Source organism: Ixodes scapularis, unplaced genomic scaffold, assembly GCF_016920785.2.
Source record: "Ixodes scapularis isolate PalLabHiFi unplaced genomic scaffold, ASM1692078v2 PGA_scaffold2__306_contigs__length_199485367, whole genome shotgun sequence".
In the NCBI taxonomy this organism is placed as follows: Eukaryota; Metazoa; Arthropoda; class Arachnida; order Ixodida; family Ixodidae; genus Ixodes; species Ixodes scapularis.
In genome coordinates this window covers 154,529,166-154,673,344 of record NW_024609857.1, presented here as the reverse complement: position 1 = coordinate 154,673,344, position 144,179 = coordinate 154,529,166, and the positions used below count along the sequence as shown (strand labels likewise).

Genomic DNA, 144,179 nt, shown 5'->3' with positions numbered 1-144,179 from the left:
GTGCCGCATGGGATTTCCATACCCGTCACACCATTGAACAACTCGAACGTATTCAGAAACGGGCTGCTCGGTTTGTCTCCGGCAATAATGATTTCTCTAAAAGATCGTCTAAAATACGCCGCAACCTGGGATGGCCTCTGTTGGAAGACAGACGAAATTACCTTAGGCTCACTTTATTTTTCAACATACTAAACAGTAAAACCGGCGTCAAAAAAACAACAACAACAACAAAAAACGTTATATTAAGGAGCCCAGTTATGTGTGGCCGCATGAGATCATCAGTTAAAAAGTACTTGAATATAGATGCAGACTTAACGTACATAGGCACTTTTTTTCCCCAGGAACAATACACGATTGGAACACTTTACCAACTGGTGTCGTCTCTGCGGCACCTTCCTCTTTTCCTAATGCCCTGAAAAACTTACTGTTGGAATTATTTTTCAATTTGCTCTTCTAATTGTGCCAGTTGCTATACTTTGTTTTTACATACAGTACAAAGTGTTGTATTTTTCTCCTAAAATGTCATATCCACTATTTCTGCATCACAATAGTTCTTTTGTGTCTCTATATTTATCGTGCTATTGTTTTGTATTGTCTTACCCCCTACAATAATGCCCTGAACTGGGCGATGTATGTATTCGAATAAATGAATAAGAAACTGGGGGATCCTTTCCTATTCAGGAATTTTGTAGAAATTTTAGAGTTCATACAGGGAGGAATTTTTATGGGGACGACAGGTTTTTCGATTAACGTGCAGGACCTTTTCTATTCAGTCAATCATGAACATCTTTTTGAGGCTGTCAGACTTTGCATTGAGAAAAATTGATGGGACACTTTTCACAATGCGTGCGGTCTCTCGGTTGAAGGTTTTTTTGGAGCTGCAACTCCACTACCTTAACTCCACTGTCGTTTTCTTCGAGGAGAGCTGTTTTTGCAGAAACGTGCTATCTGTATCGGTTCCGCAGTAGCACCGGTACTGCGCGACATTTTCATTGCAAATTGCGACAAGCGTATATCTAAAAAAATGCATCAGAAGGAACAGGTAAAAGGTTTTCGTTACGTACAAAATTATAGGGTGTCTGTGTCTCCCCTGTAATTGCGGATGATCAAGGTTTTTGAAACCGTTCGCAAGGTGTGACATCGGTGTAAAATTCACTCACGAGACAACGGTCTTTGGTCGGCTGCAGTTTTTAGATCTTTGCTTGTATTTTGGTGCGAGCATGCCTGCTGGGCGTATGAGCTCCGTTCCAAGAAAGGAATGTTACCGCTCAACTCGGCGCACTGCAAGTTGGTGAAGAGGAGAAGTGCTTCATCTTGCATAAGGGCCGTGCCAAGGAAATCTTGTCCAGACTGGATGAAAAACAGTTTTCATTTTCAGTTCAGCAGACTTGAAGAGGCAGGGTACCCCCGGGCATGTTCTTTGAGATGTTTCTGAGACTTTAGCAAAAAAGATGAAAAAAAAAAAAAACACAACAGCGCAGTGTGCGAAAGGGCTCCCAGGATGTTAGATAGGCCTGTTGTTTTGCATTACATTCACAGGATGTCCCACAATCTGAAGATCACTCATCGCTTTGATATACCAGTCGTTTTTTCTGAATGAAACAAACTATCTTAGCTGTGTAAAAGTATAAGCATATTGGGAGAGGAATCGGTTGTGCCGCAAGAGTCCTAAAAAAAAAGATATGTCACTAAGTTCCGCGAGTGCGCCACTTGCGTCACGTTCGAAATGATAGGGTCAGAAAGCATGCGTTGGTGATCAGGCAGTCCCCGTCTGACCACCTAGCGGTCCACTGTGACCGTCGCGAATGCGGGTTCAACTCTGGAAAATGCAGCCTTATATTTGGTGACAGATGTGTCATATGTTATTACAAAACAAAAACGACCAGAAAAATTCACGAAGCCTTCCTAATTAAGTCCCACCACGACAACTTTTGTGTAAACGCACGATCTTTGTCCTTGTCTGATAAAGAATTCTATCATCTGAAGAATCAATGACGCTGTCATTTGGTGGGTGTGTTGTTTTCGACCATATCTTTGTTTTCTGCCAACTGTGCCTGCTTTATATTTTTAAAACTATGTCATCAAAATAAACAATTCGGTTGAAAGTTATGCCGTGTCCTGTCCAGTTTTCTCTTCGTTTTCGTCCATATTGTTTTGGCGTATTGCACCATGGCGTACCATTACTGCGTGTTGCCCGTTAAGCACCCCATGCTAGAGGTTCTACTGCATTAGCTAAATTGCTTATCTACACACGAGTGAGTCGTCGCAACTTTGAAAGGGTTGACCAACTACTCGCTGTATAGATATCCACACAACCCCAGTTACTTGGCAAATTTCGCTACACAAACCTGCGTTTGAGAGATGCACCAGAGTATTGAATATGTTTTAGGTTCATTATAGGGCTGCAATGAAGGTCGGACGATCCTTGGAATATCCCATGAGAGCGCTGGAGATTTTTAATAAGATCCAGCATTATGACGGTTTTGACTATTTTGAGCGAATTTTGAGGCAATTTCGAAAATAAAATCACTTTATGGACAAAAGTGAGAAAACGAATAGTAGTACTTGCTAGAGGTTCCTTCTATATTAATTTTAAGACCATGATGAGAAGCGTAAATATTTTCGCATTCGCGTATTTGCGTAAATAAAGTTGACTCGGCTTTTTTCAATAGATTTTTTTTTCAATGAGTTCAACGAGATAGGCGACACCAGTATTAAATGCCACAAGCCAGGGAATGTGTTGTGGTCCAGAGGAAGTGGTGGTCTGTGACTGCACGGAATGAACTCCCGTGCAAGTACAGACGGAACTCTGTTATTGCACAGAAGACGGCAAGGCACTCCTGGTCGGTCGTTAAGTGATTTCGCTTTTCCTTTTATAAGGCCGGGCTTGCGTTAGCCATCACTATATCCACTCCCTGTTGTCGCTGGACGACCACCGCGCTGAGTCCGGTGTTGCTGGCGTCCGTGCTTATTTCCGTGTCCGGTGACAGATCAAAATGTCCGAGGATAGTTGGCGACTGAAGTCTGCTTCAGTTCGTTCAACCAGACTTGGACGTAGTTCAACTCTACTCAAACTACTGTAGTTTAACTACTTTTTTGAGTAACTTGGTAACTTTCAATTGCAATTTGATTTGGGTAATTAGTAGTTTAATTTAACTACTTTTTTCAGGTAACTTCTACTCAAATTACTAACTACTTCCGAAATTATATAGTGCTAATTTTGCCCATCACGGAAGTTTGAGCGCAGAAATGAATAAGACGCCGACAGATAAAGAGGCATTCCCTAAAATGGGGCCCCCTTGTTCGGGAAGGCGTCCTTGGGTCAAGGTGGGGACGAGCAGCCAAAACATAACACCGGCACGCACGAACGCAGGAAGAAATGCTTAACAAGACTTGGTCGGGTATTGACCTAATCCGGTAATGCACGCAGGCGCCGCGTTTCCAGCTGCAACCGTGAAAGACAGACAACAACTCCGAGAGTTGTTGTCTGTCTTTAGAGAGTTCTGACTCAAGCGGTAGGTTCCACGGGAGGCGCCACTGGAATGACCTCGCAGCTGGGCGCCTGTTCCCATGGTCGCCTTGTCGTCAGCGCATACGCCTTTGCAAAGCCGGACTCCCCCGCGCAGAAACCCTGGCACGGATAATCCGTTCATAGAAGCACGTTCCCGCTTCCAGCTGCAACTGTATACGAGCGACGATGCTTGTTCACGTAATCCTTCGTGTCCTTCCGACCATCCACGCCCAGGGAGACCTCCTCTTTGTTAAAAACGATTTACTTGTCAGGCGTGTCAGGCGCGTCAGAATATTGTAGTCGCCGGCGAGGATTGCGAGTTACCCTTGGGAGATCCTTTTGTTGAACCCGGCGTCAGCGGCGAAGCATACTTCGGTTCATCTTCTGTTAGAAGATGAACCGTCCGGATGATCTCATCGTCGTGGCGCGAGACTTGAACCCTTGACGGTCTGGTGCACTCGCTCAGCGTACTCTCAGAACGACCTCGGAATAAAGAGGGGCCAGTCATAACAATCTCAACTTGACGAAGAAAAAGAAAAAGAAAAGGAGGAAAGTTTGTTATAAAAGACCCTCTACCCGAGGCAAACCTCACATGTTTCGTCATGGGCACCTAAGATGCCGACACTCGCTTGCTCGACCCTGCACAGCCTGTTTCTCAAATTCAACGCTGCCGTTCCATTCAGTGCCACGGTGGAACGTCTATTTAGCTTGGCCGGGGACGTTTTTAAAAGGAAAAGGGGAAAAATCTCCTATTAAGAACTTTGAAAGTCAATTGCTTCTGCGAGCGAATAAACTATTTTGGCGAAAACGCAAGCTATAAATAGACTGCATTCATTTTAGGCTCGCAGGGTTTTTCATTGATCAAAACTGCTGTTCATTTTGCTACCACAAAAATATAAACAGTAACTTCGAAAGTAACTTGAAAGTAACTCGCTACTTTTTAGAGTAGTTAGTAGTTTACTCAATTACTATTACAAATGCATAATTTCTACTCTACACCAATTACTTTTGGCGTCGATACTCAGTAACTTAACTTAACTACCTTTTTTGAGTAATTTGTACATGTCTGCGTTCAACACTTGCTCCTGGTCGTTTCCCCACTGAAAGTGCAGGTTGCTCCTCGTCTAATACGTGACGGTGCAGAGATATTCGCAAAATCACGAACGAAACGTTTGTAGTATGCTCACAGGCCAAGAATCCTACGTACGGCCTGCTTGTCCGACGGCATCGGAAATTTAGCTACAGCAGAGGTCTTTGGAGGGTGAGGTCTTACACCCTGAGCGCTCGCGACGTGGCCAAGGAATTTCAGCTCGCCACAACCGAGCAGGCATTTGGACGTCTTCAGTGTCGGCAAAGCAGTCTTGACAACGTGTAGCACGGCTCGAAGTTGTCTTAGGTGCTAGTTGAAGTCACTTGTTAAAGCCACGACTTCGACCAGGTGGACGAGACACCTTTGACATTTCAAGGCTGAAAGTGCGGCGTCCATAACGCGCTTGAAGGTGGCCGGCGCGGTGCGTAGTCCGAACGGCATCACTTTATATGCGTACAGTCCTTCCGGCGTGACAAAGGACGTTTTCTCACTTCCCGTTCGTCGACCTCAATCAGCCAGTAGACGCTCTTCAAGTTTACCTACAAAAAGTATCAGGCGTAGCGCAACCGGTTCAGAGTATTGTCGATGCGAAGAGGCGGATAGACGTCCTTCCTTGTTACTGCGTCCAGTCGACGATAGTCCATGAAAAACCTCAGAGTTCCACCTTTCTTTCTTACGAGTACCACTCGTGAGGTCCACGGTGATGCTTGGCGGCTGGATGATGTCGTCATCCAGCATTCTCTGAACTTGCATCTGAATGACGTCTCTCTCACAAACTCTGTGCCGTGGCCGATGAACAGGAAGCGCGTCAAAGGTGCGCCAAACGTCGATGCTTCGCAACCGACGTTTGGCGCACCTTTGACGACCTATTGAAGCCCTCACTGAACTCGTCGAGAAGGTCCGTCAGATGTCGTCGTTGGGGGAATGGGGAGAGTTGGAGCTATGTCGAACACTCAAGGCGGTGTTGTCGCATCTTGCAAGGAAGCGACGTCTTACAAGACTCCGGCGATCGCGGCTGAGGTCCTGAGTTCCTCGGCGTTGCCTACAGCGGCGCCTTTCTTAGGGTACTGGGCCTCATGTCGGAAGTTCGTTACGAGGACAACCGTGCGTCCGTCTTAGAGTTCCTCTACGCCTCTTGCGACGCCGATCCTCGTTCCTAGGAGCAGCTGAATGCTTTCTTCAGCAGAGATTCTCAACAGGTAGCTGTTCCAGTTCTGACAGGCACGACACACTCAAGTGAGCTGGCAAGCTTTCATCGTTCTAATCTACGCGCACTACAGCTAACATGGCCGACTTGGTTTCCCGATCATGTGGTGTTATAGTAGGCTTCTGAAGTGTCAACTCGTTCGCTTCCAGGTCTGACGTCTGAGTATAACGTCTGAGTGCAACCTCGGCAGTGCACCTTTTAACGGGTGGAATAAGATGCCCTCCGGCGGTGTGAATTTGCGGGCCATGCCAGGGTGTAGTGACTTTCCGGAGGCCCCGAGAACCGGAGGTTTTAGTTTAAAACGGAGTAATCCGCACCGGTGTACACGAATGCTGACGCCTCGTGACCGTCGATGGAAAAGTTGACGTTATTGGGCACCGTTGCGGAAACGTCGCTCCGAAGCATGGCATCGGTCGAGTGGGAGGTATGTGGCATTCTTGGAGGATCTTCACGTCGTCCGTCTAAGGAAAATCTACCTCCAGGAGTTGCCGAGCTTAGTTCTACCGGCGCGACATCGGCGACAGGCTCTCACGACATGGTCGGTGCATCGGCGAACCTGGCCGTCGCTGTGAGGGCGATCGGGACCCGCGGTGAGGTTCAGGCGAGGGCGACTGAGGGCGTCGAAAGTACTCCTCAATCTCCGGCGGTCGCTTACCGTCGCGTGGTTCTGGGTCAATCGTGTGGAAGCTGCGCAGCCCTGTTTGCCGGTAGGTGCAACCGTAGATATGGTCTGTTTCCCACAGTGGTCTCAGAACGGATTTCGGTCGGCCGTCCTCCACACGTTGGTCTTCCTCGGCGAGGGTCCCTCCAGGGCGATCGTACTGGAGTGTCCTTTCTGGCGTCGATTATACAGCGGCATCAGAGTGTCTCGTCGGGGTGGTGCTGTGGCCTGGCGGTTAGATTGCGGCGGTGGCCGAGCCATGGCGCCGTAGCTCAACGTCGGTTGCCGTGACGTCGTCGTGTTGATGGGAACTATAGGTTGGAATGCTTGGTGAACCTCTCCTCGGACGACCTCGGCCAACGATAGTGAGGACTGGGGATCCGCAGCGGGGAGCATCTTGTGGAACTCTTCCCCAACGGCTTCACGGATGATGTCGCGAATGCCGGGAATGTTAGAGCTGATGTGTCGTAGCCCGATAAAAAAAAAAAAAAGCGACGATGATCGAGGGCCGATGGTAGTGGCTGGCTCTTTGCGAGGAGGGCACGTTCCATGTTCTTTTCCTGCGTGAGGAAATCTTCCACGGTGGATAGGGTTTGCGAACAAGAACACCGAAGATGTCATCCTTTGCACCTCCCATCATGATTCGCAGCATCTTTTCGTTGGTGGCTTGAGGGTCGGCACGAGCGATCAGGTGCAAAACATTCTCGACGAAAGAGGTGATAGCTTCCTTTGCGCCCTGTGTCCTCATTCGAAGAACGCACTCGGCCCTCTCCTGCTCATATTGAATGGTCAATTTCCGTCTCGGCGCATCGTTGCAGGCGGTTCACAAGGTCAAAGATGTCCTGTGATTCTCGAACCAGTCTCTTCGAGAGCAAAGTAAAGAGTCAGCGCGTGCTGTTTTCTGTCCATCGGTTGCGTTGGGCCACTCGCTCGTACTGCTGTAGGCAGTCCTCTACGTCTTTATAAAGCTCACCATAAAAGGACGCGAGCTTACGGGCAGCGACGGGTAGGACAGCGAGGGCTAAAGTGGTCATCGTCGCGGTCTTCTTCTTTGGCCTCTGCGGCAGGGGACCGAATCCCGGGGGTCGCCTTTGGAATGGCGGTTTTATCGGTCTTCGGCGTCTTCGGCGAAGGGTAACCTTCCGGGGCTGAGCACCTAACTTGGCCGGGGTGTCTTCGGAGGGGTACGCTTCACGGGCATACACTGCAATACACCGCACCTCCATCAAAATGTCGCAAATGACAAATGATGAGACGGCGAATAACTCTAAAAACTAAACGTTTAATTGGGCGAACTTGTGCAAAACCAAAATACGATTAGTAACAAACATCGTTGATGAGCGTGCAGCAGAATCGAAAGCAGGCGAATAACTGAATTCGTAAAGCAACCCGGAGGTCTTTTTGTATACGCACGGGTTTCGGGAACTTTCTATCTAGAAGGTTCTGCGTTCGAACATTCTGAACGAGAAGCTTGTTGGACGTTGTAGAAACTATCATTAGAACACAATAATAAAAGTTGGGGCCCTCAGGAATCGACCCTGAGGCCTCTGCGTGCGAGTCGGCTGCGGTGCCCTTTGGCCACGCTAGCGGAAATATTATCTTTCCTGGCTCGCGATATTTCGCGAATACGGTGAAGTGCGGATTGTGATAATGTTTCGCGGTCGAAGTTTCGTCTTGATGGTAGTACGCTTTCCATTTGATACCAGAGGAAAATATTCACGGGTTCTAATTTTCGTGATACTAATCGAATACTGAAATTTGTGAGAATTGGTTCCTCGCGAAAATGAAGTCGTTAACACTAACTTTTTGGACTTCATGTAAAAGTGTTGTTTTAAACCATGCTTCCAATTCAGGAGCGTGCCTGGTTACCAGGAACGCGGAGCTTGCTCTTGTAGCTTTTGTTATGCTATGTTCACACTACGGACGCAACAAGCCGATAATCAATAACACATGCACACCTAAGCGCAACAAGCGGAACGAGTTCGATGAGATCACATTTGCGTGTAGTTTGAAAGAAATAGGTGTCCGCTCCTTGAGCTTACATTTGCGTGTACTATGAAGGATCGGCGTGTTGCGTCCGTAGTGCGAGTATAGCATTACTCTGGTCAGTCACTGCCCTTTGGATCATTGTGATGTCCGTCCTGTTTTTTTTTTTCCGCTCATAGGTTGCTATGTTACTATTGAACCAGTTTCCTTGTACTTGCTTGCACTCTTGCTTTACATCCCCTAAATCTATATTAAAGCGGTTGCTTTTAGGGTGAGCCAACCTCAGGAGCAGTGTAAGCACGAAATGTCTGGGTTGATCAGTACTTTACCGCTAAATGATTAAAAAAAAAAAAAGAAACGACAACCGGTGCCAGGGGCCGAAGCCCGATAACTGGCGTGAGAGCCGAATGTGCTGCTGACTGAGCTACGAACCCAGCGCGCGGAAACGGGAGAAAAAGAGGAGCGGAAACAGGTGTGGAGAGAGACTGCGCCTAACGAGGAGGAGCGGAAAGGATAGCAAAGAGCGCTTTTTCTTTATTGGTGGGCCATAAAATTCAGCGCAAAGGATTTGTGTCCGGGTCTTGCTGAAGGGAAGCGCGCGTAGCGTCACAAAGAAACGACGGTTTGATGTAATCTGTTTACGTACAAAAGCCTGCCGTTGGCACGCCCCAAACTAAAAGCACCGCCCACTCTATAATTTAAACACCTATTATATTTTTTTTCCAATGTTCTTTTTACTGTTGTGCAAAACGAAAGCTATTGGCGCGATGTCAATATTCAAAGAAGATGTTCATGGTGCTTGCAAGGAAGCATTGGAAGCAGTTTTAGAATGCATTAATTAACACGTTGGCCTTGGCCCCAGAAAAAGCTTTCTACAAAATCTGTGACGTCCCCATTCCTGAGTTCGAAATCCGCCATGATTCAGGCATGAAAAGCATGAAAAACGCAAGAGCTGGTCTGCAAACCACAGAAGCATGACTGGAAACAATTCCGCAGACCGGTAAAATGGCGTGGATCACTGGTGTAAACGTCAGGAAATAGGTCGGTGTAACTACCGTACAAAGGTCTTGAAGATATTAAACAGGTTATATTCTCGCATTTTCCTGATCTGGCGAGGCCCTTGCCATGTCTGCGGCCCTTGGCTAACTTTGAAGAAACCAATTTCTCCAGACTTCTCGTGCAATAACTGGCCATAGGAGCCGTCTTTTCCTCTTTCTTGTCTACGGACAGTTTTCAGCGTTTCTTCGTATGGCTCTTGCATGTCTGCGTTTTGTGTAACAGTTGACACTAGCTGATACCTCAATGTATCGAACGTATCGATATTGTATTTCTTGCAATTACTGTCTACATCCCTGCCGCACGAAACCCACTTTAAAACAACGATTTTTGAAATCCTTTTTGATTGCAATGCGGAAGGCAAGTTCGTCTGCTTCTTGCGCAGGGGGTAGCGGTGGCGTCAGAACGCCGAGCCCTGATTGGCTGATCGCGACCCCCTATCTGAGCGTCGTCTGCTCCTTTGCAACCTCGTCTGCTCGCAACGTGGTCTGCGTCTGTCTTACCTTTCCTGCGACTTCCGGAAGTGCAGAGGCCAGATTCACGAAACGATCTTACGCCAAAAATGTGCGTAAGACAAAACGTGAGAACAAATTCGTATTCACGAAACGAAATTATCGTAAGTTTTGCGCAGGTTACGACGGAATCCTACGACAGCTCCGAAGCTGTCTTACGCACTTACAATCAAATCAGCATGGCCGATAGCATCGCTCAGTTACTTGGTCGCGACGACCAACGGACGTTTATTTTTGTACGTGCTCTTCTCACGCGTCCCGACTAAAAGCATCAAGAAAAAAAGTAAAAAGTACTTGAAATAAACCACAGCGAACAACAACGCTGGATCCACAAACACCCGGGAAATGCTCCAACGGCCACGATTCCACTGACCCCGACCAAGCGATCTCGGCAGATAGGCCTAGCAGGCACTCCGACTCGGCGCAGCGGTGCTCCGACGGTCCTTGGCCAAGACCGTCTGCCCGCGACCGGCTGGCGTGCTGAATGGAATATGCCCGCGCGACCCTTGTGAACCCTTCCCGTATTATACTTTGATCGCTGACCTCAACTTTAGATTAAGAGGTCAATCTCTTCCTCTTGTCATCTCCTTGCTTTCCGCGGCAGCGGTGACTCTCGCCGGTGAAAAAACGGTGAATCTTCGACAGACGCAAGAAAGGTAAAGCAGCCATCGCTTTGACTAGCAGACGTAAAGTAAACGACTGTAACTGCGCCAACCCGCCGATTCCGAGTGGAGTTTCGCCGCACACGAAAAAAGGGAAAAAGTATTTGGGAGGGAACTTGCGGACGCTCACACTCAGATCTTAGCAAACAAACTTCGGCGCCTCGGGACACCTCGCCAGTGAGTCCTTTGACTTCTTTCCTTGATGCGCGTCTGCTAGTTGTTAGACAAAAACAACGTACCGCTCGAGTTATTTCGTCTGCCCTCTCTGAAAGGCGAAGTCGTGCTCGACTTCCGAAGGTCGCAGTAAAGGTCAGAAAGGCGCAGACGACGTTGCGAGCAGACGACGTTGCAAAGGAGCAGACGACGCTCAGATAGGGGATCGCGACCAGCCAATCAGGGCTTGGCGTTCTGACGTCACCGCTACGTCCTTTCTCATGCGCAGAAGACGAAAATGAGCCCACTTGCGAGGCGTATATGCACACGTATTTCTTAACATTTCCGACCAATTCCATGAAAACAAACAGAAATTCAAATGTATTAAATACGGAAGGCGACACTATTTTTTTTAACGCAACAAGCAAAATCAAGATACGTATGTATGCAAGCCCATGGCCAGATGTAACACTGAGCGCCAGTACCACAGCACCGAATCGAGGTGTAACTAATGACTATCAAAGGAAGTGCTAAACGTGGAAGATACATAGATTTTGGAAAAAATGTTAATGTGACTTAACCTAGCTATAAATTAAAAATTCTAATTTTAACTCGAAGGAATATTGAGTTCAGAACACAATTCCGTGAAAACTGATTGACCTTTTAGACCTAGAATTTCTGTTCCCGAACATGTACATCGGTTGTGGATCCTTAGGATTTAGACGGAATAGGATTTAGGCGGAACAGGAATAGGTGGAATAGCTTTTTAGTCATAGATGGTCAGGTGACGTTCAGTTACAACCACACTTATCTGTGACACTGAAAAAAAACGTTTCTCGTTTACTTTTACGATGCGGCGCGCCCCTATTCTTCCAAAATTATCAACCCTATCCTCAAAACTGTTTGCCGTGAAGCATAGGGGTATTTAATTGAACGTATCTGTGAGGAATTTTCATTTGGAGGCTGAGTATTTGTCTCCATATTGTATTCCACTGTCGCGCTTTGGGCACCTTCCAGGCCAGCGTGATGGCTTCAAACCCAAACCTGTTGATGTGCACGATGGGTGGAATGACGAATTTGACATTTGCAGGACGCTGTTGCATCAGCGACAATAAATCGTAACTTTGGCATTATAGCTATAAAGTAAAGAGAATTTCACGGGTTAGTTTCGTGTTTTTTTTATACATATAATGAGTCCCACCCCGTCAGTTATTTCACCAGAGCAGCTGATAAATGAGTTTCCGGCTCATTTTAATGGCTTTCTGTTCCACGAGGCAAAGTGTATGAGTGCGGATGCTCTTCCCAACTTTATCCGTCTCGATGGCGCCTGGCACCGGTTCAGAGCTTGGTTAACATTTACGAGAGTTTGCAACTTTTTTTTCTTTGCTTGTTTTCCGGATACTTTCCCGCATGGGGCAAGAGATAAAGGCACAAGTGCCTGACGAAGTCTCTCCCCCCCCCCCCCCCCCCCCCGCCCCGCTTCCCAACATGTCAGCCGTCGCAGATAACGTAGTAGTGCCATATACAACAACACAGCAACAAAGCAGAACTAATATACACACTCTAGAAGCCACATTCACAGGATCGCACAAGCCAAGCAAAGCGCACCATTAATGACAACTAAACAAGGTAACAAAACAGAGTGAATATTAGATTATAAACAAGGAATCAGCGGAAGTATTGAAACCACTACCGTCACACATCACATTAGTAACGTCATTAACATTGGTCATCTGCAAAGTAATGCGTGAGGTACACAAAAAAATTACATTCATTTAGGTCGCTAGTCGTGTGTTTTCAGATAAGTTCGGCCGATCATGTCTGGTGATCATTTTTAAATTTTACTAAAAAAATATTTTGTAGACCCAATACCTATCAGAACAAAACCGAAACTTGTTTTGGAAAAACAAATGTTGTCTTTGCGGAAACAAAAAATTAGAAGCACATATACAGTGTGAAGCGCTTCCCGCGAACTGCGCGAAGGTGGCAATTCGGGCACTTCTCCCAAAAAATGTGTCATGGCTACAGGTCCATAAATATTTATTCACAAACTATGTATAAGGAAGATTGACTCAAAATATTTATGGTTAAGTATCGGCGTTGCTAATTTCTAGAAACAATTCGAAAACATGGCACATTCCGGAAAAATACTTACATGTTATTAATATGTTTCTCCGCATCTATTAATACCAAAAATTCTCAATCTTTGCCAGCGCTTTATCCTGCATCTTGTTGATAGTGGTGCTAAATATGGTTGTCCTCGGCAGCAAAATAAATAAATAAGAGTCATTTTGAAACTCAATTAAAAAAAAGGCCATCGACAATTTTTTTTAAAACTCTCCAACATTAAGGCCAATGATAGGTACTAAAAAAATATGCAAAAATATGTTGCATTATTTTGTGTATTTTAAGTTGTAAAGCTAGAAATATGACCCGATTGAGGCTGCCGCAGCACCGTGTATGGGGCTATCCATCGATGACGAATTCATTAATTATAGAAAGTGCAAAAAAAATGCTCGAGGGTGGTAAATAAAGAAATCGACGGCACAAAGGTGGACGATGGTTTTAAAGTGAGGATTCTTCGTGCGTTTTGTATAACAGTCGAAGAAAATTCGCGCGGTCCGCAGCAATATAGAGGCACTCTCATGTAGCATGCTTCGCAGGGCTTGTTTTCAGCAGCCGGCGTGTAGGGACAGTGGGTTGTCGGAGACTGCGCATGTGTACACAACCTAGAGGAAGGTGGCTTCGCTTAACAGATGTTTATCTCAGCCTTTTGCCTGGCGGAAGCATGATATAACAAGTCGAAAGCCGGCGCCTCTTTACGGCATTGGAGTCGCCGCCGCGGTGGACCGTGGAACGCGAAGAGAAAGCAAATACTGGAGAAAAGTGTACCGGTTGTTTGAAAGTGATAGCAGTGATATGGATCCCAGAGATAGCGTTCACTTTCACTTGCCTTTCTCGTGGACCATCCGGCGGACGTTTCGTGAGCACCGTCCGTGAGTATTGCATAGGCCTAGTGGCTCCCCGCGTTTCGACTGCTGAAACACAGTACCGTACAGCTTAAAGCGAGTGTTCTAAGCTGATTATCTCAACAGGCGCAAGAAAAAAATCGAATATCAGAAGAAACTTTCGCAATGAGAAGGATTTGAACATTGCTTTGTAAAAGAAATAAATGCTAGAAGCAGCTCACTCCATCCGAGATGCCGACGTTTTGTTACAGAACCGATTCGACCGCTTCAATAAAGAATCTTCGCCAAGGAATCTCCAGAGGCATCTGAGCCTGACGAAATTTTTCTACCTCAGGAAGCTGCCGTCAAGGATCTCAACAGATTCATTCATTCAAGAGAAATATCACCTCTGTGAGCACGGACTGAATTTAAATCGCATTGTCGGAAGCCTTACGCAAGGCGGAAGAAGAGGTAGATCGAGAGCGTTCTCGTTAAGAAAATTTCATCAAGCCTTACTGCAGCATATGGAGTCGTGGATGAGCCCGGAACATCGGTAAAAAGCTGCAACATCTGTCCGGAGGTGTTCAGCAAACTGAGATACGCGTTCGATTCTTCTGATTCCTACCAAGAACGATGCCATCTCCTGACCTTGCTCCCAAGGAATCTCTCCCCAGCAACAGATCCAAAAATTGATTCCTTCAGCAACTCGCCACCTGATCCAAAAAGCAAGGAAGAACCAAAAGACACTCGGAGTCTGGTCAATGTCTGACCCTACACAAGAATGAGGCTGAGCCAAGAGTACGTTCAGGCGCCACTGAATTAATACGCTAAAGATGATTTGAAGTGCTCCCAACAAAGCCGACACAAGAAGGACGTTATTGGCATCCTTTCAAAGGGACAAAAACAATATTTGTTAAAACGTTTTATGACAAGGTGTATTTGTAATAATTTCCGGTTCTTTGAGGCGGCTCACCCTGACACTGCGATTGGGCTCACCATTGAGGCCAAAGTGGGTGCAGTATACATCTTGGCACGAAGTTTGCGAGTGTACGTACTGCGCTAACATCAAACTAATTGTTTGGGCATTAGACAAAGTCACTGGAATAATAGAAAGTGCTGAAGATATTGGTGAACTGACGACATGCGACATTCCATCTACGAAGTGTCTCTTGGGCCAGTGCAGCTCATGCCCAGCAGCTGAAACTCTTACTGCGCCTGGTCTGGGAGTTGCAGATGAGGATGAAGTGTTGTACGCAGCCTGGGAGAAAGGAGAGCTGATAAGATAAGAAGTGAGATAAGTGACGGGAAACAATTCCTAGAGAAAGGTAATGTCGTGCTCCATTTTGATTTCGTAGAAGACTGGACAGCTGCACTGCCTGAAGAAGTTCAGTCACATCACTGCCAAAAAAACGCAAGTTTTGATCTTGACATGCGTGGTGACAACTAGAAAAGGAACGCGTAGATGCGCCCTCATCATCAGTGATGACACCAGCCACGATTCCGCCCATGCGTGCTATGCCGTTGCGAAAGTTCACGAGTGACTTGAGGACGTTGCTTCAGTGTACGCGCATGTGACGTACGTCACTGACGGTGCAGCAAGTTATTCTAAGAACAGGTATCAACGCCAAGAGCTCACGAAAACCAAGTAACTGCCGATTAAAGGGCTATTTTTAGCTACTGGGCACGGCAAGAACACCTGCGATGCGATTGGAGACCACGTCAAACACTATACAACTCTATTCAATCTCCGCGGGCCTGCCAGATCAGCTATTAACTTTGCGTCAGATATGGTGGACCTCCTCAAGACAAAATGACCGAATGGTGCACTAATTCACCTGCCAAGGCCTGACGTGCAGGTGTTCAGGAAAATGAAAACAAGAGACTGGGATTCCGTCCGGCCCGTGCCTGGAATCGAAAGTTGGGCGAGTTGGTATGAATCCATTTTGAAAAACAGCGCGAATAACACACGGACAAGAGGGAGAGAACATACATGACGAGACGCTGACTATCAACTGTCTATTCAGAACACGTACATTAAAAACTCACGCGAGGACGGCTTCTTCTTTTTCCTCTTCCACCAGTCATTCGCCATTAAACACGCAACATTGTAAATCATATCAAATGAAACATTTTTGAGTACCACGATGCCGCCCTGGCCTTGCACACGTAAATGGCTCGTTTCTATGTTCTCCTCACCTTCTTTCGGACCCTTCATGTTTATCTGCCTTAATCGCCGTTTACGTGTGCAAGGCCAGGGAGGCATCGTAGCGCGCAAAACTGTTTTAATTTGATATGATTTACAATGTTGCGTGTTTAGTGGCGAATGACTGGTGGAAGAGGAAAAAGAAGAAGCCGTCCTCGCGTGAATTTTTCGGTATGTGTTCTGAATAGATATTTGATAGTCAGCGTCTCGTCCTGTGTGTTCTCTCCTTCTTGTTCGTGTGTTATTCGCGCTGTTTTTCAAAATGGATCCGTGCCTGGAATTCAATCCTGGCACTTCTGGCACTGCACACGCGTCAACCCACAGCGGCAAGAATTGGTGGTATCAAGAACGGGAGCGTCAACAAGGAAGCAACCCCCCCCCCCCCCCCCCCGAGAAATTTTTCCGCTAGATTTAGCGGGAGAATTTTTCCGCTAGATTTAGTGGGAGATTTTTTCCGCTAGATTTAGTGGGGAAATTTTTTCGCTAAATTTAGCGTGGAAGTTTACCCATAATGCACTGCGCGGTTACGCCGACAGCGACGCCGCTCAAGCCGGAAACGGCTTGAGCGGAGAAGAATGGTCTGAATCCATACACATAGAGATCCCGAATAGGATAAGTTCAGAAACCAGAAAAAAAAGTGAACTTCACAATGAAAATCTAATACACCAACTCATGTTTACAAACAACCAGTGTTGTACGGAACGGCGTTCCTGGAACGCGTTCCTTTTAGGAGGAACGAAGGAACGCCGCCGTTCCATTTTGCATGGCTGGAACTGGAACGGGAACGCGTTACATTTTTACTGGAACGGAAAGAGTAACGGCGTTCCTTTTTTTCGTCCAGTGGTGTAATTCTTATTTTGTTTCGAACAGAGAAATTTTGAAAGTACAAAAACACTATCTTTATGAAGTGCAGGATCTCGTTATTTTTTTGGCTACTAATCTTGTGGATTATTTTGTGTGGTCCTCGCTTGCTAACAGTTTCGGGTGCAGGAGAGCTGGTGGACATTGATTCATTTTTGAGTGCCCGAAACTGCGGTACAAAAAGCAAGGCTTTTAGTCGTAGGAAAAGACAAAGAAAGAGGGTTGTTGCAAGCTCAGCTACTTTCTTTGGTTCCACGAATCCTCATACACCCAGAAATCTAAGGCCGACTACAGCCACTTGTGAACTTCCATAACGAGGCCTAAAGTTACAACAGGATCACAGACTGCCAGACATCGAACGCACCCTTGTGTCACGAACATTGGTCACTTAAACGATACACGAAAAAAATATTTCTTCTCTTGTCCCCTTCCCTCCCCTCCCTCCCCTCCCCTCCCCCCCCCCCCCCCCCCCCCCACACACACACACACCTTCAAAATGAACAACAAAGCCAACCTTACAAAGAAGTAATTGTAGTTTTTAAGACGGACCTTCCAAAAGCCCTACCCTCTCCTCGAATTGCTTGTCTTGCGGCCAGCAACATCGAGAAGCAACTGTTGTTAAGTTCGAACAGGGGACTTCGCTCAATTGAAACGTGGGAGGTTGCTGTGAAACGCTCGTACAATTTTGGGTAAAAGTACATTCGGCTCGTCTGAATCGTCCACTACAAACATGAATAAGTTTAAAAGCTGAGATTTTTAACTTGAATATATGAACAAATGAAAACCTGCTTCCGCTTGTTTTTTTCTCCTGTTGCCCTTCCATAAGGACATACAAACTCGTATGTTGACTTCTAATGCGACAGATAAAAAGAAAAATCTCTACTTGATTAAACTAAATATATTAATTAGCAAAATACAAATGTAACGTATATGTAACGATACGTTCCATTTTTTAAACTGTAACGGGAACGAGTTCCTTTCTCACAGATGGAACTTGTAACGGGAACGCGTTCCAAAAATCAGAAGGAACAAGGAACGAGCTTTCGTTCCTTTTTTTGAGGAACGTGTACAACACTGCAAACAACCCGGCGCGCCCTCTCCCTCTTTTTCTCCCTTCCTCTCTTTCTCTGGCGCATGCGCGGTGGCCGGTGGGCAAAAAGCTCGGCGTCCTGCGTAAACAAGCCCTTGGTATACGCGGTTGTTTTTCACTTTGTGCCGTGTATTTCGCTTGGTATTGTTTTTCCTACGTGCCGATTGCAATGTCGGACTACTACAGCGGCCTCAGCGAAGTGGACAAAGCCCGTTAGGACGCGAAGCTGCGTGTAAACGGTGTGGATTACGGCGATCCGTACCGCGTGGACGCCTCGGAATGGGCGTTGACGGGTCGGCGGTGGCCCCCCGTTACTATGATAAACATAACAGTGTATCTGCTTTTTACATCGAGCCGATTTACGCCGGACACATTGCAGGCGTACAAGTCCTTGGAGGCGTACAACTACTTCGAGTCAGGTAAGCAGGGCTGCATTCCATCGCCTCCCGAAGCCAGCTGTTTTAGGCCAGAGTTGAGACGACGTTTCAAGCGTAGTACGGACTGAATTTGAATGATTTGCGCCACAGAGCAAATATGCAAGGTGTTGAGGATTCATGTAGGTCATTCCGAGATCCGTGACGCCGCAACCACGTTTCGTTGGTGCTGTACTACATACTCACTCTAATTATTAAGATAGCTAGCCTTTTTCCCGCGTCGGTCGTTGATTTCGTCGGTCATATGTCTGTGGTTAAAAACCGCGTTTGTAGCACAGCTTTGAGTTTTACGTGCTAATGCTTACCCTGCGTTTCTGTTCATTCCATGTGCGTGTATCACGCCCACGCGTACCTGGAACAATCGTCATTCAGAGGTGACGTCCAGTAAAAAATCCAGTCGGCAAAGACGCCTAGTCTTTACAAAACAGGTCTAACTGCTCGTGCAGAATGTTTCGTTCTCAGGAATATAGCCTTGACTGAGTATTGCAGAGCTATGCTGTGTACTGTCCAGTGACTAGCGGAACATGCGATCGCCGGTGTCACCCGTTTTCTGCTAGCAACTGATAGGCTGTCATGGAAGCCACTAGTGGCGGCGGTGTGCTCGTGTGAGGCATCTACCATATTAGTAGAAATCGTTGTTGAACACCAACATGAACAAGTAGAAGACAACATTATTTTTATGTCACATATTTCTTGTGTTGTGCCACATGCAAGTACATCTAAATTCACATGTCACATTCCTTCCACCCACTTGCAATTCTGAGGCTGCTGTTCTGATATTCTTCTCAAACATAGACTGTCGTAGACAGGATGATCATTGTAAAACCACCGCCATGGTGTCAAAATTAAGAGGGTATTTGGTTGAGAGTGGTCACCATTTCACGAACAATAAAATGGTGTATTGGTTTTGTATTCTTGCCCAGGCCATGTACGTGACGTCCGGCTGTGGCAGCCTGACAGGCACGAGTTGTGTTTTGTGCGGGCGAATGTCAAGCCATCGCAGAGGGCAACTGGCCCACCCCATGACGTATGGGTATGCCTGGACCATAAGACAGGTCAGGTGTACTGTGGCCACTGCACATATAAAGCGGGGTAAGTTCGTTCATAGCTGCACCGGCAACACAGCATTTTCCAGAAGCATTATTTGCTCGTTTAGATGCAAGCTGATTTAACTATTTACCTCTTTTCTTGCAGTGTCTGGGTGAGGTCGGCAGTCATGTAGCTGCACTTTTGTTCTGTGTGGAATACACCGCCAGAGTGTCCCAGGAAGACTCGTGTACCTCTCAGGCATGTACATGGACCAGGACTGTCGCAAGAAAGGTCTGTTTCAGTACTCATGCATATTATAAATATGAGCTCTTGTCAAATATTTTTAACTATTCTGGATCTTGGTGTCTGAAAGCCTATGTGACAGATTGTGTAACTAAATTACAGCTGTCTTTCGTTTCTTTTGGCTACCTGCAGAAGTAAAGCCGTGCACGGAAAGGGACTTTCGTATCCGCATTCAACCTGCCTTCATGAATCCTGCATTCGCAAACTCTTAAAATGTGTGCTCAGTGACGCTAAAGTTGAAGGCATTTTGCTATGAGAAATATCATCTAGGCCAACCCAAGAAAATGTCAGGATTGTAATTATTGTCTTTGGATAACAATCCCAATGCTTAATCCTTTGCCCAGAACAAGCAGTCTTCAGTGTCCGAGGGCATAATCCGGGGAGCTTTTCAGAATTGTGACAAAAATTATGCTTGTGCTTTTTGGTGACAGCACTGGCTGTCTTGCAGTCAAAGGTATCAATGCAGCGAACAAGCTGTGGAGATCACATTACAGCATGTCCATGTTCAATCTGTTACCTACATATTGCAATGAATTTTTAACTCCATTGTTCAGCTTCATTGTACCTACCGTAGTTGCAGGCTTAGATCGCCACTGTGGTTATCTCTGCTGTTGTAGTGCCATTGAACCCTTAATCATCAGTGCATATCCATGCATAAACGGTAAATATGAAGGGCTATATTTAATATTTATGACACTAGTTTATTATTTTTTATCTATGTGCTACGATGAAAAGTGCCTAGATGGAACAAAAGTTCAGTAGCAGCGAGGTGTGTAAAATCAATGTGGATTCATACAATCTTTTGCCACGCTTTGACAACTTGAGATGCAGGCCTTTAAAAAAAAAAGGGCGATGTAAATGTGCATGCCTACACTACAGGAGGACATGGTCTCTGTGCACCAGCTGGACCTCAGCAAGCCCGGAATGCCGAGCCGAACCCTTCCCGAAGAACCAGACCATGTGTCCGGGGATTTCCAGCTCGCCGACAAAGCCCTCTTCCAAGAGATTCACCGGCTGAACCTTGAAGCAGTCGTTTTGAAGTCCATCCCAAAGATGGACGACGAGGACACCGACTCCGCCTCAGAGGACGAACAGTCCTACACATTTTTGAGGCAAGCTAATGCTCATTCCTGTTACTAAATTTGGCACATTGATACTTTAACCTGTGGGTTTCTACTTTACCTGCTGGACACTGCTAAGTAAGTCCCACTCCGTAGCTCGCTATTTAAAACGGCTACGGTCCAGTTCACCCGAAGACTGCCGTAAGGCTCCGATGGAGAGGAGACAGCAGCAACACACTGAATTTGTAAACGATGTGTTTATTGGCACTCGAAAACGACAACACGCTTTGCCCTGTCAGCCAAAAAAAATAAAAAAATAAAGAGTTGGTATTGCCTTATTTGACGGAACTGCCTGTGGGGCCCATGCTGCTGTATGGGACAGATTCGTGGGAGGGGAGATGCTGCGAAAAGAAAGTAAAGTCCCTGCTTAGCCAGAGCCTCCCCTTATGGGAGCTCCCATTCATTGGTTTGAACCGGCTTAAGTAGCCCGCGGGAAATGGATGTGCTTGGGGCGGCTGGTTGTAGGTTAGCCTGAACCTGGGCAGCTCCATAATCATTCCGAAGGGCGCACTGGCGGCATGATCACCGAGTGGGCGAGACCACCCACTTGTTGTTGGCGGAACATGATCAAAATAGGTCAAAATAAGGCCTTAAAGACGAGGGCTGGTATTCTTCAGCACCTAATAGTGTGACGTGCCTTACACAAAATGCAGGTTTCTTTGGTGCTTTGGCGGCAAGTTTCTTTAATTCATAACATGGGGCTAAACTATCAATCAGCCCCATATTTTTAAAACAAATCAAGGTCATAGCAATGTGTTGTGGGGCAAGAGACTATCAGGTTACCAGTGAAGTGCAGTTGTGCTTTAACCGGAAATCTCTTGTCGGAAGTGGGCACATATGACTGTGGGTGCTGTGCACCTCGTTACTTCGATGGGCTTCTCTTCAGTCTTTCTATGAGTATTAAAAGTCAGTGCGCTATCTCCTTTACTGTCGTGCATCCCCTGGGAAGAACATGTCCAGAACATTTAAGTTGCACGAGCCTTGTTCATTGACTCAGGAATGCTCATTGCTTCTGCAGAAATGCTAGGGGCAGAAACAAAAGTGTGAATGTATCGTCTCAAGAGTGTGACAAACGCCGCCCAGTGCCGTGTATGGGGAGACTTTGGCCAGTCTATGATCTTTCCGCCGGACGCCCCCCTTCCGAGTGAGCCAATCAGCCCGTGGCGCTGAGCGAGAGGCGTGAGCACATGTGCGTGAACTCTCGGCTGCTCACAGCTGAGCGGGGAGGGCCGCCATTTTTACTCGTTCGTCCGGCAAAATGCATGGGGTCGACATCCAAATTTCGCTTCTTTCCTTTTATTTGGCAGGCTTTTGCACAAAACTATTGTTCTTCCTCGGTGGCTTAAAAAGCTAACGAATTAAGTTTCTTTGCATTTGAACGGAAACTTTGCTTCCGGCGAAAAAGAAATAAGCCCGCAGCAGACGACGCGTAACCTCAACCTCATTTTGACGCAACTGCATTGCGTCAAAATGGCGGTCGTCTCCTCTTTGCTCCCTTCTTGCTTTCTCGTCTTTCGGCGCTCTCCTCTCTTTCCTTCACTTTTCTCCTCTCCGGCGCCTTCGTTGCCACACCCACTGGACAAACTTTCCCAATATACGGCTCTGACGTCGCCTGTCTTCATAGTGTTCTAACGTTTGTAAATATTTCATTTTTAAGGAAAGTCAGGAGAACAGGATCAACGAGGAAGTCGCTCCGGCAAGACATGTTTGTTCCCATAAGAGAAATTGAGAGGATAGAAAAGAGCCCGAGACGGCAGGCGACAACACTTATGTGGCGGGAGGTTCGCTACGGCAGGATAACTGCTTCCATCATCAACAAGGTTTGTGAACTAATGACATTCGCTCGATTTGCGTAAGTGCCAGCATGCTGAGCATGTGCCCTTTACAGGTGCGCACAATGCGAGACACTACATCCCCATAGGCCTTCCTCGACCTCGTTCTACTAAGAACACCGCCACTGACCACCGAGGCCATCCGCTGGGGTGTCGGGAAGGAGCCCGAAGCCAAGGAGGCATATCAGAAGTTCATGGAGACTCGCCACAGCGACTTCAGGCTTTGCAGTGTTGGGTTCGTGATCGATGAGAAGGTCGTACCTGCTGCCATTATTCTTCTCTTCGTGTTTGAATGTGCAAGGACAGACAAAGCTTGTACAACTTTCTTAATTTATATCTTAATCAGCTGGTGCCAACAACTGAAGCACTGTTCTCTTGTTCCATTTCACAGCCTCACAAGGAATTATAATGGTTGTATGTTAAGGCTCGTTCACACACTTGTAACCGAGAACGACCGAGAGACACAACTGGTTTTTAAGCCTCTTGCGACGTCTTAGGACCAGCTCCGCAGCAGCACATGCGGTCCCAAGACGTCGCAAGAGGCTTAAAAACCGGTCTTGTCTCTTTTCGTCCTACTCGGTTACAAGTGCATGAATGAGCCTTGAAGGGGCGTCCACACCGGAATTGAAAACATGCACGACTCCCGACTTTTGTTGTGACGAAAAACCGCGTCGCAGGAAAGAGACAAAAACCTGGGCTAACCCTCTTTCAATTGGTTTGGGAGAGGGCTCTCTCAAACCGGTCCTCTGCTTGTTGCAATTGCTTGGAACCAAACTGATCAAATGCAAAACTTTCCATGTTTTGGTCTTCTGAAAGGAATAATGTGCTTAGATGGGCCAGTTGGTACATTGCAAAGGGTATAAAGCGCCGAAGAAACATGGACCAAGACGTGAAGAAAACGGCACGGGGCCCACTCCCAACTGAAGTTTATTCGAAAAAGTACACGCTATTACTCCCAACAGGAATGCACAGTCATCAATCAATCCCTGGCTGTTCCCTGACGCACGTGTTTCCCCTAGCCCTAATCTCAAAAGCCTCGTGTAGTTTGCATGACACCTTGTTTTTTGTATTTTGCCAAAATCTTTGTGCTGTTGGATGACGGGGCGCAAGGGCATCTGCTGCAATGAACAGCGAGATGCCCTGATGTTGTCGTCCTCGTGGAAGCTGCGTGTTCGCGAGCTTGATCATTAACACACATATTTGCCCTACATAGCTTAACCTACACGTCATTGGGATCTTATACACGCCGCCAGTTGTGCAATCTGTGTAGTTGTTCCTATGTTTAGTGTTGCACGGGTCTATGAACGCCTGGAGATTATTGATACTTCGGCATAATCGCGAGATCTTGTTAGGCGCTGAAAACACCACCGTGACATTGTAACGCTGAGCCTCCTTCTTAAGGTTGCGTGTGACGCTGTGCATATATGGAATAACCACCATTTGATGGGGGCATTTATGTGCAGAAGAAGGGAATTAGCATCGGTGCCAGTGTTGCTCCTGTTTTTTGCAATATTTTTTTAGGTGTGCGCAGAAAGGCTATCTCGGAGAAATTGATGAAGAGTGATGGCAGATACAAGGTATCTAACTACGTTGATGATTTCCTCATCCTCGCACACACAATCGGTCCCTCAAGTTGTGAGTTGATGGAGGTGCTAGAGGTATTTAAATCATGTTGCCACGAATTGTCTTTCACTGATGAAATACCTAAAGATGGAATAATGCAATTCCTCGACCTCAAGCTTAGTTCTTTAGGGGAGCACATTTGCTGGACGTATGCACATAGGTCAAAGAAGGGGATTCTTCCTTACCACTCCTGCCATTCAAAGCCCGTGAAGAGAGATATTGCGAGCTCGTGTTTAGAAGCGTCACTTAAGAAGTCCTGTCTGCGCAGCGCACAAGATAGCTTTGTGAGACGGGCAGACCGATTGCGGAGGGGGGATTCCCAATGAGCTCATTGGTCGAGGTAGCCAGGAGCCTGATAAGGAAATTTAAGACATCACAGAAACCATCCTTCGACATAACACTTTAACGGCCGGTGGTTATTCTATATATGCACGGCGTCGCACACATTCTTTAGAAGGTGGCTAAGCGTCACAATGTCCCGGTAGTGTTTTCAGCGCCTAACAAGATGTCGCGATTATGCCGAAGAATCAATAATCCCCAGCCGATCATAGACCCGTGCAGCACAAGGCATAGGAATAAGCACACAGATTGCACGACTGGCGTCGCGCATGAGATTCAGATGACGTGTGGGTTAAGCTATGTAGGGCAAACAGGCCGCTATGTTAATGATCGGGCCTGCGAACACGCAGCTTCCACGAGGACGACACCGTCAGGGCATCTCGCCTTTCATTGCAGCAGATGCCCTTGCGCCCCATCATTCAACAGCACAAAAATTTTGGCAAGATACAAGAACAAGGTGTCACGCGAGCTACACAAGGCTTTTGAGATTAGGGCTAGGGGAAACAAGTGCGTCAGCGAAACGTCTTTGGCCCCATCGACGGATGAGTAGGAGTACTTAAAACGCGAGGTGGGCAGAAAATGATTGATGACTGTGCATTTCCCTAGGGAATAATAGCGTGGGGAACGCGACAGAACAGCACACGACAAAACAGCACGCGACAAAACAGCACGGTCAAAACAGCACGCGTCAAAACAGCACAGCGTCAAAACAGCACGGCGACAAAACAGCACGCGTCAAAATAGCACGCGACAAAACAGCACGGCGTCAAAACGGCACAGCGACAGAAGAGCACGTGCCAAAACAGCACGGCGTCAAAACAGCACATGCGACAAAACAGCACGCATGTAAAAAGGCTGTAATAGGTAGCGTTTTATGAAAACAAAACAGAACGTAAAGAAAAAGGGTTGGACATTGCATGGCATTATTTAACAGCTAGTGGAGAAACAATAAAAAAAAAAGTACGCATGGCGGCGACGGGATCGCACTCAAATCCCGAGTGCTGCTGCTGTGTGATTGCTAAAGACAAATAAAGTTAGCAGTAGTTACTACTACTTAACTACGCTAATCTCTGAAGAGATTGGGTAGTTAGAGGGGATACCTTCGCGTCGATGTTGGCTGCGTTGTCTGGTCTTTTTTGAAGTATCAGGGAAAGAGGAAAAGTTATTGGGAAAAAGGTATTCATAAGTTCAAGTTATGGACTGCCTTGTTTTTGGCGGTCCGGTGAGGTTCCGTAGTACTCCTCGTTTCGTAATTTCCACCTAAGCGTAGAACGTCCGCCTCCCCCTCCCCCCTCCAAAAAAAAAAAAGCGGGAGATGCGCCGATTGCAGATGCATTGATAGAAACGGTAAGATAAGGTGACTTTAATGTGGAGCGTGAATAAAATCTCCTCGAAACACACGGCTGTGAGCTTGCAGGAGAAGTTGTACGTTTTGAGTTAAATTCACAGATTATTGGCGACGAAGGCCTTAATCGAGTGGAAACCGGTGAAGCAGTAAAGGCCGCAGGCGCAATGCTGTGGTATTACACTGCAGCATGGGCTGAATACACCGTTACCGCACACGCTTTCTGTTTTTTTTTTTTTAACAACTAACGACAGCACATTGCCGTGCGATTGAATTATTTATTGTAGACGATATCACCAGGCAAACTTGCGCGTCAAAATGAGCAAAACTGCTCGAAAAAATTGCGGTGGCTTAGCTCGGCTATGCCAGGATATACGTAGCGTGAGCTTATGCGCACAAAATGAGAGGCGCTATCAAGCGGCTCCGGTGCAGCGTCAGACTTGGCTACTGCGCAACGGAAGAGCACAGCTGGGCACGCGGTAGCGCCAGTGCGTCTGCCGCGGCTATGACGTCACTCCTCTGGAATGCGCAGAACCGGCGAGGCGGGCGCGGCGGCGGCGGCTCCGGCGCGCCAGCTGTGCACCGTGTGACGTCACCGCTCCTCGCGTTTGCGCAGCACGGAGCACGGCTCATTATGCGAGCCACACGAAACTGCTCAACCTCGGCCCCAATGTAGCTCACGCTACAAACTAGCCAGAATAAGCACCAGCGGGGGCTTCGGTACTACCCAGGGAACCCTCATGCGCGAACTTGCTTCCAAAAGAACAGATTTGAAAAATTGACCGTCGACGAGTTGGCTTTTGACGAATTGGCCTAGAACCTCAATTTCTTTACAGTTCCTTATTTGAGACGTGCATTCTTTAACTTCAAACGCTATATTTAGGGTTCAGCGTTTTCGGGTTAAACCGAACATAACCGGTGAAAGTACGCCGAATTAATTTTTCCAAATTCGGTCTTAACTGAATAAGTTAAGTATTTTCGAGGGCGTTTGGAGTGGTGTGTGTGTGTGGGGGGGGGGGGGGGGGGGGGAGGGGTGAGAATGTGACTCATAACTAGGGTTTTGTGTTACCCGGCGGTAAAAGTTTCGTGTATTCGGATTGATCTGATAAACTCTGAATTTCGATGTGCCAATCCCCCCCCCCCCCCCCCCCCCACATACACACAAAAATACATTTTACAATTAATGGTTTAATCAGCGCGTACAGTAAATGGTCCTGGGAAAATGCCACCACACATCTTTCAAAATCAGGTCAGGGCAACAGGTCATTGTACTATCGGGTCAAGACAAAAGTCACTGTTTTCGTTGCTAGTTTGGGTCATACAATTTGTGCCTGAGAAGAAGGAGGGGTTGTGTTTTTGTAACCGTGAAAGCTATGGAACCATAGAGATTACATAAAGTGGGGAAAAGGACAGTTGAAACTTCTCTATTTCATCCTTTTCCACTCTGCCTCTTGCCGCCGCGCTGTACGTCGATGGAATAGCATGGAATGAATACAGGCTTCCCAGCAACTACCTCCAGTAGGTTATTGATTTTAAGGTATCGACATTTATCGAAATAACACTTGTGTACCACTTTTGTTCTAGGACAAATTAGTATTGCCAGTAGTAATGGCACCAACGCCAAATCCAACTGAAGAAAATGTTAATTGATACAATTGCGTTTTTTTTTCTTTTTTGTCCAGATAAGTTTACATTTGGATAATATTTGTTTATTTTTAATTAGAAACACTGCGAAATCGAGCTCCAAATTTCGGAGAATTCGGAATCAAGCAAAAATAAACTCCGATAGACTCCGAATTTTCGGCAGAAAATAAACTCAGAAAAACACCCTCTGAACTTGACGAAAATTAAGCTCCGAAAACACGGAACCCTACTCATTACTGACCTTATGACCCCTTCCTTTCGAAGTTTTCAGCTTTTCTGCGTGATCGGTTCTACTTTCAACAAAAACTCCGGGGGCGCAGGGGTCTTCAGGACGAAATCTGGGTTGTTCACCTGATAAGGATTCGTACCGGATTTTTTGTTAAAAGAAAATAGTTTAATTATCAAATCAAACAACGGAAATCAAGAGCGTCTGTAAATGCCGTGCATTTCTTAACACCCATAGCTTCCGTCTACTAGAGGAGGGCATAAATACGAGTGTTTTATTGTCATATCTGCCGTCGGCGCGAATTTATCATCTCTCGCAGTCGTGAAAATTGAATAAACACACCGAGTACAATGCTTGCTAATTTCTCCATTTTGATATTTGCCTCTCTGACCGAAGTGGTACGGAAGCTCATGCTCGTCCTGTGTACGAATACGAGCACACGACGATAATGTAAGATCACGATAAGCCCCCAGTGCGTCTTACAGAACAGGTCGCGTCGGCTGCCAAAGACGGCAACAAATAAGTAGACAAGTACCTGGTACTCAATATACATTTTACACAAACGCTTTTACTTATTGAATTTTCGTTAGTTTACTGGTTTTCGTCAATAAACCTAATATAACTGAGAAGTTTATGAGTCTACAATTATTCACCGCAATAAACCGAAAACTTTTGTTTGGAATGTCATGTTTTGACGCTGTGCTATTTTGTCGCTGTGCTTTTTTGACGTCGTGCTGTTTTGACACCGTGCTGTTTTGGCACGTGCTCTTCTGTCGCTGTGCCGTTTTGACGCTGTGCTGTTTTGTCGCGTGCTATTTTGACGCGTGCTGTTTTGTCGCCGTGCTGTTTTGACGCTGTGCTGTTTTGACACGTGCTGTTTTGACCGTGTTGTTTTGTCGCGTGCTGTTATGTCGTGTGCTGTTCTGTCATGGTGCCAATAGCGTGTACATTTTCTAATGAACTTCAGTTGAGAGTGCGCCCTGTGTCATTGCTTTCTTTTTCTCGGTCCATGTTTCTTCAGCACTTTATACCCTTTTACGAAAGGAGATTGAAAAAAATTAAATTACTGTAAAATCCCTTTTGTGGACTGGGGGCCCAAATAAAGTGCTTGCGCAGTGTTCAAGCCGATCACAATACTGTACCATCATGCTTGAAAAAATCACATCGGAGAAAAGAACCTCCTGGCTTAACAGAATTGCATGCGAGCAGGCTCGTGTTACAATTGTGTCAGTATGCCTGCATAAAAGGCGTAACATTCAACCCTTATATCGTTTCGTGGCCCCTTTAAGCTTTCAGCCCGTGCCTCTGTGTGAAATTTGAGGTGTTCCGTATATATCATACTAGGGCTGTTATTATCACCATGCTTTTTTTTCTATTTGGCGGTTTTACTAGGATAACGTCCTTGGCGCGTCCCGTGACGGGATCTGGACGTGCAGCTGCGTTGGGGTAGGGACATTAGAAGTCAAGTGCCCGTGGACACTGCGCCATGATGACAATCAAGCCAAGGACTATGAGTGCCTCACCGCTGACTTGCAACTGAAAGAGTCGCATCAGCATATCATGCAGGTGCAGACGCAACTGCATGTTTGCCGAAAAGAATCTGCACACTTCTTTGTGTGAACTCCAAATGACTACGAGCTAATAGTCGTACCCATTAACAGGGGACTTTATGCACCTGTTCTGGAGAAGGCACGATCATTCTGGGTCGATGACGTCGTACCGGAGCTAATGTAATGGGTTGAATAATCTGGTGCTGAAGGGGCACTGAAGTAGTTTTTATAAAATATTGTTTTTGATATATTGTTGAAAAGGTGTTAGTTATACATACATCAAATTCTAGATTACAAAACAGGATATCCACCTCGGGGCAATAGAAAAACTGCGGACTATTTTTTCAATTTCTAGACCAATGAAAGTCCTACGATACGTGCAGATTCCGAACGATTTTATTATAACTAGTTTTCAAAAGAGTCGGATAGGTACACATTCAGATAAGACTCCACTTTTTCACCGCGGGCGCAGCCATAGCTTGCAATTTGCTGACAAGCGCCATTTGCCGATCACTTCACTTGTAAGAAACTCTCACGAAAAAGGCCGTGTCGCAATCTTTTAATGTTTTTAAAAAGTTAGTAGGCTATGCACATTGGTAATTTAGGGCTTATTGGGACGCTTAAGAGCATCTAGGTTGAGTTGTCACCACAAAAGGACGATCTCAGAATCGGCTTCAGTGCCCCTTTAACAACTTCCGCAATTTCAGAAACGGATGGCTAAGGAACATTATAATTTTATTTTTGTTCATCTTTGTCCTATTTTGTGTACATAAATGTTTCGATGTCTGTTACTCTGCTAAGGTCCGTGCTTGTTTTGTATGGCTCCTGAAAATGTGACGTTGTGTATCGCTTGTAATTTGCAGATCTGGAGTTTCTCTTTTTATGCTGTGTACGTGCATATGATGAGTTTCTTTTCTAAAATCGACTTCAGTGCCCCTTTGATAACTTCCGCAATTTCAGAAACTGATGGCTAAGGAACATTGTAATTTTATGTTTGTTCATCTTTGTCCTATTTCGTGTACATAAATGTTTCAATGTCTGTTACTCTGCTAAGTTCCGTGCTTGTTTTGTATGGTTCCTGAAAATCTGGCGTTGTGTATCGCTTGTAATTTGCAGATCTGGAGTCCCTTTTTTCATGCTGTGTACATTCATATGATGAGTTTCTTTTTTAAAATCGACTTCAGTGCCCCTTTGACAACTTCCGCAATTTCAGAAACGGATGGCTAAGGAACATTGCAATTTAATTTTTGTTCATCTTTGTCCTATTTATTTCGTGTACATAAATGGTTCAATTTCTGTTACTCTGCTAAGTTCCCTGCTTGTTTTGTATGGTTCCTGAAAATGTGACGTTGTGTATCGCTTGTAATTTGCAGATCTGAAGTTCCTTTTTTTTATGCTGTGTACATGCATATGATGAGTTTCTTTTCTAAAAGAGCCAAATCTATACAATGTGAAAGTGAAACAAACGTGGATGTTTGCATATCAGATAAACTTCAAGCCCTGTAGTGTGGATAGAATGACAGGCCGAGAGGAATTAAGCAACAAAACCTTTATTTGTAATTTTCTTCAGCTTGCGATTACATGACAAGAAATAAAAAGTTCTGTCAGAAAGTAAACACGTGCAACTGCCTTCTCCAAAGAAATACACACAAATTAAACCTGGAACAATTGATATGCTTGCAGTAATGTAATAACAAATACAAAAAATTGTCAAAATAAACGGATATGCCAACTACTGGTGCAAAAGCTGATGTGTCCCAAGGAATTTCCTGCGGACGGCACCGTGGGATGGTACAACCTCATTCAAGAGAGCCTTGATTTTACTTCTTGGTTCAATGTGTCAGAGGAAACAGGAATTTAAACTGGGGCCTCAATAAAATTAAATTTATATTAATGCGAAAGCACAAACTGTCCCATGGAGCAAACCGACGTCATCAGCTTTGAAGCCGTGCCAACAGCACCTAAACTCCCCTGTCCCAATGGAACAAAGTAAAGTCGCAATCTGATGCGACTTCACTTTGTTCCATTGGACAAAGTGAAGTCGCATCAGACTTCACTTTGTCCAATGCGGCAGCCCATTGGCTGACGCACGTTAGTTAGAAGGAATCAGGCTCCCATTGGCTCTCACGCGGCATAGTTCCAAACCATGCCACCAGAAGAAGCCCTCTCCATGGCGGCGCGGCGAACGCAGCGGCCTAGCCGCCGGTAACAGGTCCGGGCCTGGCCGCACAGCCTGCTCGGTCAAACTTCAAAGAGGCTGCACGGCCGAGCTCAGCGTGGCACAACCACCGCACGAAAGCGCGCGTTTGGCCATCGGCCGCCCCCTCGGCAGTAGCCAAACGTGGCCGTCCACGCCGCTGCACCAGAGACGAACTAAGGGAGCGGAAGAATGACATTCACGCTTTCGCATTCACAACTCGTAAAAGTGCTTAGGTGTCCTGACTTTTTAAGGCCTACTTAAGTTTTTCTGAATTGCCCAAATTCCATTACTGCAAAGAGAGTGATCGAAGCATTTTGTTTTTATTTTGTCCTACACTAATGGTCCACACAAACATACATAAACGCATAGGAAAAGACGCATCCGTCTAGAAAAGCATAATTAAATAACTGAAGTAATAGGTACTAGGTAGCTGATCTAATTTATCAACTGCATGTAGAAAAACAAATACAGTGGCCAACCGATTTTTTTTACTCTGCCGGGAGTCAGAATAATTGAGCAGTCCGAAACTGTGGGTCTGAACAGCAGCCCTTGGTTACTGGTGTTGCCGCGCCGAAGTCCAAATATTCAGGAATTGTACCGGCATGCATTTGTGTGATCACTACTGCTTCACGCATCATGAAAAGATAAGTTGGCACATTTTGACAGTTGATTAACTTTACGCTGCCTAGTAAGTCACCTAATTTAATCTTTTAAAAAGAAGACGCTACTAATTTGGTATTTAAAGTGTAGGACAGCCACCGTGTGTTCCTGTTTACAATACAAGTAACTTGCTAGTCATTAAAAGAGTAAAAGGCAAAAGGTTAACTACCAATTTGAGTGAAAAATGTAATTGTTGCTGGCTAAAAGGTTCGTACTGCATGTAGCTCAAAACAAAACACAAATGTGGTTGAATCTTGTAAACAAGACTTGAAAAGAGATCTGCTGGTAGTTTCAACAATTGCAGCTGATATATCGCTAAGAGACCTAGCTTCCTTGGAGAAGCTAGATCTCTAGTGAAATGTTGGCTGCCAGATTGAAACTAGCAGGAGGCCCCTTTTCAAGAACCATGCATGTAGCAGGTTTTTCAAGTTCCCTGCCTTGACCAGCAGAGTTCACGCGTCATGAACAGTGCCTACAACAATTTGCGCTTCAAGTTCGTAATGCCAGAACATATGAGCAGGATGTTGGTGGCATGTCGCAGCAGCGTTATTGGCAGTCTGTCTTGCAAGATCCTAAAAACCTTAATACGACCAATGGCTCGCTCTACGTGAATCCTAATCTTTGACATTTGGCGCGCAGTCTCTACTTCCTGTGCGGGAAGCTGCCGCTTGCCCCTGGTGAATGCGGGCACAACAAGTGTAGCTCCCACCCTACCTATGTCGTCACGATTGAGGAATCCACGGTCGGCTAAAACAGTGTCTCCACTCTCAAGCTTATCAAGCAAGCCACTTTTCTGAGTGAGCTTTTCGTCCGATACCCTGCCTGCCCACGCCTTAGATATAAAACTCACTGCACCACACGGCGTCACTCCTATTAGGAATTTGATAGTGTTAGTACCCTTGTATTGTGAATATGTTTGTGAGCGGGCAGTGAATGAGAGCGGTCTTTGAATTCGGTATTCGGAGCAATCTACAATGACGCGACATCGTGTATAGTGCCGGTGCACAAGGGTTGGCATCGTTCGAGCAATGTCTGGTCGTGTGGGCCATATGATGAACTTCGAAAAAATTGTTGCGAGCAAGGGAATGAGGTTAACCATTATTTGTGCGTCCGTCCCCTCCGACACATTGAAACGAAAAGCTAGATCTCGGTTCAGCAGTGCAAGACAGAATTTGGCCAACGCCATGAGCACGGCATCTCCCAGGGACACAGTGCTTGGCAGGTATTTTGTGCCCTCTAGCATCAACTGTACAATAAGAGCGAAGAGGGCAAGGCTCGGCAGGCCAGTGTAGAATTGCACTGACGATTCGGTCAGCTGGTCGGAAGAGCAGGTGGTTACAGGTCTGACCTCCATGCTTCGGAGGAGAACTGCATTATCAGACAGCAGCTTTGCTTCTTTGTGTTTTAGATGAAGTACCTCTTTCTGCAGTGCTTCAAACTTGGAAGCTGGAAAGCATGCCATGTGATGCATAAATGCTTGAACAGACAGTTTTTAAAGAATCTCCCACATACTTACAGCAGAAAAAGTAAGGAACAGCCACCACCACATCTGTTTGGGCCTAGTTTTCCGCCGTGTGTGTTTGTTAGAGGCTGGAAAAACAGTAATATTAAGGGCAATAAATCAGAAATAAGCATGTATGAAAGGGAAGATGCATCTTGCATTAGTAATCTAGTAACGTCCGAATGGTTTGTAGATGAAATGCTGAGCTGCACCAGAAAAGTAAAAAAAAACCCCGTACCACTAGAACTATCGGATGTTCCCAAAGTATGGCGTCCGACGTCTTTTTAACAGAAAACGGGACCAGTTGACTGGAAGTTGTGATTCGTGTAGTGCTTGGGGGAACAGGTACCCTTGCGAGTTATTTACCGCACTTTAGAAATAAATTACATCTCGGTTAGAAACAAATTACTTGAACTGCTAACTCTGGTGACTTCATTCTTTTTTTTTATGTTCGTAATAACTGCTCAAAATACTAAGAAAAAATGCAGTTGTGATTTTTGAAGCCAACTCGATGGTTATGCCATCAGATGTTAAAGAGTAGAAGCTTGATGATTACTTAAGAATGAAAGAATAATATGCAAAGGACATACAGGGACAAACACTCATTTTTAGCAACAATGTTTAATTTTGAACGCAAAAATGTGTGCAGTGCTCTAGATTAACATTCAGATATGGGAAGGAGAGAATGAAATTGAGGGTTCAGTTGCAGTGACTAACCAGTTTCAGGAATTTTACAGTTAGGGCTTAAACGATTATATTTCACGTTGTAGAAAAATTTACGATGTAGGTGAGACATTCTGTTTTGCTTCTACTTCGATAGCAGTCCCGACACTCGACGAGTTCAGGTCATCGATGTCTGCTCAAAAGTTTGTTGGTCGATGTTTGCTCTCAACTACAGCGCCTCGCCCGTTTCAGTGGCTGGAAAAGGGGGGGGGGGGGGGGGGGCACGTAAGCGACAGGGTGCGGTGCAGCGTGGAGAGGGCGAGCGGCAGAGTATCGTCGACTACGAAGTTTGCTCTCCCAAACATAGGGCGGTTACACAGATTCTGACGCAATCAAAGGGGGCGGGCCCACGGGAGGGAATAGAAGAAATGCACCCAGAACGCACACGCGAGCATCGAGGATATCTGTTCTGCCACTTCTGCTGTCGCTGTCTCTCATTTTTCATGATAGTATAGATGTGCTGACACTTTTTTTTTATTAGGAATGCTTTGACGATCTTGCATCCATAGTACTGACGGTGTCCACACTTGAGTTTTGACCTGTTTTGATGTGCATCCAAAGACCTTTCTTTTTTGCATGAGCTGGAATGGGATGTGTTGGGTGCTCAGCTCGTGATGTTACCTCATTTTAGTGTTCAGATAGGCGACCCTTAATGCTAAAATGCTAAAGATGCAATTTTATGGTTGCTCTTGCATGTCCTTCGTTTTTCAAATTCATTTGAAATGTGTTTCGAACTGGAAACAAATTATGTATGTTACATGCCTGGTTCATGTTGCTCCTGTGCTTTGAGGGTTCTGGCATGATGCCTTGCTCTTTCTCAGCTGTACTTTGAGAATATAAATAAGCGAAAAAAAAAGATTCAAAAGAAAAGAAACTTTGCCAATAGGCATTCGACAATTCACATTGATCCGAGATATGAGAACAACGATAATGTAGACCCGATACTTGATACAATAAATATGTAGTGAATGTTACGTACCTTATGCCCCAGGCTCCGGTGCGGGAGAGGCTTCTGGCGTGAGTCTTACCTCTATCCCGGCAGTGCTTAAAGTGTCTAAAGTAAGCAACGAAGAGAGATTTCAGATTAAAGAAAGTTTGCAGATATGACTGATTATGACAACCTTGTTGAAATAAGAATACTTAAAATTGAGAGGATAAAAACACGAAGGACGACGACAAGGCAACCACATTCTTTACATCTTAGTGTTTTTTAACCTTTCAGTTTTAGGTGTTGCACATATGCATTCGACAATTCCTAATACAGGACCGTGCATTTGGGAATGAAACAGGAATATTGTCTCGCTGTCGTCCCGCAAACAGTAGTAAGTGTTACGTGCCTGGTGCTGGGTGCTCCTGGCCTGAAGAGGCCTCTGGCGTGATGGCTTGTTTTGCCTCGGCAGTGCTTGGCGAGTCTAAATTAAGTTACAAAAAGAGATTTCAAACAAAAGAAAGTTTGGACATACGCATTTCACAATTCTCAGTCCCCTACTCTGCATTTGTCAAGAGAGAGAGAAATAACTTTATTGAGAGAAACTGGTGACTTCCTGTCGGGTCGAAAAGTAGTGAATCTTACATAGTTGGTGCAGTGTGCTTACACCATTCTTGCAGAGCATTGAAGTGCCGTCCGACAACACTCCACTCATGCCTTCAAGTGCCGTCCGTAAGTCCCGTATAAAGCGAATTGTCAAAACTAGTTTTTCGAAGCTGTAACTTAGCTTAGTGGTGAGATGCCTGCCTCATACGCAGCGGACCCGGGTTCGATCCACAGTGTGGGCTTACGTTTTTTTTATTTTCTTAGACATTTTTTGTTGAGGTATTTGATGATATTAAAGACATTTTTCTTTTAGGATTGGCACTGACAAGAAGAAAAAAAAAGAATGTTCTCGACGAATCTTCGCTGAACAAAATTGTATGGGATTCCCTTAACAAAATTGTATGAGAATCCTTTTCCGGAGGTGCATGGGGAACAGCGGGGCTTGGGTTGATGGCTGGACGTACGACGGGGCCAAGAGGGTTAATAGTTTTGTAATTAGCGGCCGCATACTGTCGCCGCGAAGCGGCGTGAACGCAGGCCGGGAAGGGGAGGGTTTAACGAGCTCCCCAGTGATACACGCGCCTTCCGACTTTCTTTCGGACGACACTTGTAAGTGCGAGTGGAGTACCGTTGGGCAGCACTGTAGACACAGCCAAAAAAAAGAAAAACGAACGGAGCATGATCGCCAGAATGCGTACAACAGATCATATGACCAGCATGAACCGTTACACCACCGCCGCTCAGACAATACGGGTTCTACTTACTGCTCAGAGTCACTGCAGGTACTCCTGGCAAGGCAAAAACCGCGGGAACACGAACTGGGTCGTTCCGGCGTGGCTTTGCTCTCTCGTATTTCCCAACGCGGTCTACACGCTCAGGCCGTTTGAACGCGAAAACGCTCGGAACGTAGACCGGGTGGTCCGCATCGCTCGTCGGCGCTCCTGCGTTCATGAAGGAACATCAAAACAATACTCTTGCGACAAAAGTTATCCGTAAACTTTACCCGTCAGAAAGTGCTTATCGCAGAGGCGATCCTCGTCCGACGGCGTCCAGTTCTTTCTTTTCACAGCGTCGATCCACGCACTACGACGGTTCGGGCAGGCAGGGAAACGATAAAATCCGATCGCCGAACCTTTCCGGGCTCTTTCGGTGCAGCCCCAAGCTACACAACTCTGAGGCATTGCAACAAATAGCAAGGTATTGACTTTTTTTTTAACAGAACTTCATAGCCCTGCCAGCTTCGCCTGGTTTGTTTTGCCCACAAGAAAAAAACCGGAAGTACCGGAAGTGCGCTCGAAGCGCCACCACCGCGCCGTGACGTAACAGAGTTGAGTTGGTGTATAGCATCACCAACCAGAAGCGTTCTGCGTTCACTTTTGAATTTATAGAAAGTTGTATTATAGTCAATGTTCATATCTGTAGTGTAAATAATTTTAATTTTTTTGAAAACTTAAAGTTCTTTGGTCATAATTTGATCTTATGGTGGGCATTTTTATCAATGGATCTCGAAGCGTATATGCGCTCTCGCTATTTGCTGGGGTGGTTTGCAGTTCGTTCTTATGGATCCATTGTAACAGTTCAAAGTAGTAACCACTGATCTCAATGACAATTGCTGGATCGCGCTTGCCGCTCCCGCAAGTGAAGCCACCGGACTTCACTCGCTTGGGATACGATTTCCCGTTTTGCTAGCCTTTTGCTGCGGTTTTCCAGCGTGCTGTAGACACGTTTTCTACTCGTTCGTCGTCATTCGCCGAGGAAGTTTTTTTGAGACTGTGTATTGTTGAGACTTGCGGTTGTGAACACGTGGAAAATTTTACGAAAGTGCAGTGTCGCAGGAAAAAGGCACAACGCGTCGAAAGGAAGGGCTGGCGGCGTGTTCAAAGCTTCCTTGGCACGCCGAAGTGCCGTGTCTCTGTGCCTTCGCGCGCTTGGATACCGACCAAGAACCGACGCCGTGTGAATGTGTTTAGCGAGTGCAATGTGAAGCCGTATCAAAAGGTACAACTCGTCGAAAACGTGTCGCCGGTGTCGCGGCGTGATCAAAGCTTCCTTGGCACGCCGAGTGATGCATCTTTCTGCCTTCGCACGCTTGGATACCGGTCAAGAATTGACGCCGCGCCAAAGTTCTGAACGTGTGTCGCGCGTAGATGCCTTTAGATCATTTATATATATCGGCCACGGAGTTCTGGATCGTCCAGCTCTTCCGGTGAGTTGCTATCAATAAAAGGAGGAGATCTGTACGTGTTCTTATGTACTATATTAACCATGGCTATGTCCCAAATCTACTCTAATAGATTCCGTAAGAGCACGAATAGGGAAACGTTGTGGAGCCAGGGGGGTTTTTGAAAGCAAAAGTACAAGACGGCGAGAATGAAAATCTTTGAAGCGCGGCCGATATGGTCGTGTGCAATCTGTTGACCAATTCCAATTAGGCGAGCCGCGCTCAAACGTCAAGTGCAATTAAGTAGGTTGATCATAAGCCAGCACTGATCAGTGATGAGGAGCTGTTGTGCACGGTATTGAGTAAATCGTCTAAGGACGAAAAAAAGACGTACCTTCCCGCCATCTTCCGTCGCTAGTGGACGCTGGATTAAGCTCGTTCCTAAACCGCGAGGGGAAAAGACGCTGATCCAGAGGCACGAACAGCTTCACGCACATTCCACTCGCTAAACACATACACACGGCGTCGGTTCTTGGTCGGTATCCAAGCGTGCGAAGGCACAGAGACACTGCACTTCGGCGTGCCAAGGAAGCTTTGAACACGCCGCCAGCCCTTCCTTTCGACGCGTTGTGCCTTTTTCCTGCGACACTGCACTTTCGTAAAATTTTCCACGTGTTCACAACGGCAAGTCTCAACAATACACAGAGTCTTCAAAAAACTTCTTCGGCGAATGATGACGAACGAGTAGAAAACGTGTCTACAGCACGCTGGAAAACCTCAGCAAAGGCTAGCAAAAACGGCAAATCGTATCCCAAGCGAGTGAAGTCCGGTGGCTTCACTTGCGCTGCAGCGAAAAAGCGGGGAAGCGAGATCCAGCAATTGTCATAGAGATCAGTGGTAGTAACTTGGTTTGCTTTGAGAACATTATATTTTAGATAGAGTGGCTGTGTGCTTAAGTTTCTCTTATCACCTCTATAGTTTTCACATGTACGTAGTATTGGTCTTGTGTACTATAATAATCTTATTGTAGTTCGTAGCAGTTGTTGTTCCCCTGACTAATATACCGCAACTAATTTTAGACTAAAATAAGGAATAGTATAACGTTTGTTTTAACCAGGTAGGTACTAAATTTTGAATTTTAAATAAGCTCGAAATAATTAAGTTACAACTCGAAATAATTAAGTTTTAGTTTATTAACGTCATGAGTATTCACGATAGGTCCTCGGAAATCTGTACACCCAAAAATGTTCCATATCTTACTTGCTCTAATAAGGTGCCATCAAACGTTATATTGATAGAGCTGCAATCTCGTTGATTTACTGGGCTAAAAATTACATATTATTTTTACTTTTATTTAAACTTAGACAGACGATTGATTTTTAGCTAATTTGATAGGTTCACGAGGAAGGCATTTGCAGAATTTTTTAAACACCCTTTTGTAAAGACAGAGAAAAATGCATTTGTATCATCTGCATACATTATTACCTCAGGAGAGCCTGGTATATTAGTGATATAGCCACGAATCACAACTATTGAGGCGGCTAATAACTGAATAAACTGAACGTTTAATGGGGCGAACTTCTGCCCGAAACAAAAAGGAAACGAAAGATAACAGCAGAGCGTCGAGGGCGTCGAGATCGGCGAAACAGCCCAAACAACACACTGATTGTCTTAGGACATCCAAAGGACGTCCGTAAAAAAAACTGGTGTTCGTACTGGTGATTTCCCGAGGATCTCCTGGCAGTCTCCTCATGGTGTCCAAATATCACAGACTGGTAAGTCTTCAGGTTTTCCGTGGGACATCCCACAGGATTAACTCAGGATGGTGTCAGGATCCTTTATGGCCATCCTGAATTAATCCCGCTGTATCTATTCAGGATGTTGTGATAACTTGTGACGGACAATATGTAACATGCATAGGTCACAGCTATACATACCCCGAGTGAAGGCTTACTCAGACATTTCCGTTGTGAGTGCGACCCATTACGAATGCTTACACGAGATGCTACTAGGGTTGCCTAGGTATTGATACCCGTGTGGCATCTCGTCATCAGCATTTATAATGCATTCGGTAATACTGAGAATACAAATGTCTGAATTAGCCTTCATTCTCGTGGGAAGCAAGCATGTAAAGATCAGCTGTATCGGAAAAGAAATAAAATATTTTCTTGCGTACGACTCTTCTAAAAGGGGGTTAACCTACCCGAATATTTGAATTTCTGACGAGGTGAGCGATCTTTGCGCTCAATAAAAATTAAATCCGTAAAAAGTAGTCTACAACAAAAAAGCGATCAAAATTATAAGTCTTTTTGGTTGGTGGCCTGGAGTCGCTCTTTTGCATGTCGCAGCCAGCTGGCTACCACCTCTTCAGTTTTGCAATACGTTGCACTGCCCACAGCTCCCTTGTTTACATCCTCTAATCACATTGATGTATAAGCACATGGTTGAACACAGCTGCTCTTAACCAGCTATTGTAAATGAAATTGTAAATGAAATCCAAGTACCAACCAGACGTTCTTCTAGTGGTTGTGAAACCGCGAGTTGCTCATGGAAGTTCTCGAACTCGTCTACATCCACAAAAGGTGCTTCGATGACATCCCCTTCACAGTCTGAGGGGTTTCATTTGCCTGTGACACAAGCAGGTTCATCTGAGTCGAATGTTGTGTCTGCTTCAAGCTGATGATATGGAGCATCCGAAGCAATTGCTTGTCAAAATCCGAAAACAAAATGTTGAGCCATTAATGGCAGTTCGAAAAGCAAGAGCTTTTCAAACGTAAGAAAGTTCTACAAGCAACCAAGTTTGTTTACCTGGCACAAATGTGCTTTATGTGATCGCATGTAGGATTTTAGGAGGAAATAGCACCTAATTGTTTTATTTCCAGTGTGAATGTTGCCGCAATTAAAGCAGAGTTTTGTCAATTAATTTATTAATTTCTTTCTAGATCTGCCAAACACAACTTTTCTGTTGCAATGCAAATTAAGGCAGAAATAATAAATTTAATGCAGCATAATGTAATGATACCTACATTTAGGCATTTAGAAACAAAAAAGGAAAAAAAAAAAGAATCCTGCATAAGACATTTCAGCTGCTTACCAGGCCTGCCCAGCCCCTTTAATGGGCTTTCATATTTGTTCCGTATATTCGGCTGGTTTCTGCTTGACCCTGGGACAGCTGAAAAACCAAGATATAAAGAAAAGTTAACTTATTTTAAGCTGGCTGCACCTTGCGCAAGATGTCATTAAGCACCCCGCCGCCCCCTTGGACATGCTGAGAACTCGCTGGTCGTACGGTTTCGGTATTTATTCATAACTGTGGTTGTCCTGCTGCAGTGAATGCAGAAAAGCATTCACAATAAATTGTGGGCACTTAGGCTTCTATCAGTTCTTTTTTTTATTCAAGCATATAATTTTACGGTCAAGAGTCGTCCTACATTAGAACAATGCAGCATTCAATAGCCTCAGCTGGAGCTCTATCATCAGACAGCTCCTGTATGTCCAGCAACACTACTGAAGCCCCGTCCAAATGTCTGGTTTATTTATGTATTTTATATTTAGAGCACATTGCAGGTAAAATATTTGGGCCGAAAAAAAACTAGACACATTGAAAGGAAACTTAAGAAAATACCTGACGTAGCAAATAATCAGATAAATTTTCGTTGCGTACCTTTGCGGCCCTGCATTTCCGAAAAGCTGTTACGCTTAATCGGTTGATTCTTTTGGTGTTCGCCAGACATGCTTGTATATGTGACAGTCGAAGGAAACGTAACAAGAACACATTTCCAGTGAATATCCACTTACACGGTGTTGTAAACCTTCCCTGTCGTTTCAAGAAAAGCAATGTTTTCTTGCTGAACGATGGTGGCATCATTCAAGAGAAGAGTAGTGTCTTTGGTGTTGCTTTGTAAAACAAACTTGCTTGTTGTAAAACAAACCAGCAAGCTTGTAAACAAGCTTGGCTGGGACCGAGACATTTTTGTGCTGTTGACCTTTGCATCCAGTAGGTAAAGGTCGAGTCTCGTGCTCGAGCGAGTACTTGATTTCCTTGCAGGTTTTGTTTTCCAGAGAGGGATACCGTTGCTCCACAATTTGGTTGTGAGGTTGCTCAAGAGGTCTCTCTGGTTTTCTTTTCATTTTCTTCAAACTCTGCATAAAGTTCTCAACGGGAACGAACTTCCCATGTCCAGTGGACCATGAGTGCGGACATCCTGTCACAAATAAATCAAACCATGCACATTGTGGGAAACGGCACTCTCACTATAGATAAACCCTGCGAAAGGTCAAAGGTTGAGAACCACTCCGCTCTCCCGAGTTGTGCCAGCAGCCAGTCAGTTCGGAGCATTGGATGCACTGGAACTCTGGTGCGTGCGTTGAGCGGCCGGTAGTCTATGGCCAGGCGAAAGCCTTCGGACTTTTTGGCCACCAGAACAGGTGCACTGGTCCACTCACTGGTTCTCCGACGCACAAGTCCCTGTTCCCGCAAGTCTTGAAGGCAACTGTCAGTGGATCTTTTGTTTCTTGGAATTGATAGGGCGCAACTTGCAACGAACGGGTGGACTGTCTCCTGTGTCAATTCGGTGCTCGGCAAGGGAAGTGCAGCCGGGAGTTTTGGTGAAGATTGGCCCAAAGATCTCCAACAATTTCTTAATAGGAGCATACACTCCCGGTGTCTTTGCAGAGTCTCCATCGCCTTCGGTAGCACTATGGCTGGATGTGGTGGCGCAAGTTGACTCCTCTTTGAAGAGGTTCTCCAGGGAGTACGAATATTCTTCCGCCCCGAGCTCGCTGCTTGCTTGCTTTATGGCCTTCACAAATGGAACAATGCGCTGGGGCTCTGTTCCAATTGTCCATCCCCCAACCGCCACATGCAAAGAGATATCTGTCACTGTAAGGAAATCCCTTCCTAAAACAATGGCTCTGCAGAGGTCGGGCATACACAGAAAACGTTGTCTCCGGGAACCGGCCGCCCACCGGATCTTGCACCGAAGAGATGCAGTGGACTGGGACCACCCTGTTGACAGTCCCAGCGTGCGCACTTCCCTTTTTTGAGTGGCACCTGTGGCTTGAGCAGCTGCGATGGCAGGCCGACCCAAGAGACTGACGCTGGAGCCTGTGTCGAGCAGCGCCTTGAACGTTGATGATCCAACGTTAACGTCAAGGAGAGGCTCTTCTCCCCCGGCAGTAGTCGCCACTTGCAGCGCTCTGTCGTAGATGCTCACCGGGACAGCATCTACCAGTGTCCGTTTCCCGGACACTGTGCTTGAAAATGGCCAGGCTGTTGGCACCTGAAGCAGAGACCTGGACCCAAACGCCGACCCGTGGCACAGGTGCGAGCGGAGTGACCGATTCCTCCAGATCTCTGGCAACGGTCGACTCCTTGTTGGCGCTGATGCCACTGAGACATCGGCAGAACTGAATCTGCAACTCCCCCTGACGTTCTGGGTGGTCCTGAAAGCTGGTCCCTGTAGAAGGCTGGTTCGATTGCCGCAGGGTGGAGTGGCCAGCGATACGTCGACGGCATAGCGACTTTTGCAGATGACACAGCCGCTGCTAGAGCTGGTGCGAAAGTAGCGGGAATCGCAGTGTCCGTCCCGGAAAAGTCGCTGTTACCTTGTGCCCGGAAAGCTAGGTCACGGGCCACCTGGTTGTTTCTTGTGGGGGGCGGTTTGTACTGAAGGCGCCGCCAGGCACGCTCCATGAGGCCGTCCGCTGCCTTGGCAAGCTCGCTCAATTTCGCGTACTGCGTCCCTTCCGCCAAATCTTGAAGCTGGGGATGCATTTGGCGTAGCACGCGGTCGACCTTTTCTGAGTCGGGCACCTCTTCCCCGATTCTTTCGTAAAATTCGGCGATGGTGTAAATGAATTCCTTGAGGTTCTCCTTGGGGTGTCAAGTGCGGTGTTTCAACTCGTCCTTTAGACGTCGCTTGGCGTCGATTGAGGCAAACTCGGCACGAAACGCCGTCTTGAAATCATCGCAACTGCCGAAGTCACCGATAAAACGCCACCATAATTTGGCGCTCCCATCCAGTGCAGCCGGAACGACCTGGCTGAGACGGTTTTCAGTGGTGACTCCCGTAATCAAGCGAAAGTTTTCTAGCCTCTCGATAAATTCTTCGGGCGACTGTCGATCACTGAAGCCTGTAAACTTCGGCAACTGCGCCGCAATTCTTGGCGCAGGGCCGCCAGACGGCTGGACCGCAGCCGCGGTCATCTCGGGTTCGTTGGCTGGGGCCACTGCAGCAGTTAGTAGCAGTTGGCGCACTTGAACAGAAACTCGCTCCCGCTGCATCGCGGATCCGTCGGTTTGTCTTAAAAGGCGGGCTATCAGTTCATCTGGCACCTCCAGGTTGTCCATCTTCGATCCCGGATGAGCCCCCACTTGTTAGGATGGAACCTTTACTATCCGTTTCTAATCCCAGAACCTAACTGCACGTTCCCCCGGTCCGTCGTCGTCGTCCTTCCCATCCCGTGTTCGTCCTCTCGCGGCACGTGCGCGGCACGTGCGCCTGGCATAGTCCTTCGCCAGACACTCCTCACAAAAGTATCAAGTGTAAATGGCAAGAGGAATGGTCCCTCAAAACCAACGACAAACTCCATGTTGTGAAGACGATGCTACAGGAGTGGGCGAGTGCCCGTCATAGGAACCATTTTTTCGAGGTAATCCTTTGTCGGTTAAGAATTGACCACACACATCTAACACATGGGTATCTGCTTCGCCGAGAGGACCCACCTGCATGCGAACACTGTTCAGAATCATTAACTGTAGTGCATATCGTTCTCGAGCGCCCCGCATATCACAGATACCGCCAATTCTACTTCGCCCAGCTTTATTCAGCACAGATGCCTTTACACCTTGCTCCTTTGCTTGGAGATGAACGTTTTATAAATCATACAAATATGTTTAAATTCCTAGGAAGCACTGTACGTTTACGTCGACTTTAAACTTGCTTTGCAATTTTTGAATTTTTCATCCATATTATTTATATACAGAGTCATGCACATTCTTTTATTCTATCACTGGCCACTAGAGCTCTCTTTCCTCTCTAGAAACCATTAATGAAATAGTCACAAACTTTGGCGCTCTAAAGCCTTAGATGCTTTTGCGCCAATAAAGGTCAATCAATCAATCAATCAACCTGCTGTAACGATGGTGTCCAGCCGTTGGGTCGTCATGGCATCCTTGAAAAATTTCTTCCCGAAGACTGGAAGGAATACCCAACAGCCACGCTGTGTTATTGTTGAGGAAGTTCTCTTTGTACAGCACCTCTTGCCGTATGGTGAAGGTAGGCAGGATTCGTAAGAAAGCATGGAGAATCGCGCTCGCTTGTCCCTCTAAATGCTCGATGAGCGCGCGAGTTCAGTGTCGTATCGTTTGAGTGCTGCCATGTCGCTGACATCCAGTGCACCGAGGAAACTTTCATCGTCGTCGTGTTTGATGCAGGCTGGAGCGGCCTCGACTGGGGCCCTTGACAGACAGTCGGCGTCATTGTGCTTCAGGCCGGAATTGTACGCCACTGTCATGTCGAACTCCTGCAGTCGCAGGCTCCACCGGGCAAGGCGTTCGGAGGGGTCGTTCAGATTTGTGAGCCAGCAGAGCGAGTGGTGGTCCGTGATCACCTGAAAAGAACTTCAATACAAATATGGGCGAAACTTTGTTATTGCGAAGACGACAGCAAGGCACTCCTTTTTTGTCGTTAGTAGTTTTTTTCCGCCTCAGACAGCGTCCGACTTGCTTATGCGATAACTCGCTCTGCCCTGTCTTGTATTTGGACCAACACCGCGCCAAGTTCGACGTTACTGGCGTCCGTGAGGATCTCTGTTTCCGCGAACTGGTCGAAATGGGCGAAACTTGGGAGCGTCTGGAGTCTTCGTTTGAGCTGATCCAATGACTGCTAGCGTTGTTTTGTCCATTCAAACTTTGCGGCGTCCTGCGTGACATGCGTCAGCGGTGAGGACAGCTTGGACAAATTCCGAACAAATCATCTGTAGCAGGCACAGCGTCAGAAGAATCTTCGTACGGCCTTCTTGTCAGACGGCGGCGTAAATGCAGCTACAGCGCGGGCCTTCTCCGGATGAGAGAGAACACCTTTGTTGTTCACGACGTGGCCTAGGAAATTTAGTTCACCATAGGCGAACTGACACCTTGTTGGATTGAGTGAGTGGCCGGCGGTCTTGATGGCTTGAAGCACGGCACAAAATTGTCTCAGATGTTCGTCGGAATCCGGTGAAATTACCATGACATCGTCTAAATAGACGAGGCAGCTCTGCCATTTCAGACCTGCCAACACGGTGTCGATGACACGCTGTAAGGTGACTGGTGTTGTACAAAGGCCGAACGGCATCACTCCTAATTCGTACAGTCCGTCGGGAGTGACGAAGGCAGTTTTTTTTGCGGTCGCGTTCGTTGACTTCAATCTGCCAGTAACCACTCTTCAGGTCCATCGACGAAAAATATCAGAAGTGGCGCAGTCGGTCTAACCTATCGTCGACGCGGGCGAGTGCATAGACGTCCCTCTCCGTCACAGCGTTCAGTCGACGATAGTCGACGCAGAACCCCAGGGTTCCGTCCTTGTTCTTACAAGGACGACGGGGAACGCCCACGGACTTCTTAAGGGTTGATTGATCTCATCGTCGATAATTTCCGGGACTTCAACTTGAATCCCTTAACCTTGAATCACAGCATGTGGCTCGTTCGGACAGTCTGCATGCGTGGAGGTCTTGGGGCCCCGCAATGCGCATGCCGGTTTGAGCGCGTAGTTAGTTGGTGGCGGTGGCACGTAGTTCCGGTCGGCATGAAGAGCTTCCTCGATCAGGCGCGCGCCCCAGGCTAGCTCTTCAAGGGTCTCAAAGGCACGGTAGATGAGGTGAACATGGTATCTTGGGTGGCACTGTCTTCTTACCCGAGCTACTCTGTCCGACTACGGTGACTTCGGGTTTGTCCTCTTGAAGAGCTCTTGCATGACCCAAACGTACTGGACCAGAATTTCCTCTGGGTGCTGAGTCCTTGACTCAAGCTCTCGGAGAATATGCGCTGTATAGCCCGCAGGCAGGAACTCTTCTCGAAGCCTTGTCGTGAAGTTCGTCAAGCTGGTCAAGGGGGCGGCCTGTTACCCCAACCAGCACCTGGCGCTGGCTTGCAATGTCAGCGGTACAATGCCGTCCACGATGAAGGCGAGGCACCGAAGGCATGGTGGTACGTGTGCAACTCGGCCTGGAAGTGTGCGACGACCTTGACGTCGTTCTAACCCATGTAGACTAGAACAGTCAAATGTGGTCGGACTCTCGCGGTGGGGTCTCCTGCTGGCCAGGCGTGAGCGCCAGGCGCTGCATCACGGAGTCGCACATCTCCGTGACCTTCGTGAGTAGGGTCACTTGTGCCGCTCCGGCGATAACGGCTTCCTGCTCCCGTGCGAGCATGCCTGCAAGCACAAAAAAAAGAAACGCTTCCCAGAAACCAACACAAGCGCGCAAAACGATTGCTGTGGTCACAAAAACAGTCAGAAACACGCCAATACAACAAACGCGGACGTGGCGAAACAACGGTAGGAAGCACGGAGCGTGGGAAAAAAGCTTACCGGAAGAAGAAATTAAGCCCCGTGAAATTCCTGCAAGTTGGTAGCATACCACTCTTGGGCACCATCGTGGTCGGTTTGCCTTGTTGCATACCCGGAGTCAACAGTTTTATAAAGAAGAAACTACATTTAATTGGGCATGGACGAGGCAATCAATACACTGACATCGTTAACAGCGGCGCTTGAGTCCGGGCAGCGACTCCCTGTGCGCCGCCTCTGATCCGCCTTATCAATGCAGCGCACGCGATGTCCGCGTGGCCGGCTTGATTCCGTCGTTACACGGGAAAGTTCGCAACCTATGCGCCGCGGACGGGCAACTGGGCTGGGGAGCCGCCAAGGTGCCCCACAATGTCCTGAAGTATACAAAACGCACACTGTTATGGAATTGATGGAACTTCGGCAGCACTTTTTATCTCGTTAATGTAAACTCAGAACTGAAATACTTCCGTGAAAGAGAACACTTAGTTTTGGTCCGTCTGCTCATTTCTAGACCTGCCGATAACTGAACAGTCGTTACGGTAACACCAAGCCTGAATGCGGGTGGATTGGCACCCAAGTCAGTTAGCGCACAACGGCTAAATATCAGAAGTTCAAAACCTGCTGCAAGGGCGTTGAGACGCCAACACCATCCGCTGCCAAGTTGTGGTGCAGTAGGGTATATAGACCCCAATTCTTATTCTATCCGTACCGATTGTTCAGATATTTTCAACAGCTGCATTTCGTTTTGTAGCAGACACCCTTTTATAATAAAGTTTTATGATCTGAATGTGCTAAAATAAAATAAATGGATTTGCGTATTGCTCAGACAGGCCCATGTCACAGCTACAGCAAGTGTCAAGTGGATATGGGTGTTTTCTGTGCAAATGAAGTTGCAAATACCCCTTGCAATGCTATTTCCGAGAGGGCTATGACACGTTAACACGCTTTTTTTTACATCTACGACGACAGGCAGTGATCCCAGTGCGACGGTGGTTTGATTAAGTTTACGGTTCAGATTTGAGAGGAATTTGACCAACCACTATCGCATGCGGAATTTAAAACGCGTCATACACGTAGAAAACGTTTTATTGTTTCTCGTGCAGAAGAAGCCGGGGGCACAGGCTCGAAAACTCTTTCCGAATTTCAGGCGATTTCCTGAACATTCAAGATGTCGAGGCACTCTTCAGCGTGTCGGGAACACGCTCCTAGCGTCCGTGGCAGGGTACAAGCAAAAAGAAAGGGTTACCCGACCGTAGTTATGGACGGTATCGAACATATTATAGCTACGGCCGCTGTAAGCTTCGCCCAACGCAAAACTTACACCGGGGAATGTCCCCATCGGCCGATGGGTCCAGACCACAGGCAATCGAACTAAACGATTGCCGTTACTAAACTTGTTCCACGTTGCTATAAATAGAGCTGCCATAGGAAACGGCGCAATTGCGCGCAAACAAAAGAAAGCACTTGCCTTTTTTGTGAGTAATTTTCTCTCAGCGACGTGGGTGCCACCAACATATGCGCCGACGAAAACTTGCGCAACCTAGTTTTATGCAGCGATCCCTGCCTGGCCGGCTTGTATAGAAGGCCTACGCACCTTCGTCATTTATCTGCGACAGCTTGATGTCCTTTTCCAGTCGGCGGTGACCGGAACAACGCCGGGCAAAGCAAAGCGCACGACGATGGTAAACACGCCGAACTGCGGTCCACTCCTGGATTTGGATTTGGATTCGGCGATCGGCCAGCGTTGATAATTTATTATCGCTACTTAGTTTTGCAGATTAGTTCGAAAGGCATCTATTTCTTGACGAACGTAAAAAAACAGCAATTAGCTCGGCTGTCCCGTTATGGCCGCCTTCTCAGTGAGCGAAACGTGATGGAGATAATTTCCTCCCTCTCTAATGACCAATAGAGGGCGCACCACGTAAACTCAATGAAAAGGAGAGACTAGCTTGTCAAAAGGAGGAACTTGGAAGTTTTCTCTCTTTTCGCCACCTTTTTTCTTAGCATCCTCGAGAGCGTCACCGCGTCACCGCGCGGGAGCATCACCGGCCGCTCGGGCGCGTGACAATCCAGGTGCTGCTGCATTGGCCCAACCCCAGAGGCCTGAGGTGGGGCTGCTAGGGAAACTGGGCCAGGGCCGGTGGAGAACCGGAACGGTGGGGTAACCGGCGGCCTGTAAGGAACAAAAGCCACCGAAAGATACGTCCATGCTGTCGCTAGCTTACCTTGTTTCCAGAGTTGTCTCTTTGGGCTTGTCGAGTACAGTCCCGACAAAAATGGCCGACATTTCCGCAGTGGAAATACCGGAGCCTATTTGCAGGGGCACTAGGGTACCGCTTCCCGAATGGCGATGTGTGAGATAAAACGATGTTGGTCGTTTTCGGTTTAAATTCGACTACTCGTGTTCGCCTTGCTCTCACGATCAGGGGCCAGTCTGGCGTGCCACTGGATTCTTTTTAATCTCTCAGCCCCACAGCGTGTATGTCCTATCCTCAGGCGGCAGAGCAGAACCTCCGGACAGCGTTCCTAGTAAAAGGTGCCCTCCCAGATTGGCAAAGTTAGCTTACTAACAAGAGTTTGTTGTCACATTACGACTCCTACCCTAATTGCCACGGCATAAAAAGCGATGTCTTCAAACGTGGTTTCACATCTTGGTGGGATAAACCACGTGTTGTTATTATAGTCTGTGTCAGGTTAAGACTAAAATGGAATCCCTCCAACTCCTTTTCACTTTAGCAGATCGAGCGCTGGAAATGAGGTCGCGTCCTCTCCAGCATTCGCTCTGCTAAAGTGGAAAAAGGTGGAACGAGCTTTTCCTGTACCCTTAACCTGTCACCGCATATAGTGATTTATTGGTAGGCGCAGCCAATCCATCTGCTTTCTCATTCCCTGGAATCCGAACATGACTTGGCACCCAACAAAATGTTATGCCACATGCATACCCGACAAATATTTATGCCACATTCAAGGAATGCTTGGATGTGGCATTCCTTGGATTTGGCATTTAAGAGCTCAACTTATTTTACTTCATACATGCTGAGTAAGAATATTCTTTGCAGTAAGCCGCGAGGAAACGGCGAGTAACACACTTTGCGAAAAGACAAAGAGAATAGCTTTCCGAAGATTGTCTTCCTGTTTGTGTTCAACGGCTAGTAAGATGCCATAAAGCTACGTGGTAAAAATGCTTGCTACACTGTGACGCTTTATAGCTTTCGTGATTGAACCAGAATATAACACACAGCCAACAAAGGACTCAGTGGAGACCAAAAAAATCTTTAGTAGAATAGTGACAGAGGGCTACGTCTCAAGCTCAGCTTAGTTCGAGACGTTTACTATGTCATTCGGTTCATTTTTCTTCCAATCTGTATTATTTGCATTTTCTAACCAGCATTAAGTTGTTTAGTTCTTTTAAACATCACAAAAGTAATGCCCATAAGCAGGTTTATCTGGGCAAATGGAAGTCCCTGATGCGGCACAATATCAGTATACGCCACCATTCCAACTCCCAACAACCGATCTGTGCCTAATGCAAAATCAGGTATCGTATCTGGCTTGTGGAAGGCGTGTTTGTTTTTATTCCCTATTAAATTTTTTAGTATTAAAAAGAGATTGCATCGTATTTCGGCACAGATACACTCTAAAAGGCTGAGATCATCGTAATGTCCTAGGACTTTTTGTGAGGCTTCCCTTTACCTTCATCAAAGGGGGCAGATATTTGGGCTGGAATATTGTTATGATCACCTCGTCTACTTCACCCCGATGTCAACCATGTTTTGTACGAGGGAATGTTGGAAGGCTGAGCGAACAGCAAATGTAATTACCGCAAACAGAATGGCCTAATTTTTGTCGCTTCTAGAATCCTCCTACCGGAAGCAGATATGCATTGTCGTAGGACCTAAATGCCATCTCTGTTACAGTATTTATATTGCAGCGCAGCATTACTGCTATATTGCCTACAGAAGGCTCATGCTAAAAAACGATAGTCATTCGAAGTTTTGCGTGCAATGTTCGAAGGCGGAAAAACGCCGGAGAGTGACTCCTGCCAACGATATGGTGGCATGCAGTGAGACAAATTTCAGACACACGTTAGTGAATCTGGAACCAGTACGTATACTCGAAAAAAAGGCAGTATTAAAAGTGGAGTTCCTAGAGCCTAATTGTTTCTCGCATATATTTTCGTGCTGTGTAACTCAGAGTATATTCGTTTTCCAATATATTAAAAAAAAAAGGCGAGTGACGCCGTGCTTTGGTGCATTACATGGTAGCCATCTTACGGAGTAACAGAAAATACTATTTACCGCCGTACCCATTCAAGACGGAGCGGCAGGTCTTGTGCAAAGCAATCTAAAGAGGAGGCTGTTCAAGACCACCGGTCGCGCATCGGACAGTAAATCTAGCTCTGGAGGTGTCTAGACGGTCAAGCCACCTACTATATGCAAGGAGGTACATGAATCGAATTGACATTCTGTCGAGTTCCTGTTGATATAGCGTCTTATTTCTCGCAATAATGGGTGCACTTCCCGTTTTGCTTGGTTAAAAGTTTACGAAACAATGTAATAGTAAAATTCACACATCATAAACTAAGGTCATTATTGGGTGTTCGATGGGACCAAGCGTGTTAGAGCACCGGAAGTCGGAGCATGTGCAGCGAAAGTTCGGGCTGCAGAACCTAGATATCCTGGGTTTAATTTCCACCCATATCTGATTAGATCTGGATGTGAAGCATGCAGACCTGCTTTTGTGTGGCAGTACTGTGGGGCACGGAAACAATTTAAATTTTTACAGCATAAAGTATTGTCGCCATACTTCACGGTACACCGTGCTTTATGCTGTCTAAACATTAATGTTTATTTCCTTTGCCTTCGAGATCAGCCTTTTATAGGTGTATGTTTTTTCCCTATTGTAGGATGCAAGTTTGGAAGCAAGTTTAAAATATTAAACAGGTATCTTCATCAGCCATTCTTGGTTGCATTCATTTGTTGTGTATGAACTGAATACATTTATATATATAGATATATTTATTTTGGTGAAAATTTTTTGGGAATTATGAATGTCCAGTGTGCACTTTATTTTGAGGTCACTTTGTATGGAATCTTCTAAGCGCTGCCATGTGTCAGACCGGAATAACGCAGTCAAAATACAGTAAACTATTTTATATTTTGTTGTTTTATTACTTATTTTATTATTTTCTGGTATTCTTCATATAACATTTAGAACCGAAAATACCGACGTATCGGCGCCAACACGGTCTCTTTGTCACGGCTGACTGTGAAGTGGACGGTGTCTGTTCGAATTCCAGCCCGTCGGTCCGTGTGAAAATGAGGCCGATACGAGAACACAATAATGCTAATCACATAAAAAATCTGCATTGTTCTTTTAGAGATTTTAAACCTTTTTCGTGAAGTTGACTGTACTCGGGAGGAAGAATATTTTATTTTCCTTTATTTTCTCTGCAATGTTATGTCAAAATTTGATGAACAACGTGCTGGCTTTTCGGTCAATAACACTAGACATTTCCGGATAATACCCTTGACCTCAGCTCCTGCCTCAGAATCTTCCCGGTTTCTGATTTTGGTAGAGAATTCATAAAAACTACGCCTCCATACAGATGCTTGAAGGTCGCTGTTTGACATGCAAAAAACACATTGACACCTCACCAACAAGGATAATGAAAGAGTGTTTGACTAAAAATATGTGCAGCTACCAAACGGGGGCATAGTGTTAATAAATCAATAAATTTTTCCTTTTCTCTATCGTTTGCTTCAGAGTATACTACTCGTACTTCTCATGCTATACAAACATAAAATTGACCCCTATAAAAGAGTCTCCTCTCAACGGGGTCAAATCTTGAGTGAACTTATCCGCCCTCCTAGGCACCGCTAAAGCAAGGGATGATGTCCAATTCCCGTTGAAACTAGGAATATGTGGCCGATAGCGTGCTTATTCTTGTAGTTTATAGATTGGAGATGGGCAGGGAGGGGAATGTTTGGTGGGATTGTAGCGTTAGCGTTCTGACATATCTTTTATTTATACGCACGTACAAGCGAACCTTTTTTTTTTATTATGTTGGCCCGGGGGGGGGGGGGGGGGGGGGGTAAAGCGGGGCATTCTAACGTGTTAGTTTGTTATGACATTATATTATGACCTTTACATCCACCACTGCAAAGAGAGGATCCTTGAATTTTACGTATGCCTTTCTCTGCCCGCCACACACACACACACACACATATATATATATATATATATATATATATATATATATATAGGGTGTTTTTTTATTCTTACACATTTGTTGAAAAAAACCCGTGAAAGCTACAATAATGCTGTTTGTGCAGGTGGGTTATACGGCCAGGCGGACATTATGTGGGTGGCTAATCTTTGCGATAAGTCGGCTAATTAATTAAAATTCGTTAATTAACTTTTTAATTACTTAAAATAAACATATGGTTTCAATTAGAAAATTGCTTAGCATCATCGAAAACCCCTAAATCAACTATTTTTAGCAGGATATAACGCCGGGGCAGCATCATACGGCGTTCTGTAAAAACGCTCTATTTGGACGCATTTCCAGATTTCGGTTTCTTATCGGAGCGCATCTACGCGCCCGCGATCCTGCTCCCCGGTGGTCGCGACGCGAAGCCACCTCCTCACCTCCCTCGTAGAATGGAGGCAAGTACGGCGCACGTGTGTTCCGCGACGAGCGATTCGGAGGAGGAATAATGGCAGGTCACGTGACCCGACGTCACCGGAAGTGACGTCACAAATATAACGTCACGTGACAAAAAAAATTTTGTTTTGCTTGTTTTGGTTTGTTTTGTTTTCTGTGACGTCACGGTTTTTAGCGAGGAAACTTTTTGTTATTTTTACTTTGTTGACGTATTATTTTTTTTTTGTTTTGTTTATTTTCTTGCTTTTTGCAACCGTGTGACCGCTTTTCTGCGCTACAGACTGCATTTTTCTGACTCCTTTGTTTGATATCGTGTCGTATCGTCGTATTTATGTAGTTATTAGGAACGGCAAGCCTACGTTGTTGCGTCCTTTACCTGAATATCGTGACCGAATCGAGTGTCGTCGATTTGAATCGTGTCTTGCGAACCATCGTCGAACAAAAGGTGAGTGATTTACGTTTTCCTGTGATGTGATTTCGATGTGTTCGTTCCACGCGTCCGAGCTGCTTCTTCGTTTCAAGTACATTTGGCACCGCTGCCTATTGTTTGAGCCTGTGCTCACGATTAAAACACGCATCGCAGAAAGCTGAAAGCCCGCCAAAAGAGCTCTAAAAACCGCATGCCTCCGACCCCAGACCTGCCGGCAGACTTCCGAGATAAGCCCGATTAAATAAAAACGTTTGATCCGACGGAATAATCTGTTTAATATTACATCCCATGTCAACAAGGAACTGCGCTGTCTGTCTTCGCCCCTACAGGTTTTATTCTTCCGGGGTTTTCAAATCTTTACCAACCCGCGTCCGATCGTAATACCCCGATCACAACAAATAGTTGGTCGTGCTCCGATGGCTCCTAACATCAGCCGGCAAGGAAGTTACGTTTTTCGCTTCTATATTTTGACCCAAGTAACCTCATATTCTCAAACTATGTCATTCTATCACCACCTCCAGTTGCACTTTCTGGCGCACTTGCAGCTTCGTGCACCCTTGCGAGGTTTCCTGCTATCTGGATATCATGGATTTCTCGCCGTACGCGAGTGCTCACGGAGGCGTGCTATACACTCTGTATCATAAGTTGTGTGCAGAAAAGGCGCAGGCCCGAGCACATGACAATAAAAAGCGCCTTTTTTGCCCGAGTACCCGCGCAAAAAGAACATTCTGCAGAGCTGCGCCCTCGCACCCGTGCCTTCGCTGCACACAACTTATGAGACAGTATAATAACCGAGCCGTTTTTGTTTCTTTTGCACATTACTGTGAAAGAAGTGTCATTGCTGTTTTCTTCTCAAAGAAAACTCGGAGACGTTAGACAAAAGCAAACAGATAGGAGACTGCACATTCACACGTTTTTCCCCCTTGTGCTACAGGTCATGGCTGGTCGCGGTTCATCAGCGTTTGTTTTGAAACTGATGGGTGCCACAAGGCATGAAAGAGGTGACTTGCAGCAGCAAGACACCGCAAGCCTTCGCAGCAACTGGCTAGCCAGTGCTGCTCTGTTCTGAACTGTACTGCGTGTCATGCGGAGGGTTTGTGCAAGCTCTCTGGGCGGCGACGCTAGCCACGGTAAGTGCATTCTATGCAGCTTTCTTTTAGGGATATATGTGGCTCGCAGGCCATGTTGTGCCAGCGAAATATCTGCCACCCGAGTGACAGCGGTGCTAGTGGCAAGGCTGCGCTGACAGTAATCAACACTGCACTGTGTTTTCATTTTATAACTAGTGACAAGGAACCAAATGCTCCCGAGAGAGTCTCGGTTGTGCTTTGATGAACTCCAGCTCGCTTATGAACAGGTGGATGGCACAGATGGCTTTTCCTGATGGACTTGGTGTCCGTGTTAACAATGCAACCAGACTTTCTTTCAGTTTGTGACGTTTTTTCGTTGCGGGTGACTAGCATTGCAGTAGAAAAAGATGCAAAATAGTATAATGTTTGCATTCGTTACCTAAATTAATGGCAAGAACAACTGACCTACATTTCCGCCGACTGCATTTCTCTGAGGAATCGCCTGGACTAAAAAGCTCGCTACACTATGTCGTTCCCTCTTAGCCTGTACAACTCTGCGTCTTCCCTCGATTGTCTTATGTGGCTGCTTCTGTGTCTGCCTAGGCACTCGGTTGAAATGGGAAAAGCTGTATGCGTTGCACATAACCGCCATAAGAGCCAGCGTGGGCGTAGCTGGGGTAGCCCCCGCTATGGCTTCTCCAGCTCGACACAAGTAACATTCCTACCGCTGTCGTGTTAGCAGAAAACGGACCTGCTTAAAACGTACAGTGCACGTAGTACACAATGGAGAGGTTGCTCGCCAATCATTTTCTTGGAAGTGTGAGTTGAGCCCCTTTGAGGCAGTTTGCTTCCGCACCGTGCACTATAATCCGCCCGAGAAAACAAGATGAATAACCAGTAGGATTTCTTTGTTCCAAGGCTTCTTGACGCAGAAAAAGACTAGGGAACCAGTATTGTTGCTTTTTACTACCCCGTGCGAGACTCAAACCCGACATGCAAGGAAGTGGAAAGGCCTCTTCCTTTCTGCTTTCTTGTGCCTTGGGCTTTAGCTGTGCTCACAATTCACAGCTCGCCTGCATGCCTACTCTTTTGTTCACTGTGTTACTGAAGTTTTCTGTCGTTGCTGTCCCAAATTGGCTTCGAGGATGCACAAAAATACTCAAGGCGCTTGACGTCTGTGGCTCATTTTTTTTTCCCGGTACCACGGCATGAAGGAGCTGGCCTCCCTCCCTTCCGTCAGCTGCAATATACTACAAGCACTGGGCTACAGCTGCAGCTAGCCCATGGGTACTGTTCTGCGTCCTGTACTGCATCTAGTTCGAAAGGCCATGTGAAAGGCAGGTGTGGTCTTTATGGGCTCTGTCAGTATGTGCATTTTCTGCAGCTTTTTCGGGGCAACTTCATATTAAGGTTCAATATGGACTCGAGTGAGAGGGGGGCATTCTGAGAAAGCCAGCCTCTTTGTTAAACCATTGGGACTGGTATTATATCTATAGAGTTTATTTACACCTTACGTTATGTACTTTTTCATTTATTTTTATTTTACTAGTTACTTATACTTCAATCTGACACGACAGCCACCAAAAATGTTGACATATTGGCCTTTTTTTTTCTGTCAGTTTGTTTGAAGAGCCAATGTTGGGGGCGGTCATTCATGTTATATTTCCCACACGCACGTCCAGCCTATGTTTACGTAAAGCCCCAATTGCCCCTTAGAAACAAAAATAATTTATGCGACAGACTACACGGCAGCATTGTGGACGAAAACAGGCCAGATTATATCTGCCATGTTTAAAAACTACATTCGGTGACAGGTTATGAATTCAGTGGCAAGAATGCACACCGCCTGCCAATCACTGCCGTCAGTTGTCCTGACGTCATGTCTGCTAAGAAACTAGTATATATTTTTTTTAAATGGCAGGTTTTCGTTGCTGATGCCACGTAACATGTCGGCACTCTAAGCAATTCTTCTGCTCTTGGCCTCTCCGGTTTTACCTTGCGAGGTCATGACGGTGTCTGCTTTTGTTTGCGGTATTTCCCGTGTGTCGACGTGAGAAGGCAGCGGTTGTATCGCCAAGGAAGTAGCAATCAATCTGCGCGCATTTGTTCCAGCGGCACAGCGTTTACAAACCGGACTTTGCCCTTCACCGAGGGGAAAGTCTACCGACTCGCCCTACAGTTGGTGAGCATTGTGCAGCCGTGAGCGCGTAACTTGTCCGAATGCTTTCGTCTGTATACAGTGACAAAATGACTCGCTGAAATGCGAAGTACCATACAGTACCATGCCGTACGGCAAACCATCGATCACTTGCTGCAGCAACTTTGCGTTTTAAGTCGTAATAATAAAGTGATTTTTAAGGCTAAAATCATTTTTTCATACTGCTCAATTATTCGGAATTCTGCACGATCCCCATCGTGTCTGCAATATCGGTCGGTGGCTGTATAACCTTTAAACACAATGGTTACACACCACAGGTACCGGGGACCATGACATCAATGAGCTGGCTTTCACCTTGTCCAAGGCAGCAGCGGAACACTACGGGCGGGACCCTGGATCACTGCACCGTGGATGCCGTTCTGTACCCTGCACGGCACTGCGTGTGGCTTAAGTGGCCAAGCAGAGGGTCATTGCATGACTTTTATGAGGCGCCGCTAGCCATTGTAAGTATATTTTGGACACTCATGTCTGGTGTACTTTTGTGCTCTACCACAGAGCACATTTGATGGCGGTTCAGTCTTGCCAATTACACCATTTTGAAACGGAACACATTTAGTGGTGGCTCGGTTTAGGTTTCCTGGATCGGTGATCTTGCAACAGTGCCTAGACTTGGCGTAAACCTTTTTGTACTTTATTGTCAAGGCTAGTGTAATTTCTGCAATGCCGTTGAAGCCACTTCTGCACGCAAACAAGATAAAAGACGAAGCCACATGCTCGTGCACAGTGTATGACTACATGTATGCATGGGCACTCGTGCCCATGCGTACTTACTCGCAACATGGAGCAAGTTTGTTTCGGCCGATACTCCTCGCGTTCATTTCGGCGTCGCCACTCGACTAGTCCATGCACCCGCTGCACCTTGAGAATCAACTGTGCACCAGAATGCACTCCCGTCATGCATCACTCAGGAGGGGAACAAGAGCAGACGACTGGGGTTTTTCCGCCATAAGGAACGAGAACCGAAAAAAAGGGGATTTTCTGCTAAGAAACTGCGTCCCACGGGCAACAAACTCGGACGCGAGCTGGGCTATTTATTCTGTGAAGCAAGCAATCGACAACCTGTGCTTCATTTTCAAGTTTTCTTTCAGTTTGTTGCCACGCAGACATTGAAATACATCAATGGGGTAAAGTAAGGTTCAGAACCAACATCAGCTACCGCGAGATCTTTCACCATCCTTGCGGGGGTGAAAAATTGGGACTTCAGTTGACAAACGTCGCTTGCCCTCCTGTCCATCACCTGACCCCATTGTGCACATGTGGGTATGCGCAAGGGAGCGTGATCATGTGGCTGAAGATACAAGTGTGACCGGCCCAACGAGCACATAGTTTCCACAGCATCGTCGGCTTAGGGGTGCACGGAAGATACTGTATAAACTGGAATATAGGTCGAGCCCTTAATTTACAAGTTGCAAGATGCAAAAAAAGTTCTTATGGCAAGAAAATGCAACCTTACCTTGGTCACAAAATTGTCCAAGTATATGGAAGGACGAGGAAACACGGCAGATTTATTTAATTGTTTTGCACTCAATAAAACAGGAAGTATGCGAGTGTTACTACTCAGATTCCTCAGAGCCTTCGTCCGACGACGAGTTCACTAGCACAATTCAAAGGGACGATGCCGTCCCTTTGAATTGCGCCCTCGAGAGCTCGGAGGCACGAGCAACCTCAACGCCTTTTATACGGATGCTCTCCGACATCACAGGTACCGATCTGGCGCACAGATCCCGAATAAAGTTTGCCACCTTAGTTTCCAATTCAGGGTACACTGCAGTCCTTCCACGGAATTAAGTTTTCTTCGCCTTGCTGCATGCCGCCTATTTTTGTCTCTGGTTTTGCCAGTAGCGTATGCGCTGCAAGATTCTTGTGGATCTCTGCATAGGCGATAGCCTTCTTCTAGAAGTCTACTGTGAACTGTCTTCTACTTCCGCTCATTATTGCTCTGGGAACAGCAACGGTAGATGTAACAAACCAAGGAGCACAAGTAAAAGTGAATCGTGACTAGTGGACGAGTGCTAGGCCATTGCAAAGAAAAACAAAATGGCGTCTTCAGGCACTCAGTGTTGCGAGATTATTTTTGTTTTTCCACTAATGACCGTCATATAAGACGAGGGTCGACTTTTCCAGGTCCAATTTCAAGAATAAATTCGACCTATATTCCGGTTTATATGCTAGTTGTGCGTAGTACTGTGGAAGCCACAGGCTGGGGAGGGGGGGGGGGGGGATTAGCAACTTTTGTCTCAATGTTGAGCGACGAGCATTAAAGGGCTACTCCACCGATTTTTTCATTGTCTCCGATTTGCTTGAAATTTTGCTAAACTAACCAACAAACATCGCGAAAATAGTATCTCAAATATTAGGTCAAAATATTGTTTTTTCGCGAAGTTATTGAATTTACAGTTTTGGTCCTCACCGTGTTTTTCAAGCTCGAAGTCTCTACTGGCAACAATGAAAAAGTGACGTCAGTGGAAGGCCGGGGTTCGCTCTTTGGGCTGTAGATTTTGTTTTAAACTGATTCGAAGCAGTTTCATAGTGTCAAATGAATGCTTGGGAAGCTCGCTGCAGTACCCGCGTTCCAGCACGGAACAAATGATTGGCATATTCTATTTTTTGGCTGCTTGCTCGACTGGCAAGCCTGCCTGCCACTGACGTCACGGCCCTGAAAAGCGCGCGTATATTTGAATGTTGGTTTTTGTATCATTTTCATTTGCCGATTTCGCAATAACTATTATGAATTTCGCGATTCTAAATAGCATACCGGAGAGAGTAAAGGCCGGGGAGTCAGAAAATATAGTTAGTTGAGGTAGCTCAAAAAATCGGTGGAGTACCCCTTTAAAGGGGCCCTGCAATCATATTTAAGCGTTTACCTTTTTTGCGGTTTCCGCGTCTCTTGGGGTTCGGGCAAGCCAGCGGGCACGGAAAGAGTAGCTAAATATCAGTGCGCCATATTTTAACCGGACGACACGGAAACCTCCTCCACCGACGAGGGCGACCCGCGGTACCGAAAGCGCGCAAAATGTGACGTCTTTGGTCCTGGGCTTACTACTGGTCAGAGCCACTAAAAACTTCTTTTTGGTCGAAATACAAAATATAAGTGGCGCGAACCGTTTCAATTATTTATAAAAGTAGTTTATGTTCACTATTATAGATGAAAAAAAGAAAGAAATGCAGTTTATAAAGTACGGAAACAGGAAATGACTCGTCGACATACCCGCCGTCAAGCGGTGGCAAAGGCGGCGCATATTAGAAAGGAGTAGTGGGATAAGGCGCAGACACGGAGAAATCCCGGATGTACGCGGTGGTGCTGCAGTCGTATGGACAGGAGGATCCGACCGGCTCCGAGCGTTCCGAAGGCCTTCGGCGAGAGGCTTTGTCTTGCGGTTTGGCCATTCCGCGGTATGGCAGCGCGAAGTGGCTCCCATTCTGAACTGATCTTTACTCCGTGTTTGCTGTTGTTTGTGACCAATGAAGTGTCATGCCGAATTAGTGTTTAATCGCGCAGCAAACGCAATGAAAGCCGCTTTGGCTGCCCGCTGCATATAGCCTATCCAGAACATGCTTTAGTGGCGCCGTCGACACTGAGTGCGGCGGCCGTGAGCGCTCGATGAGCTCACTATTCCTCCTCTAGTTCACGGCCACTCAAGCCAGGGCCTACGACGTCATGAAGGAGGTTATTTTTTGCTTGTTTTTGTAATTCTAAATTGCCTATAACTTTTAAAGTAAAGCGAATTTCGCGAAAAGAAAAGTTTCACTAAGTTACTATGTTCAGTGCGCTCAGGTTCGGTGCAAATTGAAAAAACAGTTAAAAGTCCTTGCAGGGCCCCTTTAAGGGCCAATTTCCTAGGGGGAGAATGGTGACGTGCAAGTACAAACATGAGGATCCAAGCGCCATGAGCAAGAGGGGAGTTCCTCCTTTTCCTCCTCTTGAACTGCTAGAGGTATACTTACGCCCCTGTACCTTTGGTAACACTGCACAATTTGTAAGTTGAGGAAAGCTAAGAAGGAAGTTGAAGAATCAATTCATGGCCCCTTTGACATTTACCTACACTAGTTATCTTGCACCATTATATTTTGTTTGAGAAAGCTCTCATCCTCACCTCTCCCATAAGGGATAAAATCAGAAGTGTATACAACGATCGGAATCTAAAGTGCCACGAAACCTATTGCTGGACATTCTAACGGGTTAGTGATCAATTTTTGTATGAATGAGGCCTTACCAGTGCCTTTGCCTCAATAGTGTGGTAAAAGGGCAATTTTCTTGTTTGTGAACACAAATTTGTTTTGAAACATAACTTGCTGGACTACCAATGCATGTTTCAAGATCTCTGTTGTGGTGAATGTTTTGCTGCCTGTTATATTCTTCAATAGCCAGTATCGTTTAGGTTCTGGAACTCTATACAGTAAACTCTCACTTGAGCAAACTTCTAGGGACTCAAGGAAATAGTTCCCTTAACTAGGAGTCCACTAAACTGAATATATTCACTGGAATATGGAATAGCATAGGGCACAGCATACATAGAGTCAAAAGGGTGAAATGCAATTTATGGAGTCATGTACATTGATATATACAAAGTGTATTACAGTTACGCTGCTGCCTTTCTCATTTTGAAAATAGTCAATAATTTTCATGTGCACCGGCGCTCTGAAAGCGCATGAAGTTATCTTTTTTATGCATATCCTCTGGCACGGCTAGTTGCTGTGGGGAAGTCATACCGCAACGGCACTGTCCACTGGCTTGAAATCTTCTGTGCAGAGTCGTTCCCTGTTGGGATTGAACACAGTTTCTCTTTCAAGCTTCGACTTTTGCTTCACTAACGTTGACAACGTCGACGGTAGCATCCGATAGTCCTTCACAACGTTCACTTGCCTTTGACCGTCGTCCGGATGCTGAAAGTATTTCAATTTGTCCGAGAGACAACCGCTTCCATTTCGTCATACTTATTACGTAAGTGGGCACACAAACTGCCGTTGTCACCCAAAACTAAGATGGCCGAAAGGAACCAATGATAAAGAAAACAAATATGCACCGCATGGTTCGTTTTTGTCTACCGCACCGCTGCTGCAAAGGCGGCGGCGGCCATCAGCTACGCCAGCACTACAGAGCACAAAACTTCGTTGAACTGATCACAACAGTAATCCTGGGTCCACCGATCAAGTTCGTTGAACTGAAATATTCGCTATTCCTAAATTTATTTTTCGTAGAGCAAGCATTTTTGCATAGAATGCAAAGGAAAACCGCCATAGATTTTTTAAAGTTTGTTATTCTGAAATACTTGTTAAACCGACGTTTGCTCAAGTGCGAGTTTATTGCACCCGACTACTGTACGTTGCCCTACATGTTCGGGTAAGGTACTGTTTCTGTTCACCTGATGGGCACTTTCGTTCTCTGCATACACCATAGGCTTCAAACCGCCCTGAATCGTGGATCAAGCCTTGCAAGATGGAAGTTCTCTTTAGGCCCAGCGCCTTTTGTTGGATCAAGTCTTGTACGCCATTCCCTCGTGTCTTTCATATAGTAAATTGTTGGTATTTCTTTTATGACAGTGCGCATTACCTGCCAACCACGTTTTACAGTCGAAACGCAGTGTACCGAGACTTCTTTTATATAGACCCCTTTCTTTGCAAACGCCACCAGGCGGTGCTCCAGTTTGTTTGACGTCTCAGCGAACTTCTGATTCAAAACAAGAATGAACAAAACCCACTTTGACACTGCTGCCTAAAATGTCGATAAAACGTGTAACCACCAATTCTCCAGGTGAGCGCCAAAAGAATGAAGAAACGGGAGATATGTTAAAATGTTTCGAATATTTTGTACACCAACTTGCCTCCTCCAAGACATTAAATTGTACAGCCAATTGCCCTCATTAAATCTCCAACTTTGATGTATGTGTAGCATTTATGCTTTCTAGCACTGGTGACATGAACAAGCTCAACAGGCTTGCAAAGACTGAGCGACCGGAAGTCACTTGGGACACAAGCAGCAGTTCATGTTTGTAAACAGCAAAAGGGTCTAGATGAACGGCTGTACGCTGCCGTTGCCACGGCAGCTTACGCAGCCGCAATTTTTACCGAGACGCATGCGGGGAGCTATGTACTTCACATTGTTTGCGCGTGCCTTATCATCTATCTTGTGGTTTGACCCTTGTGGTTTTTTGTGGTTTGTGGGTGTGGAAAACTACAAGTGTCAAAACTATGTGATAGAAGACAAGGTGCGCCGCACAATGCTTTTCTGTCCACTACTGTTCTGTTAACAGACGGGGAAAAAAACCTGACCAACGGAGTCATATACAGCTTCGCTGTAAAATTGCAGTAAAATGCGACGAAAAAACGAATAGAACGCGAAGTGGAGAAACGAGTGACTATTTGAAGCCACCTAATGGCCGCTGTGTCACGTGATTTCAAGATCGCAGCACCCATGCGATGGAGGGTGAAAAGGTCTAAAGAATTTTAGAAATAAATTGAAGGGATGGCATAAAACCATTTGCAGGGGGGACTGCCTAGCTCGGAGCCCAAGCTACTGTTGCATTGGTAGGAATTTGGCATTAGGAAGATGGTGTGGCTGTAGCTGGCTTCAGTTGCTGCATTGGCATATGCATCTATTGACAATTGGTGACCATAGCATGCAGAATTTATTGTACAGGAGGAGAGACAGTTGTGACGAGATCAGGAGCATGGTTGTGCTTGTTTGGAGTGCTTTTCAATGTGGCTGCAGGACATGAACATAGAGTAGAGTTTTCAATAAGGACTGAATGTGTATGGCCAATATTTTCCAGCACCTAATATTTTGACAAGCCTTGCATGCAAAGGAGTTTCTTACAGCAGAGCTGTTAAGGGCTAGTTTCCCCAGAATCATGTCCGGTACCAAACAAATGTCAACACCTGTGGTCGACACAACACTGTTTGCCGCCGTCGCTCATAGATCGCGGCAACCTTTCTAGCCTTGGCAACCAGAGAACTGGTTGCTGCCATCGCTGATAGATGGCGGCAACATTTCTTAGGAGGAAGAAGAACGGAACGAGCAGTGATGTGCGCAGCAGCGCGAATGGTTCTGCTATTACCTAAAGTTCCACTGCGTCAACCGCTTCAGATTCCTTTACGAAAGAAGAGCAGATCGCTCTCCTGAAAAGCCACCACCGAAAACAGAAGCTACAGCTCCACTGCTCTTCCTTCTTTACCAGAGTAAAAAGGCTAAATTTTTTTTTTCTTCTTCTTGTCTGGAACATGGTGCTGAAGTATCAAACTGCCTCTGATGTTGCGAACAAAAAAAGATGCCACCAGAACATCTCGGTGCTAATAGTTGCCGACAAGGTGAGAAACGCAGGGCATCTTTAAACGCCCAGCCTCCAGCAAGCACTTGTTGCCTTTTCTCATGCTTTGTCTGCGCATGCATTGTTGAGGCTCGCAAGATGCCAAAGCATTGCCAAATGTAGGAGGCTCCTCCCTGCAGTTCTTGTTGTCCTACATTTGATCCTCGAGGCACACCCCAGGTTGGTAGAAAAACATGCGATAGTCTATTGAACACCTGTACACGATTCGGGCAATATGCTAGATATAGTCCCTAACGGAATGAGAATGTATGGGCGTGTCTTCCATACGCTCGGGCTCAAAGCATTTCCGAAGGTAGAAAACTCGTGCTAAAGTGAGGGCAACTGAAGCTTCACCCTGCCGTCCTCATCTTGCGAGTTGCTAGTTATTAATCCATTTTAAATGTGGCAATGCTACACCATACAATAACGGTTTTTACAAAAGTAATTTGTGGTTCATCTTATCAAAAGCTCGTTATAAATCGAAATGAATAATATTAACTTGCTTCCAAGAGAGAACAAATGGCACTGTGTATTCAAACTTACAAAATCCAATTTTTACAGAGCAACTTTCTAAAAAAAATTGCTTTCAATGGTGCTCTGTTCAAAACTGGAGTAAAAAGATCCATGTCTGTGTATAACTATCTCAAACACTTTCAAACAAACGTACAGTAAGGAAATGGGGCAGTGAATGTCTACCCTAGACATGTCACCCGCCTCCCACACACAGACTCATGTTTACAAACAAACCAGAGTGCCCCTAGCGGACGCTGCGCGGTGGACGGTGGGCAAGAAGCTCGCCGTCGCCCATAAACAAACCATTGAATTGCGTTGTCAACGTCGGTGTGAGTCCCCGTGCTCTTTTTCCATTGGAATTGTTTATTCTACGTCCTCCTAACAATGTCTGACTACTTGAGCGGCTTCAGCAAAATTAATGAGGTTCGTTGCACCGCAAAACTGCGTAAATAATGCGACGTGTGGCGATTCATTTCACGTGGACGCCTGAGAATGAGCGCAAAAGCCCGACTCCCACGATGAGTCATCTCGCTATTTTCAGTCGCGACGTCGCTCGGGCTGTAAAAGCGTAGGCCGTAGCCGAGATGGTGGACGTCAATACTGAAAACGGCAAGTAGAATCATTACAAGTCGGTGACGGCCGCTGGTAGCAATGATCAATATCTTCTTGTATCTACTTACACTTAGCCAACTTACCCCAACCAACCTTCTAAAGTGTTTCGAGGCCGGCATTTACTTATCACAATTACCGGGTCGAAACTTGGTTTACGGGCAGCTGTCGTTTGAAAGAGCAGACGACAGTTCGAACGGATGCGCAATGGAGTGCGGGCAAGAAGCGCCGCGTCCTGCGTCGACAAACCATTGGTATGTCACGTCAGCTTCCGTGTGAGTTTGCATACTCTTTTTCGTGTTGGAATTGTCGATTCTATGTCCTCATAACAATGCCTTACCACTTTAATCGCCTGAGCGAAATTATCAAGGTTCGTTACGACGCTGCACTTTGCGTAAATAATTTGACGTGCCGCGATTCATTCGCATGAACGCCGCAGAATGGATGCCGAAACCATGATGAGATTCTTCTAGCTATTTTTGGTCGCAACATTGTTTGTGCTGCAAACGTGTAAAAGGTAGCGGCGATGAACAACGTCAATACTGAAGATAGGAAGCTGGGACACACCAAGCGTAACAAGTCGGCGATGGCCACTGGTGCCAATGATCAACATCTTGTATCTACTGTTTTCACCGAGCCCACTTAAATCTTTTGAGGCTTGCAATTACTTCTTATTACAATCACCCGGTCAAAGTTTGGTCCACGGGCCGCTTTTGTTTGAACGAGCAGACGACAAAAAAGTGAAAGCCGTTTACAAGTAACTCCCTGTAACGCCGAATCGGAGCGCAGCTCTTGAGGAGGAGGAGGGAAGGGAACGGGGGGGGGGGTCATATGCCGATGACGTCATCAGTAACGATGACGCCATCAGTGATGATGACGATGAGGATGCTGGTGACGTCATCAGTGATGATGACGATGCGGATGCCGGTGACGTCATCAGTGATGATGGCGTCATCGCATCATCAGTGATGATGACGATGCGGATGCCGGTGACGATGACGTCATCAGTAACGATGACGACACCGATGACGCCATCAGTGATGATGACGATGAGGATGCTGGTGACGTCATCAGTGATGATGACGATGCGGATGCCGGTGACGTCATCAGTGATGATGGCGTCATCGCATCATCAGTGATGATGACGATGCGGATGCCGGTGGAAAGGGGTCACGTGACCTTGGTTACGCCGACGCCGCTCAAGCCAAGAACGGGCCCCTAAGAGCTGCGCTCTAAAAGCAGACAAGTTTGAACGATCAGGAGGCCGTGTGAATTTGAAGACTCGCTGAACCCCCGGGTGGTCCGGACAACATGGCGGTTTTCTCTCGTTCATGTTGGAACACAACTACATCTGTCGAGCACAAAGCGTTGCCAGCATAAGCAATCGTAGTTCGACAGCGTCTGGTTTGCCCTTGTCACGAATACTATCCACGTTTTTGGACGAATGGAGGGGCAGAAACACATGAAAACTGATCTTTAAACCTTTCCAGAGTCTCGGTACAGTTCCGTCGCAGCATGTTGACGAGAAGGCAGGTTTTTTGTCTGGTTTCTCCCAAAAGAACACAGGAATGCATGTCTTGCACCGCGACTTCTGCCCACCACCCCAGACCGAAAGTGCGCCCGACGCGCCACCACCATGGCGTGACGTAGGAGAGCTGAGTTCATGTATACCGGTACTGCAGTAGACTTTCTCCACAACAATGGAAGAGCACGAATCCTTAGGTGATATGCATGTTTCAGTGATGGGGCAAACAAATCAGTGCTGCCCTTAACAATACACAAGCACCCAAGAACAGCCTCGTTTTAATTTCTTTATTGCTTTTAACATTTCGGTGTCAACTTCCTTGACTGCTGAAATGTTCCTCTATATTACTGAAAAAAAGATGTGCTTGCATTGACGAAAGTGTGAATGTTGTGAACACATTCCTCAGCAAACAGCAGATCTCCAACAATATCTGGACCTGCTTGGCAATGGTAGCAATGTGTGTACAAATGTTCTTAGATGTAGGTCAGTTGACACACTCGGAAAATGCCCGACGCCCTTTTGAGGCACATCCGCTCAATGGCATCTGCTACACTATCAGCTCGTCCTATGGACAGATCCGGTGGAACGTTGGATGCACATTACCTGCGGTGGAAAGTGGTTTTATTGTGGTTCTTATAGTAAACATAAGGTCTGCACAATACTTAACGCAAAAAGAGTATTCAAAAAATGTTTTTTTGCTGACCGTGGAAGCATTGACGCTGTGGCGCTAAGAACGTTATCCACCCTTACCTGCTTGCATGCCGGCAACAGAAAACTGTTTTTGAATGCTGCTTTTCCGTGGAGCTTGTCAACTGATAGATCCAAGAACGTTGGCATGTATGGCCCAAGGGGAGGCATCTATTTTCCAAAGCACCGGTTTAGAAACCCCTATTTTATTGAATCCTTTCAAAAAGACACCCAGTTTAGAGAAAATGGCAACGAACCTCCTTTTAGCAAATTTGTTTTTAGGAAAACAATTCACCGAACTCGACTGCTTGCTCTAGCATTCGCTTGTTCTGCCTTGGCTGACGGTGAAGCTGAGCCAGTCAGCGAGTCGCTCGCTTGGGCGGCCAGCATTATCAGAGTATGATAGACACGTTTTCGTGCATGTCACTACCCTGCTGTTTTCGCAATAGTACTTTTACATTCTGTTTGTTTTACGGCTTAAATCATGCCTTAGTGAATCATGCGCTAGCCTTTAGGTGCTTCCAGATTTGGTTATCTTAATGCAATCGAATGGATTCACTAAACTGCGACCCTTTTTCAATAAATGATGCTGCTGTAAACTGAGCTTCGATAAAATGTGCCAGTCCTCGAAAACACGCTTCTATGATATGGTGTTCGGTCAAATGCCATAGACCCCTGCACGAGTGCAACTGAGCAGCAGTTGTAGGTGCAGCACATTCCATTAGCATGAAATAAAGGCACACAGTCAAACAAAGCACCTCAGTCATGATGCCTAGGAGATCAGCGAACATAGAAATATTTTACACTGGGTACTATTCAGTTTCATATCTCTAACATTGCCGTCCCGCATCGGCTAGTCCCTAGATTGTTGACAGCTGCCCCGGCGAGGATGCTTTCCGGACATTCGGAAATAAAACATCTCAGCACAGGTGCTATCCACCCCTGTTTAACCACGTGTTCTTTACGAACATAACTCGGCTTCCAAACGATATTATAGAACGCCGTAAGGGGTCCATATCACATGAGCGAATGACATTTTAGCGAACAGCGACATTCGTCACTTTCTACGTTTCCGGATTCATACATAACCAGACTGTCGTTAGCAAAATTGTAGGTACTGAAAGCAGGGAAATGAATGAGTGTGTGATGGGTTGGTAAGGAAAAGAAACGTGGACAAAAGGCAAACAAGCAATTTAGGAGACAAGACGACCCACCGAGCTAATGCTCTGTACGAATCTAAACCTCAAACACTACTTTCAGTACAAATACAAGATACTTTCAATATTACGCGATAAATAGCCACCAAAATTAACGTACCAATTGGGCAGTGCTGTTCGTAAATCGCGTAAATCGCCGAAATCACAGGACGTTCGCGAAACATTCGCGTAACAGAACGGCCATCTTGAAAAAATAAAAATAGTGATGATGATAGCGATGTGTATTCTGTAAAAACTCTGAGGACAAATGCAGTCAATGTTTTTTTTTTTTTTCTGATTTTTCTTCAGATTTATGTATGGCAATTGCAAAAACTTTGGAAAACTTACTTCCCCTAGCAAGACCTCATTAAAATAATGGTAACAAAATAGTCTTAAGGTTTAAACACATAGACGTGTTGAAATACACTTGGCAATGTCTACGTGGAGCGAGTTTTTTTTTTTTTTCATGTGTTGTGGCGACGTAAGAATGCCAACCTCCGATTTAAGGATAGTGGATAGACCTCAAAGCAGCTAGCATCGTCTACCCACCATCCTTCAATCAGAGCTCGGCATTTCGACGTAACCACAAGCAGACGAACCTGCGCTCCACAAGAACCTTTTCTCAGTAATTAAATGCAAACAGAACAAAGACTTGGGAACTTTTCTTGCTGATAGCCTTTCCTTAAGAGTGTGAATGGTCAAAAGCCAATGCTACGAAAGGCTGAAACACTTCGGACATAGCATGTTAAGGTGGCAAGAAAAATTAAACAGGGATATCTATCTTCTTTCCATCAAACTTTTCGGGGCTTCATCTTTGCAATAATTACCTTCTCACATGTTTCACAGTGATCTGTGGCATGGATTTACCACACTCCTTTTGTGAAGTGAAGCAAGAGGTAACACCGTCATCAGAAAAACAAACTATTTATTTAAGACAGGGAGCCACGAGAGGGGAAGATGGCAAGACCCGATCTACCAGAAAGGAGAGGGCATAAGAGTGAGGTCTTGCAAGGCTCGGTCCGTGATTCAGGACGGTTTGAAACCTATGAGGAATGAAGAGAACAAGGGAGTCCATCAGGTCAACAGCAACAATATCTGACCCAAACATGCAAGGCAATGAACAGCAGGGGCGAATTTGTCAGGCTGGTTGGAGTGGGGGTCGGTGGGAGGGGGGGCGGTTTGCAAGATGATATCACGGGCAAAATGTTGCCCAGGTGTGTTTTGTTGACCTAATAACCAAAAACTAATAATTTCTTCCTAGGAAAAGCTGGAGTATGTCGATTTTTCATTAAGAAGTTAACCTCAAAGGGGGGGGGACGTGACTCCCCCCCCCCCCCCCCCCACAAAAAAAAAATCCGCACATGATGCAGAGCACTCGAGTATACACCAAGAAACTGAGGGAGAGGAGGAAACGAGAGCATGTGGGGACGTCAGAATACAGAGCTCTGGTTGGAATGATTAGAGGGTAGACCTAGCTGCCTTTGTATCCACTGCACTCGTCAAAGGCGTTTGAATGTGAAAGCCATACGCTGGACACCAGCGTTCCGCGTTCTAACGTGTTCGAATGAGAGAACAAAACGCTGGATGCCGGCGTTCCATCTTCAAATGTGTTCGACGAGTGCAGCAGAGACAGAAGCTATCTTTGTCTCCACTGCACTCGTCGAACGCATTCGAATGCAAAAAGCAAAAGCCAGACACCGTCGTTCCGCATGTGCAGAACAGACAAAGGCAGCTAGCTTTAGGTCTACCCACTAATCGTTCCAATCAGAGCTCTGCGTTCTGACGTCCCCGCACTCTCGTCTCCTCCTCTCCCTCAGTTTTTCGGCACAGAGTTCTGGGAGTTTAACACTGGCTAGCAAAAAATCCAACAGACAGCACCACATCCACAAAAAAATACTTTCTTTGGCACTTCCCAAAGGTGTTCTAAATTGCATAGCATTCATAGGATCTCTTTGCACCCTACCCGTCGCCTAGAGTCCACTTCAGGACTCCGGGCGACGTCCATTTGGAGGAGGGACCGTCCCGTCTGATCTGGCTGGTCCCTTGAAAACGGGAAATGTGCAGGGAAGTGTGAGAGTAGGCCAGAAGGGTGGTGTACTCTCCCCGACATGATACAGAATGAGCAGGCTCGAAGCCAGGCGACTCTGGCCGGAATGTCTGCAGCTTACACCTTCTCAGGGGAGGGAAACCAGTGGCTCTCGCAAGTCACTCGGTTTTTCTCTAATGATCTTGTCAAGACTTCTTCAATACCCGTATCAAATAAAAGCGGTCGTGCTCGGCAGCGTCTGCTTGAATTTTATTCGGAGACCGTCTGTTAAAGGGACCATGAAATGATTTTAAAATCGAATTTCATCCACCGCACGTCGTAAAAGGTGTGAAAAGAAACACAAAAACACAAAAATAGGGAGCCAAAAAAATTATTTGCTATAGAACTTTTAAAAGAAAACTGGACTCTTTTGCGCCTTCTTTCACTACGATGCATCCGCGGAAACGGAGCACGTCAGTCGAATCCACGTCGCCTATTGGGTAAGAGCCTACCTCACCAGCACCCCGATCGTAAACAATAAATAGCCGGCGAATGTTTCCTAAAAGTTTTGTTAAATAATATTCAGATCCACATTTTGTAGCATAATTAGAGATGTGTGGCGAAAATTGCCAAATTTGATAATGCTGAGAGCCAAGCGCCATCTATCGTGTGGTAAACGAATCAACTACTGCGCGTGCGCAGTAGGGCAGCTTGGGTCGCGACGACTGCAACGACCGACGAACGTTTTTATTTCCTTTGATTTCCTTCCTCTCAAAACTATGACTGACTGAACGTTTATTTTTCTACGTGTTCTTCTCGCGCGTGCAGACTTCAAGCAGCAAGAAAAAAAGTACTTAAAACAGACCACGACGAACAGGAACGCTGGATCCACAAACACCCGAGAAAAGCGACTCCGACGAAGCGAGCTGCTCAAAATATAGGCCTAGCAGGCACTCCGACTCGGCGCAGCGTTGCTTCGTTGCAAGACCGTCTGGCGTGCTGAATGGAATATGCCCGCGCTACCCTTGTGGACCCTTCCCGTATTATAGTTTGATCGCTGACCTCAATTTTAGATTAAGAGGTGAGGTCAATCTCTTCCCATTGTTTTCCGAGGCAGTGTTGACGAATACTCGTCGAAAAGGGACTCTCGCCAATTCTGTCTTCTTGTTTTGTGTGATATAGAGCTGAAATAAACGCCGTATGGATTACCTTCGTAACACGATATGTTACGTACACGGTATGTTACAATATGTTGTTATTGGTGTGCCATTTTTATTCTGACAGACTGCACGTCACTGTCGAGCTATTTATTTATTTATTTATTTTCATACTCTCAATGCCCGGAGGCTCTACAGAGAGGAGTGGGTGGTACAGATAAAATCGTTGACAAGCTTCTTGAAGTATGTGACGTCCTGGATGGACACGATGGAGGCAGGGAGGTGGTTCCATTCGCTAGATGTTCTTGGAATAAAAGAGTCAAAATAGATGTTCGTATGACATGTCGGCGTGCCAACCTTACACTGGTGATCGTGGCGAGGTGACACATATGACGGATGAAAAAGTAGTTGATCTTTTAGAATTGGATTAGAATAATAGACTTTATGGAAAAGACAAAGACGAAAGTATTTACGGCGTAAAGCAACCTTTCCTTGCCGAGTGTCGCGACGACTGCAACGACCGACGAACGCAACGACCGACGAATATGACGGATGAAAAAGTAGTTGATCTTTTAGAATTGGATTAGAATAATAGACTTTATGGAAAAGACAAAGACGAAAGTATTTACGGCGTAAAGCAACCTTTCTTTGCCGAGTGTCGCGTCACAGCGCGAATACAGCACTTCCATCAAACGCGCGCGTCCGCTCAGAGTGTGAACAGGTATTTACGTGGCTCTTGCTGACACTCGTAGTTCAAATGTATCTTTTTTAACGTCGGCTCACTCCTGCACCTCCGACGCCGCGAAAAACACCGCGGCAATTTGTTTCCATCTACGTTGCTTTGCAAACGACTGACACTGGCCGCCTTTTACCAACAGTGACAGTTGGGTTGACTTCTGGAGTCTTCACCGGAAGACTCGCTGCACTTCCCAACAGGCATACCGGCGTATGGGACTAGTCCCATGCTGTCGCTGTAGCGCAAAATATCTCATTGAATTTCACTCAGCTGCGATGCGGCGATGAGAGGCGCCGATTCAGAAAATACGTCGGTTACATCAGCGCTGTAAAACCTACCGGCGTACCCCAACTCATCGCCGCTAACGCTCCCATTCTCCTACTGCCAAGAGAACTTCCGGTTCCGAAAACAGCGTACGTCACGGCTTGTTTTGCGGTAAGTTGGAGAGAAAGAAAAAGTCAATATTTCATTAATTTTTTGTGTAGAAGTTAATAAACCGAAACGAAAACGGATGCCTGTTCGGCATTCAGTGAACATTGACGGTTTAATGTAAAAGTTATCTGGGAAAAAGTAAAAAGGTCATTTCATGGTCCCTTTAATCAGTGTCGGAGGCAAGCGCAAGAAGGAGGAGAGGTACCATGTGAATGTGCTGAAGTATGTTGAACGTACCGAAAACGTTACCCGGGGGATGTCCTTTGTAATGGAAGCACCCGACGAAATCGGTGACGAAATGGCGTGTTTTGATGTACGGACCCGACAGAACGGGTCAAGCGGAGGGCTGAACGTGGATGCTGAAGTTCAGGCTCACGAGGTTCAAGAACTGGACGAGTTGATTCGGTCCTACGGTGATGTCTTCGACGATAGGCCAGGTAGAACCACGAGATCCCAAAGAGCGCCGACCCGATTGCGTCGAAAGCGTACAGAGTTCTGTACAGTATCAAGGCGGGGGTACAGGAACAACTGAAGGAAATGCTGGAAATGGGGCATCATACGAACATCGACAAGTCCGTGGGCATCCCCGATAGTATGCGTGAAGAAGAAAGACAACAGCATGAGGATCTGTGTCGACTTCGGGAGGCTGAACGTGACAACACAGGATGATGCCTACCCCATGCCTTCACTCCCCGAGATGATTGAGACTGTGGGGAGAGCCAAAATAATCGGCACCCTTGACATGTCCCAAGGCTACTGGCAAATCGGTTTATCAGAGGAGGCTTTTTTTAAGACAGCATTCCGTACGGACACCGGCTTGTACGAATTTACGGTGATGCCGTTCGAACTGAAAGGAGCACTGGCGACATTCCAAAGGTTGGTGGACGACCTCCTGAAAGAGCACCAAAACTTCGCTCGGGCATACTTAGATGACATAGCGGTGTTCAGCAACATGTGGCAGGTGTTCAGCAACACCTGCTTCATTTGTGCACCATCCTAAAGAAGTTGCGTCAGGAAGGCCTGGCTCTAAAAAATAAACAAGTGCCAGTTTGGGAGGCGGGAAGTGCACTACCTGGGGCAGGTGATTGGGAATTGGCAAGCACAACCTGACCATGATAAGATTGAGGCCATGCAGGCAATCGAGAGGCCCTACACGAAGACAGAAGTCCGTTCCTTCTTGGAACTAGTTAACTTCTACCGGAATTTCATTGAAAACTTCGCGGAGCTGGCCGCACCGCTGACCGACCTCCCACACAAGGCTGAACCTAAGCAAGTAGTGTGGACGCCGTCATGCGAGAGCGCATTCGGCGCACTGAAGGAGAGAATATGCAGCAGTCCAGTGCTGTGGAGCCCAGACCCGAGTCGACCCTATATACTCCAAGTAGACTCTAGCAACAGGGCGATCGGGGCCATTCTAGCTCAAACTAGAGAGGGTGTCAAGCACCCCGTTGTGTACGCCAGCCGTAAGCTACTTCTTCGTGAGAAGAAGTATGCAACAATTGAGAATTGTCTGGCAATTGTGTGGGCCATGAAACATTTTCATGTGTATGTTGATGGACAAAATGTCACAGTCCAGTCGGACCACAACGCGCTCCGGTGGCTAAACAACAGCAGGCAGGACAATGACCGTCTACAAAGTTGGAGCCTGTTGCTGCAGGCCTACCAGATTAAGATAGACTACAAACAGGGTTGCTTGCATTCGAATGCGGACGCCTTGTCGCGTATCTATGGGCACTATGATCAGAATGTAGTGCCCTGCCAAGGCTTGCGATCTGCTTCTCCACTGAACATGTAGTCGCAAAGATTTTTCTTTTATTTTTACAAACCTAAACGTTGAGAATGTGAAAAAAAAAAAAAAGTTTATTGTATTTAGAGCATTTCACTTGTGCATGTCTGTTTCAGATGCTTAGTTTTATAGAGCAGTATTACAGGAGGAGTTGCACTGTGCAATGAAAACAATGGGCATTTCGTGAGCAGAGGCTCGCAAATCTTGTTTTTATATGTTATCATTTCGGTTAAAGGGGCGTGTTGTGTAATTTTGTACCTTTTGCCTTCATCGGGGGTTCGAGCATCTTTACTACACCTTGCATGCCCCCTCCCGGGGTCGATGGGCCCCAAGTGGAGGCATCAACGTGAACATTATAACCTTACAACTGTGTATATAGAACTCCGCATATAACTTCTTTGCCTACAAAGGTACTTTGCATTATTTTAGCTGTCCTTGACGCACATTGTGCCGCATTATGCCAATGATGGCATGTCCCATCCCATGTTGTCGACCTTTCGAGGTTGTACGGGGAATCGGCTATTGTAAACATGAGAGGTATATTAAGGACTTGTAAATGCGCTTGTAGGGGTCTATGATTGGAATGTTTACAGAGTCAGCGGTGGAGAGCCGTTTTGTTTTGGATAGCGCCAACTGAACTCATTTATTACTTTGCTTGTCGGGATATGTGTAGCCCTACCACAGAGACGAGAATGCATGTTAGAGGGAGAGAGTGAAAGAGAGAGACGAGGGTAGCTATGTTGGGAGTGGGAGAGTTGAGAAGGGGGAGTTGACTGAGAGACTTGAGAGGAGACACATCGAGAGCGATGCAGCAGGAGTTGAGATAAAAGGCCCATCAAGAGCGATGCGGAAAAATCGAGTGGATAAAGTGCAGGGGTGTCACTTAGAGAGTTAAACGGCAGAGGCCATCGAGTTTTGAGAACTAGCGAACTCTAACTATGCTGTAATTTTTGTGTATAACACCTGTATATTAAGCCAAGTCATTCAACCCCAAGTCTATGATCCCGACATCACTAAAACCCTTGACTGGCAATCGGCGACAACGACGTCAGCACAGACCCGAAGACGAGCGACTTCATGTCACGAGACGAGACGAGATGAATATAAACTTTACAGACCAGATAAAAGTGAGTGACGCATTGGCTAACGTTGCGTCTTGGTGTCATGAAAATAACATGAAGATTAATATTAACAAAACTCAGTACATGCATATTACAAAAAAAAAAGAACTATCTTAAATTTTAGCTATGAGGTTGCTGGCATAGGATTGACTGAAGAAGACAGTTACAAATATTTGGGAGTGATTTTGTCTTGTGACCTTGGGTGGAAAAGGCATGTACAGTATGTTAAGAAGCGGGCAACTAACAAATTGTGGTAGCTGAGGAGAACGCTGGGTAAATCTCCCCCTTCCGTTGAAATTCTTGCTTATAAGACAATTATTAGACCTGTGTTAGAATATGTGTCTGGAGTGTGGAGCCCATGGCAGAGCTCTCCGGTCAGAGAACTCGAAGATATTCAATTGCTAGCTGTGCATATAGTTTTTTCAGATTTCAGACAAACTATGTCTGTGACCGAATTTAAAAGGAGAGCCAATATAAGCCCGCTGTCAAACAGAAGAGAGAGCCAATGTTTAAAGCTGTTCTTTCAGATTTTCAAGAATAGTATAAAAATTGATAGCGTGATTTACTTAAAAACAAAAAGTTTTTACTCGGATCGCTTGCATCACTCACAGACCGTAGCCCCTATTAAAGCTCGAATAAATAGCCATAAACAATCTTTTTATGTGCATACAATTGATTTTTGGAACAGCCTTCCCGGTGATGTTATCGATATTGATTCACTTTCTTCTTTCGGAAGAGCCGTAGATATTATTTTTCAGTGCTAAGATTGCATTTATTGCTGTTATGACATTATTTTTACTGTCTTTGTTTTTTTATTAGTTATTACTGCTGTACTGTTACTGTTATTACTAGCAATACATTTGGTTACTGTATTACTGTTGATATTGATTGATTTTCTTCTTTCGATTAAGTCATAGATATTTTTCAGTGCTAAGATTGCTTTTTGTTTAGAACTGTTGTGTTTATAATTTGCAGGTATGACACTGTATCACCCCACTCCTGCCTTGGCCCTATATTGGGCCGGCAGTATTGATAAATAAATAAATAAAATAAAAAAAGTCTGTGTGGCAACAAACTGAAAGAAAACTTGAAAATGAAGCACAGGTTGTCAATTGCTTGCTTCATAGAATAAATAGCCCAGCTCGCGTCCGATTTTGTTGCCCGTGGGACGCAGTTTCTTAGCAGAAAATCCCCTTTTTTTTGGTTCTCGTTCCTTATGGCCGAAAAACCCCAGTCGTCTGCTCTTGTTCCCCTCCTGAGTGATGCATGACGGGAGTGCATTCTGGTGCACACTTGATTCTCAAGGTGCAGCGGGTGCATGGACGTGTGGAGTGGCGACGCCGAAATGAACGCGAGGAGTGTCGGCCGAAACAAACTTGCTCCATGTTGCAAGTGGGTACGTATGGGCACGAGTGCCCATGCATACATGTAGTCATACACTGTGCACGAGCATGTGGCTTCGTCTTTTATCTTGTTTGCGTGCAGAAGTGGCTTCAACGGCATTGCAGAAATTACACTAGCCTTGAAAATAAAGTACAAAAAGGTTTACGCCAAGTCTAGGCACTGTTGCAAGATCACCGATCCAGGAAACCTAAACCGAGCCACCACTAAATGTGTTCCGTTTCAAAATGGTGTAATTGGCAAGACTGAACCGCCACCAAATGTGCTCTGTGGTAGAGCACAAAAGTACATCACCAGACATGAGTGTCCAAAATATACTTACAATGGCTAGCGGCGCCTCATAAAAGTCATGCAATGACCCTCTGCTTGGCCACTTAAGCCACACACAGTGCCGTGCAGGGTACAGAACGGCATCCACGGTGCAGTGATCCAGGGTCCCGCCCGTAGTGTTCCGCTGCTGCCTTGGACAAGGTGAAAGCCAGCTCATTGATGTCATGGTCCCCGGTACCTGTGGTGTGTAACCATTGTGTTTAAAGGTTATACAGCCACCGACCGATATTGCAGACCCGATGGGGATCGTGCAGAATTCCGAATAATTGAGCAGTATGAAAAAATGATTTTAGCCTTAAAAATCACTTTATTATTACGACTTAAAACGCAAAGTTGCTGCAGCAAGTGATCGATGGTTTGCTGTACGGCATGGTACTGTATGGTACTTCGCATTTCAGCGAGTCATTTTGTCACTGTATACAGACGAAAGCATTCGGACAAGTTACGCGCTCACGGCTGCACAATGCTCACCAAATGTAGGGCGAGTCGGTAGACTTTCCCCTCGGTGAAGGGCAAAGTCCGGTTTGTAAACGCTGTGCCGCTGGAACAAATGCGCGCAGATTGATTGCTACTTCCTTGGCGATACAACCGCTGCCTTCTCACGTCGACACACGGGAAATACCGCAAACAAAAGCAGACACCGTCATGACCTCGCAAGGTAAAACCGGAGAGGCCAAGAGCAGAAGAATTGCTTAGAGTGCCGACATGCTACGTGGCATCAGCAACGAAAACCTGCCATTTAAAAAAAATATATACTAGTTTCTTAGCAGACATGACGTCAGGACAACTGACGGCAGTGATTGGCAGGCGGTGTGCATTCTTGCCACTGAATTCATAACCTGTCACCGAATGTAGTTTTTAAACATGGCAGATATAATCTGGCCTGTTTTCGTCCACAATGCTGCCGTGTAGTCTGTCGCATAAATTATTTTTGTTGCTAAGGGGCAATTGGGGCTTTACGTAAACATAGGCTGGACGTGCGTGTGGGAAATATAACATGAATGACCGCCCCCAACATTGGCTCTTCAAACAAACTGACAGAAAAAAAAAAGGCCAATATGTCAACATTTTTGGTGGCTGTCGTGTCAGATTGAAGTATAAGTAACTAGTAAAATAAAAATAAATGAAAAAGTACATAATGTAAGGTGTAAATAAACTCTATAGATATAATACCAGTCCCAATGATTTAACAAAGAGGCTGGCTTTCTCAGAATGCCCCCCTCTCACTCGAGTCCATATTGAACCTTAATATGAAGTTGCCCCGAAAAAGCTGCAGAAAATGCACATACTGACAGAGCCCATAAAGACCACACCTGCCTTTCACATGGCCTTTCGAACTAGATGCAGTACAGGACGCAGAACAGTACCCATGGGCTAGCTGCAGCTGTAGCCCAGTGCTTGTAGTATATTGCAGCTGACGGAAGGGAGGGAGGCCAGCTCCTTCATGCCGTGGTACCGGGAAAAAAAAATGAGCCACAGACGTCAAGCGCCTTGAGTATTTCTGTGCATCCACGAAGCCAATCTGGGACAGCAACGACAGAAAACTTCAGTAACACAGTGAACAAAAGAGTAGGCATGCAGGCGAGCTGTGAATTGTGAGCACAGCTAAAGCCCAAGGCACAAGAAAGCAGAAAGGAAGAGGCCTTTCCACTTCCTTGCATGTCGGGTTTGAGTCTCGCACGGGGTAGTAAAAAGCAACAATACTGGTTCCCTAGTCTTTTTCTGCGTCAAGAAGCCTTGGAACAAAGAAATCCTACTGGTTATTCATCGTGTTTTCTCGGGCGGATTATAGTGCACGGTGCGGAAGCAAACTGCCTCAAAGGGGCTCAACTCACACTTCCAAGAAAATGATTGGCGAGCAACCTCTCCATTGTGTACTACGTGCACTGTACGTTTTAAGCAGGTCCGTTTTCTGCTAACACGACAGCGGTAGGAATGTTACTTGTGTCGAGCTGGAGAAGCCATAGCGGGGGCTACCCCAGCTACGCCCACGCTGGCTCTTATGGCGGTTATGTGCAACGCAGACAGCTTTTCCCATTTCAACCGAGTGCCTAGGCAGACACAGAAGCAGCCACATAAGACAATCGAGGGAAGACGCAGAGTTGTACAGGCTAAGAGGGAACGACATAGTGTAGCGAGCTTTTTAGTCCAGGCGATTCCTCAGAGAAATGCAGTCGGCGGAAATGTAGGTCAGTTGTTCTTGCCATTAATTTAGGTAACGAATGCAAACATTATACTATTTTGCATCTTTTTCTACTGCAATGCTAGTCACCCGCAACGAAAAAACGTCACAAACTGAAAGAAAGTCTGGTTGCATTGTTAACACGGACACCAAGTCCATCAGGAAAAGCCATCTGTGCCATCCACCTGTTCATAAGCGAGCTGGAGTTCATCAAAGCACAACCGAGACTCTCTCGGGAGCATTTGGTTCCTTGTCACTAGTTATAGAATGAAAACACAGTGCAGTGTTGATTACTGTCAGCGCAGCCTTGCCACTAGCACCGCTGTCACTCGGGTGGCAGATATTTCGCTGGCACAACATGGCCTGCGAGCCACATATATCCCTAAAAGAAAGCTGCATAGAATGCACTTACCGTGGCTAGCGTCGCCGCCCAGAGAGCTTGCACAAACCCTCCGCATGACACGCAGTACAGTTCAGAACAGAGCAGCACTGGCTAGCCAGTTGCTGCGAAGGCTTGCGGTGTCTTGCTGCTGCAAGTCACCTCTTTCATGCCTTGTGGCACCCATCAGTTTCAAAACAAACGCTGATGAACCGCGACCAGCCATGACCTGTAGCACAAGGGGGAAAAACGTGTGAATGTGCAGTCTCCTATCTGTTTGCTTTTGTCTAACGTCTCCGAGTTTTCTTTGAGAAGAAAACAGCAATGACACTTCTTTCACAGTAATGTGCAAAAGAAACAAAAACGGCTCGGTTATTATACTGTCTCATAAGTTGTGTGCAGCGAAGGCACGGGTGCGAGGGCGCAGCTCTGCAGAATGTTCTTTTTGCGCGGGTACTCGGGCAAAAAAGGCGCTTTTTATTGTCATGTGCTCGGGCCTGCGCCTTTCCTGCACACAACTTATGATACAGAGTGTATAGCACGCCTCCGTGAGCACTCGCGTACGGCGAGAAATCCATGATATCCAGATAGCAGGAAACCTCGCAAGGGTGCACGAAGCTGCAAGTGCGCCAGAATGTGCAACTGGAGGTGGTGATAGAATGACATAGTTTGAGAATATGAGGTTACTTGGGTCAAAATATAGAAGCGAAAAACGTAACTTCCTTGCCGGCTGATGTTAGGAGCCATCGGAGCACGACCAACTATTTGTTGTTATCGGGGTATTACGATCGGACGCGGGTTGGTAAAGATTTGAAAAACCCGGAAGAATAAAACCTGTAGGGGCGAAGACAGACAGCGCAGTTCCTTGTTGACATGGGATGTAATATTAAACAGATTATTCCGTCGGATCAAACGTTTTTATTTAATCGGGCTTATCTCGGAAGTCTGCCGGCAGGTCTGGGGTCGGAGGCATGCGGTTTTTAGAGCTCTTTTGGCGGGCTTTCAGCTTTCTGCGATGCGTGTTTTAATCGTGAGCACAGGCTCAAACAATAGGCAGCGGCGCCAAATGTACTTGAAACGAAGAAGCAGCTCGGACGCGTGGAACGAACACATCGAAATCACATCACAGGAAAACGTAAATCACTCACCTTTTGTTCGACGATGGTTCGCAAGACACGATTCAAATCGACGACACTCGATTCGGTCACGATATTCAGGTAAAGGACGCAACAACGTAGGCTTGCCGTTCCTAATAACTACATAAATACGACGATACGACACGATATCAAACAAAGGAGTCAGAAAAATGCAGTCTGTAGCGCAGAAAAGCGGTCACACGGTTGCAAAAAGCAAGAAAATAAAAAAAAAAAAAAAAAATAATACGTCAACAAAGTAAAAATAACAAAAAGTTTCCTCGCTAAAAACCGTGACGTCACAGAAAACAAAACAAACAAAAACAAGCAAAACAAATTTTTTTTTTGTCACGTGACGTTATATTTGTGACGTCACTTCCGGTGACGTCGGGTCACGTGACCTGCCATTATTCCTCCTCCGAATCGCTCGTGTCAGCGTCTCAGCCACTGGGGAGCAGGACCGCGGGCGCGGTGATGCGCTCCGATAAGAAACCGAAATCTAGAAACGCGTCCAAATGGAGCGTTTTTACAGGGGCTGTAAAATGCTTCCCCGGCGTTATATCTTTCCAAAAATAGTTGATTTAGTGGTTTTCGATGATGCTCTACAAGTTTCTAATTGAAATCATGTCTATTTCCACTAATTAAAAAAGTTAATTAACGAATTTTAGTTAATTAGCCGACTTATCGCAAAGATTAGCCACCCACATAATGTCCGCCTGGCCGTATAACCCACCTGCACAAACCGCATTAGTGTAGCTCTCACGGTTTTTTTTAAACAAATGTGTAAGAATAAAAAAAAACACCCTGTATATATATATATATGGGCGGTTTCATTTGTGTTCAGGCAACGAGGTGGAGTCGTATTTTGTTTTTTCTTCGAATTTTTATATTATGTGAGGAATCTTCCATGAAGAACAATCCTTTTTATTTTAATGTCCTGACATGACTAGTTTCTGAGAAAACAAATCTTAAAGGAGGAAAGAATGACGAGGTTTCGGGGATTGTCGTGTGTGGCGTTTTTGAATCACTCTCAATATTATATTATCAAAAGAGAGCTTCTAGATTGTGATATAAATGCAAGTAGGTACAAGGACATTATAGCTAATATTTATTATTCGTCGCTCCAATCTTCGTAAAAATCCCCAAACATGCCTAAACGAACAACTGTGGCCTAAACTGCTAATTTTTTCCTTTAGTCGACTATGTTTAGTATCGCTTTTAAAATAATACCACGTGTAGGCTCCCTTTCATTACCTTCCACATTATGCAAATTTTGTGTCTTAATCATGTATGAGTACTGAGAAATAACTTATGAAATAGAGGAGGTTTTCATTTTTGGTTCAATTTCAGCACCTGTATAAAAAAGCAATTTTACTTTTTTTTGTTTTGTTTTTTGCGTAACGGTTTTCTTTCACAAATCTCTTTTAGCCAGCATACATTCGGTTAGAGGCATATGCACTAGTTTTGAGTTTTAAGCATCTAAATATGCTAAAAGAGAGCAAATGCCGATGGTGAGTTCATGGGTTATCTTGGGGATTGTCGTGTGTGGCCTTTTTGAATTACTGTCAATCTCAACATATACAAAAGAGAGCTTCTATATTTTTTTTTGTTGTGAAATATATATATGGAAGGAGGTAAAAGGAAATTTTAACTACTATTTATAATTGGTCGCTCAAATTTTTGTGAAAGCCCCAAACCTGCCTCCGGAAACAACTGTGACCTAAATTGCGTTTTTTTTTTTTTTTTGAGACGACTATGCTTAGTATTTTCTTTAAATTAATAACACGTGTAGAACCTTGCACTGCAGTCTACATTATGCAAAGTTGGTGTCTTAATCATGTACGAGTATCGAGAAATACATGATGAAATCGAGGTTCTCACTTTTTATTCAATTTTAGCATGCTGTAAAAAAAAAAAAATTGCGTCGCGTTTTTTTACATTATTTTTTTTCAGTCGGCATACATTCCGTTAGGGGTATATGCACTAGTTTTGAGTTTTAAGCCTCTAAATATGCTAAAAAAGAGCAAATGCTGATGGTGAGTTAATGGGTTATAGCTGTATATTTTATTCCTTATTATAAGACTCTAATGGACGCTTCTTAGATAATCACATAAACGATATTGATGTTGTTAGGCGTATAATAACAAGTTTGCAATTCCAAACGACTAAGCACTCTATAAAATTGACACCGCCAAAAGCGGGTTTGCAGACGATTTCCGCCGGTGCCATGATTGGAAAGGCCTCAAGCCTAAACCCTATGTGCTACATAATCTATACTATGTTAGAAATGTCACAGTTTTATATTGTATAACATTAGAGTAAAATGCGCGTTCTATTGGAAGCTTAGATTCTTAAATGCGACATTTTTTTTTATATTTTTAGTGCGAAATTCATGTAGATAACACAACATAAATATATATATTTTTTTATTTTTGTCACTATTTTTTACGTTTTCATTTTACTCTGCAAACAACTGGTTGTTTGTTTTTAAACATTAAACATGTTTTTTATCCCGTGTGCTGAAATTGAACAAAAAGTGAAAACCTTCTCTGTTTTACAATTTATTTCTCAATACTCGTATATGATCAAGAGACAGACTTTGCATAATTTGGAAGGCAATGAAAGATTTGACACGTGGTATTATTTTGAAAGCGATACTAAACATAGTCGACTAAAAAAATCCGCAGTTTAGGTCACAGTTCGCGAAGGCAACTTTGGGGATTTTTAAAAAGATTGAGGCGACGAATAATAAATAGCAGTTGGAATGTAGTTTTACCTACTTAAATATATAAAAAAAAAAAGAAACAAAAACAAAAACAAACAGAAGCTCTCTTTTAAATACTTTTGAGATTGAGAGCGATTCAATTACACCACACACGATAATCGTCAACAGAACCCGTAAACATACCATCGGCATTTTCTCTTTTTTTAGCATATTTAGAGGCTTAAAACCTCAAAACTAAAGCACATACCTCTAACGGAATGTATTCTGGCTAGAAAAAGGGTATGAAGAGAACGTGACGCAAGAAAATAAATAATAAGAGTTTTTCTTTTTTTTTTTGCGCGTGCTGAAATTGAACAAAAAGTCTCTTATAATTTATTTCTCAGTATTCGTATATGATTAAGACAAAAACTTTGCATAATGGGGAAGGCAGTGAAAGGATCCACACGTGATAAAAGTTTAAAAACAATACTAAACATAGTCGACTCAAAAAAAAAAGAAATCCACAGTTTAGGTTAAGGTTGTTCACGGAGGTATATTTGGAGATTTTTTTTTTAAGATTGGGGAGACGAATAATAAATACTAGTCACAATGTAGTTTTACCTACTTGCATACTTATTACAATAAAACAATACGGAAGCTCTCTTTTGAATACTTTCAGATTGAGAGTGATTCAAATACACCACACACGACAATCGTCAAAACCTAGTCGTTCTTTCCTGCTTCTTTCAGATTTTTTTTTCAGAAACTGAACATGCCAGGACATTAAAATAAAAGGATCGTTCTTCTTGGAACATGCGACACAAGCTATAAAAAATTTAAGCAAAAAAAAAAAATGCGACTGCACCTCGGTGGCTGAATCCAAGTGAAACCGCCCATATATATACAGGGAGATTTAAATTTACAAATTCCTTTTAAAAAAGCCGTGAAAGCTACACTAAAGCGGTTTGTGCAGGTGGGTTATACGGTCAGGCGGACATTATGTGGCCGGCTAATTTTGGTGATAAGTCGGCTAATCAATTAAGACATGTTAATTAACTTTTTAGTTAGTGAAAATAGACGTATGGTGTCAATTAGAAGCTTCCTGAGCGTCATCGAAAATCACCACATCAACTCTTTTTAGAAGGCATAACGCCGGAACAGCATTTTACGGCGTTCTGTCAAAACGCTTCATTGGGACGCGTTTCTAGATTTTGGTTTCTTATCGGAGCGCATCTTTGCGCCCGTGCTCCTGCTTCCCGGTGGTCTCAGCGCGAAGCCACCCCCTCGGCTCCATCGTAGAATGGAGGGAAGTAGGACGCACGTGTGTTGTGCGTCTCAGTCAGTGTGGAACAGGACCGCGAGCGCGAGATGCGCTCCGATAAGAAACCAAAATCTAGAAACGCGTCCAAATGAAGTGCTTTTACAGAACGCCATAAAATGCTGCCCCAACATTATATCCTTCTCAAAAAAGTTGATCTAGTGGTTGCTGATGACGCTCAGTAAGATTCTAATTGAATTCATATGTCGAATTTACTAATTAAAAAATTAATTAACAAGTTTTAATTAATAAGCCGACTTATCGGAAAGATTAGCCACCACATATTGTCCCCCTGGCCGTGTACCCCAGCTGCACAAACCGCTTAAGTGTAACTTTCATGGCTTTTCTTAAACAAACCTGTTAAGCTTAAAGAAACCATCCTGTATATAGTTTTCGCATATAATTCGAGCAGCGCTTTGATTTAAGCGTCAAACGTAAAACTATGTCGTTCTATTTGCAGTCTTCCAGCGTGAGAGTTTTTTTTTTAATTTTTACTGAAGATATAACATATTCAATCAATTTGTGTTTATGATAATCTAATCTATTATTTGTCAGCCTCCATGTCCAATTAGCTCAAGATAACGCTTCCTCTAGGATACAAATGCGTATTATTCTAAATAAATATTTATTGGGTGGGTCGGCTACACGAAGAAAATCAACTACCTACCCGCTACAAGTTCTTTCAGTTCTTGTTCCAGACTTTCTAGGCATTCTTCCTGGGTTTCCTTGACAACGACACAAGCGACCGGAGCCTGCCCGTACTTCGAACTGGGTATGCCGACCACAGCGGCTTCCAGGACCGCCTCGTGCGAGGTCAAGATTTCTTCCAACTCGGCAGAAGTTACAATGTTCCCCATACATTTTATCATCTGCTTGATGCGATCTACGAAGTACATCTGTCCATCATTGTCATAGTACCCAAGATCCCCTGGAAAGAAGTGCATATGTCGCGACACTTATTTGAAGCACAATAATTGCTTTGGTTCACGCGAGACACATCAGAAACGTAATCACCAGTTTCAATGCAGAGACTTCTTCAAATATAATTTTGTTCCTCGCTCTGCCCTACAATGGAATTGTTTGCATTGTAGCGGTGGAGGACTTCCTGTTTCAAAATATGTTTCTAACACTTTTTTATTGTATTTTATTGTTTTCAATTACGTATTACTATCTATGATTTTAACAGATATCTTCTTGAAATATTAAGCGTCTGCTTTGTCTACTTTGTATTCCTGTATATATCCAGCTTTGATGTTTGGTACTCCTACACGCATTGACACAAAAACAGTCGGCCTGCAGCCTTCTTCAAATAACAAAATCAAAATAGAAATTAACTTTATTTTCTTTAACAAATTAACAATGTTGAAGAACTTTGCTTGCTTTATTCGAAGTTTATTGTGCAAATTAAAAAAAAACACGAATTGATTGGATTATTACTGATATTATTTTTTCCCTTTAGAGTTTGGCCACTGCCGAAATAATATTGCTGGAAAGGTGGCAATGTTTCCTCTCAGGCATTTAATCCAAAATGATCTTTCCTCGACCGTTTCTTTACAGGTTAATATTCGAACATTTTACATGTGACCTCAATTCTCCTGCAATCGGTCTGAGCACATCGAGTGCCAACGACGAAATTCCCGGGAGCGAAAATAAAATAGTCATGTTGTATCCTTACTCTACGATTTTTCTCTTTATCATCACTTGTCATGAAATGTTTCTCTCAACGTTTAAAGTTTCAACGCATTCTGTTTCCTGGAATTTGTGAGTTCTTATATATTTTATAAACATTTCTCAGACGTCCCTGTTTGTCATCTTCGACCCATATCTCTTCACTTGTTAAATTATTCAACATAACATATTAATTCAATAACAAATTTAATTTCCGAGTATATTTGCCTAAAAAACTCCGCGTCCTAGATGGGTTCAATTCTATGTAAGGAAATATGCTCCTGCCTAAACTTGAGGAAGAAAACGAGAAGGGACGGACAAACACAAATTTCCAACTGGCAACAATATTTAATGACACCAAGAGTTTGCTTATATACAGGCAAAGGGGGGGGGGTGAAAAAAGGGGTGGAAAGGAGGAGCGCTATGCCGTCAAGGGTACGTCGTCGCTGTCGGTAACGTCGGGGGAGAGAGCTCCGAACTAAGAAATGTTATCTCTTTCCCCGAAAGGGCAATGGAAGGGGAACCGATGTTGTCCTTGGATCGACTCATGGGGAAGGCTTTTTGGTTCTCCCGACCATACCTCGAGGGGTGACCCCATGAGGTATGGTCGAGGTATCAACGCCACTGGATCGACAAACGTCAGCACTGCACGTGCAGGCGCCAACAAGCCGGTATTGGTGCAAGAGAGTATCGTCTAGAATACGTCATCGGCACAGAATTTAAAAGGATCCGTACGGCGCGGCAGTGGCACACAGCAGCAGCGGCGGCACGCACGGCACGTTATTTATTCAAGACCTCGCTATCGTTGCAGGCGAAAAGTTCGTCATTCAAGCAGCACTCGTCGCCATCAACGCCACTGGATCGACGGACGTCAGCACTGCACGTGCAGGCGCCAACAAGCGCCAACAAGCGCCAACAAGCCGGGGATTGGTGCAAGAGAGCATCGGCAAGAATACGTCATCGGCACAGAGTTTAAAAGGATCCGTACGGCGCGGCAGTGGCACACACCAGCAGCGGCGGCACCCACGGCACGTTATCTATTGAAGACGTCGCTATCGTAGCAGGGTAGTTGAGTTTTGAACTTTTTTTTTCCGGTTCTCTTGTTGCGTGCCGCTGCTGCTGTTGCACGCCTTCGATTTTGCTAAGGCATGGAAAATGTCTGCCCGTCATGTACAGAACAAGTAAGAACAACGGAATTGAAGTTAGAATGCGCGGAGTGTGAATATGCCTATCATCTACCTTACTCTGGTGTCTCGGAAGCGACTTTTAATTTTAAAGGTAATGCTTGGAAAAAGTCGTGGCGGTGTCAAACATGCAAGACTGCAAAACCTTGAGGAAGTCAGTGAATGTAGGGGATGCACGCGAAGCGGGACTTTGGAGGCGGCTTTTGGATTGAGGCCCCTACATTCATAACATTTCGCATCGACTGAAATCAGTAACTCAGGGCTTCAACACCAACCTGGTTTTTTCGTGTAAGTTTAAATTGGCATCTATTTGCAAAAAGTCAACAGCCCCGGACCGGCGCCCCCTTGCCAAAAGAACCACAAAACCTGTTACGTTCCTTGCCACAAAGAGTGTGTTTACTCAATTCCTATGTCATGTGGTGCCCGATACATCGGCCAAACAAGGCGCTGCTTAAACGACCGCCTGAGAGAGCACGCGAATGAGGTTAAAAAAGCGGTCTCCAACGGTTCAGAGGTTATTCACCACCCGATTGCCAAACACGCATCGGAGTGTACTTCCTGCTCGGCCCTCCTTCCTTTCACTACAAGAATCGGGGGTAACCCCTCAAACTATGGTCGTGAAATTCTAGAATCCTTCGCCATGTGTCAATCCAAGGACAACATCAGTTCCCCTTCCATTGTCCTTTCGGGGAAAGAGATAAAATTTCTTAGTTCGGGGCTTTCTCCGCCAAAGTTCCCGACAGCGACGACGTACACTTGACGGCATAGCGCTCCTCCTTTCCACCCTTTTTTTCACCCTCCCCCTTTTCCCTGTATACAAGCAAACTATTGGTGTCATTAAATGTTGTTGCCAGTTGGAAGTTTGTGTTTGTCCGTCCCCTCTCGTTTTCTTCCTCAAGTTTAATTATCCATACCAACCCGCTCGTCCTGTCCTTATGATACTTCCATATACAGGCCCCTCCTGCCTCCGTGCAATAAAGTCTAGGGCGGTGTACTTCCTGTAGAATATCAATACACATACCCAAAGTACACTGCCCAAGTATTTTCTCCACCTGGGCAGGAGGTGCAGGCCAATGAATAGAGCATTTTATGCAGAACTCCGTTCGAACGGCAGATATGCTGCTGAATTATAAGGCCTCCTTGTAAATTTGTTGAGGAAAAATAGACGATTACTACATTTTGTATAGCGTCCAAGTCTATCAATATAGCACGAATTCTCACAAAAGTTTAAAAAATAGAATCAAATATCTGTAAGCGCACTACTCAAGTAATGTATGATTAAAGGAGGAGACTGATCCTACATATACTAGCCCTCGAAGCACACTCGCACGTGGGAGACGACTCGGAATGGGTTAGGCCCATTGGATAAATTTAAAATTGAGTATCCCAAAGAGCATCCTCAGTCTTACCCGTGCGAAACCATCCATCACTGCTCAGGACTTCTTGAGTGGCTTCCGGACGACCGTAGTAGCCCTTCATAAGAGTTCTGCTTTGAACCACGATCTCGCCTTTTTGATAGGGGCCAAGAGAATCTCCGCTGAAGAGGTCGAGGATCTAGGTAGTGATTTTGATTATACTGATTATTCGTTCAGGCGCCACATCATTAAATGTATAAACAAACTAAAAACGCAAAATACTCAAATATGTCTTTTTTTTTCTTTTTTTTTTAAATGTAGCTTCTATGCAGAGGATACGGTATGTGTTTCCAGTTTGATGCTTAACAATCCATTGCAGAAATATAGATGCTTTTTTAAAACATTATGGAAGAAAAAGATCGCCTTTACCAGATGCGCTGCTGAGGACCAGAAACGTAAGCTGTCATAATCCGGAAGAAAAATTGTTATATACTTTAGGTTAACCGGAATGTTTAGATAATTCCATAGTGGTTCACGTTTTACTATCGGGAGTCACTTCTAACTCGGATACAAGAAAGAAAATATCAAACCCCACATATTCATTTTTTTAGTTAGGTGCAAACAGACGAGTAAAAATATGAATTTTAAATGGAATTATATAATATTGGCTGCATAAAAGAACACCGCTTAGCTTGATACAAACTCTTATATTATTCTTGCCAAGGAGACGTATGGCACCATGCGACACCACCTTGTCAGTGCAGATCGCGGTTCGTCGTGGAAGGTGCAATACCTGACAAGATAAACAATTAACCTAATGGAAGAGCCACAGCCATTTCCTCTATCGTGTGTCGGTGAGCGTAAAAAAATGTTTTGAACATGATGAATTGTCGTCGGTCCTCATGGTAAAGGCCTGTTGTTCACTTCATCACCACAGCACACGGGTGCTGTTAGTCAGCGCTGGAAATAGAACTTATCTTGTTGACGCAGTGCTGACGGCGTACAATATTAAAGGTACATCACTCAGAATGGGCTGCATAAATACTAGTTTAAGTTCAAGTGAAGTCTGCAATGGCAAAATTTCTGATAGTGATAGAGCACTGCGATGTTGCCTAAACCGGCTTTAAGCCCTAACCAATCATTCGCTTTAATTTGAAGGGCCTCCAGTAATTACGTTTAATAAACTCTGAAATAATAAAACAATATTATTTTGGAAGTATGTCGATGGAACACGTGTTTCAGAAGATTATTTGGCAATACAAAAAACTTTGCGGTGCAATATTTATGCCGCGAGACGCGATTGAGTTGGAGGCAGCCGCGCTCTAGGCCCACCCATACTCGAAAGCTGCTATGCTAGCTATTCTTCGCTTCCCCGTAAGTTCGGATGCAGCCGACGCTAGGAGCTGATGGGATCCCGGATAGAGCCGACACTAGCAGCTGGTGGGACCAATCAGAGAGCCTCTCGAATGCCGCGCGTGCAAAAATGCAGGGCGGGGAAAACATGGAGGAAGGGGAGGGGCAAGGGGGTGATTTCCCAAACACCTGGCACGAACCCCCCCCTTTCCTCGTACATGAAATACTTGCATCTGTCCCTTATGATCATCAGTGTTCTGTACGGGTTATAAACGATCAACCAAACATTAAAAAAAGGGCCTAGTGACTTGCGCTTTTAACGCTGCATTATTGGTTCCGTTACATTGTAGCGTCGGCTACGTCTGGACCTAAGCTGAAACGAAGTGTAAACACCGCTTCTCAGCTCCCATTGGCTAGAGAGATTATTGACGCGTGAAAAGTGTTAAATCGTTTCTTCATGCCATTATAATTTGACATAGTTTTATGCCTAAAAACAAACGAGCTAGACAAAGTCCTTATTAGTTTCATATAATAACACGAGATTGCCAAGTTCGCTTTAATTTCAAACGGTAAAGAAAAAGAAAGAAAAAAAAAAAACACGACTGCCGCTATTTGCGGCAGGTCTGTCACATGCAGCGGATAGCTTAAAGGGGCAGTGCAACGATTTTCAGGCTTTGGTCAATTAACGGCGGAAATTAATCTGCGTCACCCATGGAACGAAAAACCGAAATCCGCATTTTCTTGCGAGCGCTAGTTCTTATTTAAAAAAAAAAAATGAAACAAATCGAAGGTCGAAGTGCCTCTCAACTCTCCACGCCGACTTTCGAGTGACGTCTCTGGGGGTTCACGTGGTTTCCCCTTGGGCCCTCTCTTCAGAGACCCCAGCCGCTTCCTCCGCGAGTGTCGACTTTTAAAGGATTAGACTCATTGAAGGTCGCGGCGAGTGATGGACACAAAGGACGGTTTGCCATGGGACTGACGGCGAGTGTAGCAGCGGAGGGGGACAGGGTTTTTTACTTCCGCGTATCCCCCAGAGACGCCGTCATTTTAGTTCCCGTAGCGGCCACCGGCGGCTGCAGATCGGCAAATAATTCGTTTTTTGCCTTTCGATTAGGTAGCAGAATAGCCGTTTTTTGGGGAAAGGTGACGCATTTTTGGTCACTTGAGCTTGTATAAACAATATAAAAAATGCAAACTGGCAATTCTCTCAACATTAAAACCGTTGCACTGCCCCTTTAAGGATCTCTCATCTTTGTTTTAGTGCGACTCGCATCGCCTTCACCGAAACGTTTGCAGGAAGTTCTCGGCGAAAGTGCACTGTAGGAAGCGACTGTCGCAAACACACGCCTTCGGAAGCGTTTCGCGCGTCCTTGTTTTTATAGTGGCACTAGCGTGAGCCTAGCGTCCTACGGGGGGCTCCCTTTAGAGGCGCTTGTAAGGTATTGGGCTATCTTCCGATAGGCGGAACAAGCATCACGCTCGCTCTTGTCGTCTGCTCGCTGCGCTATCGGGAAATGGCGCCACGCGTTATTAGTGTCGTTTGGATACCCAACATTTGAAAAAGGGAGGAGCGTAACCCATTGAGAGCCTTTGCAATATAATGGCGGAGGCCTCCTGCGCAGATGGATTGTAAGGAATCACGCGTTAATGGTCTTCGCTTCAGAATAACGCTACTTAAGCCATCTTGTTACTAAAACCATTGTTGCCAGTTATCCGAAGTTTTCGTTGAAAGAGGGGGCAACGCGTTGGCTCCACCCAAGTTAAAACGGTCCGCGAAAGAGTAAAACCAAACCGCTGAAAATTCCTAATTCCTTATCTCAAATCAGTTGGTCTGATCTTGGAACCGTTACAGTTGGCACTGATCAATATAAAAAAGAGCAGCACTCTTAGATGTTTAGGCTACTCTGAAAGTCAGAGACGGTCAACAAGTAGTTTCGGTTTTGGTTTCGCCGGGTTCCGCATCAGTCGTCTGCTGTTGCCTCCGCACCGTCACTTCTCACGTTTCTCACGTCGTCGTACACTGCGCCACATATACGTGGGATACTGTAAGTACCCTTTTCTTCTCGTCGGTGTATATCATACGGAGTGAATAACGAAACAATTACGATTTTGGTGGCACAAGGAGCGCGCAGAAAGGCCGCAGCGGCGAAGTCACTTGACCGGAGATCGACGTACGCCGAACGCCGTGCCCGTTAACTGTGTGCATCTGTTTGCAACCTCGAGAACAGCCACTGAGTCTAGTACTCCAGTTTTATACCACCCTTGCTTCGCCGATAGCTATTTTCAGGTTTTAATTGAGCCAGTTGCTACATACAGTTGGCAATCAGGTCAGTTAAACACACACAAAAACAAACACACGAGAGAACAGAGAAAAGAACTGGACTGAAGGAAAGGCCGAGAAAAAATCCGATAGGTGCAAACTTTGTAAAGCAAAAAGTGTTAGGGCTAAGAGATGTATGAATAAAGAAAAACCTGCACATTGAGCGATATGGGGACACCAACGCAGGTTTTGTGTTTTGATCATTCGCTTGGCCTATTGTCTCACAGCGACGTTGTAAGAGGTGCATGTTTGCGCTTGAACACATTCTTGTACAGCGAGTTTCGTCATGTAGCGCGTTGGCCTTATTGAAAATAGTGATTGGCGAAGCAAGGGTGCTGTAAAACTGAAGTACTGCTCTGAGTGGCTGTTCTCAAATTTGAATACAAATGCACGCAGCGAGCTGGTACCGCGTTCGGCATACGTCGATCTGCGTTTACATGACTTTTCCGTTGTGGCGCTTTTTCTCGCTCCCCGTACAAACAATATCGTAAATGTTTCGTTATCCGCAGTACCTGATATGTAGCAACGAGAAGGTAATGTTACTGCATCCAGCGTAAGTGTGGAGGAATCTACGGCGACGTGACCAATGGCGGTGCGGAGACAATAGCAGACGAGAGAGACACAACTCTACTAAATCGAAACTAAACTACTCTTTGACGGTCTCCGGCTCCCAGGGTGGACTTGAACTGCTAGGGGCTCCGTTATTTTGCACATTGCCCATTCCGCCTGCTATGTACCGTTAAATAAGATGGCGACGCCCACAAGACTACCGAAAATGCACATTCAATATGCTCTAAGCGTACCTTACGTAGTGGTGCTAGGCCGAAATATTCAATGACGGTAAATAAGGAAAAGGACAAAGGAAGGGCGATACATCTTTTGGTTATGTATTTGCTCGGCTCCGCTTCCCTCAATAAGAAAAAGATTAGATTAAAGCGTTTCTAGACTACCAAGTGTCTAGGACGAGTAGCTTTTGTGGCTACAGTGCATTACGCATTGCCGAACGCCCAGTGTCCGCAAAATGTAGCGCAACAAGTCGGGATCAGATATCAAAGTTCCATCTACCAGGTTCAAAAGTTCCACATAAAATTCAAATACTTTCAATAGGAAAATAGCTGCCACGCTGCCCTCGAATATTTGGATTCAGTAACGTCTTATGCGGAGATCAAACAATAATTTCTTATTAAATGTTTGAAGAAAAATTATGGCTTTAGCTTTTTAATGCGATAACGTTAAAATTTTATTATGACGAATTCTTTATTGATGGTTAACGCCAGTCAGGCGAATGCTAGGCTTTCCGCTATGGGTAATATTTTTCTTGCGATGTGACAAATATGTGTTTGTTGTGGCAGACGCCCTACACTTTTTTTTGTCCTTTGGTATCAATAGTGCGAAAATGTGCGCGCCCTTATATCCATGCACCACCACACAGTCAGAAGACTGTATGGTGGTGCATGGATATAAGGGCGCTCACATTTGTTACAAGAAACTAAGACGATTTACTACTAAAGGCTGTTGGCCTGACTGTTTGCTTAAAAAGGACAAACAAATTGCGTGATCAAAAAATGCTGAGGATATAGAAGTTCGAAATTGTTGTTTTTATCAGACATACTTTGACTTTGGTGCCAGCACAAGGAACGCCGACGTTGTCCATGCAGATTTTCCCGGGAGGAGTGCCGCTTACAATAGGAAACGTTTCAGTCAATCCGTAGAAAATTACCAACGAGTTCGCGCCAAAGAACTCGCATAGGTCTGCTCCTACAGATTCGGTGATCATCGTCCCTCCAACAATGATCTTCTTCAACCCCACTGCTGGATGGTTGTTCGTTCTCGCTTCGTTGACAATCTCCCGTAGCCTTTCAGAAGTGGAGAAAATCACGGATATCTGTGGAATAAGACGGGTATTTAAATATCACTTTATTTTGTAGGGATGCTGTGTATATATACGGGTGTTTGTTTTCTTGCTTCTGAACGCTGCCGGACATTTTAGAATGACCTAGCGCAGATACGTCGCTCCGACACAAACCAGGACCAAATGTTTTCTCCAGCAGGATGTTTCAATAAAATTTGAAAAAAAATATAAAGATATAAGTAGAGAGAATTTGATGAAATCAAGATGTTTTTGAGAAAACCTATAAGAATATTAGTTTTAGTATTGAAAGAGAGAATTTTCTATGGGTTATCGTTGCGAACATTGGTGGGGCTAGAAGTGCTTCATTGGATTACCCGTGGCAATCAAGTTTCGCGGGGAAGAAATGTATGTCATAATTTCTTTTTGGGTGGGGGCGGGGGAGGGGGGGGGGGTGGGGTTGGCGAGAGAGGATGGCATTGGAACTAATTCTGGCAGCATTCGCTCGTTAAGGCAATTGCGTTAATATTTGCTAACTTCTTTTCATCCATCTTCGAAGACAATACCGGTGTGAGTGCTCTTGAATTTCCGGTTACCGTTTCTTCCCCTTCTCAGCAGTGACAAATGTGCTTGACCTAGGTTGTCTTACTTGATGTGTAGAAAGAGTCTCCAAGAAATCTTTGCACGATAGGGAATGCTCCGTAATTATCACCGTTACTCCCAGGCACACGCAAATGGTGTCGACAACGAACCCAGAGGCGTGAGTGAAGGGATTCCAGGCAAGAATGATGTCATCTTCAGCAAAATGGCCTGAAGCCCTGTAACATGGCCCAATGAGAGCAAATCAAACTCTCAAAGAGGTACGCACGTTCAATAATTCCTGATTATTTAATCAAAACAATTACATTTTTAATATGTTGTCAAATAGAAATGAGGGACAGTGCCAGTTCCTAAGAAAAGTTCTAATTAAAATATGTGAAAGAATGCACTAGAAAACAAAAAAAATAGCATATGCCTGACAGTCCTATATTGCGACAGGCATCAGACAGCATTACGATTGTATCAACGACTAGGAGGACTCGGTCAATGCAGGCGATTCTTTGAAAAAATAAATACAGGCTTCACTCGCACAGCCTTGGTATTTTGCATGCCTAAATATCTTTCCTCCTTCGGTGAATAAAGGGCCGATTTGTCTCGGTCTGTTATATGGCTTCATCTTATGCTCATTCAACGGCCCTGTCTTGCGACAGGATGACCTAATTTGAAGTTTCAGGTTATCAAAAGACGGAGGAACCGTAAGTCGCGGTGCCCCGTTAGCCGACTTCGATGTGCATGCGATACTTTAATTGAACTACTAAAAACTATATTTGAGAATATCAGAGTCCAACATGCTTTTTGTAATAACATTCGTACTAGGAGTACGAATGTTATTACAAAAAAGCATGTTGGACTCTGATATTCTCAAATATAGTTTTAATATTCCGATTCCGATTGTGTATTCTGTTTGTGTATATTCCGATATTCCGATTGTGTATTGATACATGAGTGAACCGGTGTGCAAGTTGTAAGTTAGAAAGGCTGAATTGTTAAAAGTTGCGTGCATCATTATTCGCTCTACGGTTTAATGAACGATTCGAGTGTACCGTCGAATGTACCTTTTATAACCTACTGAAAATAACACCTCAGCCATGATGTGTTGTGGAACCTTCTCAACGCATTAAATCATTCAGCCCATCGAGCCACTGAGCCGTACAATCCCCTTCGGACTGTCAGACCTTCAAAACTCATTCAGCCCGTCAGAACATTCGGCCTTTCAGACCCCTCAGCACTTGAACACTTTTGACGGCCAAATAACTGTGAAGCACTCGCAAAACACACAGGTTAAACGTTATATGAAAGAGTGACGCATTACGCATGACGTCTTGCTCCTCGACTGGAAATGGCTATACGCACGACGCGGAGAGCTTATGCCATCTGGGTCTTTATTTTTGGAGGCGCTGTGGGGGACGGCACGTATATCACTGGGGCCCGTGTTGAGCCCCCCTCCCCCCCCCTCCCCCCCTCTTCATTTCCGCCGCTTGGCGCCTAGCCTGCCGATGGCTCATTAAAATTAATATTTACCCCACCTGGCCCGCTCGTACACGTCGCTCCGCGGCGCCCCGCCTTCGGCCGAATCCCCACTGTCCTCCATTGCACCTCCGGCAAGGGAGTCCCATGCCGAAGTTTCGTCGACATTTGCTCTGTATTGAGATAATTATTAAAACATAACGTTAATATCACCAATTGTTTGAGAAAAACATTATGCCCGTTGTCTTCCTAATTCGATCCTGGGTACGCTGAGTGTGAAGTGACCACTTTACCACAATATTAGGATACACCTTTAGCAATTCGTTTTGACAATTCGTTTTATACGACACAAGAAATTTTCCGCCCTGCGTATTGCCATTTCCGATTGACGTGCACGACCTCGTGCGTACAGACTTAATCTATTGGAACATTATTTCATGCATTCAGTTTTACATGCATGTTGTAACTCAAAGAGAAGATAAGTACCTATGTTTGCTCAAATCCGGAAGCAAGCAGCTGTACACGAAGGCGATCAGACCAAAAAGGGACTACCGAACTATTTTTTGTAAAAATATCTTTCAAGCTGCTGCTGGGTAAATTCCTGAGATGTGCGGTAGTTGTACTTATAAAACCGAACAGGTGCACCACATGGACACATAAACAATCTTAGTAGCACCTTTAGCGAAAATCATGCAGGAGCAAACAACATCCGCCGTAGTCCTAACGTCCGGACGCAGCGGATGCTACGAGCTATCTTAGCCAATCTCGTTCTGTGGACGTGGCTCGTGATGCGCTTTCCGCGTGTCGCTGTGCCCGCTTTCTAAGGTCACGTGACACTCACACGGTCTCCGATTGGCCCCGATGGCTCGTAACATCCGCTACGCTTAAACGTAGGATGAAACGGAGTATAGAAACGCTGAGCACAGTCACAGTTTCGTCTCCGGCGGCTTCCTCGCTTGCTGGATGCTTCAGAAGCCAGGCAGACGAGGAGGTGCAAAAACAGGCCTGGGTTGCCTTCATGATTCTCACGCCTAGCTGCTCTTGAAGATAGGTTTCACACATGGGACGGGAAGTTGCGCGTTTAGGTACGCTCGTTCACGGAAAAAAACAACAGGGCGGCCAACTTCAGAGGAATGCTGTATTTCGACTGACCGAAGAGGTGCTCGATCTGTCACAAAACCCCCCTCCGATTTTCCTCACGCACCATCTTTCACTTGTAAGTGACAACTATGCGAATACAGCAGTGATAGGGGCGGAAACTAGGAAAGCTGAAGTGGAGATGAGCGGCCTCTTTTCCACAACGGCGTTTCTCGTGCGCGCACTTTGCCTACACTCTGGTGCTACGCCAGGACCAGGATTGGAAAAAACGGCGGAAAGTATCCTAAATTTCAAAAATTCGTCGCGGCCGCCCGAAGCTCTGCAGCTTCTCCCACGCGGGCGGCGGACCAGAGAATCTCTTGCCCGCAGGGACATCGGTGACTGCGAACTCCCTTTAATAGGTCCATCGCACGGTTGCGGTTCTGACCGTTTGACAGCGTATGGCAGCGTTGCATTATGAAACGGCCATCAGCCGAGGGTCATCCCTGCTTCGTATGAGGCGTGGTATTGAGTTTAAGAAGCAGTTTTGTGCGCGACATGCGAGGCGAGGATGTATGTCCTGGTTGCTTGCGATCGCGGCGCGATCGCAAGCAACCAGGACATACGTCCTCGCCTCGCATGTATTTATTTATTGCCATGCATGCATATGCATGCATGGCATTAAATAAATACGACTTTTCAACTTAACTTAATAAATGACCAAGCGGCTTCCCCGACGCCTATATTCTGAAACGACAAGTGACATTCCGCAGAGACCCATTTGACGATTTTGATTAGGGCTGTGGTATGGTTTTGGACAGATCCAGCAAGCGTCTAAAAAATCCCAATTGTAGATCTCTCACACCCTTCAGGAATTCTCAAGGGGTGGGTCAGACCGCGTAAAAAACTTTGACGGGCATAAAAAGTCTCTCAATTTTTTAATGGCTACGTCAAAGCTTCTCACAAACCCTGGTGGGCCCCATCCACTGATTTTCAAAAGCAAAATGTCAATGCGGCAGCACAAACCATCTAACATTTCTTGATCTTATAAAATAAACATTGGGAGACGATCATGGGGCGTAATGTGTTCGGGAAGCTCCAGCTGTGCTACTTATTTCACAATATAGCATGACGATCGTCATATCGTCGCGAGATGTTTCCTCTAAATTTAACGGGAAATTGAATTTGTGGATAGGTCACATGACGTAAAGTTTTCTACTAAATTTAGCGGGGAACTTGAACTCGTGTGTCCCGTGATGTCAGGGCACATGACATCATTTTTTTCCACTAAATTTAGCATAGAACATTAATGTTTCTGCAGGTCCCGTTGCGTCAGGTCACGTGAAATCAATTCTCCCGCGAAATTGCGTGAAGAAACTGATTAGGTGCATAGTTGACGTGACGTCAATGATTTCGCTAAATTTAGCGAGAAAAACTGAATTGTTGCGTACGTCACGTTACGTAAATATTTGCGCTGAATTTATCGTGAAAAGTGTATTTGGTTACGCTCATTCCGCCCCAACACCGTGGGAAGAGCCCTTAACAGCTATCACTATAAAAACACTTGTTCAACAAACAACGTACATTAAAACATGGTAGGAGGAGACGTAAGCTTTGTGGGAGATTTGCACGTCTTTCGGGAGGCCCGTGGTTCCGGACGTGTACAGCATCACGACGACCTCCTCCGTGGTGTCAGCAGGCATGTGGGGCTTCAGACTAGCCTCCGAGTAGTCTTGGAACTCGAGGACGTCAATGAAACCGGGAACGCTTCCAACACAAAACAGCTCCTGCGAAGGGGGGATCGGTGGCAGACTGGGCTAGAGCACACAATCTCAGAGCAGGTGGAGTGAAAGCTCGCGCTGTTGAACCCAGGATTATGGGCTCAATCCCCACCCCTGCCCGTTTCGATCTGGATAAGCGTCGTAGCGGCGTGCGGCTGTGTATCACTACTGCGTGGTGCACGCTAAAGACCCCAGGCTAGGGGTTGCACTGCACTGGCTAGAGTTCTCGTCCACAGCTGGAAGACCCGTCGCCCGTTGAGGCGGAGCGAGTTCTAGGCTGTAGAAACATACACACAATCCGCCCAGCTCCTGAGAGGCCAAAAATATACCACTAGGTTGCCGGTCTGGTTCATGACTGCTGACTCTGCGATCATGAAACAATGTTATACAGATCCCTTCAGACAGACGAGCGGGTGTCAAATTGATGAATATTTTTTTTTTATGGCGAAGTATATTTTGTATTTTTTGCTACCATCCGGTGCCTAAAATTGTTATTCGTCTATGGACGAAGCCTGACACGTTTTGTACTGATTCACTTAAGTCCTGGTTTGTACATCACACAGAAAATAAAAATAAACCTTGAGGTTGACAAAAAGACTGAACGAACGATGTCTGTCATGCCCCGCAAAAGACTCAGGACCTTTTCAAGTGCAAGGAATATTGAGTTGCATAGAAATAATAAGGACGACTATATTCCTTCGTGTATGAACGGGAAAAAACGCTTCTCCATGTATCTAGAAGTTTTTTTTTATTATTTTAAATCGAGCTCAACTGCAGGGGTTCTAAAACAAATCAAAATATACTTTCATCCTGAAATTCACCGCAGTTCACAGCATCGCGTTAATGTTAACAACTTTACCGTGCTCATCAGCATAACTGCGAAGTTATGTCTGTCATATGTCGATCGCACTCACCTTAATGGTTGACGGCATGGTCATTTTGAGAAGATTTGGAGCTGTATCCTTGTCTGTAAGGATATAATCACATTCGCTATCTCGAATTGTGTATATTAGTTCCCCTGAAAAAAAAAGCCATACATCAAACAAATTTGGCTGGCATTAGGACTTTGCTTGCAATTACGAGCCCTTTTCATATCGTTCTGGTGACTAATTGACACTCACTTGCAACGTAGGAGGTCTTCGCCATAACAAGTGTCCCTCCAGCGAATACAACCGCCAGTCCTGCGGCTATATTATCGATGGTGTTTCGGAGTTGGGTGCATACCCTCGAGCCAGGCTTCAAGCCATGTTGTTGAAACCCAACAGCGTACCTTCGTATCTTCTTCAAGAGATCATTGGCGGTAAGTCTCTGCTGAGAATCAATCTGGAAAGAAGAATGCGGCATATGCTGGCTTTCGTGAAATAAAAGTTCTGCGGCACATGTTTGGACCTCAAACCATTCATGTCTACGTCGGTCTACTTAATATATCAAGTCATATTTGCACATTACACAGAGCACGCACAACTACCATTCGCTTCGCGGCGATTCTGCTTTCGAGCTTGATGTTCTCTGCGTGACTCGCTTTACCTTTGAGTGAACTCCTAATTTATGTTGTGCTTTTTTTTTTCATTGACATGCACTATTGCTCTCTTGTACACAACATTGGTTTTGAGACCTGGAGGTAGGAAGCTTCTGGGAGCGACATAACGCTACCAGAGGTGTAAGCGGGGAGGCTTTCCGTCTGTAGAGACAAGTCCCCAACAATATCAAGAACTAACAAAATCATAAGACGCCATTGGACGAAAATGACACCCTTGGGTATGTTGCCTTCCTCCGCCACCTTTACATTCTAATTCAGATGAAATTTTGTATCTTGGCTAGCTTGAGCCGGTATGTCGGCTCCTCTTCTCTCTACCTCGGTGTTGGCAGACTGCTTTTGCCCGTTGAGCTAACGGCACGAACTGTCAGCGTTAACTGAAGGGACAGTATCTAACTTTCGTCACATGCACGGTGTATGTGACTGGATTATGATTATTAGCGGAGTTTTATTGCATTCAATTTTTTTTATTTCTTTATTTCAATACCTTCAGGGCCCGGAGGGCATTACAAAAAAGTGTGGGTAAAAACAACAAGATAAACAAAAGGACACACAATAAAATACCGAGTGGCATAAATTTACTACTAGACGAAAAAAAAATAGTTGAGCCAGATATATTGTAAAATGAGAAAATATTTGATACAACTTTAAGTAAATCATGTTTACTCAGGATACGAGAATTCGGTTTCAATCAGAATACGTTCTAGGAATGAAGGAGTCAACGTATTCTAAGAGTTTTCGTAGAGGTAGGCCTTTGTTGAATTGAGGATTGTCGCTCCGCAAAATAAACGATGGGCTGAGAAAGTGTGAGTAATTCTGTGAAGCGATTGAAATATAAATTTTGAAAAAGAGGCCTACGCGTTATATATTTCGTCTAAGTTGAATAAGAGGTAGTGAGAGCGTGGTTTCCATTGACGACAAACTATACTTTCTTTCACCTTATAGCGAGACGCAGCCGACACTACGAGCTGAATAGGCCAGACAAGCAGAATCAGAAACGCGCCATCATGTTGTTCGTCAAGCTTTTGCATATGCAGCTCATCGTTGATTCAAGCATAAACAGAGCAGGCCCAGTGACTTGCGTTTTTGCCGCTGCTTGGTTGGTCTAATTACCTCGTAGCGTCGGCTGCGTCTTGATTTAATCTGAAACGAAGTAGATCCATGCGATGATAGAACAGAGTTGGGAAGGTAACAAATAAAAGGCGGTCACCGGGGTGTACACAAAGGACGGCATCAAATTAACTCGGGTAACGACTAACAAAGCCCACATTTCAGTACTACGGCAACGGTGATCTTTGTTATTCACAATTGTAACCACACCCAGTTCACGGCGATACTTCAGTGTATTTGGAAACGCGACAAATCTTTACACGTTCCATTTTTAAGTAACCCAATGGTCCCGGTGATTGAAGTGAGTCGAAAAATTCTCGAATTATTCTCAATTGAGACACCTACAATGTGTTCCTAGTTTTATGTGCACGAAAAAAGTGTCCGTTACATACTTACAGCAATTATCTTGGTTGACCATTTCATCAAGCATTCCTGGAGCATTTGGGAAGCATGACAGTCTCCGACGTCGAAGTCAGGAAATGGGGAGTGAATAACTCGTTCTCGAATGCAGGCTGCCATCCTAAGTTTGGTTTTTGTTGGCGTCAAAGACAGTATCCGGTACCTGGCGTCAAGGCTGTTACCTCTAATCGAGACGGAATCTTATTTTAAGTTTGTTGATGGCCCTTGCACTTTACTGCGACTTGTCTCTAGGCACAAATTTCGAACACCGATAAAACAAAAATAATGCTTTAAAAAAAAAAAAATACTTCAGCTGAGACAATCATATGCCGGCGAGAACGTTGGATATATTATTACGAAAATGGTGACACGCGATGCAGAGCGTAGCAACAAGAACACAGCTGCGATGGTTGTGGTTTTTTTTCACTCATAAACCCTGACTGGTTTAAGCCCACCTGTGGCTTTTGTGATCACTCCGAAAAGTCATTTTTTTCTCCGAGCTCGTATCTAATGTGTACTACACGCGCTGTGCTTGATCGTTAATAATGACTCGTATTGTGTAGTAAGGTACGTTGTTGGGCTAGTTGGTTCATCTTAGTAAAACATATAAAATAGCGCAACAGAAACAAGGACAAGAAGTAAACAGGACAGGCGCTAACTAACAATACTTCGGAACGGAAAACCCTCCTTATGCGTCTTCACATTAAAAAAAGCCTTTAAAGTAACGTTTTTCGAATCGCCGACAGCTTTTGCCAATTTTTGCAGCTCTAGGCTCTTACACAAAGAAACAGCAGTCTTCTTTACCTTTAGCGGTTTGACGTCAGCCAGGGCAAAGTTCTTCATGACGGCCTTTTCTGCACAGTCCTTGAAAATATCAGACGGCATAACGACGAAGCCGCCCTCTTTGTCCGCTTGTAAGAGTCGAAGACCTTTTTCCCTGAAGAAAGTCACCACACTGTCAGTCGATTCCCTGCCTCGGCGAGAACTCCTGGTCATCGTTCGCAGAAGGCATCTTCGTCGTTATGCCGTCTGATATTTTCAAGGACTGTGCAGAAAAGGCCGTCATGAAGAACTTTGCACTGGCTGACGTCAAACCGCTAAAGGTAAAGAAGACTGCTGTTTCTTTGTGTAAGAGCCTAGAGCTGCAAAAATTGGCAAAAGCTGTCGGCGATTCGAAAAACGTTACTTTAAAGGCTTTTTTTAATGTGAAGACGCATAAGGAGGGTTTTCCGTTCCGAAGTATTGTTAGTTAGCGCCTGTCCTGTTTACTTCTTGTCCTTGTTTCTGTTGCGCTATTTTATATGTTTTACTAAGATGAACCAAGTAGCCCAACAACGTACCTTACTAAACTATATTTCTTCTACAGTGGGCCCTTTTTTATGTTCTACGTTTAGTGAATCAGCTTCGTGTCTGGTCAGCCATATCGCCTTTGCTACTTGTCGTGCAAGACTCATCTCGTTTTGCTTGAGGAAAGGACTGGTACCCGCGGAAGTATCTATGTTTTTTGGATTCGTCAGACCGTCCTTCGGCCACGTCAAGCGGATTTCCAAGATACTGAGGTCTGAACTCTGGCGCCAAGTCCGGCTCTTCTATGACCTGTTGCGTGTCCTGTGCTACACGTATTACACTGACTGTGTGGCTGAGGGCAACTTTCGTTCCTTTCGACGTCTAGCCGCGCAAACTACAGAGTTTTGGTGGCATTGCACCCTTCTTCGAGTGCCTAGGACAGCCGAGAAAAAGGCAACAGCCCCGGATGGTTTGATCGTGCTGGGCGACACCAGCATTCCAGCTCAAATATCCTCTGCCCTCAAGAAAGGACCGAAATTCAGCACCGAGCCAAATATTCCAGCTCATGAGCTTCTTGCTCTTAATCGCCGAATGTCCAACAAGGCGGAGCAGGAAGACCGTGAACGATGTCTTCTTGATGGTGTTGACTGTCTTCTGCGAACGATGACCAGGAGTTCTCGCCGAGGCAGGGAATCGACTGACAGTGTGGTGACTTTCTTCAGGGAAAAAGGTCTTCGACTCTTACAAGCGGACAAAGAGGGCGGCTTCGTCGTTATGCCGTCTGATATTTTCAAGGACTGTGCAGAAAAGGCCGTCATGAAGAACTTTGCCCTGGCTGACGTCAAACCGCTAAAGGTAAAGAAGACTGCTGTTTCTTTGTGTAAGAGCCTAGAGCTGCAAAAATTGGCAAAAGCTGTCGGCGATTCGAAAAACGTTACTTTAAAGGCTTTTTTTAATGTGAAGACGCATAAGGAGGGTTTTCCGTTCCGAAGTATTGTTAGTTAGCGCCTGTCCTGTTTACTTCTTGTCCTTGTTTCTGTTGCGCTATTTTATATGTTTTACTCGTATTGTGGTGCTTTCCGATGAAACGGTATACGGGTACTCAGGTGCACATGTATACGGGCACAAATCAAAAAACAAAAGAGGGCTTCATGGAGCGCTGAGGTATATGCAGAGCCGTTTCCGTGGAGAGTTCAGCCATTCACTGGGAAGTATAGGAGATAAATGAGGAGGCGCCATTTGCCGAAAGCGGGCTGGGCTTGTTCCAAGGTGTCTTCACAAATTCTAATATGGCCAACCAGAAGCCAAAAATAATACCCTGGCGGTGGTCGCGAGAAAGAAACTTAATGAGTGAGTCGGAGTAACTCTCGCTCACTAAAAATATGGCACACGTGATGTTTCAATCACGGTCATCCAAAATCTTGCTTGGAAGAGTGCGACTAGCGGAACGATAACCATAATCCGTACGCAAGGCGCCGAGGGCCGGGAATCTGCCGTCCGAGCGGTTACACCCTGTCTCAGCAAAACAGATTGCGAACGCATGATAATGATCGAAACATCACGTGCACCCTATTTTCAACCATGAGGGGTTACTACATTTAACTCTTATACGCTCATTAAAACGATTAAATCTGTTTCCCGCTATTGCCACCAGGGGATTTTTTTTCGGTTTCTGGTTGCCCAAGAGAGCGTACCAAGCCCCCTCTCTTCATCTGGTGCGCTCCCCGGCTCTGCCCGCGCCTCCCATTGACCAAACTCTCTGTACACACGGCTCTGGGTTGATAGATTGCCCCGAGTTTTCTTTATCCACTAAGTGACTGGGACAAAATTAACTATATTATTTAGGCTGGAATACTTCCCTATCGTATTTATACCCACGGACATTGTATTACACTTAAAGGAGAGGATGAAAACGAGAGCTGTATGTTTAATTGTAGCTTGGATTTTCAAATTTTTATGAGGTCCAACTCAAGGACAACGGAAACGTATGTCACGGACAAGATATTATGTATGATAATAGATTGCAATTGTAGCACAATAAAGGCCTTCAGTTTCGTAACTTGTCCCCTCAACCCCTGTTTTTCCCCAACTAAGCGGCACAAGGTCCGGCATATTCGCATGACATGTTCCTACCCTATAGATTGTAATCAGATTGAAGAAAAAATATTAGAAAATATAATATTTAAACTTATGCTTGAGTTTCAGTAGCGCGATAAACAGGGTTTGTTAGCTCGAAGCCGGTTAACTTTAACCGGGGTCAAAAATTAACTGCTCTTCCCTACTAAATACCTACAAATACCTAGCCAAGTTTGACGAGGACTGGATGGGCGATAGCTTCGTGTTTTATTAGGGGGTTGTAGCTGCTGTCACCTACTGGTTGTTGGAAATATAGCAAAATCTTCGAAGTAAATAATCATAAAAAGGCTTTGGCTAACGCGCGTGCAATACTATATTTGTTTCAGGCGTTTCCTTTAGGACAGTTACTACTGCAGACGCCGGCACGTGCAGCGCATGTAACCACACTCGTAGCATGCACCTTGGTGCGTGGAAAAATTAGCGAAAGGTCTATTGGGACGCTGTCTGCTTCTGCGTGCTATCAATACCCAGCCGATTCAGTTAATGCAGTCTACTACAGTATTCCACAGACATTGGCATGTCGACAATTACCGCGTTCATTTGGGCTTAGGAATGGCCAAAACCGAAAGAAAACCTAAATAAAGCGGCGAGGTCATTCCTCATGCTTTGCAATTTAAGTGTGATAAGGCAAAGCGAAAGCTTCCTCCACCATTCTTTGCTGACCAACGCGCCCGATATTGCAGCTACTACGACATATCAGTTCCACAACGAGCGACGTTCGCTCGAACGGGGCACAGCCAAGTTTCCACGCCGTGCTTACTCCGCCGGTCGCGCAATCTCAAATATCCACTCGTAAAAAGACACAGTTAACTTTTAAACGCGGTTAAAGTTAAGCGGTTTCGAGCAGACGGGATCAGAAACAGCCAACACCGATAAGCCTCTGCCACGTGCAGTAAACAAGCAAAGCTGCATTTGGCCAGTATTGCTTCGGCAGGCAATCAATCTCTCAGTGCTCTTGAAGTAAGCACGAGTGATCGCAAGCCTACAAGAGATACCATTTCGTGCACGATGTACGTGCTTGAGGTTTGTCGGTGTCGGTTTTCCCTGTTTCTGCTCTTGTTGGACTCGAGCATTATATCTCATTCCCCCCCCCCCCCCCCCTGAACGAAAAAAGAATTGGTCTTCAAGAGCCGTTAGAATTAAGTATATAATTAATTGAATTCTGTAAATCGTATAAAAATTCCAGCCTATCCATATGGACGAGGAGCATATAAAAAATATTAGACTTTCTTACGCGAAACGTACACATGCCCGCGGATAACACGATATCCACACGCTTCGAAGGTTAATGGTCATGGGAATTTGGTGATGGCGCCTAATACGAGACCTCCAGTACGCCACCTCGAGTTGAGTTGTGAATGAAAAGCCAGTTTAAAAGAGACATGAAATTAATTATCGGCTGGGACAAATTTGGATTTTTCTAATCGCATATCGCGTAGTGCGCCAAAATAAAACTACTGCGCGAGCGTAGAAAGCCTGCTTTTCGCTACGAAAGTTTGAAATTATAGTGGAATCTTTTGTAACTCTTTTCCTTCGAAAGCTCTCCGCCTTTCGCAGTCATGAATCCGCGGTGCCCAAGCTCATCACCTAAGCCCAGCTCACGCATTCGACACCTTCACTATGTTACTCGGACGTGTGCGCTCGTCAACAATCAATCCGTCGATGAATATTTGGATTCGCATTCGTGGCCAGTGAGTGCCGCGACGGCACTTAGCATTACTTGAAAATGAGAAAGTCCTAGGTTTTCTTAAAAACACGATGGAAGCTTGCTGTCTGGCTCGCGCTCAAGCGATGATCACGCATCAGTCGCGAAATATATTTTTTTTTTATCACCGTGATGGACTTGTTCTTTTATGCCAAAAACCCTGGCATCAAATCAAGCCAGCGGTGACGTCTTATGAAGACAAATGTCTTTCCCCTTTAAAGTGGAGACGACATTCACAAGTTCAGGCCACCTGATGAAAGCTTTCGTCGTAGCTCAATCTTCTCAAGGGGTGACGCGGCCTATCTGGTCTGCGGACTTGTTGGCCATGCTGTGGTGCGGCAGAGCTTGAGGCAGCTTGGTTGGTGGGGACAACAGTGGTAACGGTGCAGTAGTACGTTCTGGGAGATATGCCAGGGGAGCCTGGTTATCGCTCAGATCCTCAACGTCACAGTGTACAAAAAAAGACACTAGTGTTTGCTGGATACCCTTAGAGAAAAATCGTTCAAAATCAGTATACTGAAAGTATACTAACAGTGAACTTAAGGTATGTACTGAAATCGTACTAGTTTCACACTTTTATGAAACAAAATAGTATACATTTAGTACACCCCAAGTACATATGTAGTATACCATAAGTGCACCTCGAGTGTACTTTTAGTATACTATAAGTGCACCTTTAGTAGACTACATGTATGCTTTTAGAGTACTAAATGTACACTACCAGTACATATATGCGGAGTGTCCCAAATAACTTGCACCAAACTTAAAAAAAAAAAAAAATACAAAAAACAAAACAAAACGGAGCGTTCTGCGGGAGTGAAACCAACTGTACGCTGTTAGAAAGTCTCTTGCGAAAGTGCACGAAATTGTTTTAGTGCGCCTAATTATTTAATTAAGAGTAACAAGCTAACTATTGAAATCTTCGTTTAAAAGCCGAGGTGTGAAATGGAAAGTTGTAGAGCGCATTAAGAAACACCTAATGAAACCCTTTTCAACAAGGTGCACTTTGCATGCTCCTTTTTCCTAGCCTTCAAAAAAACGACCGCGAAATACAAAAAAATACCGCGTGACAACTCGCTTCCCCTATCAAGGCGTGCGAACGCGCCGCGAATGTGCGATCTTTGAAGGCCGGAAAAAAGCACGGAAACGTATTATGTTCCAAACACTTTAATTGGGTGTTTCTCAATACGCCCTGCAACTTGACAATTGACATCTTGGCCCTTAAAAGAATGTTTGAAAGGTTAGCTCATTAATCTTAGTTATTTACATAACCAGGCGCATTAAAAAATCTGTGCACTTTCTCAAGACGCTTGCTAACGACAGTTGATTTCACTCCTGCAGAGCCTTCCGGTGTTTTTTTAAGTATGGTGCAAGCTATCTGGGCCGCCGTGTATGTCGGGCGTTCTGAACGGAAAGAAAATTGGCCAGAAAAATCGGCGCCTGCATTAAAAAGCTGACTTTTCAAAGGTGTTTCTTTGAACGGCTGTATTCCAACCTGTAAAATTTCATGCCATATATTATAGCTCCATTCTTGTGAAATGTTAAGAAACGCCGTTGACAGCTCAATTGATGATGATAATGCAGAGGCGCCACCATCGGGAGATGCACTCTTAAAATGAGTCAGGAAATTAACGAGGAAATCTTTGGCAGCTCTATTCCTCGTGAGAATGGCGTACCGGCGTCTTCTGAAACTGTATGAGAAAAGCCTTAAAGAAGAGGTACATTGCATTTTTCAACCGAAAGTATGTACGTGTAGCATACAAACATTACGATCAGTGTTCTTCGCGTAATTGGTAAGACAGAAATTGAAATCCTACTTATCACTTTATTCAAGTTTCCGAGCCTGCCTCACTGTACACTCTCCTTTGTGATGATGGAATGCCATTACATCCTGCGTAAAAAGAGAAGAGAAACTTACCCTATGCCACTCTATGATATAACATCACATAATTCGCTCAAAGGACCACTATGTGAGGAAGGCAAGATGGTAACAACTTCATCCTGACAAAAGGGTGAGTAAAATCGGACAATATCGTTTCTGAAAGCCTGATATGTCAGATATTGGTGGTGTGCCTACTTTGCATGCCCAGGGCTATGCTACAGGTAATACTGTTCACTACAGGGCACAACATTTATTACCTCAAACCTTATCACCATAAAGAAAAAAAAAAGAGAAAAGATTCAAGGTTGCAGCTGTTACATTTTAAGCACATGAATTGATGAAGGCCACAACGAAAACATCTGAGAATGGCCAATTTCAGGGCTGTGTGTGCTAATAATAATATTGTATTTTAGAAGTTTAGTATAATACGGTATTCGATATTGGTTTCAAGATTAATTGTACTACTGTAAACGACCTAATTTTCGCGAAGGCTTAGTTTTTGCGAGTTTATCGAAATTGCTCAAAATTGGTCATGCAAAAAAGTAACCCCATGAATACGAATGCATTGAACATTACTCCTGATTGCAAAATTTTGTACCTGGAAAGTATTCTCAACACTAACACTTCATAAAATGAATGAAATATTGAGCTCGCGCAAACAAAGTCGTTTATGCCATTCAAACCTTTCAAAGCACTCGCAGAGTCACCATTGTGATAGATTTGCTTTGTTCAGTGCGCTTCTCCGCATGTGCCAGTGCGCTGCAGAAATTAGTTCTGGATGAAATCGCAAGAATAGGGGGACATACACACTTTTTGATAAAATAGAATCTAAAAATGTTCACGTCGAATGGCTTCCCAGAAGACTTCTCGGGTCCGGATGCACTGTTACTCCGCAACAAGCAGGCTCTCTTGGGATGACAAGAAAAAACCCAGCGCCCTGAACGCTGTTCGAACCAGCACTCGGGAGAGTTGAAACGCCTGTCAAGCGCTCGCGATCGGGACAGGCCGCTTACTTGCGGTGGCTTCAAACCTGTCTGCTCGATGCATCTTCCAGCCACCCATAATAGAGATCAGTGGGCGGACGTCACTTTTACTCTGGTGATGCAGGTCCCTGCAGGTTCCCATAGGCTGCAACCTGCTAGCCCAACTGAGTCAGGCCTGCAGCCCTGCGGGGAATGTCAATTACACTTTTTTAGATGTAGACACCCACATTTTGCCCGTACCCGAAAGAAGCTCTAACACAAAGCAAACAAAATGATTGGCATTTTTTAATGCCTCCTTTTCTTTTGCTGAGAACACAGATACAAGTCATACGCTATTACACATTCAGTGGTGCGGCTTAATTTATGATAAGCACTTTTTTATACAATTTGGAGCTTTTAGAGAAAAGATTCAATATAACGGGTCGGACATAAATGGTTGCTATGAACTATCGTATATATTTACACATTATCTGGTATCATAAAAGCACTAGAGCAGGGTAGGGCTGTACTGCATCAATTATAAATTTCTAACCAATTAAAAGTTGGCATTTATTTAATTTATTAGTATTGGCTATTATTCTTTGACAAAGAATAACTGGGCGAGTTGGTAGGTTGGTAGTCCTAACATTTTTGCATGCTTTTTCTTTTTCTAACTGCTCTGCCTTTTGTAGCGGCTTTCGCCGCCACTAAAAAACGTGACATCCAAACTCACTTTATTCACAACACACAATCGCAAACTTCGAAAGCGTGCCGCTTGGGCATACGCAAAGAGATCGTCCGTCTCTACGGCACAGGCATCAGCACGGGCAAGAAATCATGCTGCTCGCTCTTGTAACGTTTTTCTCGCTCCCGCTTTATGAAACAAATCGTTGGCGAGAGACTGTTGGGACCACACGTCAGAACTAGCATGACCTGTGATTGCTTGAACTGCCGTCAGACTGTACTTGAACGCTCCGCAAAAGCGTCGTCGGGCGATTGTCGTAGGGACGGCGCCCAGGACAGGCCCTCGGCTGGCCCTCGGTTCCGCCGCACGCGAATCATTCTGACGTTGAAGTTTGGGCTAGTTGGTATTTCATGATTAAAAATTAAAACAGCGCAAGGACACGGACAAGAACAAGAAGGTAGACGAACAAGGCGCTGACTTACAACTCTACCTTCTTGTTCTTGTCCGTGTCCTTGCGTTGTTTTAATCTTAGAGCGCAGCTCTTAGGCGCCCGTTTCCGGCTTGAGCGGCGTTGGCGTCGCCGTCGGCGTCGGCGTAACCGCGCGGTGCATTATGGGAAATGTCCCATAATGCACCGCGCGAGCACGTGACCCCCGAAGTCACGTGACTCCCCTGAGGTCACGTGACCCCCGAGGTCACGTGACCCCGCCGACGTCGCGTGACCCCCCCGATGACGTCATCGTCACTGATGACGTCACCGGCATCCACATCGTCATCGTCATCATCACTGATGACGTCATTAGTGACGTCAGTGATGACGTCACCGTCATCCACATCGTCATCGTCATCATCACTGATGACGTCACCGGCATCCGCATCGTCATCATCACTGATGACATCATCAGTGACGTCACTGATGACGTTACCGACATCCGCATCGTCATCGTCATCATCACTGATGATGTCACCAGTGACGTCACTGATGTCGTCACCGGCATCCGCATCGTCATCGTCATCATCACTGATGACGTCATCAGTGACGTCACTGATGACGTCACCGACATTCGCATCGTCATCGGCATCATCACTGGTGAAGTCAATAGTGACGTCACTAATGACGTCATCGGTATCCGCATCGTCATCGTCACTGATGACGTCATCAGTGACGTCAGTGATGACATCATCGGCATTGGGGGGTCACGTGACCCCCCAAGGTCACGTGACCCCCCCCCCCCGCTGGTCAGTTGAACCTCCCCCCAGTACCCTTCCCTCCTCCTCAAGAGCTGCGCTCTAATTCGGCGTTACAGGGAGTTGTAAACGGCTTTCACTTTTTTAATCACGAATCATTCTCACTCTGCGGAGAGAGCCATAAACTTTGAAAATACGCTCTTCTCAAATAACGAAATAAAACCGGGTAGAGCATAGTGAGAGTCAAGCATAGCTTAGCAAGCACACAGTACACGACAAAGTTTGAAACAGCGGCGCACTTCGCAGAAACAAAAGAAACTTCCTCACCTTCGCTTGCACAAGTCGGCCATGACTGTCCGCCACTTGCGACGCTGCGTCTCACAGCTCTCTGTAATCGCTTGCTATTATTGAACACGGTATTCGTAAGTAAGCTATCTAAAATATCCGCTAAAACGGCTAAAAAGTAAAATGGAAGCGATGCTCGAACCCTCCGGAACTCCAACGGCGGCCGAACGGAAGCTGATTGCAATAGCGATGGTCTTGCGCAGTTTTCAAAAGTCTCTTCTTGTTGTTCTTTGTTTTTTTGAAGACAAAACTAAACAAATCAATATATTAATAATAATAATGTCACTTTAATATATTCGTAAAGAATTAACAAAACGTTTAGTCTATCTTAGGTTTTATTTAAACTTTCGGTTTTTCTTTTTTAGTGTAAAACCGAAACTACCTCAAGCAATTTCTCCCTTGTCGCCAAGGCTATTTTTATTCATCCGCGCATGCTTACACCGCTGGGATTTCGACTTTTTTGGAAGGATCGGCTCTCGCGGCATGTAAATAATGAGGGAAACCTCGTGTTTTGAAACAATGAGCGTGCCCGTCTTTTTTGACGAGGGAAAGACACGTTAAATTTACGTAGATTTTTTACAGTGTGGAACTCTGGATCGATGGTGTTGTTCGTTGTTGCAATTCTCAATCTCTTTTCACGTGAATTGAGATGTCTTAGAGTTTTGCAAAATAAATCTACACCATGAAACACTTTCGATGAAAGCTTGAGGTTATTACATGAAGGCGCCGATTTCTCCAGCCAATTTCAGAGCGAGCTTCCATTCATAACACCATAGGCGTGCGCAGGATTTTTCATTAGGGGATGCGAGTTTTCCCCAGAGCGCCCCTCCCCCCCCCCCCCCCCCCCCTCTCTATCAACGCACTCCCACCGATGTCCTTACGCTCATATTGTAGTGCTGAGACAAGATATGGTTATGAAACCTTTATTTCAACAATATTGAATTGTAACATATACAAAACATTATTAAGCAGTAGGTTTCACTTTCTCGTGAAACGTCCGCAAAGATAGGCAGTCCCTGCGCAGCTGAGGCGTCAGTGACACAACGCGCGTACAAAGAATTTTTATTCTTTCTAAACCAGAGAAAGATACGACACATATGCCATCTTTAACAGCTCAGAATATTTAAAAATATTGCCTCAACGTGACTATGCTAGTATGGAAAACATTTCATCCATACAAAGCAAACGCATAGGTGCACCTACACATGGCGAAAGCTGTCATATGGTGTCTGCAACGTTCATGCAGAGGAAGAAAAACGCCACCCAATACACAACGTAATGGCAACGCTTAAAAGCACGAGAATATACCGCAGATTAAAAATACGAGAAAGAGCAAGTTACAATATTTAGTAATTATTGAAGATAAACGCTATGACATGCCATTTTTTTCCTTCTGAGCATCCAAATGAACAGTTGATAATCTTACTTTTCGGCGCTTGATAGAAACATGTAATAGAAACAACAAGATAACACGCACGCGTTATGTGATGCTCAACAAACATTATACAAGCTATAGGATATGTTAAGTGGCGGTAAAAATATTTTATGACTAGATTACTAAAAATGCGTAGCACGTGGAAGATGTAGTACTTTTCACCAATCCTGAAAAGTCTAAAGCAAAATTCTACGCGCTTTTGTCGCGAACTGTTCGATGACTGACTGCGTCGCGGCGTATTTTTATGGTTGTTTTTTTCGTTGCGCGCACGAGAGGGGGGGAACTTTAGCGTCGGCGTTTTATGCCGTCGAAAAAGAAACCATGGGCCTCCTGCGCTGGCCAGAGGGTGCTGCGAATGGGACTTGTTAGGACTTGTTTTGGGTAGTACAAATTTTAGCGTCTCAAACTGTCACGCATGCAGAAGCGTGCCTGCTCTGGTGCGGAGCGCGAGATCACGATGAAAATACAAAGACAGAACAAATATTTGAACGCCGTCAAAGCTAAGTCGCTGAGAGCGTGAGCCAAGAAATACCGTTTCACGCGTTCCAAAATGGACATAAAAAAGAAAAAAAAAATTAAAGCGTCGCTACACAGGTGTTGTGGCGTCACCACCCAGAGATAAGAGACGCGTGCCCTAGCGGTGGTGTCATCAATTTGTCACTTTCGATTCTCTTGCAACGTTGCGTTTGGCCGATTTCTGGCGTTCAAAGGCGTTTTTTCTTTCTTTAGCACCACATAGAATTGAAAAAGCTCGACCAACGTGGCATAAGTAGTGCTATGCTCAATCAGGTGAGCTTGTACTACCCAAAATGAGGGCGCTACAGTTTGTTCAAAGCTGGTGCCGTCGCGCCTCGAGTCGGGCCAACTTTGCGCCCCCTCCTAGATAATTAGAGTGTGCGGCCGCCCCCCCCCCCCCCCTGCCCCCCCTGTGCACACGCCTATGCATAACACCACTTCGCTTACGCGGTTCAGAAGTTGATTTGCGCTGCATGCGACTATGCAAGGTGGAGCATGTTATATCCCCATTATTAGCCGTGGTTTCTTTTGCCTCCTGTCTTTTTGATTTCTGTGGATGCAGATATCTGAAACAGCGTATAGTGCGCTGAGACCTGCATTACAAAAACACCGATTATCCTGCAAACGTAATTTGTCTACTAGCCTATATGGCAGCATGCAAGTGGCGGTGCCCTTTGAAAACAAAGTCATGTGCATGCTTTTTCATCAGCAGCATTAAACACTTAGTGCGATTGCCCTCGACCGCCTAGCTTCCGAATAGTGCTAACAGTTTTTTTACAGTAAACTTTTATTCATCAATAAAGGTAACAAATACAGCTCAGGAAAAATAAAAGCTATCTTTGCAATAAAAGTAGACTTTTCAATTGCTAAATTTATAAAAATGACTAGCTAAAATAATTATTGACAAGTTAGATAACGCTACTTTCCGTGGCGTACAATGTAGCTAAAGTTTCTATTTGTACTTTTTTTTAGGCGTAAGTCCATGTTGCATCTGCGACGTAAGTATGCTATGACAGTGCCGGCCGTTTCCTCGGGGAACTTTTGGACCACGCGGTCTGCTGTGAAATGTGAAATGAAGCATCCCTTTTTCACATTATGTCAGCTATACCCGGTGATAATTTTTAATCAACTGGTTTCAGGAAAATTGGGGGCTCACTGTCATGTTGATGCACTCTCCATGTGTGTCGTGCGACTCGGCGGACATTACATGGGTGAATAACCGTGGCAACATTTTTTTTAAGTAATTAAAATTCGTAAATTTACTTTTTTTATTATTGCTGTTTTAGAGGCAGTCGTCATTAGAGCCTAACACAATCAAAACTATTCACGAAACAGCAAGGGGCTTTCAGATATTTATTTGTCAAATTTCGCACTTTTTTCCCTCGATTCAAGAACCACGCGCGGCAGGGACAGGCAAAGTGGAGAGTGACTTAGCGGTTTTGACATGACATATCTGTGATGGCATGTTTGTTTGTGTTAGCGAGAACTTCTCATACTGAAGTTCTATGCATTATTTAATTTTATAGTGAAGTTACAACCCTCATAAAGTGCTGTCGCATTCAGCATGAACGAAGTTGCACACTTTTGACAGCGTGCCTTTGGTGGATGCTCCAGCATCATGCTTCCAACGGTTCGACTGAAGGGAATACGTAAGAATAGCATCCTGCGCTCTGTCCAGCGCGTTGTTTTTAATCAGGCGACGAAAGGCAGAGTTTTAGCTATGAATAACCCAAAACTCGTCACCTTTTCGCAAATCGTTTCAGTTGGGCTAGAGTTTATTCATAGCCCCTTTAAAATTGAAGATTCAACATGGTCAATTACACTGTCAATTAAAAAGCTAATTAGACAACGTACTGTGACGTTTATTTACTCATCTAATGTCCGCCGAGCCCCACAAATATTCTGTAAAAACGGCATCGGCCTATCTATCGCGTTTTTAGTGCGTTGATGTTAAAAATCGCAATATATATATATATATATATATATATATATATATATATATATATATATATAGAGAGAGAGAGAGAGAGAGAGAGAGAGAGATACCCGTTATTATAATTTGAGTACACCGACTGCAAGCACTGCAAGTAGACCTTTAGTATACTTAAGTGTACTTTCTGTATACTGATTTTGAACTACTTACTACCGCGGGCACTACGATTCTACTACATGTGATAGTTTTGTACGGACGAGTATACTTTCAGTTCACCGCCATTTTTACTGGAAGTATACTTTAAGTACACTTAAAGTATACAATCAGTACAGAGACCGCACTGAAAGTATACCTTTAGTATACTTCAGTACACTTCGAGTGTACTGATTTTGAACGACTTTTCGCTAAGGGTATGCTGCCTGTTTCATCGAAGTATTCGGTTGTATTGCGACAGAACGACATAGGATCTTAGTGAAATTTTACCGAATACCTTCAATTTAAGAATCCAGCCGGTCGGGGATGCAACTCTGACGGTATCACCTAGCCGATGATTCTGCAGACAACGCCCCTCTTCATGTTGCTTGTTTTCTCACTTGCGCTCCTGGCGCCTGTGCGAAGTCTGGCACGCGGGATCGCAGCCCTTGCTTCATAAGAAGAGCGCCCGGATTTCGGCCGTCTTCCAATGGAGTGAACCGATGACTAAGAACACCAAGCCAGACGTCTTCTCCAATTTCGGTTGTTTTCTTGAGAATGTGCTTGGCTATTCGAACGCTTTTTTGGCAAGTCCGTCAGAACGTGGGAAACGAAGACCCGAAGTGGTGTGCTAGACGTCAAAGACAACAAAAAACCTTTTCAGTTCTCTTGATGAAAATTGGGGTCCTTTATCTGAGTAAACGTCGATAGAGAGATCACGCGTTTCAAATTCGAGGCTCAATGTCTCAATTAAAGTTCATGCTGTTGTGTACTCAAGTGGCTCGATCTCAAGAAAGTTTGACTGTGAGTCATAAGTAATCAAATATGGTTCGCTTGCGTACGCAAATAGGTCTACTCCAAAACGCGACCACGGAAGGCAAGTGGTCTTGCCCATTAGTAGTGGCGCACTCGGTTGAGAGCAAGCAGGTCGGTAGCAGATGCTCCAATTACCAATCCTGAATTCCATTTACGAATTTAGGCCGGGACAAAAAACAAAAGCTACGAGTGTTAGCTTTACATTCAGAAATGCCTTGGTGACCGTCATGTATGCGCGTTAACATTGCTGACCGCATTTATTGGATAATAACTACTCGGGCTCCTTTAAACACAATGTCTTTGAAAACAAATAACTCTGACAACATATCTCAAAAAACACCGTTTTCGAGCGTTATGTTGTTATTAATTGCAGTAAATACTTTCCGCAGTAAGAGATCTTGTATGGTGGCTTGAAGCATCTTGGCAGTTGTTACAGACACCCCGTCGAAAAGTACATTGGTGACGTGAATCTCGACTTCGACCGCAGCATCCTCGATGCCTGTTGCTGTTGGGGCTCCGGACAGCTTATCGACTAAGACCATTTCCTTTTCTGTAACAAAATGGAGGGTGAAGTCATATTTTAGCAGGCGGAAAAATAAACGCTAAAGTCTGAGTGGCACGTAGCCCAACGCATTGCTGGTAATTTAGATGAGCGCGTTGTGATCAGTTTCAGCTGGGAACTTGATGCCATGAAGAAAGGCTTGAAATTTTTCGCAGCACAAGGTTGGAGGGAGGGTTACTCTTCAATTCGTGAATATCGAGACTCGGCATCCGTTAGTACTCGGGGAGGATAAGCAGTTGGTCGCTACTCTTCGTCGTGAAGGTGGAGCAACACCGAGCTTAGCCCAAATCTGGATACATCGGAAGCCACCTTGGTCGGCTTCGTCGGGCCAAAAGTTGCCAAGTGTGGTTGTTGCGACAATTGTTTTTTAGGTATTCGAAATGTTCTTGGTTAACTGAAAGCCATTCAAATAAAACATCTTGTCTTATCAACTCTCAAGGTACAAGGCTCAAGGCTGGCTGTTGGGGTGCCAGTCAGCGACATCATGGTAAATCATAGCCAGACTATCGTGGGTACTCAAATTCTTACGGAACCCCGTTTGTGTGGGATGAAAGATCCTGAAGTTTTCGGCTTGCCACTGAATGCGTGCAGGTACCATTCGTTCCATCAACTTTCCCATTATAGATGTAAGGTAAATTGGACGCAGGTTTTTCGTGTCGGTCGGTTTTTTGCCGGGTTTGGGGATGGGGGTAACCCATGACATCTTCCAATCCTCATGGAGGTGACCCGTGTGCCAGATGGAGTTGAACCAGTGAAGGATACGTTCCCTTGCGGCACGAGGTGCATTACGAAGCATCGGGGCTGTAGCTCCATCGGGCCCGGGGGCACTCTTAAGTTTGCACTGGGCGATTGCCGCATCAAGTTCCCACTCAGTGAATGGCTGGTTCCCAGGGTTTTCCGTGTCCACAATGTCTGCATACACGGGTCTATATACATCGGGGGATGGGAGATCGTCAGGTTGCGGGAAGAATGCTGAGCCAAGCTGGTCCAGGATATCTTCCTCGGTGTCTGTCGAAAGCAGGGTCAGAAGAGGGACAGGGCTACACGACTTGCGCTTGCCATACATAGCATTAAAAGTTCGCCACACCTCGCCGAGCTTCGTAGTCCTGTCGAAGGACTCGCAATGGGCAATCCAGCGTGTGAGGCTGAGGGTCTGGGCGTATGTGCTAGCTTCCTTGGTTAGGAGGGTCACACGCTTCAGGTAGCAGCGCCGCTTGTGCCTCCGGTACTTGGTAAGCGCAGCCGTGCGACGATCCCACAGCGATAGTAGATGCGTGTCCGGGGTGGGTGTATTCCTATCCACCTGGCGGAAGTCAGTCGCAGACTTTGTAGCCGTCGTGAGAAAGGCCGAAATGTTAGCAGGGTTGATATCTTCAATGTGCTCCTCTATAAAGGCAAGAAATTGATCCCATTTTATTGTCTTCGTAAGTCGCTTGATCATTTTGCGTTTGCCTGCATATAGTTCGAGCACTATGGGGAAATGGTCACTTCCCCACGCGTCGGGAAGCACAGTCCACGCGAGAAGGCGGGCGGTCGACGCGGGTGCGAAAGTGAGATCTATTACACTGTCCGATTGGCGTGCAGATGTGCCAGAACGCGTCGCGCAATCTAAATTATTGACGATCGTTAGGTCGGTTAGTTCGAGAACAGTGCACAAGTCCTGTGCGCGCGGGGTATGTGGCGCAGAACTCCACGATTCAAAGCGAGCGTTGAAGTCTCCTCCAAATATTACATAGTCAGAGAGGTACTTATCGCGGAGCGCTTTGATCCATGAAAAATCGTGAGCTGCGTGGAGGGGCCGAACGTATATGGAGACAATCAAGAGGCGTTTAGTGGTTCCGTCGAGAGCGACGCGGATCGCGACTACCTCCTGCGTGGTGGTACACCAGTTCATCGTGTCTATCTTGATATGCGAAACACCATGACGGACATATATACTGGCCTGAGCACTAGTAAGGGGGGTTTGGCGTGAACGCGCCGCGTATTCTATCGTAGGGTTGTGGTGCCATTCAAAACCTGACAATGTAATGTTTTTGGCGCGAGATTCCTGCAGTAAAAGAACGTCACAGGTATATCGTGGATCTGACAGGCGCGTAAGGAGTTCGGCCTTTCTTGTTGCTAGCCCACGACAGTTCCACTGCAGGATCCAAAATGGAGCGTTATTCAGGAGTCTGGAAGCCATTGCGGGTTTGGACCTGGATCGGCGGAGTTTGGGGGACGACCATGAACATTGCAGAGTGCTCCGCATGGGTCGCCGCCAGCATCTGTTGGAATTGTTGTAGCTGTTGCTGCTGCAATTGCTGTTGCATTTGGGCGAGTGCGGCATGAAGATATTCCTGTGTTACCGTCGTAGTGACGACGGAGGTGGCTGGTTGTTCAGGTCGAGGAGATTGGCAAACCAATACTGCTTTGCATGATTGCTGCACATCGTGAGTCGTGGGTTGTTGTTGCTGTGATGCCCATTGCTGCGATTTCCTGACTGCTTCTTTTTCTTTGAGGCGCCTTTGAAGTTCGGTTTCCCTGAGTGCTCGGCGCTTCTCTGCTTCTATTTCGTTCATCCGAATTTCAGCGTGCTTATTTGCCATTTTCTTTGCGTGAACTTCAAGATCTTGAATTCGTTTCGCACTTTTCTTGCGCGCTTCGCCGATAGACCGCAGTTCTTCCATCCAGGCCTACGCCTCAGTGTCACTGTCCGCATAATAACCTGTCTTGAGCATTTTGCGCACCGCTTGGGCATACGTTCCAGCTTGTTGCTGCGGTCTCGGCGTCTTAGGTTGGCGCTTTCGAAATTCCGCGGCCTCGTCTCGCCGATTCGCGTTGTTCAAAAGTTGGCGTGACACTGATACATCACGCCTTGTTCTGCTCATACTTGTAACTCTCGGTTTGTTTTTCGGTATCTCGTTCTCTTCTTCCCCGTCAGAAAACGTGCCGAGCGCGGCATATCTGTTGTGTGTGGCTATTACTTGAGGGTAGTCTTTTAGCGTGACATCGGGCGGGCTACGAGGCCTGCTCCTGCCGCGGCCTCCCGAGGGGTTACGGCATCTTTCGTTGTCTCGAGTTGCCTGGTTACGGTTTGCGTGGCCTCTGTCCTGAAGTCTGCGGTCCACCCGGACCGCAGACTTCAGGTCCGGGTGGACCGCAGACGGTGGGGCACTTGGGATCGGTCGCAAGGTGGTTGCCGTGGGATCGGCAGTTGATACAATACTTGCGTCCGCACACGTGGTGTTCCTGCTTCAGCCACCCGCAATCGGGGCATCTCAGCGCGCGGGTGCACACGTGTTGCTTGTGTCCTAGGCCTTAGCATCTCCAGCACTGCACTGTGTGAGACCCATATGGCGTGACTCTTATGATGCACCCTCTGTATACGATAGAGTTTGGCACATTGGTTCCGCGGAATGTCACCATGGCCAGCCCGTTTTTGCCGAGAAGTCTCGCGTATAGGACCTCGTGTGTTTTGGACCGTAGAGCACTCGCTAAAGTGTCCGAAGTCTCTCCGCAGTCAATGCCGTGCGCCACGCCGCGTACTGTGTCCTTTGGGGGAATCTCGTGGGTCACCACCGACACGGCTCTATCCTGTGCGCTGAGAGAGTGCAGCGCCAAAATCTTTTCTGCGGCGTCTCTCGAATGTACCATGACTGAGATTGTGTTGGTGTCCCTATTCAGCCTGAACGTAAGTTCATTCATTAAGCCGGTTATTTGGCTTAAAGTTCTCTGCAGTAAGCCCTTCGGAATGCTCGTAAGATCAAAAGGTTCCTTCGACCGAAAAACAATTACGTGGCACGGCCTGTCTTCCTCATCGGTACCCCTGAGTCTTGTGTATGATAAGGTAGGTCCTCCCACTGATACACTGTGCTCGCCTTGTCTATGCGTCTTTCTTTTGACATATGTCACCTTGTTCCATTCGGAGCCTGGAGAGTCTTCTGCATATACTGATTCTCTGAAGGTCGAAAGAGGATCCTCGGTGAGAGTCTCTGTGGACGACATCTCAGCCATTGAGAAGCCGGTGTCCGAGTCTGCGTCGGCGTCCGTTCGATCAGAATTTGTGTCAGTAGTTCCGCGGTCGTCATCTTCCTTCACTTCGGAGGAGTTCGTACCGGTACTAGAACTACTAGGGTGGCGGGTCCGTTTAATTGCGGGATCCAAAAATATCAGTGGGTCCCTTTTCGTTTTTCACTTTCCATGAATTCGTTGCGGTGACTGGATGAAAGCTTCAGCTTCTGTAAACGTAGCAATCGCTTCGATTCGGCCGGTCGCAGGAGCTTGTCCAACGATGTTCATCTCGAGATTGCTCGAAGACTGGGGCTAAGACGGTTGCGAGAACTCAGCCATGTCGCTCTCTTCGGAGCCCTTCGCCTTTGGCCGGCTCCAGAGTTAGCCCTAGCTCCGAAGCACATTCGCCGGCGGTCGAAAACACATGCGAAATACCGAGTTCGGGACTCACTGTGGGTTTTGACCTGCTGGAAGGGACGTCATTAGCCTTCAGAAGGGTGTTCTAGCCAACCTCATGTCCAAATTCGGCTCGAATTTGGACATAAGCACAGGAGCAAAAGAGCATAAGCTCCTCGCCCCGGCGCTTCTTCCTTTTTCCAATCTGAAGATTGCTCATCGCTTTGATACAGCAGTCGTTTTTAGAGCGCAGCTCTTAGGGGCCCGTTCCCGGCTTGAGCGGCGTCGGCGTCGGCGTCGGCGTAACCAAGGTCATCCCAAGGTCACGTGACTCCCAAGGTCGCGTGACCCCCCCAGGTCACGTGACCCCCCCAGGTCACGTGACCCCTCCGGTCACGTGACCCCTCCCAAGGTCATCTCAAGGTCACGTGACCCCAAGATGACCCCACGTGACCCCAAGGTCATCTCAAGGTCACGTGACCCCAAGGTGACCCCCACGTGACCCCCTAAAGGTCACGTGACCCCTCTGAGGTCACGTGACCCCCGAGGTCACGTGGTCTCCTCCCCAAGGTCACGTGACCCCCTGAGGTCACGTGGGTGTCACGTGGGGGTCACCTTGGGGGTCACGTTACCTTGAGGTGACCACCACGTGACACCCAAGGTCACGTGACCCACAGGTCACGCCTCCCCGAGGTTACGTGACCCGCCTCCCCGAAGTCACATGACACCGCCCCCCGGAGCATATTAAAGGATGAGGGGAGGAGGAGGAGAAGGAGGAGGGGTCTACCCTCCCCTCAGTACCCTTGACTCCTCCTCCTCAAGAGCTGCGCTCCAATTCGGCGTTACAGGGATTTGTAAACGGCTTTCACTTTTTCTGCAGGAAACAAACTATCTTCGCTGTGTAAAAGGATAAGCAGATTGGGGGAGGAATCGGTTGTGCCGCAAGCGTCCTGCCAAAAACGATATGTCACTAAGTTCCGCGAGTGCGCCACTAGCGTCACGTTCGAAATTCCCCTGTCATGTGGCAAAGGTGTACGTTGGCTAGACGGGGAGGTGCATCAATGATAGGGTCAGAGTGCATGCGTTGGCGATCGGGCAGTGACCGTCTGGCCACATAGCGGTCCAATGTGACCGCGGCGAATGCGGGCCCAACTCTGGAAAATGCAGCCCCATCTTTGGTGACAGATGTTTCATATGTTATTACAAAACAAAAACGACCAGAGAGATTCACAAAGCCTTCCTGATTAGGTCCCACCACGACAACTCTTTTGTAAACGCACCCTCTTTGTCCTTGTCTGATAAAGAATTCTATCATCTGAAGAATCAATGACACTGGCATTTGCGGAGTGAGTTCTGGTAGACCATATCTTTGTGTTCTGCCAAGTGTGCCTGCTTTATATTTTTAAAATTATGTCATCGAAATGAACCATTCGGTTGAGAGTTACGCCGCGTCCTGTCCAGTTATCTCTTCGTTTTCGTTCATGTTGTTTTGGCGTAATACACCATGTTGTACCATTACTGCGTGATGCCCGTTAAAAACCCCAGGATAGAGGTTCTACTGCATTAGCTAAATTGCTTATCTACACACGAGCGAGACGTCGCAACTTTAAAAGGGCAGACCAACTACTCGCTGTAATTTTGCTACACAAACCTGCGTTTCAGAAATGCACCAGAGTATTGAATATCTTTTAGGTTCCTTATAGGGATGCAATGAAGGTCGGACGATCCTTGGAATATCCCCTGAGAGCGCTGGAGATTTTTAATAAGATCCAGAATTATGACCGTTTTGACTATTTTGAGCGAATTTTGAGGCAATTTCGAAGATAAAATCACTTTCTTGGCAAAAGTGAAAAAACGAAAGGTAGTACGTGCTAGAGGTTTCTCCTATCTTAATTTTAAGACCCTGACGGGAAGCCTAAATATCTTGGCATTTGCGTATTTAGGTGAATAAAGTTGACTCGGCTTTTTTCACAAAATTTTTTTTTCAATGCGTTCAACGAGATGGCGACACCAATATTAAGTGCCACAAGCCAGGGAATTTGTTGTGGTCCAGAGGAAGTGGTGGTCCGTGACTACACGGAATGCGCTCCCGTGCAAGTAGAGACGGAACTTTGTTATCGCCAAGAAGACGGCAAGGCACTCCTGGTCGGTAATTCAGTGATTTCGCTTTTCCTTTTATAAGGCCGGATGTGCGTAAGCGGTCACCATCTCTGCTCCCTGTTGTCGCTGGACGACCACCGCTGCGAGTCCGGTTTTGCTGGCGTCCGTGCTTATTTCCGTCTCCGCTGAAGGATCGAAATGTCCGAGGATAGTGGGCGACCGAAGTCTTTGCTTCGGTACGTTGAACGCTCGCTCCTACTCGTTTCTCAAATGAAAGTGTACGTTGTTCCTCATTAAATACGTAACGGTGCAGAGATATTCACACAATCGCGAACGAAACGTTTGTAGTATGCTCACAGCCCGAGAATTTTACGTTCGGACACCTTGTCCGATGGCATTGGAAATTTAGCTACAGCAGAGGTCTTTGGAGGGTAAGGTCTTCCACACTAAGCACTCACGACGTGGCCAAGGAATTTTAGCTCGCCATAACCGAGCAGACGATTCGACGTCATCATTGTCAGCCCAGCAGGCTTGACAGCGTGTGGCACGGCTCGATGTCGTCTTAGGTGCTAGTCGAAGTCGCTTGTCAATGCCACGAGGTCATCGAGGTGGGCGAGACACCTTTTCCATTTTAAGGCTTAAAGTGCGGTGTCCATAACGCGCTTCAAGGTCACCGAAGCGGTGCGTAGTCCGAACGGCATCACATTATAAGTGTACAGTCCTTCCGGCCTGACAAAGGAAGTTTTCTCGCTATCCTGTTCATCGGCTTCAATCAGTCAGTAGACGCTTCTCAAGTCCTCCTACAAAAGGTATCAGGCGTCGCGCAAACGGTTCAGAGTGTTGTCGATGCGGGGAAGCGGATAGACGTCCTTTGTTACTGCGTTCAGTCGACGATAGTCCACCAAAAACCTCAGAGTTCCATTTTTCTTTTTTGTGAGTACCACTCGTGAAGCCCACGGGCTGTGTGAGCTCTGGGTGATGTCGTTGTCCAGCGTTTATTGTACGTGTTTATTGTATAGATGACTTCTTTCTGACGGAAACTCGGTGGGGTGGCCGATGAAGAGGAAGCGCGTCGTCATGCGTAACAATTCGATGCTTCGCAACCGACGTTTGAGGACCTGGCGAAGCACTCACTGAACTCGTCGAGAAGGTCCGTCAGCTGTCCTCGTTGGGGGAATGGGGAGAGTTGGGGAGAGTTGGGACTATATCGGACACCCAAGGCGGTGTTGTCTCGTGTTGCGAGGAAGCGAGGTCTTACAAGACTCCGGCGACCGCGGCTGAGGTCCTGAGTTCCTCGGCGTTGCCTACAGCGGCGCTTTTCTTATGGTAATGGGCCTAACGTCGGAAGTTCGTTACGGGGACAACCGTGCGTCCGTCTTGGAGTTTCTCTACGCCTCTTGCGACGCCGATCCTTGTTCCTAGGAGCAGCTGAATGCTTCCTTCAGCAGAGATTCTCAGCAGGTAGCTCTTCCGGTTCCGACAGGCACGAAACACTCGAGTGAGGTGGCAAGCTTTCGTGGTTCTAAAGTACTCGCACTACAGCTAACGTGGCGACTTAGTATCCCAATCATGTGGTGTTATAGCAGGGTTCCGAAGTGTCAACTCGTTCGCTTCCAGGTCTGACGTGTGAGTATAACGTCTGAGTATAACGTCTGAGTATAACCTGGGCAGTTCACTTTTCAACGGGTGGAATATAATACCCACCGGCAATACGTATCTGCGGGCCATGCCACGGTTTAGTGACTTTCCGGATGCATCGAGCCGATCATGTGGTGTTATAGCAGACTTCCGAAGTGTCAACTCGTTCGCTTCCAGGTATGACATCTGAGTATATCGTCTGAGTATAATCCGGGCAGTTCACCTTTCAAGGGGTGGAATATAATACCCACCGGCGGTGCGTATCTGCAGTCCATGCCACGGTGTAGTGACTTTCCGGATGCGTCGAGCCGATCATGTGGTGTTATAGCAGGCTTCCGAAGTTTCAACTCGTTCGCTTCAAGGTCTGACGTCTGAGTATAGCGCCTGAGTATAACCTGGGCAGTTCACCTTTCAACGGGTGTAATATAATACTCACCGGCGGTGCTTATCTGCAGGCCATGCCACGGTGTAGTGACTTTCCGGATGCGTCGAGTCGATCATGTGGTGTTATAGCAGGCTTCCGAAGTGTCAACGCGTTCGCTTCCAGGTCCGACGTCTGAGTATAACGTCTGAGTATAACCTAGGCAGTTCACCTTTCGACGGGTGGAATATAATACCCACCGGCGGTGCGTATCTGCGGGCTATGCCACGGTCTAGTGACTTTCCGGATGATCAAGACGATCATGTGGTGTTATAGCAGGCTTCCGAAGTGTCAACGCGTTCGCTTCCAGGTCTGACGTCTGAGTATAAGGCCTGAGTATAACCTGGGCAGTTCACCTTTCAAAGGGTGTAATATAATACTCACCGGCAGTGCTTATCTGCAGGCCATGCCACGGTGTAGTGACTTTCCGGATGCGTCGAGCCGATCATGTGGTGCTATAGCAGGCTTCCGAAGTGTCAACGCGTTCGCTTCCAGGTCCGACGTCTGAGTATAACGTCTGAGTATAACCTAGGCAGTTCACCTTTCGACGGGTGGAATATAATAACCACCGGCGGTGCATATCTGCGGGCTATGCCACGGTCTAGTGACTTTCCGGATGATCAAGACGATCATGTGGTGTTATAGCAGGCTTCCGAAGTGTCAACGCGTTCGCTTCCAGGTCTGACGTCTGAGTATAAGGCCTGAGTATAACCTGGGCAGTTCACCTTTCAACGGGTGGAATATAATACCCACCGGCGGTGCGTATCTGCGGGCTATGCCACAGTTTAGTGACTTTCCGGATGCGTCGAGCCGATCATGTGGTGTTACTGCAGACTTCCGAAGTGTCAACTCGTTCGCTTCCAGGTCTGACGTCTGAGTATAGCGCCTAAGTATAACTTGGGCAGTTCACCTTTCAGCGGGTGTAATATAATACTCAACGGCGGTGTTTATCTGCAGGCCATGCCACGGTGTAGTGACTTTCCGGATGCGTCGAGCCGATCATGTGGTGTTATAGCAGGCTTCCGAAGTGTCAACGCGTTCGCTTCCAGGTCTGACGTCTGAGTATAACGTCTGAGTATAACCTGGGCAGTTCACCTCTCAACGGGTGGAATATAATACCCACCGGCGGTGCGTATCTGCGGGCCATGCCACGGTTTAGTGACTTTCCGGATGCGTCGAGCCGATCATGTGGTGTTATAGCAGACTTCCGAAGAGTCAACTCGTTCGCTTCCAGGTCTGACGTCTGAGTATAACGTCTGAGTATAACCTGGGCAGTTCACCTTTCAACGGGAGGAATATATTACCCACCGGCGGTGCGTATCTGCGGGCTATGCCACGGTTTAGTGACTTTCCGGATGCGTCGAGCCGATCATGTGGTGTTATAGCAGACTTCCGAAGTGTCAACTCGTTCGCTTCCAGGTCTGACGTCTGAATATAACGTCTGAGTATAAGCTGGGCAGTTCACCTCTCAACGGGTGGAATATAATACCCACCGGCGGTGCGTATCCGCGGGCCATGCCACGATTTAGTGACTTCCCGGATGCGTCGAGCCGATCATGTGGTGTTATAGCAGGCTTCCGAAGTGTCAACTCGTTCGCTTCCAGGTCTGACGTCTGAGTATAGCGCCTGAGTATAACCTGGGCAGTTTACCTCTCAAAGGGTGGAATATAATACCCACCGGCGGTGCGTAACTGCGGGCCATGCCACGGTTTAGTGACTTCCCGGATGCGTCGAGCCGATCATGGGGTGTTACACCTTGCTTCCGAAGTGTCCACTCGTTCGCTTCCAGGTCTGGCGTCCGAGTATAGCGCCTGAGTATAACCTGGGCAGTTCACCTTTCAAAGGGTGTAATATAATACTCACCGGCGGTGCTTATCTGCAGGCCATGCCACGGTGTAGTGACTTTCCGGATGTGTCGAGCCGATCATGTGGTGCTATAGCAGGCTTCCGAAGTGTCAACGCGTTCGCTTCCAGGTCCGACGTCTGAGTATAACGTCTGAGTATAACGTCTGAGTATAACCTAGGCAGTTGACCTTTCGACGGGTGGAATATAATACCCACCGGCGGTGCGTATCTGCGGGCTATGCCACGGTCTAGTGACTTTCCGGATGATCAAGACGATCATGTGGTGTTATAGCAGGCTTCCGAAGTGTCAACGCGTTCGCTTCCAGGTCTGACGTCTGAGTATAAGGCCTGAGTATAACCTGGGCAGTTCACCTTTCAAAGGGTGTAATATAATACTCACCGGCGCTGCTTATCTACAGGCCATGCCATGGTGTAGTGACTTTCCGGTTGCGTCGACCGATCATGTGGTGCTATAGCAGGCTTCCGAAGTGTCAACGCGTTCGCTTCCAGGTCCGACGTCTGAGTATAACGTCTGAGTATAACCTAGGCAGTTCACCTTTCGACGGGTGGAATATAATAACCACCGGCGGTGCGTATCTGCGGGCTATGCCACGGTCTAGTGACTTTCCGGATGATCAAGACGATCATGTGGTGTTATAGCAGGCTTCCGAAGTGTCAACGCGTTCGCTTCCAGGTCTGACGTCTGAGTATAAGGCCTGAGTATAACCTGGGCAGTTCACCTTTCAACGGGTGGAATATAATACCCACCGGCGGTGCGTATCTGCGGGCTATGCCACAGTTTAGTGACTTTCCGGATGCGTCGAGCCGATCATGTGGTGTTACTGCAGACTTCCGAAGTGTCAACTCGTTCGCTTCCAGGTCTGACGTCTGAGTATAGCGCCTAAGTATAACTTGGGCAGTTCACCTTTCAGCGGGTGTAATATAATACTCAACGGCGGTGTATATCTGCAGGCCATGCCACGGTGTAGTGACTTTCCGGATGCGCCGAGCCGATCATGTGGTGTTATAGCAGGCTTCCGAAGTGTCAACGCGTTCGCTTCCAGGTCTGACGTCTGAGTATAACGTCTGAGTATAACCTGGGCAGTTCACCTTTCGACAGGTGGAATATAATACCCACCGGTGGTGCGTATCTGCGGGTTAGGTCACGGTTTAGTGACTTTCCGGATGCGTCGAGCCGATCACGTGGTGTTATAGCAGGCTTTCGAAGTGTCAACGCGTTCGCTTCCAGGTCTGACGTCTGAGTATAAGGCCTGAATATAACCTGTGCAGTTCACCTTTCAACGGGTGGAATATAATACCCACCGGCGGTGCGTATCTGCGGGCTATGCCACGGTTTAGTGACTTTCCGGGTGCGTCGAGCCGATCATGTGGTGTTACTGCAGACATCCGAAGTGTCAACTCGTTCGCTTCCAGGTCTGACGTCTGGGTATAACGTCTGAGTATAACCCTGGCAGTTCACCTTTTAACGGGTGGAATATATTACCCAGCGGCGGTGCGTATGCGCGGGCTATGCCACAGTGTAGTGACATTCGGGATGCGTCGAGCCGATCATGTTGTGTTATTGCAGACTTCCGAAGTGTCAACTCGTTCGCTTCCAGGTCTGACGTCTGAGTATAACGTTTGAGTATAACCTGGGCAGTTCACCTTTCAACGGGTGGAATATATTACCCACCGGCGGAGCGTATCTGCGGGCTATGCCACGGTTTAGTGACTTTCCGGATGCGTCGAGCCGATCATGTGGTGTTAAGCAGGCTTCCGAAGTGTCAACTCTTTCAATTCCAGGTCTGACGTCTGAGTATAAGCTGGGCAGTTCACCTTTCAACGGGTGGAATATAATACCCACCGGCGGTGCGCAACTGCGGGCCATGCCACGGTTTAGTGACTTTCCGGATGCGTCGAACCGATCATCTGGTGTTATAGCACGCTTCCGAAGTGTCAACGCGTTCGCTTCGAGGTCTGACGTCTTAGTATAAGGCCTGAGTATAACCTAGGCAGTTCACCTTTCGACGGGTGGAATATAATACCCACCGGTGGTGCGTATCTGCGGGTTAGGCCACGGTTTAGTGACTTTCCGGAGGCGTCGAGCCGATCATGTGGTGTTATAGCAGGCTTCCGAAGTGTCAACGCGTTCGCTTCCAGGTCTGACGTCTGAGTATAAGGCCTGAGTATAACCTGGGCAGTTCACCTTTCAACGGGTGGAATATAATACCCACCGGCGGTGCGTATCTGCGGGCTATGCCACGGTCTAGTGACTTTCCGGATGATCGAGACGATCATGTGGTGTTATAGCAGGCTTCCGAAGTGTCAACGCGTTCGCTTCCAGGTCTGACGTCTGAGTATAAGGCCTGAGTATAACCTGGGCAGTTCACCTTTCAAAGGGTGCAATATAATACTCACCGGCGGTGCTTATCTGCAGGCCATGCCACGGTGTAGTGACTTTCCGGTTGCGTCGAGCCGATCATGTGGTGCTATAGCAGGCTTCCGAAGTGTCAACGCGCTCGCTTCCAGGTCCGACGTCTGAGTATAACGTCTGATAATAACCTAGGCAGTTCACCTTTCGACGGGTGGAATATAATAACCACCGGCGGTGCGTATCTGCGGGCTATGCCACGGTGTAGTGACTTTCCGGATGCGCCGAGCCGATCATGTGGTGTTATAGCAGGCTTCCGAAGTGTCAACGCGTTCGCTTCCAGGTCTGACGTCTGAGTATAACGTCTGAGTATAACCTGGGCAGTTCACCTTTCGACGGGTGGAATATAATACCCACCGGTGGTGGGTATCTGCGGGTTAGGTCACGGTTTAGTGACTTTCCGGATGCGTCGAGCCGATCATGTGGTGTTATAGCAGGCTTTCGAAGTGTCAACGCGTTCGCTTCCAGGTCTGACGTCTGAGTATAAGGCCTGAGTATAACCTGTGCAGTTCAGCTTTCAACGGGTGGAATATAATAGCCACCGGCGGTGCGTATCTGCGGGCTATGCCACGGTTTAGTGACTTTCCGGATGCGTCGAGCCGATCATGTGGTGTTACTGCAGACTTCCGAAGTGTCAACTCGTTCGCTTCCAGGTCTGACGTCTGGGTATAACGTCTGAGTATAACCCTGGCAGTTCACCTTTTAACGGGTGGAATATATTACCCAGCGGCGGTGCGTATGCGCGGGCTATGCCACAGTGTAGTGACATTCGGGATGCGTCGAGCCGATCATGTTGTGTTATTGCAGACTTCCGAAGTGTCAACTCGTTCGCTTCCAGGTCTGACGTCTGAGTATAACGTTTGAGTATAACCTGGGCAGTTCACCTTTCAACGGGTGGAATATATTACCCACCGGCGGAGCGTATCTGCGGGCTATGCCACGGTTTAGTGACTTTCCGGATGCGTCGAGCCGATCATGTGGTGTTAAGCAGGCTTCCGAAGTGTCAACTCGTTCAATTCCAGGTCTGACGTCTGAGTATAACGTCTGAGTATAAGCTGGGCAGTTCACCTTTCAACGGGTGGAATATAATACCCACCAGCGGTGCGCAACTGCGGGCCATGCCACGGTTTAGTGACTTTCCGGATGCGTCGAACCGATCATCTGGTGTTATAGCACGCTTCCGAAGTGTCAACGCGTTCGCTTCGAGGTCTGACGTCTGAGTATAAGGCCTGAGTATAATCTAGGCAGTTCACCTTTCAACGGGTGGAATATAATACCCACCGGTGGTGCGTATCTGCGGGTTAGGCCACGGTTTAGTGACTTTCCGGAGGCGTCGAGCCGATCATGTGGTGTTATAGCAGGCTTCCGAAGTGTCAACGCGTTCGCTTCCAGGTCTGACGTCTGAGTATAAGGCCTGAGTATAACCTGGGCAGTTCACCTTTCAACGGGTGGAATATAATACCCACCGGCGGTGCGTATCTGCGGGCTATGCCACGGTCTAGTGACTTTCCGGATGATCGAGACGATCATGTGGTGTTATAGCAGGCTTCCGAAGTGTCAACGCGTTCGCTTCAAGGTCTGACGTCTGAGTATAAGGCCTGAGTATAACCTGGGCAGTTCACCTTTCAACGGGTGGAATATAATACCCACCGGCGGTGCGTATCTGCGGGCTATGACACAGTTTAGTGACTTTCCGGATGCGTCGAGCCGATCATGTGGTGTTACTGCAGACTTCCGAAGTGTCAACTCGTTCGCTTCCAGGTCTGACGTCAGAGTATAGCGCCTGAGTATAACTTGGGCAGTTCACCTTTCAACGGGTGCAATATAATACTCAACGGCGGTGCTTATCTGCAGGCCATGCCACGGTGTAGTGACTTTCCGGATGCGTCGAGCCGATCATGTGGTGCTATAGCAGGCTTCCGAAGTGTCAACGCGGAAGCTTTCAGGTCTGAAGTCTGAGTATAACGTCTGAGTATAACCTGGGCAGTTCACCTTTCGACGGGTGGAATATAATACCCACCGGTGGTGCGTATGTGCGGGTTAGGTCACGGTTTAGTGACTCTCCGGATGCGTCGAGCCGATCATGTGGTGTTATAGCAGGCTTTCGAAGTGTCAACGCGTTCGCTTCCAGGTCTGACGTCTGAGTATAAGGCCTGAGTATAACCTGGGCAGTTCACCTTTCAACGGGTGGAATATAATACCCACCGCCGGTGCGTATCTGCGGGCTATGCCTCGGTTTAGTGACTTTCCGGATGCGTCGAGCCGATCATGTGGTGTTACTGCAGACTTCCGAAGTGTCAACTCGTTCGCTTCGAGGTCTGACGTCTGTGTATAACGTCTGAGTATAACCCTGGCAGTTCACCTTTCAACGGGTGGAATATATTACCCACCGGCGGTGCGTATGCGCGGGCTATGCCACAGTGTAGTGACATTCGGGGTGCGTCGAGCCGATCATGTGGTTTTATTGCAGACTTCCGAAGTGTGAACTCGTTCGCTTCCAGGTCTGACGTCTGAGTATAACGTCTGAGTATAACCTGGGCAGTTCACCTTTCAACGGGTGGAATATATTACCCACCGGCGGTGCGTATCTGCGGGCTATGCCACGGTTTAGTGACTTTCCGGATGCGTCGAGCCGATCATGTGGTGTTTAGCAGGCTTCCGAAGTGTTAACTCGTTCGCTTCCAGGTCTGACGTCTGAGTATAACGTCTGAGTATAAGCTGGGCAGTTCACCTTTCAACGGGTGGAATATAATACCCACCGGCGGTGCGTAACTGCGGGCCATGCCACGGTTTTGTGACTTTCCGGATGCGTCGAACCGATCATCTGGTGTTATAGCAGGCTTCCGAAGTCTCAACTCGTTCGCTTCCAGGTCTGACGTCTGAGTAGAGCGCCTAAGTATAACCTGGGCAGTTCACCTCTCAACGGGTGGAATATAATACCCACCGGCGGTGCGTATCCGCGGGCCATGCCACGATTTAGCGACTTCCCGGATGCGTCGAGCCGATCATGTGGTGTTATAGCAGGTTTCCGAAGTGTCAACTCGTTCGCTTCCAGGTCTAAAGTCTGAGTATAGCGCCTGAGTATAACCTGGGCAGTTTACCTCTCAAAGGGTGGAATATAATACCCACCGGCGGTGCGTAACTGCGGGCCATGCCACGGTTTAGTGACTTCCCGGATGCGTCGAGCCGGTCATGTGGTGTTATAGCTGGTTTCGGAAGTCTCCACTCGTTCGCTTCCAGGTCTGACGTCTGAGTATAGCACCTGAGTATAACCTGGGCAATTTACCTCTCAACGGGTGGATTATAATACCCACCGGCGGTGCGTATCTGCGGGCCTTGCCACGGTTTAGTGACTTCCCGGATGCGTCAAACCGATCATCTGGTTTTATAGCAGGCTTCTGAAGTCTCAACTCGTTACCTTCCTGGTCTGACGTCTGAGTATAGCGCCTGAGTATAACCTGGGCAGTTTACCTCTCAACGGGTGGAATATAATACCCACCGGCGGTGCGTAACTGCGGGCCATGCCACGGTTTAGTGACTTCCCGGATGCGTCGAACAGATCCTGTGGTGTTATTGCAGGCTTCCGAAGTCTCAACTCGTTCGGTTCCTGGTCTGACGTCTGAGTATAGCGCCTGAGTATAACCTGGACAGTTTACCTCTCAACGGGTGGAATGTAATACCCACCGGTAGTGCGTACCTGCGGGCCATGCCACGGTTTAGCGACCTCTCGGATGCGTCGAACCGATCATGTGGTGTTATAGCAAGCTTCCGAAGTGTCAACTCGTTCGCTTCAAGGTCTGACGTTTGAGTATAGCGCCTGAGTATAACCTGGGCAGTTTACCTCTCAACGGGTGGAACATAATACTCACCGGCGTTGCGTATCTGCGGGCCATGCCACGGTTTAGTGACTTCCCGGATGCGTCGAACCGATCATCTGGTGTTATAGCAGGCTTCCGAAGTGTCAACTCGTTCGCTTCCAGGTCTGACGTCTGAGTATAACGTCTGAGTATAAGCTGGGCAGTTCACCTTTCAACGGGTGGAATATAATACCCACCGGCGGTGCGTATCTGCGGGCCATGCCATGGTTTAGTGACTTTCCGGATGCGTCGAGCCGATCATGTGGTGTTATAGCAGACTTCCGAAGTGTCAACTCGTTCGCTTCCAGGTCTGACGTCTGAGTATAACGTCTGAGTATAACCTGGGCAGTTCACCTTTCAACGGGTGGAATATAATACCCACCGGCGGTGCGTATCTGCGGGCTATGCCACGGTTATGTGACTTTCCGGATGCGTCGAGCCGATCATGTGGTGTTACTGCAGACTTCCGAAGTGTCAACTCGTTCGCTTCCAGGTCTGACGTCTTAGTATAACGTCTGAGTATAACCTGGGCAGTTCACCTTTCAACGGGTGGAATATATTACCCACCGGTGGTCCGTATGCGCGGGCTATGCCACGGTTTAGCGACTTTCCGGATGCGTCGAGCCGATCAAGTGGTGCTATAGCAGACTTCCGAAGTGTCAACTCGTTCGCTTCCAGGTCTGACGTCTGAGTATAACGTCTGAGTATAAGCTGGGCAGTTCACCTTTCAACGGTTGGAATATATTACCCACCGGCGGTGCGTATCTGCGGGCTATGCCACGGTTTAGTGACTTTCCGGATGCGTCGAGCCGATCATGTGGTGTTATAGCAGGCTTCTGAAGTGTCAACTCGTTCGCTTCCAGGTCTGACGTCTGAGTATAACGTCTGAGTATAAGCTGGGCAGTTCACCTTTCAATGGGTGGAATATAATATCCACCGGTGGTGCGTAACTGCGGGCCATGCTACGGTTTAGTGACATCCCGGATGCGTCGAACCGATCATCTGGTGTTATAGCAGGCTTCCGAAGTCTCAACTCGTTCGCTTCCAAGTCTGACATCTGAGTATAGCGCCTGAGTATAACCTGGGCAGTTCACCTCTCAACGGGTGGAATATAATACCCACCGGCGGTGCGTATCTGCGGGCCATGCCACGGTTTAGTGACTTTCCGGATGCGTCGAGCCGATCATGTGGTGTTATAGCAGACTTCCGAAGTGTCAACTCGTTCGCTTCCAGGTCTGACGTCTGAGTATAACGTCTGAGTATAACGTGGGCAGTTCACCTTTCAACGGGTGGAATATATTACCCACCGGCGGTGCGTATCTGCGGGCTATGCCACGGTTTAGTGACTTTCCGGATGCGTCGAGCCGATCATTTGGTGTTATAGCAGACTTCCGAAGTGTCAACTCGTTCGCTTCCAGGTCTGACGTCTGAATATAACGTCTGAGTATAAGCTGGGCAGTTCACCTTTCAACGGGTGGAAGATAATACCCACCGGCGGTGCGGAACTGCGGGCCATGCCACGGTTTAGTGACTTCCCGGATGCGTCGAACCGATCATCTGATGTTATAGCAGGCTTCCGAAGTCTCAACTCGTTCGCTTCCAGGTCTGACGTCTGAGTATAGCGCCTGAGTATAACCTGGGCAGTTCACCTCTCAACGGGTGGAATATAATACCCACCGGCGGTGCGTATCCGCGGGCCATGCCACGATTTAGTGACTTCCCGGATGCGTCGAGCCGATCATGTGGTGTTATAGCAGGCTTCCGAAGTGTCAACTCGTTCGCTTCCAGGTCTGACGTCTGAGTATAGCGCCTGAGTATAACCTGGGCAGTTTACCCCTCAAAGGGTGGAATATAATACCCACCGGCGGTGCGTAACTGCGGGCCATGCCACGGTTTAGTGACTTCCCGGATGCGTCGAGCCGATCATGTGGTGTTAAAGCTTGCTTCCGAAGTGTCCACTCGTTCGCTTCCAGGTCTGACGTCCGAATATAGCGCCTGAGTATAACCTGGGCAGTTCACCTTTCAAAGGGTGTAATATAATACTCACCGGCGGTGCTTATCTGCAGGCTATGCCACGGTGTAGTGACTTTCCGGATGCGTCGAGCCCATCATGTGGTGTTATAGTAGGCTTCCGAAGTGTCAACGCGTTCGCTTCCAGGTCTGACGACTGAGTATAACGTCTGAGTATAACCTGGGCAGTTCACCTTTCGACGGGTGGAATATAATACCCACCGGCGGTGCGTATCTGCGGGCTATGCCACGATTTAGTAACTTTCCGGATGCGTCGAGCAGATCATGTGGTGTTACTGCAGACTTCCGAAGTGTCAACTCGTTCGCTTTCAGGTCTGACGTCTGGGTATAACGTCTGAGTATAACCCTGGCAGTTCACCTTTTAACGGGTGGAATATATTACCCAGCGGCGGTGCGTATGCGCGGGCTACGCCACAGTGTAGTGACATTCGGGATGCGTCGAGCCGATCATGTTGTGTTATTGCAGACTTCCGAAGTGTCAACTCGTTCGCTTCCAGGTATGACATCTGAGTATAACGTCTGAGTATAACCTGGGCAGTTCACCTTTCAACGGGTGGAATATATTACCCACCGGCGGTGCGTATCTGCGGGCTATGCCACGGTTTAGTGACTTTCCGGATGCGTCGAGCCGATCATGTGGTGTTTAGCAGGCTTCCGAAGTGTCAACTCGTTCGCTTCCAGGTCTGACGTCTGAGTATAACGTCTGAGTATAAGCTGGGAAGTTCACCTTTCAACGGGTGGAATATAATAGCCACCGGCGGTGCGCAACTCCGGGCCATGCCACGGTTTAGTGACTTTCCGGATGCGTCGAACCGATCATCTGGTGTTATAGCACGCTTCCGAAGTGTCAACGCGTTCGCTTCCAGGTCTGACGTCTGAGTATAAGGCCTGAGTATAACCTAGGCAGCTCACCTTTCGACGGGTGGAATATAATACCCACCGGTGGTGCGTATCTGCGCGTTAGGCCACGGTTTAGTGACTTTCCGGAGGCGTCGAGCCGATCATGTGGTGTTATAGCAGGCTTCCGAAGTGTCAACGCGTTCGCTTCCAGGTCTGACGTCTGAGTATAAGGCCTGAGTATAACCTGGGCAGTTCACCTTTCAACGGGTGGAATATAATACCCACCGGCGGTGCGTATCTGCGGGCTATGCCACGGTCTAGTGACTTTCCGGATGATCGAGACGATCATGTGGTGTTATAGCAGGCTTTCGAAGTGTCAACGCGTTCGCTTCCAGGTCTGACGTCTGAGTATAAGGCCTGAGTATAACCTGGGCAGTTCACCTTTCAACGGGTGGAATATAATACCCACCGGCGGTGCGTATCTGCGGGCTATGACACAGTTTAGTGACTTTCCGGATGCGTCGAGCCGATCATGTGGTGTTACTGCAGACTTCCGAAGCGTCAACTCGTTCGCTTCCAGGTCTGACGTCTGAGTATAGCGCCTGAGTATGACTTGGGCAGTTCACCTTTCAACGGGTGCAATATAATACTCAAGGGCGGTGCTTATCTGCAGGCCATGCCACGGTGTAGTGACTTTCCGGATGCGTCGATCCGATCATGTGTGTTATAGCAGGCTTCCGAAGTGTCAACGCGGAAGCTTCCAGGTCTGACGTCTGAGTATTACGTCTGAGTTTAACCTGGGCAGTTCACCTTTCAACGGGTGGAATATAATACCCACCGGCGGTGCGTATCTGCGGGCTATGCCACGGTTTGGTGACTTTCCGGATGCGTCGAGCCGATCATGTGGTGTTACTGCAGACTTCCGAAGTGTCACCTCGTTCGCTTCCAGGTCTGACGTCTGTGTATAACGTCTGAGTATAACCCTGGCAGTTCACCTTTCAACGGGTGGAATATATTACCCACTGGCGGTGCGTATGCGCCGGCTATGCCACAGTGTAGTGACATTCGGGGTGCGTGGAGCCGATCATGTGGTTTTATTGCAGACTTCCGAAGTGTGAACTCGTTCGCTTCCAGGTCTGACGTCTGAGTATAACGTCTGAGTATAACCTAGGCAGTTCACCTTTCAACGGGTGGAAGATAATACCCACCGGCGGTGCGTATCTGCGGGCTATGCCACGGTCTAGTGACTTTCCGGATGATCGAGACGATCATGTGGTGTTATAGCAGGCTTCCGAAATGTCAACGCGTTCGCTTCCAGGTCTGACGTCTGAGTATAAGGCCTGAGTATAACCTGGGCAGTTCACCTTTCAACGAGTGGAATATATTACCCACCGGCGGTGCGTATCTGCGGGCTATGCCACGGTTTAGTGACTTTCCGGATGCGTCGAGCCGATCATGTGGTGTTATAGCAGACTTCCGAAGTGTCAACTCGTTCGCTTTTAGGTCTGACGTCTGAGTATAACGTCTGAGTATAAGCTGGGCAGTTCACCTTTCAACGGGTGGAAGGTAATACCCACCGGCGGTGCGTAACTGCGGGCCATGCCACGGTTTAGAGACTTCCCGGATGCGTCGAACCGATCATCTGGTGTTATAGCAGGCTTCCGAAGTCTCAACTCGTTCGCTTCCAGGTCTGACGTCTTAGTATATCGCCTGAGTATAACCGGGCAAATCACCTCTCAACGGGTGGAATATAATACCCACCGGCGGTGCATATCCGCGGGCCATGCCACGATTTAGTGACTTCCCGGATGAGTCGAGCCGATCATATGGTGTTCTAGCAGGCTTCCGAAGTGTCAACTCGTTCGCTTCCAGGTCTGACGTCTGAGTATAGCGCCTGAGTATAACCTGGGCAGTTTACCTCTCAAAGGGTGGAATATAATACCCACCGGCGGTGCGTAACTGCGGGCCATGCCACGGTTTAGTGACTTCCCGGATGCGTCGAGCCGATCATGTGGTGTTATAGCTTGCTTCCGATGTGTCCACTTGTTCGCTTCCAGGTCTGACGTCCGAGTATAGTGCCTGAGTATAACCTGGGCAGTTCACCTTTCAACGGGTGTAATATAATACTCACCGGCGGTGCTTATCTGCAGGCCATGCCACGGTGTAGTGACTTTCCGGATGCGTCGAGCCGATCATGTGGTGTTATAGCAGGCTTCCAAAGTGTCAACGCGTTCGCTTCCAGGTCCGACGTCTGAGTATAAGGCCTGAGTATAACCTGGGCAGTTCACCTTTCAACGGGTGGAATATAATATCCACCGGTGGTGCGTATCTGCGGGTTAGGCCACGGTTTAGTGACTTTCCGGAGGCGTCGAGCCGTACATGTGGTGTTATAGCAGGCTTCCGAAGTGTCAACGCGTTCGCTTCCAGGTCTGACGTCTGAGTATAAGGCCTGAGTATAACCTGGCCAGTTCACCTTTCAACGGGTGGAATATTATACCCACCGGCGGTGCGTATCTGCGGGCTATGCCACGGTCTAGTGACTTTCCGGATGATCGAGACGATCATGTGGTGTTATAGGAGGCTTCCGAAGTGTCAACGCGTTCGCTTCCAGGTCTGACGTCTGAGTATAAGGCCTGATTATAACCTGGCCAGTTCACCTTTCAACGGGTGGAATATAATACCCACTGGCGGTGCGTATCTGCGGGCTATGCCACAGTTTAGTGACTTTCCGGATGCGTCAAGCCGATGATGTGGTGTTACTGCAGACTTCCGAAGTGTGAACTCGTGCGCTTCCAGGTCTGACGTCTGAGTATAAGGTCTGAGTATAACCTGGGCAGTTCACCTCTAACGGGTGGAATATATTACCCACCGGTGGTGCGTATCTGCGGGCTATGCCACAGTTTAGTGACTTTCCGGATGCGTCGAGCCGATCATGTGGTGTTTAGCAGCCTTCCGAAGTGTTAACTCGTTCGCTTCCAGGTCTGACGTCTGAGTATAACGTCTGAGTATAAGCTGGGCAGTTCACCTTTCAACGGGTGGAATATAATACCCACCGGCGGTGCGTAACTGCGGGCCGTGCCACGGTTTAGTGACTTTCCGGATGCGTCGAACCGATCATCTGGTGTTATAGCAGGCTTCCGAAGTCTCAACTCGTTCGCTTCCAGGTCTGACGTCTGAGTAGAGCGCCTAAGTATAACCTGGGCAGTTCACCTCTCAAGGGGTGGAATATAATACCCACCGGCGGTGCGTATCCGCGGGCCATGCCACGATTTAGCGACTTCCCGGATGCGTCGAGCCGATCATGTGGTGTTATAGCAGGTTTCCGAAGTGTCAACTCGTTCGCTTCCAGGTCTAAAGTCTGAGTATAGCGCCTGAGTATAACCTGGGCAGTTTACCTCTCAACGGGTGGAATATAATACCCACCGGCGGTGCGTAACTGCGGGCCATGCCACGGTTTAGTGACTTCCCGGATGCGTCGAACAGATCCTGTGGTGTTATTGCAGGCTTCCAAGTCTCAACTCGTTGGCTTCCTGGTCTGACGTCTGAGTATAGCGCCTGAGTATAACCTGGGCAGTTTACCTCTCAACGGGTGGAATGTAATACCCACCGGTAGTGCGTACCTGCGGGCCATGCCACGGTTTAGCGACCTCTCGGATGCGTCGAACCGATCATGTGGTGTTATAGCAGGCTTCCGAAGTGTCAACTCGTTCGCTTCAAGGTCTGACGTTTGAGTATAGCGCCTGAGTATAACCTGGGCAGTTTACCTCTCAACGGGTGGAACATAATACTCACCGGCGGTGCTTTTCTGCGGGCCATGCCACGGTTTAGTGACTTCCCGGATGCGTCGAACCGATCATCTGGTGTTATAGCAGGCTTCCGAAGTGTCAACTCGTTCGCTTCCAGGTCTGACGTCTGAGTATAACGTCTGAGTATAAGCTGGGCAGTTCACCTTTCAACGGGTGGAATATAATACCCACCGGCGGTGCGTATCTGCGGGCCATGCCACGGTTTAATGACTTTCCGGATGCGTCGAGCCGATCATGTGGTGGTATAGCAGACTTCCGAAGTGTCAACTCGTTCGCTTCCAGGTCTGACGTCTGAGTATAACGTCTGAGTATAACCTGGGCAGTTCACCTTTCAACGGGTGGAATATATTACCCACCGGCGGTGCGTATCTGCGGGCTATGCCACGGTTTAGTGACTTTCCGGATGCGTCGAGCCGATCATGTGGTGTTATAGCAGACTTCCGAAGTGTCAATTCGTTCGCTTCTAGGTCTGACGTCTGAGTACAACGTCTGAGTATAAGCTGGGCAGTTCACCTTTCAACGGGTGGAAGATAATACCCACCGGCGGTGCGTAACTGCGGGCCATGCCACGGTTTAGTGACTTCCCGGATGCGTCGAACCGATAATCTGGTGTTATAGCAGGCTTCCGAAGTCTCAACTCGTTCGCTTACAGGTCTGACGTCTGAGTATAGCGCCTGAGTATAACCTGGGCAGTTCACCTCTCATCGGGTGGAATATAATACCCACCGGCGGTGCGTATCCGCGGGCCATGCCACGATTTAGTGACTTCCCGGATGCGTCGAGCCGATCATGTGGTGTTATAGCAGACTTCCGAAGTGTCAACTCGTTCGCTTCCAGGTCTGA

General features: G+C 46.5%; 3 protein-coding genes, 1 long non-coding RNA gene and 1 pseudogene across 6 annotated transcripts; 2 read left to right on the top strand and 3 right to left on the bottom strand.

Annotated features, from left to right (window-relative positions):
• Positions 1 to 20,596: 20,596 nt before the first annotated feature.
• LOC120840791 lies at positions 20,597 to 22,748 on the top strand. Its single transcript, XM_040211509.1, has 3 exons — positions 20,597 to 20,818; positions 22,485 to 22,647; positions 22,716 to 22,748. Exons 1-3 carry the CDS (start codon positions 20,631 to 20,633, stop codon positions 22,746 to 22,748), a joined length of 384 nt encoding a protein of 127 aa, XP_040067443.1. The 5' UTR covers positions 20,597 to 20,630.
• A 30,471-nt stretch (positions 22,749 to 53,219) lies between these two features.
• On the bottom strand, positions 53,220 to 102,437 carry LOC115309812 (4-coumarate--CoA ligase 5-like). Its single transcript, XM_040211499.1, has 9 exons — positions 102,413 to 102,437; positions 102,206 to 102,258; positions 101,095 to 101,297; positions 97,016 to 97,184; positions 96,130 to 96,402; positions 90,899 to 91,043; positions 87,301 to 87,565; positions 86,721 to 86,736; positions 53,220 to 53,324 (listed from the first exon to the last, which is right to left on the bottom strand). Exons 1-9 carry the CDS (start codon positions 102,435 to 102,437, stop codon positions 53,220 to 53,222), a joined length of 1,254 nt encoding a protein of 417 aa, XP_040067433.1.
• Positions 55,900 to 63,968, top strand: LOC115315264. 2 transcript variants are annotated; one of them, XR_005715634.1, is made up of 4 exons: positions 55,900 to 55,940; positions 57,095 to 57,167; positions 58,356 to 58,541; positions 63,497 to 63,633. XR_005715634.1 is itself a non-coding variant. In XM_040501339.1 (4 exons), the coding sequence occupies exons 1-4, from the start codon at positions 57,233 to 57,235 to the stop codon at positions 63,749 to 63,751; spliced, it is 600 nt and encodes a 199-aa protein (XP_040357273.1). In that variant the 5' UTR covers positions 57,218 to 57,232; the 3' UTR covers positions 63,752 to 63,968. The 2 variants fall into 2 exon arrangements, 1 of the variants encoding a protein (XP_040357273.1); XM_040501339.1 differs by lacking the exons at positions 55,900 to 55,940; positions 57,095 to 57,167 and adding exons at positions 57,218 to 57,241; positions 57,913 to 58,062 and having other exon boundaries at positions 63,497 to 63,968.
• Positions 70,841 to 82,797, bottom strand: LOC120840792. Of its 2 annotated transcripts, XR_005715633.2 has the most exons (5): positions 82,631 to 82,789; positions 81,516 to 81,711; positions 80,289 to 80,361; positions 78,914 to 79,099; positions 70,841 to 70,975 (listed from the first exon to the last, which is right to left on the bottom strand). It is a non-coding gene; the product is annotated as an uncharacterized LOC120840792 (long non-coding RNA). The 2 variants fall into 2 exon arrangements; XR_005798295.1 differs by having other exon boundaries at positions 78,914 to 81,711; positions 82,631 to 82,797.
• Positions 102,438 to 122,653: 20,216 nt separating the features above from the next.
• Positions 122,654 to 123,965, bottom strand: LOC120840787 (annotated as a pseudogene).
• Positions 123,966 to 144,179: the final 20,214 nt, after the last annotated feature.

Excerpts from the sequence above, each read along its gene's own strand:
- LOC115315264 (XM_040501339.1), top strand. Across the intron at positions 58,063-58,355 it reads ACCGACTCGCCCTACAGTTG|GTACCGGGGACCATGACATC; the intron begins GTGAGCATTGTG and ends TACACACCACAG. Across the intron at positions 58,542-63,496 it reads ATGAGGCGCCGCTAGCCATT|GCTTCAAACCGCCCTGAATC; the intron begins GTAAGTATATTT and ends CATACACCATAG.
- LOC120840791 (XM_040211509.1), top strand. The coding sequence starts at position 20,631 with ATGCCGAGCCGAACCCTTCCCGAAGAACCAGACCATGTGTCCGGGGAT. Across the intron at positions 20,819-22,484 it reads CAGTCCTACACATTTTTGAG|GAAAGTCAGGAGAACAGGAT; the intron begins GCAAGCTAATGC and ends TTCATTTTTAAG. Across the intron at positions 22,648-22,715 it reads CTGCTTCCATCATCAACAAG|GTGCGCACAATGCGAGACAC; the intron begins GTTTGTGAACTA and ends TGCCCTTTACAG.
- LOC115309812 (XM_040211499.1), bottom strand. The coding sequence starts at position 102,437 with ATGGCGAAGACCTCCTACGTTGCAA. Across the intron at positions 101,298-102,205 it reads CCATGCCGTCAACCATTAAG|GAGCTGTTTTGTGTTGGAAG; the intron begins GTGAGTGCGATC and ends CCCCCTTCGCAG. Across the intron at positions 87,566-90,898 it reads TGATGGATGGTTTCGCACGG|GGGATCTTGGGTACTATGAC; the intron begins GTAAGACTGAGG and ends ACTTCTTTCCAG.